Raw genomic sequence first — 119,969 nt, forward strand, 5'->3', positions numbered from 1 at the left:
TTGATGTCACATATCCTATCAAAGAACTCTCACGTCAGGATTAAGTTTTATCACCAACATCATCAATATTATGAAGAAAAGACAGACATTAGAAGGACCGGTTGAATAGTAGTAATCAAAAACTCACACTTTTTCAAGTAGTGAAGTAATAATGCTAATTGTAACACCCCAGTATGGGAATGAACTTCTATTATCAAGGAAAGGAGCTTTAAAAGCATGGGAACAACATGTTATGACATCAAAGGGCCCAAAACCCAATAAAGATGTTTTAGTAGCCCAGAACGGGTTGTTCCCAAAATGGAATAGGTCGTTCCCAAAACTGGAATAGGGCGTTCCCAAATTGGAACGGACCATTCCAAACTACTAAAAAGGTATAAAACCCTAGTTTAAAACGGGTCATTCCAAACATGACCGATATGAGTTAACAACTCCAGAATGGACCGTTCTGGCCACTTTTGACATCTATAAATAGCATACTCTAACATTGTTCCTAGACACACTCTCTGAAGACCAAGGAGAACCAAGAGAAGGAGATTAACCAGATTTTACTCTAGCTTCATCTTTTGCTTATCCAGGTAAGGGGGAAGTGAGAAACCTCGTTCAGGAGTGTGGAAATAATTGTTGGGTAGCAGAATTGACCTCCAATCCCTTGCCTGTTTTATTTTCTGAATGGGAACAATAGGAAAGTGATAAATATATCTCACCTTTAGCTCACAACATGAAATAAGATTGGATAGTCAATACACAAAACATATAGATATATCATTTACACATATAATTGAAAATCACTACAAGTGACGATAATTCATTCACAATTTAACAAATCATTAATCTTAGTAGCTTAAACACATATACATTCACATATGAGATGCAATGGATACGTACTTAATTCAATAATTATTGTTTTTAACAGGGCTTATTTAACTATTGTTATCTTGACCTCTAGGAACTATGCAATTATCAAGGATTTTATTAACCTTAGTTAAGTTATAGGGATTTATATGAAAACCCTAAGTAAATTGATGGAGTTTATATAAACCCCATAACATTCTTCATATTTTTAATTTAATTTAATTAATCCATTAAAATTTTAATTCCCACCTTTTATTTTTAATTTTCTCTTTGTTTCTCCCTTTTTATCAATTTATCTTTTTGCCTTCTCTAAAATCTCCAACAAAAAGTTTTGCTCTAGCTACGCTCATCCTTTACACTTCACTATGCTCACACCCCTAAGGTAGTCAATTTGTGTTGCTCACAACCCTAAGTTGGTCGTTTTGCATTGCTCGCAACCTTAAGGTTCCTGCTACGTAAGCTCGCTTCATTGCTAAGAATGTTACAAATAATGACAAATAAGCATTATAGTTTGCTCGCGACCTTGGTCCGCTGCTTAGAGCGTTGCTTGACAAATAAGATAACTGCTCCACTGCTCTGTATTTCATTGCTAGCTATTTGCACTTCCGTAAGTCTTTTTGCACTTGCATTTGTATTTTCATGCGGCTCCTAATGTCATATTAGAGACAACACATACTACATAATTTCAAAATTGCGAACACGCACATCAAAACCCAAATTTTACATTCCAATTGGTAAAATCATTCCAAATCATGTAATAAACATTCTAAAAAACACAATTTATGCATACAATGACATGCTCAAGCAATCTCGTCATACATCCATCAATGCTTTCTTTTAGGGTTTCCCACAAGAACCCATAGAAACATCAAAACATACAATTTCAAGCCAAACTAAAAAATTATCAACACATACATGCTATTTACATCAATTAGAACACATAAGGAGAAACACATTTAGGAAAATCCCTCATAGATAGACATACAACAGAAACAAGATTAAAGGTCAATCCTACTACCCAACATACAATCCTACACAGTGAGATTTCTCACCCCCTTACAGTAATAAGCGCTAGACAACATCTTGTAGCTTTAGGATGTTTTCCTTACTCTGGAGCATAAGTGCATATGCGAAAAGTAAAAGAAGCGTACAAACTAATCGGGGAAAAACACTCTTTTAAAAATCTAACCTCCCTTTAACCTCTTAGTTAAAAATATTTAACTGTGGTTATCAAATTCCTTCTTTTAATAAATAAATAAATAATATAATACTTAATTATAAAACCTCACAATATACCCATATACAGTAGAAACTCTTTAAATTAATAATGTCATAACCGGAGAAATTTATTAATTTAGAGAGTTATTAATTTATCGATAAATTAATAATTATTAATTTAAAGAGTTTTTAAGTAATTATACTGTACATACCAAATAAAAAGGCAAATTAGTCTATGCCTCTTAGAATTACGTTGCAGCGAACCTTGAGACTCAACGTAAATTAGTAACTTTTGAAGTACATATGCATTGAAAATCAATACGTAATAACTTTTGAAGTACATATGCATTGAGAATCAATAATGACTTTTGAAGTACAGTAAATGTAAACAAGAGGAACAAATGTGTTCAATGTATTCTTAAGCAAGTTTGGCATATACAAATTACATGAATGTGTTAGAGTATTCAAACCATATCTCACAAGATGGCTTCTCATCTAAAAGGTGTTGCAAAATCAACTATGTCAAATCAAATACGTAAGGAGTTGTGTGAGTATAAGAGAGATAATCTTGCAAGCACACAAAAAGACTTGCAGAGATGGCTTGAGGGAAAATTTCATTTGAAAGTTAGTCAAGGAACAATATCAAACACTACAAGAAAAATGTAAAATAGCGACCGAAATTAGCGACCGAAAATAATCCGTCGCTAAATTGCGACCGATTTAGCCACTGATTCTTAATAAGGAAATAGCGACCGATTTAGCGACCGAAATAATCCGTCGCTAAAAAAATCAGTCGCTATTTCGGTCGCTGGTTATGATTGCAAAGTTTGTGACGGAATCAGCGACGATCTAGCGACTAAAATGAAAAAAATTTAGCGACCGATTTATTTTCCGTCGCTAAATAATTTTTTTTTTCTTTTTTAGCGACCGATTTTGGATTGGTAGCTATTAAATACAAAGCAATGCACCCTATAGCGACGGAACTAATTCGGTTGCTAAATGTTAGTAAAACTTAGCGACGGAAATAAATTCGGTCGCTAAATAAAAAGTAGTTGTTTTTTTTGATAATTCGATTTCGGGAACGGCCCGTTCTGAGATCAGAACGGACTGTTTTGGTACCAGAACGGCCCGTTCTGAGACCAGAACGACCCGTTCCGGTTTCATTCTTTGCGTGTTAATTTTTCATCTAGAACGGGGCGTTCTAGATGCAAAAGTAACACACATATACTGCCATCGGAACGGACCGTTCTTTCTTCAGAACGGGCCGTTCCAGATGCAGTTTTAAGAATATTTAATTATTATTCAATTCTAATAATATTTAATTAAAAAATTTAAATTAACTTTTTTGATTTTTATTTAATTAATCTTTGAAACAGGATCATCTATGTGATTTTTTTTCCTTTTCTATTCTAATAATATTTAATTATTTTCAATTAATTAAGTATTTTTAAATCTAAATATTTCTTTTTTATTCAATTATTTTTACCTAATTAATTAATCTTTAAACTAAACAAATTTTATCTTATTTTTAAATATTTATTATTTTTTAAAAAATTAATGAAATAAAAATAATTTAGAAAATATATAATTAATCGAACTGACCATTCAAAAAGTATAAGAAAATGTTCAACGAAAGTAACATTTTTTAGAAAATATATAGTTTATGTAATTAAAATAGTGTATGAAAAGTATAAGAAAATGTTTAACGAAAGTAATATTTTTTTAGAAAATATATAATTTATGTAATTAAAATAGTGTATGAAAAGGAGCTATATAAAGACGGAAGGAAGTAGTATTTTTTTTTAAAGAAGATATAATTAATATATTTAAATTTTTTTTAAAATTAATATTTTTATGTTATTTAATTATTTTCTATTTAACAAAATTAATTTTTTTTAAATAACGTTTCCTTTTCACTTAATTATTTTTTAAAAAAATTAACATTTTTTATTTAATTTTTTTTATCTTTTCATTTAATTATTTTTAAGTTAATTAATTAATCTTTAGAACAGAAATATATATGTCTCTGCATATTCAAAAAATGGGGACATCCATTATTAGAGCTTATATATTACTTTAAAATTTAATTAAAATACATTGATTATATATATATATATATATATATATATTCTCGATATAATAATTATTATGTATAATAATAATATAATATATAATTCAATTATTAGTTTTTTTATAATATTTAATCATAAATCTAAATTAATTTTAATTAATTAACTTTTAAATAAAGTTAAACTCGTCATAAGTTTATGCTGCGTATGTTTTGTAAGTTAAATTTTTTTTGAAACTGTTTAATTTATTATTATTCATTTTTATTTAAATAGATCTATATTTTAAGTGTAATATAAGTTTTTTTTAAATAACTTGTAGCCTATGCTTTTAAACTAAATAGATTATAGTAAAAATTTTAGTTTGATCTATTTTAAGAGATTTTTAGAAAATAAGTAAAATTAATGTCTTTATATATTAATGATGAACATTTATACATTAAATAAGAATTTTTATTTTAAGTAAATATATTTAGGATTTTTTGTTGAGAGTTTTAAGAAGTTTTTAACTTCTTCTTTAATCTGATTTTTAACCTTTTATTTTTCATAATTATTTATAAATTTAATTTTAATATTTTAAAATAAATTATTAATTTATTACACAGATTATTTATCATAAATTTAAAATATAATTTATATATTTTAAATATCGATTTATATAAATTTTAAATATAATTTATATATTCAAGTATAATATTTATCTATATAATTTATTATAAATTTTAATTATTTATAACAAATATTCAGCCTAAATATATTTTGAAATACTAAATTATATATATTATGTATATATAATTTCATGAAGATGAGGGTTTAAAAATATTTTTTAAAAAAAGAATAAAGGGAATGTACTTAATAAAAAAGGGTGCAATTAACAACTAGAAAGACAAATAAAACGGGTTATGGGTTGGGCTACGAAATAAAACGGGTTAACCCCTTAAATAAATAAAAACAAATATAAAGGGATTTAGAATTAGGGTTTTTCAGCTTTTGTGTTCCGAATCCACTGCCACCGCGAGTAGCCAAAGGTGTGACACAAAGGTTTGGAGGATTCGAGCGGGTTGAAGAGGACCTCTGCGCTGTCTGGAGGAGGAGAGGGGGGATTCGAGGTTTATTGTTCTTAAGCGGTCAGATGACTATCTCTCTGCTGAAATAGAAAAGGGAAGAGCAGAGATCAAAAGACACAAACCAGCAAAATATCCTGACATGGAGAAGGTTGTTTATGAGTGGTTTCTCTAGCATCAAGAACGTGTGAATATCACAGGAGAATTAATTTTGCAGAAGGCAAGAGATACAATGAAACTCGTGTACCCTCATGATGATTCAGATTTTAACTTCTCTATAGGATGGCTTGGGAAATTCAAGCATCGACATGGCATAAAGTCATTTTGTCGTTTTGGCGAGAGTGGGTCTGTTGATGTACAAGACATGGAGCAGAAATTGGTATCGATTCGAGAGAAAATTGATCAGTTCCCTATGAAAGATGTTTTCAATATGGATGAAACTGGGTTGTTTTATAGGCTACAAGCTGATCATTCACTGGCAACAAAACAACTTGAAGGAAGAAAACAAGATAAAGAAAGGCTGACGGTAGTTATTTGTTGCAATGAAGATGGCTCTGAAAAAATCCCTCTATGGATTATTGGGAAATATGCAAAGCCTCGTTGCTTCAAGAATGTCAACATGAATAGCTTGAATTGTCAGTATCGAGCTAACAAAAAAGCATGGATGACTAGTGTGCTTTTTGATGAATATGTTCGTTCATTTGACCAAATGATACATGGTAGAAGAGTTCTACTTGTGGTGGATAATTGTCCAGCACATCCAAGAAATATTGAAGGGCTAAGAAGCGTTGAGTTGTTCTTCTTACCACCCAACATGACATCAAAGATTCAACCTTGCGATGCTGGGATAATAAGAGCTTTCAAGATGCATTACCGTAGAAGGTTTTACCGCAAAATATTGGAAGGTTATGAGGTGGGACAATCTAATCCAGGGAAGATAAATGTCCTTGATGCTATCAATTTGGCAATCCCAGCTTGGACGATAGATGTTCGAAATGAAATAATAGCGAATTGCTTCCGACACTGTAAAATTCGTTCAACTAGTGACAATGCAAGAAATTTGGATGAATCCACTTTTGATGAAGAAACTCAAGACCTCGAGACTATGATCAATCAATGTGGCTATCGTAATAAGATGGATATCGACAATCTAATGAACTACCTAGGTGAAAATGAAGCATGTTCGAAGGTTCAGAGTTTAGAAGATATTGTGGGTACTATCATTGAGAACAATGCAGAGGATGATAGGGAAGATGACGCGAAAGGAAGCACTTATGGCGTCGAACACTCTTCACAACTTTATGATACAATACAAAAATACAATACCTGAGCTATTGGATGCAATAAGAAAAGTTAGAGATGAGCTCCAAATAGACTTGAACTTTAAAGGAAAATAGACAACTATGGAATCATATTTCAATACAGTGTAATATATTTTTTTCAGTTTCTATGAATTATTAATTTATGATTTTCTTGGGACTGAAAATTATAAAGGGATCTCCCGAAAAATTATTATCTTATTATTTTATCGAGTTTTTCAATTTTTTACATTGGCCCAAGTCGGGACTGGACAAATTTATTATTTTAGAGAGTTTATTAATTTACCGAGTATTAATTTAAAGAGTTTCTACTGTAAAAATAATTAAAATAATTATTAAAACCAACATAATTACTTATAACAATATAATAATTAATAATAAAATAAATATTTTTAATAAGAAAAATAAGGTGTTATAGAATGTGCAAAAATTGCATAAGACAACCCAATACTTAATACATGAAATTCAATCGTTAAAAACATACAATAAGCCTATTATTACACCAATTAACATCCTTGACTCATAGATTCATAATATCCCATAATTATACAAAATTAAACATAACCTCGTATCAATTACTACAATTAAAGCACATAGGAAAAGTATAGACCATTATATCAAGTCATGATCATAATTTGGGATTTCTGTCTGACTTCATGTAAGACGCAAAATAGATAAGGGTCAATGTCCCTACCCTGTCGATATCTCACATCTCAAATCGATACTACTCATTTCCCTTATCTCAATGAATGCTAGACGTGGGATGTAGATCTCCAAGATGATCTTTAGTAACCTTTGGTTCCCCAAGCTCTTCAGACAGACAGAGAAAGCTTAAAGTGTAAAAACCTAATTTGACAATTAACCATCTTGTAACTCATTAGTAAAAATAATTAACTTTTCCTTCCATTTAATTAATTAAAACTTTAAATAATATATAAGTTTAACATATTCCTTCCAACACAATTATAAATCAAATAATTTTATAATATTTTTTATTAACTAAAAACACTCATAATTATTTTAAAGGTCTCTCAATAATCTTATAAAACTTTTTAATTAATTAAAACATTATTTTAGAAAACTTAAGATTTTACAACAATGATATAATGAAGATGTTAGAAATCCTAGGAATTTACTTTTCTAAAACATCTTATTAATTATAAAATTGCAATAAGATGTTTTTTTTTTCATTGTATCCAAATTGAATTTAACATTTTTTAATTATTTTTCACCAACTTATAAAAAATTCAATTTTAATTATAACAAATTATAAAAACAATCAAGATTATTCATCTGATCATTTATTAAAAAATTTCACAATTTCCAAAACATTTTCTTAGTTTATATAATTTTATAAAATTTAATTTTAAAGTTTTATAATTTCATTAATTTTATCAGTTTGTATAACCTTATAAATTTTATTTTTTAATCCTTTAATAAAATACAATATTTTATGTTAAAAAGAATTGACAACATGACTAAAAAAAAAAAAAAAAGAAAGAACATTTTAATCATAAAATTGAAATTATAGAAAAACAAAGCGTAATTAAATCTTACATAAGTATTTACCCAAAATATCCCCAAACGAAGACGGCACCGTTTTAGTAGTGAATCTGAACATGCAAAAGATTGCTTAGAACGGAAAACCTTCTGATCTCTTCATCGCATCGAAGTGAAACGGTGAACTCATTTCCCTGGAATCGTTAATTGAATCTCGCCGTTGCGTTCGACGACGTCGTACAAAGCTCACCCATTTCAGATTCGTTATTCGTTCCTTGGCTTGGGTAACTTCCTCACTCGGTAACAAACCCAACAAAAGTGCTTCCATGAGCGCGAGCAACAAATGGCGAGCAATGCCGCACCACCAGCCTCTCTGCACGCGCACGCACCAGATCGGAGCCCTCCTCCTCGTTGCCACCACCTTCTTCTTCACGAAAGTCCTCTCTCCCTGCTCCCTCTCCACCAGCGTCGTCCACGTGTCGCAAACGCAGCTCCGGTGGGGGGAGTCGCAGCTATCCCTCAAGATCTACGTCTACGAGCCCGACGAAATCAACGGCTTAACGGAACTCATGCACGGAAGGGACGGTAAGATTCCAGAACAAGCTTGCCTCAAAGGCCAATGGGGCACTCAGGTAACTAATTTCATTCCCAATTTTCTCTGCTAATCACCACTTTGCTCTGCATAACTGTCATTAATGGATAAATTAGTTAAGTAATTAGCGATTAATTGTAAGTTTCAATCTGGTATTTTCACGATCCATTTTCGAAGTGTTAAGATAATGGTTAAGCAGTGAAAGAAAGTTAGAAGAGGAGATTAGTCTTTGATTATTAACTTTTTGAGATAGTGTGTAAATCATGTATTAATGATTAATTAATTTGTAGGTGAAGATACACAAGTTACTTCTGCAATCAAAACAACGGACGCTGAAGAAGGAGGAAGCGGATCTGTTCTTTGTTCCATCGTATGTTAAATGTGCACGCATGATGGGTGGCCTTAATGACAAAGAAATTAACCATACGTATGTCAAGGTAATTAATTATTTAATTCTATGTTTCATATCATCGCTTGAAATTGTTTTTGCTTTGTTTGAAATGAACTTCTCTCGCAGGTCATAAGCCAAATGCCATATTTTCGCTTATCTGGAGGTCGAAACCACATATTTGTTTTCCCCAGGTAAAGGGAGTTGTTTCTTGCATTATGGGGAAATCACATTGCAATCGCGTTTTCTAGAAATGAAAGGAAATAGGAGTAATAGCTAATAGGTGATGTGTTTATTGTCTTGCGGTTTTCAGTGGTGCTGGTGCTCACTTGTTCAAATCATGGGCAACGTATATTAACCGCTCTATTATTCTTACCCCAGAGGTGAACTCTTTTTGCTTATCATCACAGTTTAATGGTTTTGTTTGCTTGCTGGCATTGCATAAATGATGTCAGGAATGAAGTGGCTTGTGTAATGAATTGCATCTTGATAGTTTAAATGATCAAACTGTGTATAATGCAGAGAGAAGATGGGGAAGCAAATAGTGACTGGTGAAAGTAATGTGTGTGAAATGGTGTGTATGTGGCAGTTGTGAACAGTTCATATGAAAATTGAGTGTGTCTTTGACCTTCATTTTCTTCTTGGTGGTTTTGATTTAGATTTAGATTTTTGAATGTACTTGGGTAAGAAGTTCAGTGTTCTCAAGATCTGGGAACCTGTTTAATCAAGTAAATTACATTTTCCTCCGTCCTAACTGTATATTTGAAAGGCTTGAAGAATTTGGTTCTTGAGAATTGCATTTTCATTGGGTTAGTGATGGTAATTCTGAAAAAAAAAAAAAAACTTTGGAATGATCAAGAACAACTAAAAGCTGAAATCAGACCTTTTGTGGGTTCGGTGCTTGATTGTTTAATGTGCCAATGTTTGATTTGGGTTGTTGCTTGTGTACGAGGACAGAAATGACACATAATTCTGTCTATTTTTCTATATCTGTGGAGGCATTGCTTAAAAGTTTAATCCTCTTAAAGGCATGTTTGGTTTGCTGAATGAATAATGCTCCTGGAATCAATGTTGCTGGACATGTTGATGTTGATTTTGGTTCCCAAAAATATTTGCTTTGACTGTTTGGTTCAATTGAAAATTTTTAGGAATTTGGATTTTTTTTCTTTTCAAAACTACCCATAGTACTATCTTTTGTTGCAACATCTTCATATTCCCATATATTTGTCCATCAAGTAAATAATGGCTAGTTGCACATAAAGTTAATATGGGAGGTTCCCTGCACTAAAATTTCATTCTTTTGCATGTCGTAGGGGGATCGGACTGACAAGAGAGATACCACTGCCTTCAATACATGGAAAGATATAATCATTCCAGGTAATATTGATGATGGTATGACTAAAACTGGGGCTACCGTGGTCCAGCCTTTGCCTCTGTCAAAGCGGAAGTACTTAGCTAATTATTTAGGACGTGCACAAGGAAAAGCTGGTCGTCTTAAGCTTATAGAGCTGGCTAAGCAGTTTCCAGAGAAGGTATGTCATCTTCTGTGCTTGGTTAGTTCTCTGAGTGAAAGTTTTTCATCATCATTCACCAAAATACTATCTTTTATGATTTAAGTTCTATTAAATTACAAAATATGCATATGTTTAGTGAATGATGCTAACGCAAACCTTGTGATGACCAAGAAATACTGATTATCATTTTCATGGATCCAATCATAATGTCAATTCAATCATTAGGTTTTGGAAAAGCTTCATTTCAATTGCATATTTTTTCTTAGTGAATGTCAAAGCAATTTTGTCCCACCAAGATATTTTTAATGGAAGAATTATCTGTTGGTATTTAGATGCCATTCTGAATTATGTAGATCTAATCTCATGTCTGTTTATCATTTTCATGGATCCAATCATAATGTCAATTCAATCATTAGGTTTTGGAAAAGCTTCATTTCAATTGCATATTTTTTCTTAATGAATGTCAAAGCAATTTTGTCCCACCAAGATATTTTTAATGGAATAATTATCTGTTGGTATTTAGATGCCATTCAGAATTATGTAGATCCAATCTCATGTCTGTTTATACTTTGAAGTGACTGGATTAAGATAATACTGGTGCTTATTCAGGCTAACATGAGTCTTTGCTATGATACAAAAGAATATTAAGCAGCATGTATTAATGGTATAAACAGTTGGAATGTCCAGATTTGAAATTTAGTGGACCTGACAAGTTGGGAAGGAAAGAATATTTTGAACACCTACGCAATTCCAAGTTTTGCCTCGCACCACGTGGGGAGTCATCATGGACCCTTCGGTTTTATGAGTCTTTTTTTGTGGTAGTTTTCTCTTTTCCTTCCTATATTTATCTTTTTTATGTGTATCTCTAGACCAGATGAGCTTACTTGAGAATCAATAATCATCATATTCCATTTGACAGGAATGTGTTCCAGTTATAATATCAGATCAAATAGAGTTGCCATTCCAGAATGTCATTGATTATAGTCAGATTTCAATAAAATGGCCATCCAGTCGAATAGGTCCCGAACTATTGCAGTACTTGGAATCTATACCAGGTTGAAATTCACCTCCCAGTTCCACGCAAAATACCCCTGCATATTTTAGCTTTAAATCTCATTTATTTGTTTTGCGCAGATGAAGAAATAGAAGAAATAATAGCCCGTGGTCGACAAGTTAGGTGCTTGTGGGTGTATGTTTCAGATTCAGAATCTTGTTCAGCAATGCGTGGAATTATGTGGGAACTCCAGAGGAAAGTAAGGCAATTTCACCACTCAGCTGAAACATTTTGGTTGCACAATGGATCTATTGTAAACAGGAACTTGGTCGAATTTTTCAAATGGGAACTTCCTGTGCCTTTGCCTTGATAACCAGGGAGATAGTTAATTTCGTGTATAAATTAATTTTTTTTTGTACCTGCCCAATATTATTTTTTTACTAGCTCATATTTGGTGCTCTTAAGCATAACAATTTATGTTAGATGCTCTTGATTGCCATCATCATCTACTATTATAAACAAGAGTTCAGTCTCACCAAAAAATAAAAATAAAAAAATAAAACGAGTTCAGCATGGACAGGGTCCATGCCGAGAGACACCAGGGATTTTCTTTTGCATAAAAATGGTATCTTATTCATAAATTTGAGGAACCTGGGACCTCCTAAAACCATTTGCAAAATTTGAAAACTAAATACAGTTACGATAGTATAATCCACTGTTTCCCCTCAATCTCAATTAATATACTAGACTATAAACAAATCACTTGGCACAACTAATATACTAAATTAACAAACTAATACTGCTATGAAAATACTTAGAACAGTTGGTGTCGTGAAACTATTGCTGTTGCTGCTACATCCAGGCTTTTGGGTCAAAAATAATTAAAGTCAAAGTTGTTAGGCAAGTGTTGATGGAGAATTGGATCCGAGCTATAAAGTTGAGTGAAGTGAGGAACGAAATTCTCCTTGTCAAAGAGTTGAGGTAATTCTATTTGATTGGGGAGAGGAGCCAAGTCATGATTGTCCAAGTGGTGAGGTATTTGTTGCACTGTCGAGGGTGCCTCAGTTTGTTGCTGCTGCTCAAAATGTTGGAGTACCGAGTAACCTTCAAAGGGTGGTGAGGGTTCCTCTATCGATTGTACAAAGTTATTACTTTGTGTTTGTGAGCCTGTTATTTCTCGATTTTGTTGGTCATATTTAAAGCCTGCGTCATCGTCTAATGTTAGATCGTGGATGCTTCTTCTTTTCTTCGCACTACTCTTGCGAAGGAAAAATTTTTGAGCGTGACTTGCAATTTGGGTTTTAGTTTTTGTCAATAAAACCTTTTGAGCAATATCTTTCCATTTTCCCTTGCCAAATCTCTTCAGTCCCAAAAGAAATAACCTGTCACAAAATAGAAAAAAAGACGGTAAATATTTGAAACTCTTGATTCCAACCTCTGTCATGATTTCTTATTATGATTTCAAATAATTCTTTCTTCTTCTTCTTTTGCATTAAATCAAAATATGCAAGCGTTTCACATTCTTTAGTCAAAAAAGAAATAAAAAGTCAAGAAAACTGTTTAGAGTTTTGAAAGAGAGAAAGAAACGTATATAAAGAATTAAACTTTGACACACATACCTGTGTTCATCATCAGTCCAATGGACACATTTTGTTCTCTTTCTGATTCGACTAGCCCCAGTTGATTCTTGTTCAAGGTATTGAGACATTCTTTTCTTTTGGTGTTGATGGCTTCCACTTCTACTCCAATTCTTCAGGAAAATTATAACATACAAGTTTCTTGCGAAAAGATGATATTCATAACTTCTGGACCTTGTCTCTGTACATATAGTTTTTCTTTACTGACTATGTACATCTTATGATGGAAATATTTTCTTTTGATCAAAGCGGTTGGTTAATGGGAAATATGTGGCGGGTAAAATATTTTATTTAATTAAACTTTGTAAATGATAATTATATTTATGTTATTTATATTTCATAAATTAATATCTTACTCTATCTAGCTTTTTTATTTAGTTTACTCATTGACCAAGTCTTCAAAGTACTTTTAATTTTTTAAAATTAAAAATAAGTATTAAGATATTTAGTTTAGTTGGTTGAATAGAAAGTAAGAGTGTTGTAAATCTTCTAATTCTGAGTTGGATTCCATATGGATCATCAAAATTTAAATTTTTTTTAACATGGCATATTTGACACTCTTTTGTCATGTGTAACAAATTTAATATACTTTTAAATTTACTTTATATACAAATTAATAGAATTATTAGAATTAGCTTAGTAATAGGGGATTAAATTAATATACAAAGAATTTAGGTTTAAATTTTGTTGTAGTCATTATCATTCTTATCTCTCTTTTTATATTCCCTTTATATATATATATATATATATATATATATATATATATATTAACATTTTTTTTCAAAAAGTTTGTTAACAACCTCTTTTTTATTTTATTTTTTATGTTTATGAAAAACGTGGTAATATTTTATTTATTTGAATATTTCATTTTTATATTAATTTATGTATGTTAAATATAAATACCTATCTTGCATAGGAACTTTTATCCAAGCAGAGCGTTTCACATTTTTTAATCAAGAAAACCATCTTATAGTTTTGAAAGAGAGAAAGAAACTATATGAAAAGTTAAACTTTGACACACATATCTATGTTCATCATCAATTCAGTGGATACATTTCGTTCTCTTTCTCATTCTCGTTCGACTTGATTCTTGTTTAAGTTGAGGTATTCTTTTCTTTTGACATTCCAATATTACTCCAATTCTTCAGAAAAAGTATAGCATACAATTTTATTTGATTAATCTTTGAAAAAGATAATTATATTTATGTTGATTATATTTCATAAATTAATATCTTACTCTATTTAACTAACTTATTTTGTTTAGTTTACTCATTGATCAAGTCTTCAAAGTACTTTTATTTTTTGTTAAATTAAAAATAAGTATTGAGATATCTGATTTAGTTAGTTGCATAGACATTAAGATTGTTGTAAACCTTTCTGGTCTTGAATTCCATATGGATCAAAAACTTTAAATTTATAACATAGCATATTTGATACACTTCAATCGTGTGAAAAAAAAACAATTAATATACTTTTATAATTACTTTATATACATATTAGTAGAACCATTATGATTATTTTAGTGGTAGGAGATCGAAGTAGTATATAAAAGTTTTAAATTCAAATTTTATTATTACTATTATAATTTTTATAAATAAAAAATTTAGACTATTTTTTTTAATAAAGGGAGTATTATGCACATGGTCCTTGGTTCAAATCCTAATATGTCAGTTTATATTTTTAATATTTTTAACTTTTTATCTTTTATCTTTTAAAAAAATGTGTGTTAATAACCTCTTAAATCCTATCTCTCTTTTTCTCAATAGAAATTTATATTGACATTTTATCTCTTTTGAATATATATTTTTCACATTTATTTTAATATTAGAATAATTATCCATTTTTATAAATAATCTATATATATAAAGGGATACATAGTTCTTTTGTTGATAAATTGAAGGATTGGAAATATCACTATTACTTTTCAATTAGCTGGTTTTACATTAATTGTTATTTCATTTATTTTATTAATTAGTGTACATGTTATATTTGCTTCTTCTTCCAAAGGTTAGTCCAATAACAAAAATATATTTTCCAGTACACCATCATGGATTGGATTAGCATTTCAAGTGAGTATTCTCAAATTTCTCATTTCTTGAAGTTATTTATTCTAGATAAAAATAAAAACTCTCTTTTGTTTCGGCATTTATAGACATTTATACACTTTATTATACATTAAATTTTTTCATCATTATATCTTTTAAGAGTAAAATAGAAAAAAAAATATATGTATACAAAAATTTAGTGATAACTCTATCAATAATAACCTTGTAACTACCTTTCATCTTCTTTATGTTTAATATTATTTTATTACTTTCTTTGGATGAGAAATTTTATAAATTCAACAAATTTTAAATTATTGGTATTTGAATTACTTTGATTTCAATTTCTATCATTCTTAAAATATTTTGTTTGGATAAGTTAATCCAAATTTCTCAAATTTTAAATTGTTAGGTTGGATATGATAACTTGATTCCACCATAGTAAAATTGATTTAAAAATATATTTATATTTGAGATTGTTAAATTAAATTTTATAAATATAAATACTAGCTAAATTTTTTAAATATTTAATAATTTTAAAAATATTTTTGAATATTCAATAATTAAAAACATGAAGAGATAAAAGATAAGATAAAATATATAAGTGAAATAATAAAAAAAATATATGAAGAATTTCAAATTCTTGTTTTTTGGGAGAATTTAAAATTTTACTATTTTAAGAAATTTCAAAATACTTGAATTTCATTTTTTTTATTATAAATTCTCGATTCAAACAAGGTATTTCACCTAAAAAAAAATTTAAATTTTTTTAAATAAATAAATTGTTTCATTTAAATTCCTCATCCAAACACATTATATAGAAGTCTCTTAAAAATCAAATCTTGTTGTTATCATTATAAATCTTATAGATAAAATAAATTAAAATAATTTTCTATTTTTAAAACAATCGTAATTACATTGCAAAGGGTCCATATATGTCATTATATAAATAAATAATGTTTTTAACCTTTTATTTTTTTTAATGAGAAACATATGATAACATTTTATCTCTTTTGAATATATTATCTTTACATTTATTTTAATATTATAATAATTATCTGATTTTGTAAATAATATATATTATACACAAAAGAATATTTTCTTTTGATTTTCAAATTTTTAATCATTTATACCCTTCATTATATATTAATTTTTGTCATCATTATATCTCTTGAGAGTAAAATAGGGGAAAAAGTATAACATGTATATAAAAATATGATTGCTCATTTTATTAATAATAACTATTAAATTATTTCACAATCACCTTTAGTTTTCTTTTTGCTTAAAATTATCACTTTATTAAATTCAAGACTCGTTATGCTCTCTCATTCTCTCAGGCTCTCTCATTCTCTCAGGCTCTCCACACTCTCTCACTAACTTCAATTTGAATTCTGTGATGATTTGCTGTAACCATGTTTTTTACGCGCTTGATGCCTTGTGGATATCATTATCTCTGAAGGCTTAAAAGGTTCATTATGTTTCACAAATTAAATTTCATCTTCCTCCCACGTTAAGAATTATGTTATAAATAATTATAACATAATAATAATCAAATTTATAATATTAAAATAAATTTTAAAAAAATTAATCTTTCAGTAATTCATATTAATTTTTTAACAATATTCTATTTTATCATTTTTATTTGATTGGGTTATTTTCACGATTGTATTCATTTTTCAAATTTAATATTAACAACATTGTATCAAATAAATATAACCTCATCGTGAAAAAATTGATCAATAGAATATTTTTGTTATCATTCTCCGTTGAAAACGTTAGGTTTGTTTTCACAAAATTCCATCTCCCTCTCCCAGGTTTATCTTTTCCTCAATTTTTATCTTCATTGCTTCAAATTTTAAACAAAGTTTTATCTCTATTAGTATAATAGTTCTTATCCTTGAATTTGTATCTGTTCTATTTCTCTATTGCTTCAAATGGTAAAACTTTTTGAATTTTGAATGATATATTACTTTTACTTGATTAACTAGTATTTTAATCTGTGTAATGTATAATAAAAATATTTATTATATATAACTAAAATTTATAAATTATATATAAATAAATATTTTATTGAAATATATAAATCATTTTTAAAATTTATATAAATAGACATTTTTAAAAAATATAAATTATATTTTATATTTATGATACATAATTTATATTATAGCATAATATTTTTATTTATTGATAATTTATTTTAGAAATATAAAAATTTAATTTATATCTATAGATTGGACTATTTTAATGCCTTTTTTCTTCTCTCTATTGTTTTAATCGATTTTTTATTATATGGGTTGAATAGTTATTATCTCACAATCTTTATCTCTATATATTAGGCAAATTTTAAATGGTTTATACGATTGGAACTTTGATTAATGATTTTTAACATAATTATGTATCCAAATTTCGCTGTATTTGCCAACATATTGGGATTGGATGACACATGTTACAAAGTTGATTTCGCCCAAGACATTTAGGTTGTAGGCTTATCATAATGTCTTAAAGTGTTCCTTGATCCATATCGTTCTGGGGCGAGAAATGAGAATATTCATGAATCAGTGTTCACCACATCCAAATCTAATCTCTCCTCCTAATTAGAACTCGCAAGGTGCACATCTCGTTAAATATTGTTTTTATAGTTTGAAGTTCATGTTGTGAAAATTCACCAAATTGTAATTTGGACTAATATAAGAAACGTAAAAACCAAAATTAGTTGATTGTGCATGTTGTTGTTATGGTTTCTCTATTGAAATCTTTTGACTTATAATATTAATACATTATTTTTTGTAATGTTGTTCTTTATGAATATCAAATATCAATCATTATACAACCACAAAGATCAAAATGGACAATATTTATGAATGAATTATATATAATAGTGCCTAAAATTGTATTCTATTGTTATTTAGAAGTTGTTAAGTGATTCTATATTTAGTTGTTAACAAGACTGATTATATATATAAACTTTAAATTTGAGTTTATATGAGAGCATGTAACCGGGATAGGTTTGATGGGGCTTTGTGTTGTTGGGCTTGGCTTTAGATTGGATATATATGTTAGTTAAAAGTGTATTGTATTGTATTGTGTTCGTTGATAAATGCATTTGTATTCATCAGATACTTATTGCACCTGTTGGAAGCTTAGAGACTTGTGTTAAAATTGATTATACTGTTTACCTATTCCTTACACGGCTAAAAATGCTGGAGATTAAGGAATCTCAAAAGGTAATTGATCCCCTTTCACTATTTAATTTTCTAGTTGTTTCTTGATGTTGCATTTTTAACGGGTGTTTAATAAATTTAACTAGTCTAAATTCAACTAGGATTAGATCTTTAACTATGCTTTGTATCTTAGGGAAAGAATTTGATAAATGCACTCGATTAGACTTTTAGTAGGTGTAAATAATATAATTTATATTGTTAAAAAATTTGTTTTATGTATTGTGATTATGGTATCTATCACGATTATTTCAATTTAGCATTCTAGATCACTCCTAATTTCTCTAAAAAAATCCATCACAAAATTCGTCATTAATTTTATTTTTTTATTCAATGACGGATTTTGTGACGGATTTTTTAGAGACAAAACTTAATCTGTTACAAAATCTGTCACTAATTTTATTTTTTTATTCAATGACGAAAATTGTGACAGATTTTTTAGAAACAAAATTTAATCCGTCACAAACTTTAATAAATGGTAGTTCGTCACAAAAATTAAAATTCCCTCACAAAATTCGTCACTACTAGTGATGCTATTTTTTCTGTCACAAAAATTCGTTACAAATATTAATTTTTCTAGTAGTGGATGTTAATATATATTTAATGTAATTTATTACATGTTTTAATAGGATTATAGTCATATTATTTTGTACATAGCATAGATGTATTATTTTGTATGTAGCATATATTTTAGCTATTACGAAATCTCCTATAATCTTTCTTGACTAAAGAATGTGAGACGGTTTTAGTGACGTTGCATATTTTGATTTAATACAAAAGAAGAAGAAGAAGAAAGAATTATTTGAAAGCATAATAAGAAATCATGATAGAGGTTGGAATCAAGAGTTTCAAATATTTACATTCTTTTGCTGTTTTGTGATATGTTATTTTTTTTGGGACTCAAGAGATTTGACAACGAAAAATGGAAAGATATTGCTCAAAAGGTTTTGTTGACAAAAACTAAAACCCAAATTGCGAGTCACGCCCAGAAATTTTTCCTTCGCAAGAGTAGTGCGAAGAAAAGAAGAAGCATCCACGATCTAATATTACACGATGATGCAGGCTTCGAATATGACCAACAAAATCGAGAAATAACAAGCTCACCAAGTAATAACTTGGTACAATACTCGATAGATGAACACAGTCCAAATGAGCAATTACAAGAGGAACCCTCACCACCCTTTGAAGCTTACTCGATACTTCAACATTTTGAGCAGCAGCAACAAAGTGAGGCACCCTCGACAGTGCTAAAATTACTTCACTACGTGGACAATCATGACTTGCCACCTCTCCCAGATCAAATAGAATTACCTCAACTCTTTGACCAGGAGAATTTCATTCCTCACTTCACTTAACTTTATAGCTCTGATATACCCCATCAGCACTTGCCTGACAACTTTGACTTTAATTTTTTTTGACCCAAAATCCTGGAAGTAGCAGCAACAACAATAGTTTCACGACACCAACTGTTCTAAGTTTCTATGCTCAATTTTGCATAAGATAGAGATTCATATTTAATATAGAGAAGTTAATGTGAAAATGGAATATTCAAAAAAGATAAAGTGTTCTCACATTTCTTGTTAAAAATAAAAAATAAAAATAAAAACTTTTTGTAAAAACATATATCTTGTTGTCTATTTAAGAAAGAGGAGCTGCAGAGGGCAGATCAGTTTTTTAAATCAAAAAAAAGTTTTTGTCATATTGTAAAATATTTTCTTTCTAATCTCTTGATATTTTGACAACTTGTCCAAGTGGTTAGGTAATTGTTGAAATAATCGTGATGGATATTATAATCATAATGCATAGAACAATTTTTCTAACAATATAAATTACATTATTTACATATACTAAACATGTAAACCAATGCATTCAAGTGACTGATATCTTTATCAAAGTTATGACTAGACAGCGCCATCAGTTTCTTGTTGGCAAATTATTGCTGATTAACTTACCAATATCAATTTGACGCGAAATGTTAATATAAATTTAATGTAATTTATTACATGTTTTAATAGGATTACAGTTATATTATTTTGTACATAGCATGGTTGTATTATTTTGTACGTAGCATATATTCTAGCTATCAGGAAATTTCCTATAATCTTTCTTGACTAAAGAATGTGAGACGGTTTTAGTGACGTTCCGTATTTTTGATTTAATACAAAAGAAGAAGAAGAAAGAATTATTTGAAAGCATAATAAGAAATCATCATAGAGGTTGGAATAAGAGTTTCAAATATTTACAGCCTTTTTTGTTGTTTTGTGATAGTTTATTTCTTTTGGGATTGAAGAGATTTGGTAAGGAAAAATGGAAAGATATTGCTCAAAAGGTTTTATTGACAAAAACTAAAAGCCAAAATGCGAGTCACACTCAAAAATTTTTCCTTCACTAGAGTAGTGCGAAGAAAAGAAGAAGCATCCACAATCTAACATTAGACGATGATGCAGGCTTCGAACATGACCAACAAAATCGAGAAATAACAGGCTCACCAAGTAATAACTTGGTACAATACTCGATAGATGAACACAGTCCAAATGAGCAATTACAAGAGGAACACTTACCACCCTTTGAAGCTTACTCGGTACTTCAACATTTTGAGCAGCAGCAACAAAGTGAGGCACCCTCGACAGTGCAACAATTAGTTCACCACGTGGACAATCATGACTTGCCTCCTCTCCCGGATCAAATAGAATTACCTCAACTCTTTGATCAGGAGAATTTCATTCCTCACTTCACTCAACTTTATAGCTCGGATATACCCTATCTGCACTTGCGTTACAACTTTGACTTTAATTTTTTTTGACCCAAAAGCCTGGAAGTAGCAGCAACAACAATAGTTTCACGACACCAACTATTCAAAGTTTCTTTGCTCAATTTTGCATAACATAGAGATTCATATTTAATATATACAAGTTAATGTGAAAATAGAATATTCAAATAGATAAAGTGTTATCACATTTCTTGTTAAAAATAAAAAATAAAAATAAAATTTTCGTAAAAACATATATCTTGTTGTCTATTTAAGAAAGAGGAGCTGCAGAAGGCAGATCAGTTTTATAAAACAAAAAGAAGTTTTTGTCATACCATAAAATATTTTCAAATCTCTTGATATTTTGACAACTTGTCCAAGTGGTTAGGTAATTGTTGAAATAATCGTGATGGATATTATAATCATAATGCATAGAACAAATTTTCTAACAATATAAATTACATTATTTACATATACTAAACATGTAAACCAATGCATTCAAGTGGCTGATATCTTTATCAAAGTTATGACTAGATAGTGTCATCAGTTTCTTATTATCAAATTATTGCTGGTTAACTTACCAATATCAATTTGACAGGAGATGTTAATATATATTTAATGTAATTTATTACATGTTTTAATAGGATTATAATTATATTATTTTGTAAATAGCATAGTTGTATTATTTTGTACGTAACATATATTCTAGCTGTTAGGAAATCCCCTATAATCTTTCTTGACTAAAGAATGTGAGACGGTTTTAGTGACATTGCATATTTTGATTTAATATAGAAGAAGAAGAAGAAAGAACTATTTGAAAGCATAGTAAGAAATCATGATAGAGGTTGGAATCAAGAGTTTCAAATATTTACATTCTTTTTTGCTGTTTTGTGATAGGTTATTTATTTTGGGACTGAAGAGATTTGGCAAGAGAAAATGGAAAGATATTGCTCAAAAGGTTTTGTTAACAAAAACTAAAACCCAAATTGCAAGTCACGCTCAGAAATTTTTCCTTCGCAAGACTAGTGCGAAAATAAGAGGAAACATCCACGATCTAACATTAGACGATGACGCAGGCTTCGAATATGACCAACAAAATCGAGAAATAACAGGCTCACTAAGTAATAACTTGGTACAACACTCGATAGATGAACACAGTCAAAATGAGCAATTAGAAGAGGAACCCTCACCAACCTTTGAAGCTTACTCGGTACTTTAACATTTTGAGCAGCAGCAACAAAGTGAGGCACCCTTGACAGTGCAACAATTACTTCAGCACGTGGACAATCATGACTTGCCTCCTCTCCCGAATCAAATAGAATTACCTCAACTCTTTGACCAGGAGAATTTCATTCCTCACTTCACTCAACTTTCTAGTTCGGATATATCCCATCAACATTTGCTTGACAACTTTGACTTTATTTATTTTTTACCCAAAAGCCTGGAAGTAGCAGCAACAGCTATAGTTTCACGACACCAACTGTTCTAAGTTTCTTTGCTCAATTTTGCATAAGATAGAGATTCATATTTAATATATAGAAGTTAATGTGAAAATGGAATATTCAAAAAGATAAAGTGTTCTCACATTTCTTGTTAAAAATAAAAATAAAAAGTTTTTGTAAAAATATATATCTTGTTGTCTATTTAAGAGAGAGGAGCTGTAGAGGGCAGATCAGAAGTTTTTGTCATACTGTAAAATATTTTCTAATCTCTTGATATATTGACAACTTGTCGAAGTGGTTAGGTAATTGTTGAAATAATCGTGATGGATATTATAATCATAATGGATAGAACAATTTTTCTAACAATATAAATTACATTATTTACATATACTAAATATGTAAACTAGCGCATTCAAGTGGCTGATATCTTTATCAAAGTTATGACTAAACAGCGCCATCAGTTTCTTATTATCAAATTATTGCTAGTTAACTTACCAATATCAATTTGACGGGAGATGTTAATATATATTTAATGTAATTTATTACATGTTTTAATAGGATTATAGTTATATTATTTTGTACATAGCATAGTTGTATTATTTTGTACGTAACATATATTCTAGCTTTTAGGAAATTCCCTATAATCTTTCTTAACTAAAGAATGTGAGACGGTTTTAGTAACGTTGCATATTTTGATTTAATACAAAAGAAGAAGAAGAAAGAATTATTTGGAAGCATAATAAGAAATCATCATAGAGGTTGGAATCAAGAATTTCAAATATTTACAGTCTTTTTTGTTATTTTGTGATAGTTTATTTCTTTTGGAATTGAAGAGATTTGGCAAGGGAAAATGGAAAGATATTGCTCAAAAGGTTTTATTGACAAAAACTAAAAGCCAAATTGCGAGTCACACTCAGAAATTTTTCCTTCACAAGAGTAGTGCGAAGAAAAGAAAAAGCATCCACAATCTAACATTAGACGATGATACAGGCTTCGAATATGACCAACAAAATCGAGAAATAACAGACACACCAAGTAATAACTTGGTACAATACGCGATAGATGAACACAGTCCAAATGAGCAATTACAAGAGGAACCCTTAACACCCTTTGAAGCTTACTCGGTACTTCAACATTTTGAGCAGCAGCAACAAAGTGAGGCACCCTCGACAGTGCAACAATTAGTTCACCACGTGGACAATCATGACTTGCCACCTCTCCCAGATGAAATAGAATTACCTCAACTCTTTGACCAGGAGAATTTCATTCCTCACTTCCCTCAACTTTATAGCTCGGATATACCCTATTTGCACTTGCCTGACAACTTTGACTTTAATTTTATTTGACCCAAAAGCTTGGAAGTAGTAGCAACAGCAATAATTTCACGACACCAACTGTTCTAAGTTTCTTTGCTCAATTTTGCATAACATAGAGATTATTATTTAATATATACAAGTTATTGTGAAAATAGAATATTCAAAAAGATAAAGTGTTATCACATTTCTTGTTAAAAATAAAAAATAAAAATAAAGTTTTCGTAAAAACATATATCTTGTTGTCTATTTAAGAAAGAGGAACTGCAGAAGGCAGATCAGTTTTTTAAATCAAAAAGAAGTTTTTGTCATACCATAAAATATTTTCAAATCTCTTGATATTTTGACAACTTGTCCAAGTGGTTAGGTAATTGTTGAAATAATCATGATGGATATTATAATCATAATGCATAGAACAAATTTTCTAACAATATAAATTACATTATTTACATATACTAAACATGTAAACCAATGCACTCAAGTGGCTGATATCTTTATCAAAGTTATGAATAGACAGTGTCATCAGTTTCTTATTATCAAATTGTTGCTGGATAACTTACCAATATCAATTTGACAAGAGATGTTAATATATATTTAATGTAATTTATTACATGTTTTAATAGGATTATAATTACATTATTTTGTACATAACATAGTTGTATTATTTTGTACGTAACATATATTCTAGTTGTTAGGAAATCCCCTATAATCTTTCTTGACTAAAGAATGTGAGACGGTTTTAGTGACATTGCATATTTTGATTTAATACAGAAGAAGAAGAAAGAATTATTTGAAAGCATAAAAAGAAATCATGATAGAGGTTGGAATCAAGAGTTTCAAATATTTACAGTCTTTTTTGTTGTTTTGTGATAGGTTATTTATTTTGGGATTGAAGAGATTTGGCAAGAGAAAATGGAAAGATATTGCTCAAAAGGTTTTGTTGACAAAAACTAAAACCCAAATTGCAAGTCATGCTCAGAAATTTTTCCTTCGCAAGAGTAGTGTGAAGATAAGAAGAAACATCCACGATCTAACATTAGACGATGACGCAGGCTTCGAATATGACCAACAAAATTGAGAAATAACAGGCTCACCAGGTAATAACTTGGTACAATACTCGATAGATGAAGACAGTCCAAATGAGCAATTACAAGAGGAACCCTCACCAGCCTTTGAAGCTTACTCGATACTTTAACATTTTGAGCTGCAGCAACAAAGTGAGCCACCCTCGATAGTGCAACAATTACTTCACCACGTGGACAATCATGACTTGCCTCCTCTCCCGGATCAAATAGAATTACCTCAACTCTTTGACCAGGAGAATTTCATTCCTCACTTCACTCAACTTTATAGCTCGGATATATCCCGTCAGCACTTGCCTCACAACTTTGACTTTAATTTTTTTTGACCCAAAAGCCTGGAAGTAGCAGCAACAGCAATAGTTTCACGACACCAAACTGTTCTAAGTTTCTTCGCTCAATTTTACATAAGATAGAGATTCATATTTAATATATAGAAGTTTATGTGAAAATGGAATAATATTCAAAAAGATAAAGTGTTATCACATTTCTTGTTAAAAATAAAAAATAAAAATATTTTTTTTTTGTAAAAAACATATATTTTGTTGTCTATTTAAGAAAGAGGAGCTGCATAAGGCAGGTCAGTTTTTTAAATCAAAAAAAAGTTTTTGTCATACCGTAAAATATTTTCTAATCTCTTGATATTTTGACATTTGTCGAAGTGGTTAGGTAATTGTTAAAATAATTGTGATGGATATTATAATCATAATGCATAAAACAAATTTTCTAACAATATAAATTATATTATTTACATATACTAAATGTGTAAACAGTGCATTCAAGTAGCTGATATCATAGTTTTAAAAACCGGACCGGTCATCGAACCGGTTAAGGTACTGGGTCAGTGGGTCAAAGGTTGAACCGGTGGGTCACTAGTTGAACCGCATGACTCGATTTTTATTAAAAAATATTTATATTAAATATATTTTATACTTATAAATTTTAATAAATTCATATCTTATTTTAAATTTCAATTTTTCTATCTTATTTAAAATTATTTTTATTTTTATTTTGTAAAAAAATACATAAAAAAATTACATGTTAAACGGTATATTAATACAAATTAAAAATATAAATAATATGTACATATATAATATGCTTGCAATTAATATCACAAAATAATATATGTAATATTTACATAGATATTGCATTATTAAATATATAATTTAAAATTAATAATATACTATAAAAGTTATTTAAGTTGTATATATTGCAAACAAATATATTAGAACAAGTAGTCATTGTTATATTTAATAAGACTCCTTGCTTTTTCATTAAAAGATTCAATTTTCATTATTATTTTTGTGATTTATAGTCCCTTAAAAATTTTTAAAAAAAATAAGAAAAAAAGGTGGTTGAACCGGTTTGACCCACCGGTTCACCGGTTGAACCGGAAAATTGACCGGTTCAATCTGGTTTGAAACGGGTCGACTGCATAACCGATCCAACTTCAGATTCGAACCGGCTGGACCACCGGTTCCCGGTCCAACCGGTCCGACCGGCCGGGTCGGTCCGAGTTTTAAAACACTGGCTGATATCTTTATCAAAGTTATGACTAGACAGTGCCATCAGTTTCTTATTATCAAATTATTGCTAGTTAACTTACCAATATCAATTTGACGGGAGATGTTAATATATATTTAATGTAATTTATTACATGTTTTAATAGGATTATCATTATATTATTTTGTACATAGCATAGTTGTATTATTTTGTACGTAGCATATATTCTAGCTGTTAGAAAATACCCTATAATATTTCTTAGACTAAAGAATGTGAGACGGTTTTTGTGACGTTGCATATTTTGATTTAATACAAAAGAAGAAGAATAAAGAATTATTTGAAAGCATAATAAGAAATCATGATAGAGGTTGGAATCAAGAGTTTCAAATATTTACAGTCTTTTTTGTTGTTTTGTGATAGGTTATTTCTTTTAGGACTGAAGAGATTTGGCAAGGGAAAATGGAAAGATATTGCTCAAAAGGTTTTGTTGACAAAAACTAAAACCCAAATTGCGAGTCACGCTCAGAAATTTTTCCTTCACAAGAGTAGTATGAAAAAAAGAACAAGCATCCACGATCTAACATTAAACGATGACGCCGGCTTCGAATATGACCAACAAAATCGAGAAATAACAGGCTCACCAAGTAATAACTTGGTACAATAGTCGATAGATGAACACAGTCCAAATGAGCAATTACAAGAGGAACCCTCTCCACCCTTTGAAACTTATTCGGTACTTCAACATTTTGAGCAGCAGCAACAAAGTGAGGCACCCTCGACAGTGCAACAATTACTTCACCACGTGGACAATCATGACTTTCTTTCTCTCCCGGATCAAATAGAATTACCTCAACTCTTTGAGCAAGAGAATTTCATTCCTCACTTCACTCAACTTTATAGCTCGATATACCCCATCAGCACTGCCTGACAACTTTGACTTTAATTTTTTTTTTATCCAAAAGCCTGGAAGTAGCAGCAACAGCAATAGATTAACGACACCAACTGTTCTAAGTTTCTTTGCTCAATTTTGTATAAGATATAGATTCATATTTAATATATACAATATTTAATATATACAAGTTAATGTTAAAATGGAATATTCAAAAAGATAAAGTGTTATTACATTTCTTGTTAATAATAAAAAATAAAAATAAAAAGAGTTTGTCAACAAAATATTTGGAAAAAAGAGAGGTTAAAAATATATATAAATAAGAGAATATAAAAAGAGATAAGAGTTTGTTAACAAATGTTTTCGAAAAAAGATAAAAGGTCAAAATCCTTTGTTTAAAAAAATAGAAAATTATTCTAATCTTTTTAGGAAAAAGATAAAAGGTTAAAATCCTTTATATAAAAAATTAGAAAATATTATTCTAATCTTTTTATCCATAATAATAATAATAAGATTCAAACTTAAAATCTTTATGTATACTAGTTTAATCCCCTACCACCACTAGTACAGAAAGGGTCTTTTACGTCGTGTATTTTGACCCTTTTACGTCGGAAAAGGGTCCGACGTTAATACGGGAGTCGTAAATTTACGTCGCCTCTTAGAGGCGACGTAAATTTACGTCGGGGATTTCTCCAAACCGACGTAAAATGGGGCAAAATCATGCCACAATTTTACGTCGGAGATGGCTTTGTCCGATGTAAATTGTGGGAGTTTTTTTTTTAAAAACGTTTGTAAATTGATATACCCAACACCTGCATATAAATATAATCCAGAATACCAACTCTAAACCAGGCAGTCCAGAATAGAAATTCAAATTGTATTTCAAAATTGAATGACAAAAAGAAAATAATATATAAATCTTAAAAAACATAAATTATGACAATGTAAATCCTATTATCCTAAAAAAGCTATAAAACATGTTTGTCAATGCTATCTAACTAACTAAACTAACTAACTATCAAACTATAAACATAATATCTAACTAACTATCAAACTATAAACATAATATCTAACTAACTAAACTTAGAAAAAAATTTGCCCATTGTTCTCTTATCTTGAGAAACTCATCTTCGGGCAATGGAGATGGATCTTGAAAGACCTGAAAGGGTAATTTAAGTGTCATTAATATGCAATGTTAATTATTCTAAAGGTAAATATAGTTAAATAAATTTTGATATGAATTACCTGCGCCCAAGAATCAATAATACCCGCAGAAACTATGGCTTTCATCCAATACATGATGTAATAGCCACATTCAAACGAGTCTTGTTGCTTATTACACTAAAATGAGAAACAAATAACTATTAATTCCAAAGTCAATAAATTTAAATATTATTGATTGTATGAATTTATTTGCTAACCTTAGGGTATATGAAATGCAATGACTTTGATGATCTGGCTCTTCCACTTAATATATTAGCTCCAGACACGATTCTAACTAATTGAAATAAAAACAAATGTTAGCCAATATATATAATTAGTTTTAAAACATAATGAAAAATTTTTAGTTACCCATGTAATTGGCTTTTAATTTCATGGCTTGGTTTTCGATGAAGTGAACAAAACCACACCACAGTATATTCCTTAGGAATGATTACCATTAACTGCCAATGGGACCTACATTGTATGACAAACAAATTAGTTAAAAAATTACCATGATTAAAAAACCAATTAAAAAACTAACCCGTCAATGTATGGAGCCATGTATATATGTCTTCTTGAGTCACTCATCCATGTTTGCATATATTGTTGGATCTGGACCTGAGTGTTTCCTGATTTTTGGATGGATTGAGGCTCAATAAATCCATATACTTCTGCTTGTGCTTGCTCCACACTCAATTTGTCCATGTACCTAACACAAATAATTATTATAAGTTAAATGTAATTATTGTAAATTTAGACTCATAAAAGAAAATATGACTTACATGGCCCACAACTGTATGACAGATATATTTAACATGCAGTTTCCCCCAACAATCTCTAATGCATCAGGCAGAGATATGTATAGTGGAACATCAGAGCTATCAACTCCAAAAACTCTAATGTCCCACTGCAATTGAATTGGATGCTTCTTTATTCGTGGTAATTTGATTAGAAGCTTAGATATGGGATCATCCTCAGCTTCTGCGATATTGGCATCATGAACATGAGGTTCTCTCATGACCTCCTTACCACGATTGATAAAATCCTAAAGAAATAATCAAAATTAGTTAAACAATAATAGAATTATAAGAATCTAAAAGAGCAATAATATAATTACCTTTGCCCGTGATGAAAGCGGCATGACCAAACGTTTTGGCGAAGCTAAGAATGTGCCGGTTGCCTGCCCCACTAGTTGAACCTCTGTATTGGGCAAAGGCACTGGAGCAGCAACATCTTGAACTTGGTCAACCACAACCCGTGTCCAGTCTGGCTGTAGAGGGACACCATGGATGGTTGAGCCACCCTCAAATACTCGGCCAATAGCCACTAACCGTGGGGGGTCATCCTCAACATATAACTCACACCAGTTTGGTACATTAGTGTGAGTCTGATCCGGTGAGGGATCTGGAGCAGCACAACTCCCTTTAGTGCTGACTCGAACACCATCATGAGCAACTGCAGTCTGTTGCTGAGAACGAGCCAAAAGTTCAAACTTCTGTTCAAACTATTTTCCAATATTCTTCAGTTTCTCTTCAAACTCCATCTTCAATCTCTGCTCCAATTCCTGTATAACCTCTTGACTGCAAGAGTTGACAGTGCTCCTCGATGATCGTCCACCAAAGAAATCTCGGTAGCTCCAAGAACCACCAACACCACGCACACGACCTCCGTGCTCTGGCTTTCCTATAGCCGTTGTGAGGATATCATTCCGACCATCAGAAACAAATGAGCCCTGGGTGCTCTGCTCAACTAAACCCTCCTGCAACAATAAGGAAGATTAAAAATTCTTATGAATTAAATGAGTTGAAATGAAGAGTCTTAGTTTGCATATTTTTACTTACTATTTTACTAGCAACGACTCTTGCAGACTCAGAAGTCATTTGCCCATCTGGTTTTGTCCGGGCTGCTATCCACATCTCATGGCGGGGAGGTGACTCTACACGGTCAGCATCCTCAACCCCTGCTGCCTGTGCCTTAGCCTTCTTCATTTGCTTTTTTTTCTTTCATATCCCCCTCTTGACAATAGATGGGGTGCATTATTCTTGGCCTGTCGTTCTTGGGCAACTATTCTTTTAGCCTGCAATAATACAAAAAAGAAAATGAGATAAATTAAAATGTACCTTAAGTATTTGTGTCAATGTAAAAGTTATCAATAACTAACCTGCCACGAAGGGTCCAATCGAGTGGCACAAAATTGCATCCACTCCTCATCAGTGATCTGGTACTTTAGACAGGGAGTTTCATTTTGGCGCTCTCCAAATACATACTCCCGTGTCAAGAAAGTCTTGAAGTCTCTCCACCTGGTGGCAAGGGCAGATAACATCTTCCTCCTCATGCCCTCAGTGTTGGGAATGTCAAAATTTTGCTATGAAAATAACAACAAATAATAAATAATGTATTTTAGTTATATAATATTGAAAGGATGTGAAAGTATATACCTGAATATCCTGCCACATGAGGTTCTTGTCAACCTCCTGAACGTCATCCCATGATGGAATGATAATAGAAACATGTCATCGAGCTAGGACTCCCAAATAACTCTTAAACTTGGCAGCATTTGGGCCTGATGCCTTTCCAGAACGAGGATCCACCTCAACCGGTGTCCTCTCCTTGGCAATGCGCCCAGCTGTCAACCTAGACAATCGGGTGACAGATCTACCTTCCCTCCTTCCACTGCCAGACCCAGAATCCTCCATAATCCTGAAAAAAATTAAACTGTCATTATTAAAACAATGAATTAACTGAATAGACAAATAAAGTAAAAAAGATAATAATAATATAGCAACAAAATAACTAATAAAAAAATAAATAATACATAAACAGAAACCTATTAGGTTGGAATGTTTTCTTATATTCCTTCATCATGATCACTTCGATTCATTATCTATATATTAACACAAATTAACTATTGACTCAGTTATTCATAAATTTTCTAACCTAAACTACAACCCTAAAAAATCGATGGTAAACTAAAGGTCAATGCCTAAAAAAGTCTCTTCTTTAATGCATCTGGAACGGCCCGTACTGAAACTAGAACGGGCCGTTCCAGATCAAAAAATTACAACAACAAATTTCCAGCAGAACAGACCGTTCTCTTTGCAGAACGGCCCGTACTACTTGCAGAACAACCCGTTCTGCAAGGAGAACGGCCCGTTCTGCAAGGAGAACGGGCCGTTCCAGCGGAACAAATAGCAAAAAAAAAACAAAATAATTACGGGGACAACAAACTAACCTCAAACGACCAACGTGCAGACACTTAGAGACTTGGATACGTTGAATGTAGCAATAAACGCAGTGGGAGACTCAGAAATTCAGAGAAAATGAGAGGGGTTGTTTGTAAATTGTGAGCGCGGGAATGGAAAATACAAAGGTGGGGAATATAGGGCCATTTTTTACATCGGGTTTCGTTGTTCCGACGTAAATTTACGTCGGACTATAGGGGTTCCGACGTAAATTTACGTCGGACCACCTCTAGTCCGACGTAAATTTACGTCGCACTATGAGACTGCGACGTTAATTCCCACATTTACGTCGGACTAGGGGGGTCCGACGTAAATTAGTCTCCACTTAATTACGAAACTGCCACCGCGTTTTTACAACGTCAGTGTTTACTGTTTTTGACGTAAATTGGGTGACGTAAATACCCTTTTTTGCACTAGTGCACTAAGTTAACTTTAATTATTATACTAAAATTTACATAAACTAATTATAAAAGTATATTAATTTTGTTGCACATTAAATATGCTATATTAAAAAATTTAAACTTTTATCATCCATATATAATCCAACTCAGACCCAGAAAATTTACAACACTCTTACTTTCTATTCAACCAACTAAACTAAATATCCTAATATTTATTTTGAATTTAGCAAAATTAAAAAGTACTTTGACTTGGTCAATGAGTAAACTAAAAAAAACCCAGTTAGATAGAGTAAGATATTAATTTATGAAATCTAATCAACATCAATATAATTATATTTTTCAAAATTTGATTGAATAGAATATTTTGCCAGCCAGATATCTCTCATTAATCCATAGCTTTGATAAAAAGAAGATATTTTCATAATAACACGTATAATTAGTTAGTAAAGAAAAACTATATATACCGAGACGGTAAGCCCGAAAGTTGTGAATATCTATCCTTTGGCAGAAAACTTGCATGCTACAATTTTCTGAAGAATTGAAGTAGAAGTGGAAGTCATCAACGCCAGAAGAAAAGAATGGCTCCACACCTTAAGCAAGAATCTGTTGAGAAATTATATTATAATTTAAAATTTAAATTAAATATTTAATATAATTAATTTTATATAGCGTTCCAAAAACCAAAGGATTGTACGTGCACCTTGACCAAGACTCACAGTTTTTTCTTTTTCCTATTAGTTAGCACAGTACATGCACTTATTTTCTGAAAGTTTTGCAAAACAAATTTTTAAAACCGTTGCACGTACTGTTGAAGCTGAAAAAAAGGGAATCCAATTGTGCCTGTATACATATATTAATACGTGAGAAAAAGAAATAGATATAGACACAGCAAGTTCATTATCATCTCTCCCTCAATATTATTTCTATATAAAATCATAATTTTTGGAGTAGTGTTCTTTGGTTCGGGGATCTTTCGCTGCACTCGAACGGTGTAACGGGTTGACGTATCTTGGGAGAGAAGCGCACTATAAGACTCTAAATTACCAGTGCAGTGGGGGCGTTTTCTCTCTAAGGATAGCGCTCTGCGTGCTTCAACTCAGGCTACTCTAAACCTATTATTTAATATTCTAATTTGCTCTGTGTTTAATTAGTTGTTATTGATTGCTCTGTTTTAATTTTATAATATTCATTGTGTTGTTGATATTGGTTTTATTGGAAAATCTAAATATATTTTTTTTGTGTTCTATTAAATTTATTTTCTAACAATCTTAGACAGAAAATTTTCTTTTCTTGTTCAATATCAACATGTCTGCAATGAATATTTTAAAGTCTTTGAGTAGTAAGCCAGAAAAATTTACCGGTGAAAATTTTTTATGTTGGCAACAACAGATGAAATTTTGGCTTACAGAGTTGAATTTATTTTCTGTTATTTGAAATGAAAAATCGGAAAATTGTTCTGAATGTGCCTTGGTTGATGCTGGTTCTTCTAGTGATAAAAATATTTTGTGTCATGGTCGTATCTTGAGTGCTCTATCTGATAATATTTATAAAATATTTTGTCACACAAAAACTACTTTGGAGTTATGGGACGCTCTTGAACTAAAGTATGGTTCTGCTGAAAAGGGTTTAAGAAAATACTCTTGTGAAAGAATGATTTATTTTCAAATGGAAGATGGAAAACCTTTCTCTGACCAAGTTCATGAATTTGAAAATATTATTTATGATATGAAAATGAAAGAAATTACTTTGCCTGACATAATGCTTGTTAGTTTGTTAATTTCTAAATTGCCTCCTTCTTGGTCTGAATTTGCAAGAAGCCTTAAACATAAACCCGATCATTTCACTTTATCTGATTTATTAGTTACCTTGCGAATTGAAGATAAACATCGTATTTCACAAAAGGATTCTAATAAAACCCTTTTTCAGGCTAAGGCTCATTTAGTGGAAAACGCTAATAAGCCTAAACAAAAATTTTTCAAAAAATCTGATTTTTCCAATAATAATAAATTTGGTCAAAGCTCTCATTTCTCTAAAAATTAAAACAAAGCTTTTAATAATTGTAGACACCTAATTTTGTCCGGGGGCATACAAACAATAAGATAGGACATCAGAGGGCCCGAAAGCCCAAATCAACTATTTTTAATGGCCCGGAACGGGCTGTTCCAAATTCAGAACGGGTCGTTCCCAAGTCCAGAACGGGTCGTTCTTGAATTGGAACGGGCCGTTTCGAGACTCCTAAAAAGGCCTAAAGTTGTAGGATGGAACGAGTCGTTCGAGACCAGAACGGGCCGTTCCAAACCAATCAAAGGGCCTAAAATTTGTACCCCAGAACGGGCCGTTCTAGGGTGCAAAAATAATACATAACGTTCGGATCCGGAACGGGCCGTTCTGAATCCAGAATGGGTCGTTCCGGCCCACGTCTGATGCCTATAAATAGAAATCTCGGCCACAGTTCTGGGGACTCCAAAATTTCGTCCAGACTCCTTAGGACTCGAAATTTCTCCCTTTTTCTCTCTCTTTCTCTCTTTTGCCTATTTTGAAGATTCAATAGAGCTCATTCAAGAGGTATTTCAGTTAATCTCTTTCTCTTTTTTTTTTATTTCTTATCTATAATAAATATTGTTATAATAAAAATAATCATGTAGACATTTTAGGGCTAATTGTATAATTTAAATTTCAAGCATGTAAATAATTATTAATAAAAAGGAGATTTAATATTTTTATTATTATCATTTATAATGCCAACTTCATCATAGGGTACCAATTAAGGGCGCTGTAGGGGTGCTTAATACCTTCCCTACACGTAATCGACCCCCGAACCCAATTTTGGTTATCAAGGCCATTATTGGATTTTTAAAAACCTTTTCTTTTTCCAATGTTTTGAGTAAAACATTGGTGGCGACTCCATAAACTCATTTTTCAAAACTATTAATTAAGGATTAGTCTGGTGTCCGGGCATTCCTTAATTAATGAGACTTTTAAAAGGATGTCTAAACCATTAGTCGCAAGATCAGAAATTTTCAGGTTACGACAGATGGCGACTCCACTGGAGACGTTTAAAGAGGGTCAGACCCATTTAATTGATGAAGTTAATAAAATAAAAATAATAATTTAAATATTTTTCTCCTTTGCTTTATTTGTTTTATTTGTTTGACTTTAATATCTGTTTGTTTGTTTATTTAAATTCTGCACCTGTTTGAATAAAATTGTACACAATCCTTTGCACACAACAGTTCCCCATACACCCGGGGGCATGAGGGTAATAAACATAGGGAGTGGTTGACGTATGACCGACCCAAGTTTGGCCTTGGAGCCTGCAAGCCTTGTCGAAAATCACACTCAAGGTGATAACCGGTTACTCTAGCTCGAAATATTGCGACAGACCTTAGAGTTTGCCAGGTGACGGCGACAGAGATACTGGGTCCCTATAATGGAGGCATCTTGGGGACCTTAAGACCAGTGAGATTAGAATTGTCCTATACAATGCACTTTTCTGGCAGGGACCACAGACCAAGGATTTAAACGTGACTGTTCACGGGTGTTCATTTGTTTGAGCATATGTGTGTTGCATTTGTTTGTGTTTATTTATTTCAAATGGATAAGAATTACAAACAAATAGATATTAATAAAAAAATATGATAAAAATTTTAACTCCCTTCTGTATACTCTAACTCTAAAGCATCATATAGGGTAGTTTATTTATAAAAAAAAAAACAAACAAAAAAAAATATAGCAAAAAAAAAATCATGCATCATAACCCTTAGTCAAAAAACATGATAAAAGTTAGGTACAAAACAAATATCATGCATCTTTTAGTTTAGCATATACATTTATTAGAAATGGAAGACACATAGTATGCAAAGATTTTTGAGAAAGGAGAACATTCTAAAGTACAAGAATCATGTGCCCTTATATACTAAGGAGGCCTACTAGACTTTGAACTCTCGCCATCCTTTCAAAAGAAGGCAAAGTCTACATCTTCTCAGACTTCTTCTAATCTAGAAAGATGTCATTCCTCAATTCAAATAGGAGATCATTTGAAATTTCGAAAAGGAAGCAAAAAACAAAAACAAAAAAAAACAAAAAAAAAGAAAAAGAATTTGCTTCAAAAGAACATAGTTTGATAATAAGCACCCTTACACCTCCAATTCATTATCAAATCACTCCAAACCGCATCTTTCTTCTTTGACTCATCAAACTCGTCAATAAAGATGAAAATTTTGGCAATCACCAAAATAGTGGTGAACCCGAAGATCCTATTGACGGTTACTTCTGATGGGAATAGTAAGAAGAGAATCTGAGAAGAAACAAGAACTAATTGCAAATCAACGAACGAGCAAGCATGTCTATAGGGACATCATTCAAGCATTAGCTTCTGTAGCCTGTTACAACATCATCAAAGTGCACTAAAAGATTTGTACAAAGAATGTTCTCTAACAAACAAATCAATGAGAATGATATTTGTTGAATTTCTCAATCACCTTTGCATTCTATTTTGCACTTCATATAGATAATATGTCTTCCTTGTAAATAATAAATAAGAATAAAAAGGGAAATCTAACTTGTGCGTGTTAATCAAATAATGAGATCACTGGTAATCAAGTGCAATCGATACATCAAATTGGAAGCACTTAAAAACCAGTAATTGTGCAAGAAGACTGGGGGGCATAACACGCCCAAATTGACGATTCAAACATCGAGAATTTCCCATGCGGAAATGACAATTGTTGGGATAGGAAGAATGAACAAGAATGAATGAATCCTTGCTTCTAGGGAATTACAACAAAACCTAATCGAAGAATAAAGGCATTGCAAGACAAAAACCTGCTAGGACAAAAACTCGTAAAGGGCGTCCTAGGCAAAAATTAGGGTAAAATAATCAAAATCCCGATAGGATACATCCTATGCAAAAGTTAGGGATATATATATATATGTAAAAAAGCAATGCATGCTCAAGTTGAAAATCGAAAGGCGGCTTGAGTATTCTCTTTAGAAAGCAAGAATTCATAAAGGTTTCATTCCGAAGTCGAAACACCTACAACCCTTAACAAATGAAATGTATTCGCAACAAAGATGTTACTCAATAATAGCATGGAAAGGATAACAAAGGAACAATCAGGATTTCAAACATGACTAGGATTTGATAAAATAAAGACATCCCATGCCTCATGAGTGCTGCAAAAAAATGAAGGTCCGACAGGAAACTCACTAAGGGGGCTACGCAAAAGTTAGGGCAAGATCTGTAGGCAACCCACAAGTAAAAATGGGTAACCTAGGCAAAAGAAAAGATCAAAAGAAAAATATCTGCTAGGGAACACATCTCAAGTGACCTAGGCAAAAGTTAGGACGTTGAAGCAACAACCTGAGTTGAAAACCGAAAGGCGGCTTAGAGGAATCATCCAATTAGAGTACGACCTCGAGTCATCACTTCAGTTTCCAAAAAGGCTAAAACACAATGATAGCTTTCTTGTAGCAAATACGTTTTGTTTGATAACCCTAAACACCAAAGCCTACCTTGGCCAGCCATTCTTCTAAAAAACTCTTTTTGAAAAAACCCTTCTAACAACCCCTTTTGAAAAAAATAAAATAATAAATAATAACATTCCTTCCTTCTTTTCTCTTGACCCTTATGGCATTAAAACGATACGAAAAAGATACACGGAAAATGCACAGTGAATACTCACAGAGGAAAGACAGAGATGTCCCTGAACAGAGTCTGGAGACGTTTGACTAGATAATTAAGGAGCCACTAAGATCTTGGGTTCAAAAGAACATACCCCGACAATGATCACAAACAACATGGATAAAAAGGAATCGTCAACATTAATCTTAACACGTACAGGTTAATTTCCCAACAAAAAAAATTGAATTGCATATTTAGGAACAAACACATGAGCATAAACTACATCGCATGCATATGAGGTAGGGGCATATGGAAGGGCGTTACACAAAAAAAATGAACAAATAATAAAAATCATTCCTATCTTGCATTTTTATGTGCATCCATGCATCCATTCATTATACTTGCCATGGTCAAAGGAAGTCACCAGGACAAAGCATTCGTAAAAGCTCAACGACCAAACAAGCAAGCCTATAAGCATGAAGAGGCCATCGCGCCCTACTCTTCACCAAATGCAGAATAATCTAAGAGAATGCCAAGATCAGGCATGGTTTCCTCACCAAAGCCAGGAGTGGCTTCCAAAATAATACTCATCAATAAAGATTCAACAAATAACATCATGGGAATAGACCCCTCCACCAATGATGACAATAAAAACATGAGAAAAAGGCAAGCTTCGAAAATGATGAAAAAGCTGAAGCATTTAAAAAAAAAAAAGCAAAAAAGGCAAGCTTCAAACATGAAAAAGTCGAAGCTAAGAAAATAAAAAAAAATATTCCTACCACAAGATCAACGCCTGGAGACGCATCACAATACTCACCTTGACAAGGACAACACCAAACTCTTACCAACCATCCCACAATGAAGACACCTGGAGAGGCATCACAATACTCACATGGCAGGGGCAACACTAGAATCCCTGTCACCCATCAACTCCTTTGCTCACCATCACAAGGGCACCACCTACCAGCAATCCTCGTCTTCATCAAACGTCCTCCCAAAGAAAAGGGGCAATAACATCATCATCATAAGCAGGCAGCCTGGAGAGGCCAGGCATAATAATACTCAGCATTTACTCATTTGTCCACCATCACAAGGGCACCACCTACCATCAATCCTCGTCTTCATCAGACGTCCTCCCATAGAAAAGGGGCAATCACGTCATCATCATCAACAGGCAGCCTGGAGAGGCCAGGCATAATAATACTCATCATTTACTCCTTTTCCCACCATCAAAAGGGCACCACCTACCAGCAATCCTCGTCTTCATCAGACGTCCTCCCCAAAGAAAAGGGGAATCACATCATCATAAGCAGGCAGCCTGGAGAGGCCAGGCATAATAATACTCAGCATTTACTCCTTTTCCCACCATTACAAGGGCACCACCTACCAGCAATCCTCGTCTTCATCAGACGTCCTCCTAAAGAAAAGGGAGCAATCAAATCACCATCAGCAGCTAGCCTAGAGAGGCCAGCATAACAATACTCACAATATCAGCTGGCGGCCTGGAGAGGCCGGCACAACAATACTCACAACATCAGCAGACGACCTGGAGAGGCCGGCATAAAAATACTCACAATATCAGCAGGCGGCCTGGAGAGGCCGGCACAACAATACTCACAACATCAGCAGACGACCTAGAGAGGCCGGCATAACAATACTCACAATGTCAACAGGCGGCCTGGAGAGACCGGCACAATAATACTCACAATATCAGCAAGCGACCTGGAGAGGCCGGCACAACAATACTCACAACATTAGCAGGCGACCTGGAGAGGCTGGCACAACAATACTCACAATATCAACAGGCGGCCTAGAGAGGCTGGCACAACAATAATCACAATATCAGTAGGCAGCCTGGAGAGGCTAGACATAACAATACTCACCATTCAGCAAGCAGCCTGGAGAGGTCAGTCATAATAATACTCCCTCTTAAACAAGCTACAAATAAAGGGACACATTATCACAAGAGAAACAATGAAGCTTCTACTCGAAGACTGAAGATCAGGTGTACAGTTTGTCAACCTTGTTACCCAATAGAGTACGCAATCAATGCTCAACTACTCTAAAGGGTGAGGATAAGAGCAAATACACCTGTCCAAGGGAAGCAACGTAGAAGCATCAACACAGAGACGAGAAGAAGACCCAGACAAAATGTCTACGTCTTTACTTGCCTTTGGAAAAGCAACACAGCCATTCCAAAAGACAAGTAAAGAGGGGCAGCTGTAGACACCCAATTTTGTCCGGGGGCATACAAACAACAAGATAGGACATTAGAGGGCCCAAAAGCCCAAATCAACTATTTTTAGTGGCTCGGAACGGGCTGTTCCAAATTCAGAATGGGCCGTTCCCAAGTCCGGAACGGGCTGTTCTTGAATTGGAACGGGCCGTTCCGAGACTCCTAAAAAGGCCTAAAATTGTAGGTTGGAACGGGTCGTTCCAGACCAGAACGAGCCGTTCCAAACCAATCAAAGGGCCTAAAATTTGTACCCCAGAACGGGTCGTTCTCATTTTAGAACGGGCCGTTCTAAGGTGCAAAAATAATACATAACGTTCGGATCCGGAACGGGCCGATCTGGCCCACGTCTGATGCCTATAAATAGAAATCTCAGCCACAATTCTGGGGACTCCAAAATTTCGTCCAAACTCCTTAGGACTCGAAATTTCTCCCTTTTTCTCTCTCTTTCTCTCTTTTGTATTTCTTGAGATTTTGTGAGGCATTGTAGTGTGAAGGGTTGCCACAAAGCACCTAAAATTTGCCTATTTTGAAGATTCAATAGAGCTCATTCAAGAGGTATTTCAGTTAATCTCTTTCTTTTTTTTATTTCTTATCTATAATAAATATTGTTATAATAAAAATAATCATGTAGACATTTTAGGGTTAATTGTATAATTTAAATTTCAAGCATGTAAATAATTATTAATAAAAAAGGGATTTAATATTTTTATTATTATCATTTATAATGCTAACTTCATCATAGGGTACCAATTAAGGGCGTTGTAGGGGTGCTTAATACCTTCTCTACACGTAACCGACACCCGAACCCAATTCTGGTTATCAAGGCCATTATTGGATTTTTAAAAACCTTTTCTTTTTCCAATGTTTTGAGTAAAACATTGGTGGCGACTCCATGAACTCATTTTTCAAAACCATTAATTAAGGATTAGTCCGGTGTCCGAGCATTCCTTAATTGATGAGACTTTTAAATGGATGTCTAAATCATTAGTTGCAAGATCGAAAATTTTCGGGTTGCGACAATAACAACTACAAACCAAAGAGTAAAATTCAAGGAAATGAGTCATTCTGCTTTGTTTGTGGAAGAAACAATCATTTTGCTAAAGATTGTTTTCATCGTCGTCGTCAACCAAAAGACATTACATCTGATCCCAGATCTTCGTCTCAGCCTCAAGCTAATGTTATTACCGCTAATGCTAGCTCGGATTTCCCATCTAACAGGTATCATGACACTAGCCCAGAGTTAAATTTTATTTATAACTCAAATGATTGGTGGATTGACTCTGGAGCTAATGTTCATGTGTGTGCTGATAAAAAATTATTTTCTTCATATCAGGAATGTGGCACACGTACTGTAAGCATGGGGAATGGGAGCCTAGGACGCGTCATTGGTCTAGGCCGAGTAGAATTAAAATTATCTTTTGGAAATTGTCTTGTTTTAGATGAAGTTTTTCATGTTTCTGAAATTAGAAAAAATTTGATTAGTGCTGCTTTGTTAGTTCAACATGGTTTTAAAGTTGTTTTTAAATCCAATAGAGTTGTAATTTCTCGACACGGTTCTTTTGTTGGGAAAGGTTATATTTGTGATGGTTTATTTAAACTTAGTATCATGTCTTCCTTTATTAATAAAAATTCTAGCATTTCTTCATCTTCTATTTCAAATGTTGAATGTTGTGACATGTGGCATGGTAGACTTGGACATGTTAACTTGAATTCTATTAAAAGAATGATGACACTTGATCTTATTCCTAAATCTTTTAATGAATTGAAACAAAAATGTGAAGTTTGTGTTCAAGCCAAACAACCTAGAAAATCTTTTCAAAATTCTGTCCAAAAGGAAACTTGTGTGCATTACTCGTGGTGGAAGGAAATACTTTATTACCTTCATTGATGACTTCTCTAAATATTGCTATGTATACTTGATTATTCATAAAAGTGAGTTATTTGGAAAATTCAAGGTTTATAAAGCAGAAGTTGAAAATCAATTAGAAAGGAGTATTAAAATTCTTCGTTCTGATAGAGGAGGGGAATATTCTTCCAATGAAATGGGTGAATTTTTTGAAACACGTGGCATAATTCATGAAGTCACTCCTCCCTATGCCCCTCAATCTAATGGAATTGCTGAAAGAAAAAATCGTACTTTATTAGACATGATAAACGTTATGCTTATAAGTTCTGGTTTGCCTGATAATTTGTGGGGGGAAGCTTTGTTTACTGCATGTCACATTTTGAATAGAATTCCTTATAAAAATTCCTATAAAACCCCTTATGAACTTTGGAAAAATAGAAAACCAAATTTGAAATATCTCAAAGTGTGGGGTGTCTTGCAAAGGTGAATATTCCTATTAATAAGAAAAGAAAAATTGGTCCTAAGACGGGTGATTGTGTTTTTCTAGGATACTCTTTACATAGTACTACTTATAGATTTTTAGTTATTAATTCTGAAGTTTCTAAAATTTCTAATAATATAATTATGGAATCTAGAGATGTTGTTTTCTTTGAAAATATTTTTCCTTTGAAGAATAAATTGTCTAAACCTGTTTATGATACTTCTAGCTCTGTTTTACCTTCTAGTAGCACTGTTAACAAGGATTTTGAACCTAGAATTAGTAAAAGAATTAGAAAAGCTAAAGATTTTGGTCCTGAATTTTATTCTTTTTTACTTGAAAATGATCCTAAAACTTATAGTGAAGCTATGAGATCTGTTGATACACCTTTTTGGAAAGAAGCTATTAATGATGAAATAGATTCTCTTAAAATCAATAAAACTTAGTTTTTGACTGACCTTCCTCCTGGTTGCAAGAGTATAGGTTCTAAATGGGTTTTTCAAAAAAAAATTGAGAACAGATGGCTTCATAGATAAGTTTAAGGCAAGACTTGTTGTTATTGGTTATAAACAAGTAGAAGGTGTAGATTTCTTTGATACATACTCTCCTGTTTCTAAAGTTACTACTATTAGAGTTTTAATTGCACTTGCATGTGTTTTTAATTTGGAAATTCATCAAATGGATGTAAAAACTGCCTTCTTAAATGGTGACTTGGAAGAAGAAATTTACATGAATCAACCTGAAGGTTTTATAGAACCTGGAATGGAAAATAAAGTTTGCAAGCTTGTTAAATCCTTGTTTGGTTTAAAACAGGCTCCCAAACAATGACATGATAAATTTGATCAAGTTGTTTCTTCATATGGATTTGAGTTTAATAATAGTGATAAATGCATTTATGTGAAACAATTTGATGATAATTCATGTGTTATTTTATGTCTCTATGTGGATGATATTTTAATCTTTGGTAGTAATCTATATGTTATAAATGATGTGAAGTCTTTCTTGTCTAGTAATTTTGAAATGAAGGATCTTGGTCTTGTTAATGTTATTTTAGGTATTAAGTTGATTAAGAATCATGATGGTATTGTTTTGACTCAATCACATTATATTGAAAAATTGTCAAAAAAGTTTAATTATTTTGATGTGAAACCAGTTTCTACCCCATTTGATCCTAGTATTAAATTGAAGAAAAATATTGGTGAAAGTGTCTCTCCTCTTAAATATTCTCAAATTATTGGTTCCTTGTTGCATTTGTCTAATTTCTCTAGACCGGACATTGCATATGCTGTTGGTAGGTATCGTAACCGGGATCACGACGGGATGACGCTAACATTTTTATATTCAATGGAGCCGCCACCAATATTTTAATTTAAGGGAAAAACATTGGAAAACCCTTTAAAGGATAATCTTTAAAATTAAAGTTGGGTTCGGGAGTCGATTACGTGTAGGGAAGGTATTAGCACCCTACAACGCCCGTCAGTACCTTTAATTAATTGCGCAAAATTATATAAATTTATAAATATTTATTTTATTCCTCGAAAGTGTGTATACGTACATATATCTTTTTTTTAATATGAGAGATGTTTCTTTTGTATTTTTTTTTTATTAAAAAAATCATGAGGATTTAGGTTAGCAATGGCTAATCAATAAACCCTCCCAATAACATGAAAGATAGAATTGCTATTCAATCAATGTTATTGATTTTTATTTGTTGATAATAAAATAGGCTTGAAGGTTAGAACAACAAATAATTATTCTATTAACTTTTATGATTTACATGATATTAAGGGGTAGAAATGCTACGCAATTAATATCATTAAAGCAACATTATATTTATATTTTTATATTTTTATCTAAAGAAATAGATTTTGCATAAGGATTCAAGTTAATAAATGACTAAACAATAAATCCCTCCAATAACGTTAAAAATAGAAGTGCTACTTAATTAACGTTATTGGTTGCAACATATCTTTATTTAAAAAAAAACAAATTTGTTAAGGAGAGTTTAAGCTAGCAAATGACTAGTCATTAAACTCTCAGGACCTAATAATGTTAAAGATAAAAATGTCATTCAATTAACATTATTATTGGTCGCATATTAAATATTTTTATAAATAACAATATTAAAGGCAACAAATCATATTTACTATGAACAAACAATAAATAAAAATAAATAAATAAACAAAAAATAAATAAACAAATAAATAAAATAAACAAATAAATAAAAGAAAAAAAAGAAGTTAAGAAAAGAACGATACCAAATGAATTGAATCTTCGAATATGATGATCAAGAAGGTGCTTTTTGGCTACCTTTCACACTACAGATCTTAAGAAATACAAAAGAGAGGGGGAAGAGAGAGAGAAAAAATTTCGAGCTCTGAAGAGTACTGGACGAAATTTTTCCCCCCCGCTCAGAAATGAGCCCCAGCTGTCTATTTATAGACTTCGGGAAGGGGTCCAGAACGGCCCGTTCCAAAATCGGAACGGTCGTTCTGGACATGGCCGTTGTGTGAGAAATTCAATACTGGAACGGCCCGTTCTGAAATCAGAACGGCCCGTTCCAGTATTGAGAATAACACCCAATTTTTTAGACCGGAACAGCCTTGGAACGGCCCGTTTCAGATGTAGGAACGGCCCGTTCCGGTTAGGAACGGCCGTTCCCATTTCGGAACAGCCCGTTCCAAATTAAGGTTTTTGGCCTTTTTGGACCCTTGGAACGGCCCGTTCTGGACCTTGGAACGGCCCGTTCCAATTCTGGAACGCTGTTGTATGGAAAACCGCAAGTGTACGGTTGTCGTCAAGTAATAAATATCGAATCACAGGGACTACGTGTTTGACCTAGAATTACTAGTATTTTAATTTGAATTTTAAAACAGATTGAATTTTTGTTTTGAGATGATAAGATCAGATTTGATGGTAAAAGAGATAGTAATGCAATTAATGAATAAGATAAAACTTTAAGATAAGATAAGGAGATTTCCGGGAATCTAGGGTTCGCACAAAGAGTTCCAACAATATTGAATTATTATTTTCATTAATTAATTCTATTCCATCTTGAAGGTAGTCTTAACCTAATTTAATCCTTGCACCTTCTCAGGCTACGAGGACGTGTTTAATTAAAATTAATCTCTACTCTCGTGGTAATTACGTTCAATTAAACCCATTAAGATCTTTGTTAATCTATTGCTCCTCGAAAGCTTAAATCAACTCTCGTGATTTAACACTCAAGTCTGTTCCTTTATGGTGTGTTTGGATGAGGAATTTTACAAATTCAAGGAATTTTAAATTCTTGGTATTTGAATTACTTTGATTTCAATTTCTATCATTCTTAAAATATTTTGTTTGGATAAGTCAATTCAAATTTCTCAAATTTTAAATTATTGGATTGGATATAATAATTTAATTCTACCATGGTAAAATTGATTTTAAAAATATATTTATATGCTAAGATTTTTAAATTAAATTTTATAAAAATAAATATTAGCCAATTTTTAAATATTTAATAATTTTAAAAATTAATATTAGATAATATTTAATAATTTTAAAAATATTTTTGAATATTCAATAATTAAAAACATGAAGAGATAAGAGATAAAATGAAATATATAAGGGAAATAAGAAAAGAAAATGAGGAATTTCAAATTCTTACTTTTTTGGGAGAATTTGAAATTCTACTATTTCAAGGAATTTAACAAATGCTTGAATTTCAAATTCCTTGTAAATTCTCCATCCAAACAAGGTATTTTACCTCAAAAAATTTGAAATTCTTCAAATAAATGAATTACTCCATTTAAATTCTTCATCCAAACACACTATTAGGTTCCGATAATTAGGTTCTCCTCTCAGTTCATCCCTAATTATCTATGATTATGAAAATTAAGATTAATTGTTTATCATAATTATAATCAAGTTCTCCTCTCAGTTCATCCTTAATTAATGTTATTATGAAAACAATAATATTAAAGTTCATATATAAAATATAAAAGAACAGATCAAGAATTGGAATAAAATTAAGAAACTGAATAATGCATTAATAAAGAGGTTCTCAGAGGCTAAGCCCTGATCCCAGAAAAAGGGAAACTACTCACAGGAGTTCATAGTAGTTCTCCAAGAAAAGAAGAATAAAAGAAAAGCAAACCTTAGAGTCGATGGCACAGGCGCCCAACCTTCTCCAAGTGTCAAAAACTAAAAAAAACTGTCTCCGAAACAAAAGTCCTGTTCTAGGCTAACCTCATCTAATTTATAACCTAAAAGGGTAAAAAGGTAAAACTACCAAGATAAAAATTACAAAAATAAAAATAAAACATAAAACTTAAAAAGCTGGGACGCGAAGTGAATCACGGCCGTGACTGAGAATCACGACCGTGATCTTCTCTGGAGCACATCTATGAAGGGTCAGTGGCGTTCACGGGTGTGATTGGGAGTCACAGCCGTGATTTTCTCTGGTGAATCACGGGCGTGATTTAGAATCACGGCCGTGATTTTCCCTGTAGCTCAGCATTTCCTCTTTAATTCTTAAATCTTGATCCTGCTCAGAGAAAACACAACACATACCAAGAAAAGCATAAAATAGGAAAATGATATAAAAATTTATTAAAAACATGAAAGATATGTGATAGTCATATTTTAGTATATCTTTCTTTATGTGATTTTACCTTGTTTGATTCTTTTTAGTAGCCTTTATTCATGTTTTAGTTCAGATTTGCATTAGTGAATCATTTAGGAATTAGTTATAAATTTTACTAATTTTCCGTAAGAATTTCCTGTTTTGACACAGTTTCTTGTACAAGCCATATCTAGAGCTATTCAACTCAGAATTTGGCAAACTTGGTGTCCCTGTAAAGATAAGACGGAGATCTACAATTCACATGTTGGACGAAAAGCCCAGTTTGGACATTTTCAGACCCAAAATTGTGCTTTAAGGTCGCGGCGCTGCACTTGATTGTTCAGCTTGTCATGAAACTGTTTTGTTTAGTTAATTAGGCTTTTGAATTGTAATTAGTGGACTGGACCTTTGGTTTTAGGCCCATTATTTTGTCTTTAAAAGCATGTAATGACTCAGGAGTTGGGTCTTGGACAATTCATTTTTTTTAGATTTTCAGATTTGAGATAACTTCCTCAAGAAGTTTCTCTCAAAAGTCTCTCTTCTCTCTTTAGAAACTTCTCATCTTCTCTCTCACTCTCTCTTTACACGAATCCTTTTCTCTCTCACGGAATTTCTTCTCTCAATTGGAATTTGCTGCAACATGATAATGAGGCACGGCTAATTCCTTAATCGGGTTAAGGTTTCAAGAACTACGGTAAATTTGAGTTTCTAATTTTTACCGAACGAATTCTTTCTTCTTCTCTTTTTTTTTGTTTAGTGTAAATTCTGTTTTTCATGATATTGAATCTCTGTTTTGAACCCTAAATGAAAATGAGAAGAAGTATTTTCTAATTAGAAATAACCTAAATCCCTAATTCAATCGGTTACTTTCTTGAATTTTGTTGAAATTTGGAATGTGCGATTGTAGTTTCTGTTTTAATAAAATTCACAATCTAGATTTAGATTACTGTTTGGATTAATTTCGGATTGAATTAGATGGATTAATAATTCGTATTTGTTGTGAACAATGATGATTATACCGTAGGAATTGAAACCTTGAACCGAATTTCTATACTACTGAAATTTTGTGTTGATTTGATTTCTTTGCTTTCTTAATGCTTTGCTCTAATTGTTTGCTGGAAAATCTTTTCCCCCTGAGTTCTAAATTGATTTACATACATGATTAAATTCAAAATATAATGTGCTTGTGTCATTGAGAGATGACCTAGGTTAAGTCCTCTATATTACAGAAATTTGTTGAGGAACCTAGAATTGTTTGATAGTGATACGACTGAGCTATCAAAATGGCGCCGTTGCCGGGGACATAAGTCATTTTGTTTTGATTTTTTATCATGTATACTAACTGTTTGTAGAAATGTTTTTGAATTTATAGTACAGTATTTTGTAATTCAATTCTATGTCTGATTCTATCACTAATTCTGTCTCTAATTCATTGTAGTTTTTGCAGTTTAGTTTTCAATATTATTGTGTTTGTCTTGAATTGTATTGTTTAGGTAATTTGTAGTGTTTTTGTAGCAATATTGTGTGGTTTCTTTGCGGTTTCTTTGTGGTTTCTTTGTGCTGTATTTTAGCTGGAAAAACAGGGAAAGAAAACAGAGGAAAAACAGAGGAAAACACATTCCGAAAACAGAGGACTAGTAGAAATCATTTCCTGAAGAAATTGATTTTGGCTCTCCATGAAACCATTCCGAAAATTTTCAAAGATTCTCTGATTGAGCTGAAACTTGGTCTCCAAAGGTAAAACGTGATTCTGAGCAAACTTACCCCCTACTGGGGGTAACTTGGGCTTAAAATCACGAAATTCCTTCATCTTCTGAGTTCTGTATAATTTTTTGTAGGGGTATTTTGGTCTTTTTTGCGAAAGTTGTCAGATTGGCCTGAAAATTGGTAGGAAGGTGGCTAAAATTCACACATCAAGGCACCCCTGTTATGGAATAACTACGGGTGTTGGGGGTCCTTTTTGCCAAATTCCTTCATTTAGACCACTTTTTCAATTTTTTACTGTTTTTGATATTTTTAAAAATCACAAAAAAATTCTCAAAATTAGGAAATCATGTGAGAAATGATGTTCTGGTGGTGAAATATTTTTAAAATTCATTTGGTATAGTTTTGCATGTTATAGTTGCTTATATAGTAAATATTGACTTTTCTGTTGACTTTTGACTTTTCTGTTGACTTTTGACTTCATAACCTTGTATGTGTTCTTATTTGCATGACTAGGTCCAACCCTGGTACATTACATGATTTTGATCCTGAGATAGAAAGAACACTTCATCATAGGTTAAGGTGTAGGTCTAGTCAGAATAATAATAGTAGTGTAGTTGATTCTGAAGTAGTTATTAATTCTACTTTTAATCCTCAATCCTGCTTAGATAGTGATATTTTTAATTTTCAATCTTGCTCTTCTTCTGAAACTGATTCTGAATTTGATATCATGGCTGATAATCGTGAACTCACTTTGAAGGAATTGGCTACACCTAATGTTGTGTATCAACCATGGTGTGTCCAATATCCTGATAATCAAACAAATTATGAGCTTAAATCTGGACTTATCCATTTGTTGCCCAAGTTTCATGGACTTGCAGGTGAAGATCCTCATAAGCATTGTCGCCACCGGCCCGAAACGGGCTTTCGGCATTCGCGAAGGATGGTTGGACTCGTTTAATTGTTTAAAAATATGGATTGCTAGAATGACGTATTCTCAAACTGAGACCTTGTCAAACGAGCAATTTTATTAAATGATTCACCAATCCATATTAATCCCAAGCGGGACCCTCCATGGATTAGTGGTTTTCGCAAAAGGAGGGTTCGTGGAGTCGCCACCAATGTTTTACTCAAAACATTGGAAAAAGGGATAAGGCAATTGATTTTATAAATCAATTTTGGCCATTACAACCAGAGTTGGGTAAGGGAGTCGGTTACGCGTGGGGAAGGTGTTAGCACCCCACAGCGCCCCTTTCGGGTTCCCTATGACAGATTATTTCTAAAATAATAGCGTAAAATTACTAAATTACCCCTATTTATTATAAACGCTTATAAATTAACTATCTACATGATGACAGTTTAAATATGCACACAGAAAGCAGTAAAAGGAAGGATTTTAAGAAGAAAACCTTTGAAGCGTGCTTTTATATATTTCGTAAAACTGGGAAGCTTTTTTGCGTTCCCTCGCTCTACAAGCCCGCTCGCTCCCTCCTATAAAATTTTGACTACGGAAATCCGGAGGATTTCCCTTCGACTAGGTTCGAATCTCCAAGCTAAGTGCTCGGAATTCCAGAACTTCGTCGGATCGACTCCCAGAGAGATTTCTAGGGCAGAACACTGCTCAAAAACCCCAGAATACTCAAGGAGGGAGTCAAAACTGAGTGAAAAAGTGTGGAATGACGTCCAATTGACGTCATATTTATAGGGAATAGGCGCAATACGGCCTACAGGGGCAATACGGCCGTATTGAAATTTTTGAACTTCAATACGGTCGTATTGGAGTTCAATACGGCCGTATTGAAGTTCAGAAATTTCAATGCGCCCGTATTGAGTTCACTGCGGGTGTATTGAAGTGTCAATACGGGCGTATTGATTTCGGTACGGCCGTATTGAAGTTTCAGAAACTTCAATACGCCGTATTGAGTTTCGCTGCGGCCGTATTGAAGCTTCAATACGGCCGTATTAAGTTCAGTACGGCCGTATTGGGCTTTTTCCCTCCACTTCCTTATTTTGAGCTATTCTAAGACCTCTAGACCTATAGAGAACCCTCCTAGGGCCTTCGAGGAGTCCTTCTGGCTGATTATCCTTCAGTCTTCGAGAGTCTCCAAGCTTTATTTCCGACCCGGACAATTTTAGGGGTCTACAGCTGCCCCCCCTTTACTTAGTCGGACGGCCTTTTGGTGTATCGGCTGACAAGTAAAGGAGTTGACCCAATTGTCCGGGTGTTGTACCGACCTTCTGACTTGTAGCGTCTTCCGGTGGAAAATTGTTGAGTAGCCTCTCCAGGTGGGTGCATACCTCGGCGCTTCTGACATCCTCGGTAGCTGAGTTTACCTTCTCCAAGGTCAACTTCACTCGACGCCCGAGCCGGAAGTTGGACATCAACGCGCCTCTGATGACGCTGATGGTTGAGTACCGCCTCTCCAGGCTTAGCTTCACTCTTTGTTCGAGCCGGAAGCTAAGTATCCTTGTGACGACGGTGAGCAGTGTGAGTTTTGCCTCTCCAGGCCTAGTCTCGCTCTTTGTTCGAGCCGGAAACTAAGCACCTTTGTGACGACGGTGAGCAGTGTGAGTTTTGCCTCTCCAGGCCTTGCTTTGCTTGTTGCCCAAGCTGGAAGCTGTAAGTACCGTCCTTCCAGGCTTAGCTTCACTCTTTGTTCGAGCCGGAAGCTAAGTACCTTTATGACAACAGTAAGCGGTGAGTACCCCTTTTCCAGAGATAGCTTCGCTCATTGCCCGAGCCGGAAGCTGCATACCTCCGTGTTTGTGACGACGGGGTAGCGTGAATATCTCCTTTCCAGGGATTTGTGATGATTTTGTCTCCACAGTCCACGATGCTGCTTTGACGGTTGTTTTTTTTTTTTTTTGATTTTGTGCCACTAAGGGCTGGATGACGCAGGGATCCGTCTAGGGGATGTGCAGTTACTCATAGGTTCTTGTGTCCCAACTTTCCATTGCGTAGTTGGTTCCCACTGGGGAATTTCTGATTCCTTTGGGTGCAGACACAAAGATGCTCTTTCTGATGTGAGCGGTGCCTTATGATTGGCTGACGTCCTTTCGACGTTGGTGGAGTATCCCGGTTATCCTTGTTCGGGTGTCTCTTTTGGTTTTCTGATTTTGCTGCCTCTGTGTAGGCTGTTATCCACTGGGGGATTTTGTCGTTGATTTTGATTAGCCTCTTCTGTTAGGCGTATCAGCTTGACGTTCAATGATTGGCTGAGAGCCAGATTCCACTTGGGGAATGATTATTGATTTTTTTATTTTTCTCCTTCTGCAGGGATGCCTCTTGAGTAGGCGACTGGGGATTTGGGGATCTTATGTATCCCAGAGTATTATTTAGGAAGCCTCTACAGGCTTAGCCTCACTCGACACTTGAGTTGGAGAGCTATCTTCACTGAGGAAGTTTAAGTCCTTTGACTTGGATATTCTGCTTGGGTGATCGTGCGTCCATTGGGAATGTCGTCGATCTTGCTTTGATAGCTCTTGCTGGGGATTTTGAGTCCAAGAGCGTGAGTTGAGGTTTCTCTGGGGAGTATTATTTCTGCGAGCCTCTCCAGGCTCAATTATTCTTTGATGTGGGGGATGAGGAGTATTGTTTCGGCAAGCCTCTCCAGGCTCAGTTATTCTGTGCAAACTGATTGTTGGATTTTCTATATCCTTGCCTTTTTTATTTTTTGGCTTTTTCTGTATTTTGCCTTTTTTTATGTTTTTGGCTTTTGCTGTACAGAAATTAAATTCAGTTATTATGAGAGAGTATTATTTCGGCGAGCCTCTCCAGGCTCAGTTATTTTGAGAGTATTATTTCGGCGAGCCTCTCCAGGCTCAGTTATTCTGAGAGTATTCTTTCGGCAAGCCTCTCCAGGCTCAGTTATTCTGTATGATGCTGTTGATTTTCTGAATCTTTGCATTTTGTTTGCTGCTGTCATACACAAGCAATTTTTCTATTTTTTCTATTTTATGTAGTTGCCTCATGACGAGGTCTTTGAAAATTTCTTTATGGCCAATACGGCCGCATCCATTTCAGTACGCCCGTATTGAGTTGAAATTTTGTTCATAACCCTAATTTTGGTACGGGCATACTGAACACGATACGGGCGTATTGTTTTTCTGAAGTTTATATATTTTTTGTTTTTTCAATAAACAGAGAATAAGTGATCTTCCAGTACACCTATCATCTGTATGCATGTATGCAGTATGATGCACCTAATTCTATTTGATTCTTTTTTCAAAAGAATTAACCGATGCGTTTTTGTGTTTGGATTTTGCCATTCCTCCAGACGGACTGTGCTCTGCCGATTTCTGTTACCGAGGAATGATGCATATTTGATTTTGGTGTCATCAACCAAATGATTCTTCCCTTTCTTTAGAAGATGTGTCAACCCTCCTATTGACCACTATATCTCCATGTTTCCACTAGATTATTCAAAAATCGTTGGGACAAGAGAGAAAAGAAGGAAAGGATATATATTTTCAAAAGTTTGTGTTTTAGAGGGGATTATTTTATTTTTGAAAAATGGATTTTGTAAGAATGGCTGGCCATTGGTAGGCTTATTGTGTTTAGGCTTGTTTGATTAAACACTTATGAAGTTAAGCACATCTTTGTTATTAATGATTGTGCTTTGACAACTTGGATAGCTTTTCTTGAGCCCCTTGTTGAATTCATTTGATGGTACCATCATGGATTTATTTTGTTTTTCTGTTTGTCCTTATTTTTGCCTAAAACCCCCTTTTGTGGCGTTTTAGCGGACCTTTGTTTTTTGTTCATTTTTGTAACCCTAACTTTTGCCTAGGTCACCCTTTTGTGGGATTCCTAGCGGGTCTTTTGCTCTTATTTTTGCGCAGTCCCCTTTTTGGGTTTCCTGCCGAGCTTATTATCTTTAGGATTTCTTTTATCCATGATGGCACTTATTGATGCCAAGAAAAGGTGCTCCAAGCTATCATGCACATTTCATAAAAATGATGCGGGTTTATTGATTATTAAGACGATTTTAACCTCACTTATGTTTATTCAAACAGGGTTAAATGACGTGGTTTAGAATTTTATTGCAAGCAAGAAAAGAAGCAATAAAGAATTAATGAAGAATGATTTTATTATAATCATGATGGAAACATGTGCCCTATCGAGGCTCGGGGGTCGGGCTGTCCCCGAGGAGTGATCTCTAATAGTCACTGAATTTACACATCCCTATTAGAAGGAAAAGGACACTTGATGACGACAGCTGGCCTTGACGTTTGTGAACCAGCCTTCCTAAAGATCTGGCTTAAAGAACGTCGAGAAGGATCTTGATTCCTCTTCGTTCTTTGATCTTTAATAGGGTTGTATCCTAACCCTTGTTTCCCCGGATTGTCCTTGATAATGGGTAGCTCCGGGATTCCTTGGGAGTACTTGCCTAATCCTTGTCCTGGCAAGTATCCGTTCTTTGTGAGCATATGAGCTACCTTCTTCATTTCTCGGGGAAACGTTTCAACATTGGCAATTTCCAATGCTTGGAAGGCGGTTTCCAAAGCTTCCTCTGCTGCATCCACATAAGGTATGTTGGATGGCTTGCTGATGAGTATGTCATCTTCAGCTTGTACAGTCACCAGTTTGTCACCCACTATGAACTTGACTTTCTGGTGGAGCGTAGAAGGAATAGCTTTTGCATCATGAATCCAAGGTCGGCCAAGGAGACAGCTGTATGTTGGAGTAATGTCCATCACTTGAAATTCGACGTTGAAGATAGTGGGTCCAATTTGGATTGGAAGATTGATCTCTCCCACCACTTCTCTTTTAGAACCGTCGAAAGCTCGGACGATCATGTTGCTCGGGCGCATTTGGATTCCCTTGATTGCCAATTGCTTTGAGCGTTCTTTTTGGCATCACTTTCAAGGAAGATCCATTACCTACCAAGACTTTAACGATGTGCTACTCCTTGCACTTTGTAGAGATGTGCAAGGGCTTGTTGTGGTTTGATCCCTCGGCGGGGATTTCTTCATCGATGGAGGTGAGGTGATCATTAGCCTTGATGTGACTAACAATCCCCTCAAACTCGTCTTGGGAGATAGTGTGCGACACGTATGCCTCGTTCAAGACTTTCGACAGAGCTTGCCGATGCGGTTTGGAACTTAGGATCAACGACAACAGCGTAATCTTTGCTGGCGTCCTATGAAGTTGATCCACGATGGAGTACTCGCTCTGTCGGATAAACTTTAACAGCTCGTCTGTCTCCTCCTCGGATTCTTTTTTCTCGGTTTTCTTTTCTTCTTTTTCTTTATTCTTGGGGGCTTTATCATGAAGATCTTCGGGAGTGTAGATCCTGCCACTCCTAGTCATGCCCCCAAGTCCAGCGATGTTGGAGATATCGCTGTCGGCAGAAGAGTGGATGTCGTATATCCACGGCACAGCCTTATTTGATTCGTAGGGGAAAGGTCTTGGAGCGGTGATCCTTAATGGTGTCGGACCTTCCCCTTTATTCGTCTTGATTACCAACAACGGAGTTGATGTGCGCTCGCTTGGCGCGGTTGTTGGCTTACACTTGATGACGAACGGCGTGCGATCCATTTTTGAACATACGCATCGATTTAATCCTTTCTTTTTATTTATGTTTATTACTGAATTACTAGGAGGGATGTATGAAATGAATGATTCTTAGATCCCTCCATGATCTATATGCATGAGATGATGATGTTGAACATGCATGCATTGTGTTTATTGAACTAAGCATTATCATGTTTTTAGGATTTTCCTAAGATGATGCATGATATTGCTTGGTTTGGGTAAATACATATTTTTCTTTTGAATATTTTGTATCTTTTTTTGTATTTTTTGGGTGAAAAGGGAAACTACCTATATGAATGCAATGAAGGTAGATGTTAACACCATGTACTAGAAGATCCTTATTTCTATTTATTCTTATTTTAATAGAATAGGAATGTTGTTTGTTTAAAGAATGCAAATGTATGCTCATACAATGTCACATAACGAATGCACAAACAATTCACTCATCCACGAACAGTCACGAGCGAATCACGAGGTAGGGGTATCCTGCAGAAAAGTGCATATTCAAGGTGGTTCTAACTGTTCTCACCGGTCTGAGGCCCCCAAGGTGCCCCCATTATAGGGACCCAATTCCTCTTGTCGTAAGCCGATGGAAAGCTCCAACGCACTGTCGGACTCGAGTTCATGGTTATCACCTTGAGTGATGCTTTCCGACAACGGTCTCATAGGCTCCTATAAACCCATCAACCGGCCGTACTAACATCCACTCCCTATGGATTACCACTCATGCCCCCGGGTATAGAGGGAACTGTTGTGTGCAAAGGTTTGTGTACAGTTTGTATTTCAAACAATTGCGGAAATTTAAACAAACAACAGTTATTAAAGCCATATAATAAATCATGTTATCATACAAGCAAGGGGTAATAAAGTAATTTTAACTATTATTTGTTAAAAATAGTCTGTCACTAAATGGGACTGACTCTCGAAGCTTCCCCAGCGGAGTCGCCATCTGTCGCCACCGGCCCGAAACGGGCTTTCGGCATTCGCGAAGGATGGTTGGACTCGTTTAATTGTTTAAAAATATGGATTGCTAGAATGACGTATTCTCAAACTGAGACCTTGTCAAACGAGCAATTTTATTAAATGATTCACCAATCCATATTAATCCCAAGCGGGACCCTCCATGGATTAGTGGTTTTCGCAAAAGGAGGGTTCGTGGAGTCGCCACCAATGTTTTACTCAAAACATTGGAAAAAGGGATAAGGCAATTGATTTTATAAATCAATTTTGGCCATTACAACCAGAGTTGGGTAAGGGAGTCGGTTACGCGTGGGGAAGGTGTTAGCACCCCACAGCGCCCCTTTCGGGTTCCCTATGACAGATTATTTCTAAAATAATAGCGTAAAATTACTAAATTACCCCTATTTATTATAAACGCTTATAAATTAACTATCTACATGATGACAGTTTAAATATGCACACAGAAAGCAGTAAAAGGAAGGATTTTAAGAAGAAAACCTTTGAAGCGTGCTTTTATATATTTCGTAAAACTGGGAAGCTTTTTTGCGTTCCCTCGCTCTACAAGCCCGCTCGCTCCCTCCTATAAAATTTTGACTACGGAAATCCGGAGGATTTCCCTTCGACTAGGTTCGAATCTCCAAGCTAAGTGCTCGGAATTCCAGAACTTCGTCGGATCGACTCCCAGAGAGATTTCTAGGGCAGAACACTGCTCAAAAACCCCAGAATACTCAAGGAGGGAGTCAAAACTGAGTGAAAAAGTGTGGAATGACGTCCAATTGACGTCATATTTATAGGGAATAGGCGCAATACGGCCTACAGGGGCAATACGGCCGTATTGAAATTTTTGAACTTCAATACGGTCGTATTGGAGTTCAATACGGCCGTATTGAAGTTCAGAAATTTCAATGCGCCCGTATTGAGTTCACTGCGGGTGTATTGAAGTGTCAATACGGGCGTATTGATTTCGGTACGGCCGTATTGAAGTTTCAGAAACTTCAATACGCCGTATTGAGTTTCGCTGCGGCCGTATTGAAGCTTCAATACGGCCGTATTAAGTTCAGTACGGCCGTATTGGGCTTTTTCCCTCCACTTCCTTATTTTGAGCTATTCTAAGACCTCTAGACCTATAGAGAACCCTCCTAGGGCCTTCGAGGAGTCCTTCTGGCTGATTATCCTTCAGTCTTCGAGAGTCTCCAAGCTTTATTTCCGACCCGGACAATTTTAGGGGTCTACAAGCATTTAAAGGAGTTCCATGTAGTGTGTTCCACCATGAGACCTCAAGGAGTTCCTGAAGATCATGTCAAAATGAAGGCATTTCCTTTCTCTCTGGATGGTGTTGCAAAAGATTGGCTCTACTTTCTACCAGCAACAATCACTACATGGAATCAAATGAAGAGATTGTTTCTAGAGAAATTCTTTCCTGCATCCAGAACAGCAGCAATTAGGAAAGAGATTTGTGGTATAAGGCAACTGAATGGAGAAACTTTGTATGAATACTGGGAGAGATTCAACAAGCTGTGTGCTACATGTCCTCAACATCAAATTAGTGAGCAATTATTGATTCAATATTTTTATGAAGGACTAACCTTGATGGATAGGAACATGATAGATGCAGCAAGTGGAGGAGCACTGATGGATAAGACACCAAATGCTGCAAGACAACTCATTTCGAACATGGCAGCCAACACTCAGCAATTTGGATTTAGAGGAGCTGTCAAGGGAGTAAATGAGATGGCAATTGGTGCTGGTTCTAGTTCTGTTTGTGGTGTAGATAATCAAAGGCTGGAAAACAAAATTAATGAGCTGACCACCATGGTGAGACATTTAGCAATTGAACAAAAACAACAGGCGAATGCAGCAAGTGAATGTCCAGCAACAGTTTGTGGCATTTGTTCTTCAGAGGAGCACTATACACATTCATGTCCCACTCTACAAGAAACAGATGCAAATGTTTCTGGAATTTACACCAACCAGCAACAACAATATAGGCCACAACAGCAACAAAATTACAATCCATACTCCCAAACATACAACCCAGGTTGGAAAGATCATCCAAATCTGAAATGGGGGCAACAACAACAACAACCTTCATTCCAACCTTTTGGAAAATATCAGCCTCCATTCAAGCATCAGCAACAACAACCACCAGCACCTACACCTCCTCCTGCACAAAAGAGTGGACCTTCATTCGAGGAGATGATGCAACAGATGGCTGCACAAAATTTGCAGTTTCAGAGAAATATGGATGCCACTGTCCAAGATTTAAAGACTCAAATTGGCCAGTTAGCATCTCAGGTAAATCAGTTTCAATCTCAAGGTTCTGGCAAACTTCCCTCCCAAACAGTTTTAAATCCAAAGGGGAATGTGAGTGCCATTACTTTGAGAAGTGGAAAAGAGTTACCACAAGTGCAGCAACAATCAGTTGTAGCACCAGTGGAATGTGATTCTTCCTTTGCAGGTGCAGCTGAAAATAATGATGCAGCAAAGAGGAGATCAGAGATTCCACTCCCCTTTCCAAATAGACCAGCAAAGAAGAGATTAGAAATTGATACTGAATTGCTGGATATGTTTAGCAAGGTGGAAGTCAACATTCCTCTCCTCGATGCCATCCGACAAATTCCAAAATATGCAAAGTTCCTTAAGGAATTATGTACTAATAAGAGAAAGTTGAAGGGTGATGAGAGAGTGAACATGGGGCGAAATGGTTCTGCATTACTCCAGAAGAAAAATGTGTCTGCCATTATTCCACATGATCTACTTCCAGATTTGCCACAAAAATGCAAAGATCCAGGAACTTTTACTATCCCTTGTACTATAGGGGAAGAAATTTTTACTAATGCTATGCTGGATCTAGGTGCTTCAATAAATGTTATGCCTGCATCTGTTTTTAGATCATTGCAGATTGGAGACTTGATTCCTACAGGTGTGAGCATTCAGCTGGCAAACAGGAGCATTGTGCAGCCACTTGGAGTAGTAGAGGATGTGCTGGTCAAAGTAGAAGATCTTCTCTTCCCTGCAGATTTCTACATTCTTGAGATGGAGGATGAGTCATCCAGTCATGCTACATTGATCCTTGGGAGACCATTCCTAAGGACAGCAAGGACAAAGATAGATGTGCATGCAGGGACTCTTTCTATGGAGTTTGGAGATAATCTGGTGCAATTTAATATTTTTGAGGCTATGAGACATCCAATAGAAAACCATTCTGTTTTTAGTTTGGATGTTATTGATTTATTAGTTGATGATTGCACAGATTTTGATGCTGATCTACTTGCTGATTTTTCTGATTTTACTGACCCATTATGTACTTGTGATGATGATTCATCTATGTGTGCTATTTGTGCAGAAATTAGTGTTGCTATTTCAGGTGTAGCAGATTTAGCCACATCAATAGATGTTCCACCACCAGCATCTGAGACATTATCTCCATCTTTACCTTCATTGCCAGTACCATCCACTGTGCAGGCACCATCAGTAGAGTTAAAGCCTTTACCTGCACATTTGAAGTATGCTTATTTAGAGGATAATCAAGGGCTTCCTGTCATTATAGCTAGCATTCTTGAATCTGATCAGGAGGAGAGACTGTTGCAGGTTTTGAGAGATCATAGGAAAGCCATTGGTTGGACTCTTGCTGACCTTCCTGGGATTAGTCCTGCCATATGCATGCACCGGATTCTACTTGAAGATGAGTTCCGACCTGTGAGGCAGCCACAGAGAAGACTTAATCCTACTATTTTAGATGTGGTGAAGAAAGAGGTCACAAAGTTATTGGCGGCAGGTATAATATATCCTATTTCTGATAGTAAGTGGGTTAGTCCTGTGCAGGTCGTTCCCAAGAAGACTGGGATGACTGTGGTGAGGAACCAGGATGCTGAGTTGGTTCCAACCAGAGTTCAAAATAGTTGGCGAGTTTGTGTGGACTATAGAAGACTTAATCAGGCAACTCGCAAAGACCACTTCCCTCTTCCATTCATCGATCAGGTGTTGGAGAGGTTGGCAGGTAAATCACATTATTGCTTCTTAGATGGATTTTCAGGGTACATGCAGATTCATATTGCACCAGAGGACCAACACAAGACCACATTCACCTGTCCATTTGGCACATTTGCTTACACTAGGATGCCATTTGGTCTATGCAACGCTCCGGCCACTTTTCAGAGGTGTATGGTAAGTATATTTTCTGATCTATTGGAGAGTTGCATGGAGGTGTTTATGGATGATTTTACAGTTTATGGTTCTTCATTTGATGCATGCTTAGAGAGTCTATCTAGGGTATTAGATAGGTGTATCCAAACTAACCTTGTGTTAAATTTTGAAAAATGTCATTTTATGGTCACACATGGTATAGTTTTGGGTCACTTAGTCTCTAGTAGAGGCATTGAGGTTGATAAGGCTAAGATAGATATCATTGCTTCTTTACCTTACCCCGCTTCTGTGTGGGAAGTACGTTCTTTTCTTGGACATGCAGGTTTTTACAGGAGGTTCATCCAAGACTTTAGCAAGATTGCACTGCCACTGTCCAAGCTTCTACAAAAAGAGGTGGAGTTCATTTTTGACCAGCCTTGTCAACTAGCCTTTAAGGAGTTGAGGAAGCGGCTTACCACCACACCTATTGTACAGCCGCCTGATTGGGAGCTTCCATTTGAGCTCATGTGCGATGCATCCAACTTTGCACTTGGGGCTGTTTTAGCTCAGCGGGTTGGGAGGCTTTCGCATGTCATTGCTTATGCCTCTCGCACATTGGATGCAGCTCAAGTCAATTACACCACCACTGAGAAGGAGCTTTTAGCTATTGTATTTGCTTTAGATAAATTTCGTTCATATTTGCTTGGCTCCAAAATTATTGTGTTTTCTGACCATGCAGCTTTGAGATTCCTGTTGAAGAAGCCTGATGCTAAACCCAGATTGATCAGGTGGATGCTTCTTCTTCAGGAATTTGATATTGAGATCAGAGATAAGAGTGGTGCAGAGAATTTGGTAGCAGACCATTTGAGCATGATTGAGGGGGGGCGTGTTGATCCCCTGCCTATTAAAGATGATTTTCCTGATGAGCAGTTGATGCACTTACATGATACTGCTCCTTGGTTTGCTGACATTGTAAATTATTTGGTTGCAGGTGTTCTTCCCCCGGATTTATCTAGATCACAGATAGCTAAACTGAAAAGTGAAGCTAAATATTATGTTTGGGATGACCCTTATTTGTGGAGATTTTGCAGTGACCAGGTGATCCGCAGGTGCATTCCAGATCATGAGATCCAGTCTGTGCTTCAATTTTGTCATGCTTCACCTGTTGGAGGACATTATGGTTCATACAGGACAGCTAGGAAGGTGTTGGACAGTGGGTTTTATTGGCCCACCATTTTCAGAGATGCACATCAGATATTCAGCACCTGTGAGCAGTGTGAGAGAGCAGGGATGGCCATTACACGCAGGCATGAGATGCCCCAACATCCTATCATTTTCTGTGAGGTTTTTGATGTTTGGGGTATTGATTTTATGGGTCCATTTCCTCCATCTTTTGGTTACACTTATATTTTACTAGCTGTTGATTATGTTTCAAAATGGGTGGAGGCTAAGGCCACCAAAACTAATGATTCTAAAGTTGTTGTGGATTTTGTTAGATCCAATATTTTTTGTAGGTTTGGTGTGCCTAAAGCCATCATCAGTGATAGGGGGAGCCATTTCTGTAATAGGAGCATGCAGGTTTTGCTTCATAAGTATGGGGTGGTGCATAGAGTGTCTACAGCTTATCATCCTCAAACTAATGGGCAAGCTGAAGTTTTTAACAGGGAAATCAAGCAAATTTTGCAGAAAATAGTGCACCCCAATAGGAAGGATTGGAGCAAGCTTTTGGAGGATGCTCTGTGGGCACATAGGACAGCTTACCGGACACCTATTGGGATGTCTCCTTATAGGATTGTGTTTGGTAAAGCATGTCATCTACCTGTTGAGGTTGAGCATAGAGCATATTGGGCAGTGAAGAATTGTAACTTGGCATTTGACCAAGCTGGTATGCAAAGGAAGCTTCAGTAGCAGCAACTTGAGGAGCTTCGGTTGGAAGCCTATGAAAACTCCAAGATTTATAAAGAGAAAGTCAAGCGCTTTCATGATAGTCATCTTTTAAGAAAGGAGTTTAAAGTGGGCCAACAAGTATTATTGTTCAATTCTCGCCTAAAGCTCATTGCCAGTAAACTTAGATCAAGGTGGGATGGTCCTTTTGTTATTACTAATGTGTTTTCCCATGGTGCAGTAGAAATTGAAAATGAAGTTACCGGCAAAACCTTCAAAGTGAATGGGCATCAACTTAAGGAATTTCATCAAAGTCCAAAGTTGGAGGACAAAGATGTGGAGGACATTTCATTAGAAGAGCCAACTCTTGGACCTTGAGGGAGTTCTACCCCTTATCTTATAATTTGCAATTGTCTTTATTGATTGCATTATTTGTTTCATTGAGGACAATGTGTGTTTCAAGTGTGGGGGGAGTTGTTTGCATAAAAAAAAAATAATAATAATAAAAATATATATATATATATATATATATAAAAATAAGAATAAAAATTCAGAGTTTCAGAGAGAATCACGACCGTGATTCTAAATCACGGGCGTGATCTTCTCTGGAAAATTTTTGGAAAACCCCAGAGAGAATCACGACTGTGATTCTAAATCACGGGCGTGATCTTCTCTGGAAAATTTTTGAAAAAAAACCCCAGAGAGAATCACGACCGTGATTATAAATCACGGGCGTGATCTCCTCTGTTTGAATTTTTGAAAACTCACAAAGAGAATCACGGCCGTGATTTCCAATCACGCCCGTGATTCCCTGCTGACGCTCAACAGATACAACCCTCTGTTTTCTGCATTCTGATTCTGCATTTTATTTCTGTTTTCTATATTCTATTTTTGCATTTCTGTATTCTATTTTGTATTGTTTTCTGTATTCTGTATTCTGTTTCTGTTTTATTTTCTGTCTTTATTTTTCTGTTTTTGTTGTTTTGCTGTTTTGTTGTTTTGTAATAGAAAATAGAATGAAAAAAAAAATTTCTTATTTTTTTCTTTGGATTTGTAGATGTATGGATTTAGAAAGTTGCATCATTTTTGTTGATTGGTTGAACATCATGAAGTGAAAACCATTTGTGCATTTTTAGTTTTGTTAGTTGATTTGAAAAATTAAAGTTTGATTCTTTGATAATAGAATTTTAACCTTGTGAGATTTGAGCCTATATTGATGGATGGAATACATCACTCCGTTCCAATTTCTTTCTTGTGTGAATTTGCTCATGATTGCTAGATTACTCTAGGTTTTGCCTTAACTCTTTTGAAGCTTCTTGTTCACATGCTCTATTGATATGATTTAGGCATTTAGGCATTTGTTTCTTAAACTACTAGCCAAATAGCCTACCTTACATATAATTTTTTTCCCCCTAGTTTCCCTCTTTGAGCCTTTATAACCCTTCCTTGATTTTAGCTCATTATAAGCCAAAAGTGAAAAACCATGATATCCCATAACCTTAGGGATTAAAGGAGCTTTGGAATTGTTTTGGGAATGGGTTCTTTATAAGTGTGGGGGTGCTTTTAGGGAATGCTTCTATATTGTTGATATTGAGTTATTTGGCACTTTAAAAAAAGAGGAAAAGAAAAAAAAAAAAGGGAAAAGAAAAAAAAAATCAAAATAAATAATTTGCCATTGGGAGGCAAAAAAATTCAAAATTCAAAACTGAAAAAAATAATAATAATAATAAATAAATAAATACATATGAAAATGGATAGCATAACAATTTATAGGAGTTTCTTCTAGGGGTAATCTTTATGCTTATTGAACCTATTCCCCATTGCTCCTCTTTTCTCTTTGGTTATAAAGCTTAAATGACATTTTTTTTTCTTTTCTCATCTAACCTTTACCTTGGCCAAGTTACAACCTAATAAAAGTCCTATTGATCTTTAATTGCATGTGATTCAAGTTGTGAAATTTAGAGGTTTGTCAAAGCTTGGGTGTGCTAGTTCTACATGATGCATTTGAGTGTAAACACAAACTTAAACACTTGAGTGAGGAGTGTAAACACTTCCTTGTGAGGGTTCTATTATTTTTGAATCATTCTTTAATTGAGCTTATCACCTTGCTAGCTTCTAATGTTGCATTTGTGTTCATGGATTGTTGTTTTACCTTGATGCTTGAATGTTGTATTCTTTCTTTCTTCTTATACATTTGTGAATTCATTAGAAAAATTTAAGAAGTTTTGCTCATTCTTTGATAAAGTTTTAGAAAAGTTATATTAGAGTGATTTTTAGTTTTGCCCCGGAGTGCAAAAGATTAAGTGTGGGGGTATTTGATAGTCATATTTTAGTATATCTTTCTTTATGTGATTTTACCTTGTTTGATTCTTTTTAGTAGCCTTTATTCATGTTTTAGTTCAGATTTGCATTAGTGAATCATTTAGGAATTAGTTATAAATTTTACTAATTTTCCGTAAGAATTTCCTGTTTTGACACAGTTTCTTGTACAAGCCATATCTAGAGCTATTCAACTCGGAATTTGGCAAACTTGGTGTCCCTGTAAAGATAAGACGGAGATCTACAATTCACATGTTGGACGAAAAGCCCAGTTTGGACATTTTCAGACCCAAAATTGTGCTTTAAGGTCGCGGCGCTGCACTTGATTGTTCAGCTTGTCATGAAACTGTTTTGTTTAGTTAATTAGGCTTTTGAATTGTAATTAGTGGACTGGACCTTTGGTTTTAGGCCCATTATTTTGTCTTTAAAAGCATGTAATGACTCAGGAGTTGGGTCTTGGACAATTCATTTTTTTAGATTTTCAGATTTGAGATAACTTCCTCAAGAAGTTTCTCTCAAAAGTCTCTCTTCTCTCTTTAGAAACTTCTCATCTTCTCTCTCACTCTCTCTTTACACGAATCCTTTTCTCTCTCACGGAATTTCTTCTCTCAATTGGAATTTGCTGCAACATGATAATGAGGCACGGCTAATTCCTTAATCGGGTTAAGGTTTCAAGAACTACGGTAAATTTGAGTTTCTAATTTTTACCGAACGAATTCTTTCTTCTTCTCTTTTTTTTTGTTTAGTGTAAATTCTGTTTTTCATGATATTGAATCTCTGTTTTGAACCCTAAATGAAAATGAGAAGAAGTATTTTCTAATTAGAAATAACCTAAATCCCTAATTCAATCGGTTACTTTCTTGAATTTTGTTGAAATTTGGAATGTGCGATTGTAGTTTCTGTTTTAATAAAATTCACAATCTAGATTTAGATTACTGTTTGGATTAATTTCGGATTGAATTAGATGGATTAATAATTCATATTTGTTGTGAACAATGATGATTATACCGTAGGAATTGAAACCTTGAACCGAATTTCTATACTACTGAAATTTTGTGTTGATTTGATTTCTTTGCTTTCTTAATGCTTTGCTCTAATTGTTTGCTGGAAAATCTTTTCCCCCTGAGTTCTAAATTGATTTACATACATGATTAAATTCAAAATATAATGTGCTTGTGTCCTTGAGAGATGACCTAGGTTAAGTCCTCTATATTACAGAAATTTGTTGAGGAACCTAGAATTGTTTGATAGTGATACGACTGAGCTATCAATATGCATGATTATGCTATGAATTCTTGTGAATTAAAGTGCTAAAATACGAGTAAAATACACAACATCAAATAACCCCAAACTTGAACTTTTGTTTGTCCTCAAACAATAATTAGCACTTTGAAAAAAAAAATCATCAAGAATTAACTGAGCATTTAAAATCTTCACTCTTAGTCTCACAAGGTCCAATTAGAATCTTAATCTTTCATTACTAGCGCCAACTCTTAGTTTCTAAGAGTTTCATGATGTCAAATCTTGTAAAGCTCATTAGTCAAACGAAGATAATTTAACAGAAATAATTTTTCAATGCTTGTGACACAAATAGGGGTAATATTTTTATTTTTGTTTTTGTCTCACCTAAAACATTTCCCCAGTAGCCAATCAGTGTAGAGAGGATGATAATTTCAAGAACACGTAGCCTCAAAGGGGGTCTAGCTATTTTACTAAACAATTCCCCAGTAGCTAATTAATTCCCTTAGTTTTCTAAGGTTAAGAATATTCTCCCTCTAACCTATGACCTCAAAGGGGTGCTAGGTGATTTTTTTTTTTTTTTTTTATTACCCCCCAAAAGCTTTTAAGCACGAATTAAAAAGAATTTATCTTCAACAGACTATTTTTATAATTCTCGATCATTTCAAGCCTCAATACTAAGAACCAAGTGCTAGCCACAAAACCAGCTAATTTTTCAACCTTTTGTTCTGAGACTTCAAGATTCAATTCATCACATTCAGTGTTTTCAAAGACGAACAATTTCATTAAAAATATTTACTTTTCAAACACAAATTCAAGCTGGGATTAACTGAATATGTATATATGCATGATTTTTTTTTTATTTTTTATTTTTATTTTTTTTTTATTTTACTTTGCATGAATGAATGAAATGCGTACATCCTCCTAACCCCAAACTTAAAGATTTGCTTGTCCCGAAGCAAAGAGCTAATGAATGCATGATAGATTATTTTGACAAAATTATAAAATGCATGAATATGCAACCAACCCACAACAGAAAGGAATGCTTGTCCCTAAGCATCAAAGTAAAATAAGGAATAAGAAAGATCTCACTGTGGTGGAAAACCATCTGGATACCGTTGAATGTGCCATTGATACATTTGATCAACCATGTAATTATAATGCTGCTGGCGTTCATCCATTTGTTTCAGCCGGTTATCCATTGATTGAATAGCTGCCAAGATAGCAGCATTGTCCACCTCAGGTCCAGGATGTAGAGGGGGTTGTTCAGGAGCTGCTTCCTCATCTGCAGGAGCCGCTTCCTCAGCTGCTGGAGGTAGGTCCTCTAATGGCTCCAGTGGAAACTGCCGTGTAGCCCGGTTCTTCACGGTGTATGTTGGATTTGGTAACTGGTGGTGCACTCCCGACTGGGTTACTACAAAGTAGTATTTATCATCTTCATCTTTCGCAATGCAGTTCATAGAAGAGCAGGTAGCAAAATTAATAGTACGACTTCCAGGGAGTGATTCTAACTGGTCCAGCCAAGCGTGATAGCCAAGGTGTTTGGCTATAGTGGTAATGAGGCCGCCATTCACAATTGCACCATGGCTGGTATTGGAAATACTCTGGAACTGTCGTGCCAAATGACTGCCAGAATCAATAGGCTCCTCTCTGTTTTCCATCATAGCCCATAAAAGTAAAAGGTCGCTCAAACGAACCTTTCCTTCAGAATCACCTCGGGCCAAAATAGTAGAGGCAATAAAGCGGTGCATAATACGGATGGCGGGATGGCGGAAAGCAGAGGAATTACATTTTCCAGCGACCCATTTACTTGTACCTGTCAAACTATACCAAAAAGAACCAGGGTTGAAAGAACTTGGGGTTCTTGTGCTCCCTCCAGTGGGAAATCCAAAAATATTATTGAACTGAGCCAGGGTTAATTCGTGTTCTTGGTTAAACATACGGAAAGAAATCAAACCTTCAGAACAATTTGGCCCAGATAATATTTCCGTGTGGAGAGAGCTCAAGAACTCAAGAACTAGTCGAGGATAAACAACATCATTATGCATGGTAGCAAAGGTTGTCCACCCAATGTTAGTTAACATGAAATTGATATCAGCACGTAAACCCAACTTACGAATAAATGGGAAGTCGAGATACCTGGTAGGATGGATAGTGCGGAAGCGTAATACCTCGTTCCGCTCACGCTGTTCATCGTTCCGATAGAACCTCGGAGGAAGGTGCGGAATTTCACTTGCTTCTTCCTCGTAACTGTGGGTATCGGAAGCGGTGGAGGACGAACCAACGGTACGGGTGCGCTTGGGAGCCATGGATGAACGGAAGGAGTGAATGTGGGAGGAAGAGGGAAGAAGAGGAAGAAGAAGTGAGAAGCTAGGGTTTGGGAGAGAAGAAAAGAGAGAATGGGCAGAGTTCGTAAGTTTGAGAGAAGTGAGAATGTAAAAGGAGGGGGAAAAATATATAAGGGAAAGGGGAATTTCAAAAATCACGGGTTGTATCTGTTGAGCCTCAGCAGGGAATCACGGGCGTGATTGGAAATCACGGCCGTGATTCTCTTTGTGAGTTTTCAAAAATTCAAACAGAGGAGTGTAGACCCCTAAAATTGTCCGGGTCGGAAATAAAGCTTGAAGACTCTCGAAGACTGAAGGATAATCAGCCAGAAGGACTCCTCGAAGGCCCTAGGAGGGTTCTCTGTAGGTCTAGAGGTCTTAGAATAGCTCAAAATAAAGAAGTGGAGGGAAAAAGCCCAATACGGCCGTACTGAACCCCAATACGGCCGTATTGAAGCTTCAATATGGCCACAGTGAACTCAATACGGCGTATTGAAGTTTCTGAAACTTCAATACGGCCGTACTGAAATCAATACGGCCGTATTGAAGCTTCAATACAGCCGTATTGAATTCAATACGGCCGTATTGAAATTTCTGAACTTCAATACGGCCGTATTGAACTTCAATACGACCGTATTGAAGTTCAAAAATTTCAATACGGCCGTATTGCCCCTGTAGGCCGTATTGAGGCCCATTCCTATAAATAGGAGGCCATTTGGACGTCCTACCACACTTTGGAAGATAGTTTGAACCCTCTCCTTGAGTATTCTGGGGTTTTTGAGCAGTGTTCTGCCCTAGAAATCACTCGGAGAGTTGATCCGACGAAGTTCTTGAGCCCCGAGCCATTTTGCTTGAGGATCGAACCTAGTCGAGGGGAAATCTTTTTGATTCCCTTAGTTAAAATTTTGTTCTAGGAGAGCGAGGAGCGGGCTTGTAGAGCGTGGGAACGCCAAAACGCTTCCCAGTTCTTTACAATATATAAAAGCACGCTTCAAGAGGTTTCCTTTCAATCCTTCCTTTTACTGCTTTCTGTGTGTATATTTAAACTGTCATCATGTAGATAGTCAATTCATAATTGTTTAGAATAAATAGGGGTAATTTAGTAATTTTATACTGTTCTGTTAAAAATAATCTGTCATAGGGAACCCGAAAGGGGCGCTGTGGGGTGCTAACACCTTCCCCACGCGTAACCGACTCCCTTACCCAACTCTGGTTGTAGTGGCCAAAGTTGATTTTTAAATCAATTGCCTTATCCCTTTTTCCAATGTTTTGAGTAAAACATTGGTGGCGACTCCACGAACCCTCCTTTTATGAAAACCACTAATCCATGGAGGGTCCCGCTTGGGATTAATATGGATTAGTGAGCCTTTTAATAAAATTGCTCGTTTGACGAGGTCTCAGTTTGAGAATAAGTCATTCTAGCAATCCACTATTCTTAAACAAATAAACGAGTCCAACCATCCCTCGCGAATGCCGAAAGCCCGTTTCGGGCCGGTGGCGACAGATGGCGACTCCGCTGGGGAAGCCTCGAGAGTCAGTCCCATTTAGTAACAGATTATTTTTAACAAATAATAGTTAAAATTACTTTATTACCCCTCACTTGTATGATAACATGTTTATCTATTTGGCTTTAATAACTGTTGTATTTTTAAATTTACGCAATTGTTTGAAATAAAAACTGCACACAAACCTTTGCACACAACAGTTCCCTCTATACCCGGGGGCATGAGTGATTAACCATAGGGAGTGGATGTTAGTACGGCCGGTTGTCGAATGGGTCTATAGGTGCCCGTAGACCGTTGTCGGAAAACATCACTCAAGGTGATAACCATGAACTTGAGTCCGACGGTGCGTTGGAACTTTCCATCGACCTACGACGAGAGGAATTGGGTCCCTATAATGGGGGCACCTTGGGGGCCTTGGACTGGTGAGAACAGTTAGAACCTACCTTGAATATGCACCATTTCTGCAGGAGACCCCTACCTCGTGATTCGCTCGTGACTGTTCGTGGATGAGTGAATTGTTTGTGTAAATGTTTACGTGCAATTGTTTGTGCATTAATAAATAACCTCGTGATAAGGTCTAAAAAATTCCCCATGCATAAAAAACCATGACATGAGAGGAAAGACCATGTGTGAAAATATAATAAAAGTGAGAAGCATGTACATCATTACCAATAAGACATCATGCATCCTCATGAAAACATACATTTTAGGATCACCAATACCTCTTGACATGAGTGAAAGAGACCCATGACTATAGAGATTCTCCGTTGGGGAGAAATCATAGATAAAGAAGGGTGGTAAACTTCCGTCTTAAAAAGGCAGCGCCTTAAAGATGGAGGTTTATCAAGCTCATGTTAAAAAGTGTATTCATTCCATAAAATAAACTAACTAAACATTCATTTTAGAAAGTGGCTGGTCATCTCTCTGTCCTTACGCGCGCACGGAAAATCAAGAAAATGGAAGCATTGGAGGAGCAAAACAAAAAGCTCACAACCGAGCTTTCACAGCTCAAAGAGCAGATGGCGCAAATGTTGGAACTCATGCGTCACCATAACATTCATGGATCTCATCACAATGACCATGGGTCCCATCATGAGGAGGAGGAGCATGAAGAAGATCCTCCACATGCCATACCTCTTGGGGCTGGAATTATGATCAAAGAGCCCGAGGTTTCAAAAGAACAATTCCACGCCCTAGAGCATCGGCTAAGGGCTATGGAGGGGCATGATTTTGATATCAAAGATGCCGCCGACATGTGCTTAGTGAGGGATATTCAATTCCCTCCCAAATTTAAAGTGCCAGATTTCCCGAGATACGTGGGATCGACTTGCCCCAAGAGTCATCTCACCATGTACTGCCGAAAGATGGCTGCATATGCCACAAACGAAAAGCTCTTGATTCATTGCTTTCAAGAGAGCTTGGCTGAAACTGCACTCAACTGGTATATGCAGCTAGATGGAAATCAAGTATGTACATGGAGGCAGTTGGCCGACGCCTTTCTCAAGCGCTACAAATACAACATCGACCTAACACCTGATAGGTCAGATCTTCAAGCCTTGAGTAAGACAAATGATGAATCCTTCAAGGCGTACGCCCAACGATGGAGGGAGTTGGCGGCACAGATAGAGCCCCCGCTGTCAGATAAGGAGATGGTGTCCTTATTCATCAACTCGTTGACTGGTCCCTATTACGATAAAATGATAGGGAACACAACGACACTCTTCTCGGACATCATCACTATTGGGGAGAGAGTGGAACAAGGATTGAAAAGTGGGAAGCTAGCTAAGCCTTCCCAATCATTCGAGGCTAAGAAGACCTTCAGGAAGAAGAATGAGGGAGGAGTCAATGCTATAACCATTTCTTCATCTTCTTCCACTTCGAAGTCAGGAAGATCGCAATTCATCCCTGTGAAGAAGTTTGATAAACTTCCGACCACTTATAGCGATCTCCTGCCGAAGCTAGTAGAAGCCAAACTTCTAGCTCATGTTCCACCAAGGAAGATCGACCCACCTTACCCCGATTGGTACAAGCCACAAGACAAATGTTTATACCATTCGGGGGCACCGGGGCATTCAACAGAGAGATGCCTAGCTCTCAAATACAAGGTCCAAAACCTTATTGATGCTGGGTGGGTCACCTTCGATTCGACAGCGCCCGACGTGAGCAAGAATCCTCTACCAAAGCAGGAGTAGAGAATGGCAAGCCACAATAGGGCCCCTTCATATTTCTCTTTTAGGGACTCATGATCAGTACCCGAGATCATGAGAACCTTTTCATGTAAATAAGGGTTTTTGTACATTTTACATATATCAACAAAGAGGCATTTCACACATCACTCTCTTTTGTTCTTTTCTCTCTTTCCTCATCAATATTAATAAATTCTAAACCTAAACAGAACCAATAAAATAATTGTGTCTGTAATTGTTCGCTCTAACCGGGATCCGAAGGTGAAAGGGTTGAGTTGGACAGTGATGAGGAGACCATTTCTCCGGATCTGCAAAGATTGCTAGATCAAGAAGCTCGTCAAGAGAAATTCGAAACCGTGAATTTGGGGCATGGCCGAAAGATAAAAGAGGTCAACATTGGGACCCATATCAGTGATGAAATAAGGACACATGCTTCCACTATGATTATAATAAAATCATTCTTTCTCATTGCTTCTTTTCTTGCTTATAATAAAATTCTAAACCACATTTTTTTAACCCTGTTTGAATAAACATGAATGAGGTTAAAATCATCTTAATAATAATAAACCCACATCATTTTTATGTGGAAGTGTGCGTGTCAACTTGGAGCACCTTTTCTTGGCCTCAATAAGTGCCATCATGGATAAAGAAATCCTAAAGATAAAAAGACCCGCTAGGAATCCCACAAAAGGGTGACCTAGGCAAAAGTTAGGGTTACAATAATAAACAAAAACAAAGGTCCGCTAAAACGCCACAAAAGGGTGTTTTAGGCAAAAATAAGGACAATCAAAAAACAAAAGAAATCCATGATGGTAACATGAACCGAATTCAAAAAGAAAGGTTCAAGAGCAGCTATCCAAGTTGTCAAAATCACAACGTCAATAAACAAAGATTTTCTTAACTTCATAAGTGTTTAATCAAGCAAGCCTAAACACATAAGCCTACCTTGGCCATCCCTTCTTACAAAAACCATTTTTGAAAAATAATCCCCTCTAAAATACAAACTTCAAAACAAAAATATCTTTCCCTTCTTTTCTCTCTTGTCCCAAAAGATTTTAGAATAATCTAGTGGAAGCATGGAGAAATAAATCATCACTGATAATGGATCTAATCTGAACAACAAAATGGTGGAAGAACTGTGCCAAGAATTCAAGATCCAACACCACAACTCTTCCCCATATCGGCCAAAGATGAATGGGGCAGTCGAGGCAACCAATAAGAACATCAAAAAAAATAGTGCAAAAGACGGTTGTCTCATTTAAAGACTGACACGAGATGTTACCCTTCGCTCCTCATGGCTATAGGACTTCAGTACGTCCATTTACAGGAGCTACTCCATTCTCACTCGTTTATGGGGTGGAGGCAGTTCTACCCATCGAAGTCGAAATATTCTATCTAAGGGTAATCATGGAAACAAAACTTTCCGAGGCAGAATGGGTTCAAAGCCAATATGACCAGTTGAACCCTATCAAAAAGAAACGGCTGAACGCCATATGCCATGGTCAAGCCTATCAGAGGAAGATCAAAAAGGCTTTTGACAAGAAAGTCCACCCTCGAGTCTACCATGAGGGAGAGTTGGTAATGAAGAAATTACTACCAACTCAAAAGGACAAAATCGGAAAGTATGCCCCAAATCACGGAGGACCATACGTGGGAAAACGAGCCTTCTCAGGAGGAGCATTGATCCTCACAAACATGGATGGAGAAGAACTTCGATACTTAGTCAACACTGACGTGGTAAAGAAGTACTATGCTTGAAGACGTTGCTTGCATAGGCCCGCTAGGATGAAAACCCAAAAAGGGCGTCCTAGGCAAAAGTTAGGGCAAAATAAAAAGCCTGCCAGTACAAGGGTACTAGGCAAAACAAAGGCAAATTTACCCCGTTAGGATACGTCCTAAGCAAAAGTTAGGGGCAAAAGAATAAGATGTAAAAGCAAAGCAAGCAACGATCGCTTAAACCGAAAACCGAAAGGCGGTTCAAGTGATTATCTTCTAGAAGCAAGCATCTTGCAGCATCTACACTCCTGGCTCAGGCCGAAGCAATTAGGGGAACGTAAAGAGCAACAATTACAGATATAATTGTTAAGCCCAATGTATATAGCCTACCCTGGCCAGCCATTCTTCAGAAATTTCCTTCTGTATATCTTTCTGTAAAAACACTTGTGAATATCAATAAAAATATCCATTTGTTTCTTTTCTTTCTTGACCATGTGATTATGCCTCTGAATTGGTTTTTCATAAAATTGTACGAAATTCCATTAATAATCGGTCAATAAAAGAAAATTGGAGGGGTTCCTGTAAAATCCATAATCTCCTGCATAAAGGCTCACAAAAATACTCCCTCGCGTCAATGACAGAAAGTCCTCCAAGAAGAAGGGGATAGGGAGAGCCACTCACTTTTCTAAATAAATGAACAAAAGTAAAAATTGTATTGCATTTGTGCATCACACACACATTAGTTGTACATTCAAAGACCTTATCATGAGGCAACCGCATAAAATAGAAAAATAGAAAATTGCTTGTGTATGACAGCAGCAAGCAAAATACAAAGATTCAGAAAATCAACAGCATCATACAGAATAACTGAGCCTGGAGAGGCTTGCCGAAAGAATACTCTCAAAATAACTGAGCCTGGAGAGGCTCGCCGAAATAATACTCTCAGAATAATTGAGCCTGGAGAGGCTCGCAGAAATAATACTCCCCAGAGGGAACCTCAGCTCAAGCTCACGGAAAAATCCCCAGCGAGAGCTATCAAAGCAAAATCGACGCAATCCCCAATGGAAGTGCGATCATCCAAACAGTATATACAAGTCAAAGGACTTAACACTTCCTCGGTGGAAGATAGCTCTCCGACTCAAAGCACTGAGCGAGGCTAAGCCTGTAGAGGCTTCCTAAATAATACTCTGGGACACAATAAGATCCCCAAATCCCCAATCGCCTACTCAAGAGGCATCCCTGCAAAAAGGAGAAGAAAATCAAAAATATCAATAAGTATTCCCCAAGTGGAATCCGGCTCTTAGCCAAACATCGAACGTCAAGCCGATACGCCTAACAGAAGAGGCTAATCAAAATCAACGACAAAATCCCCCAGTGGATAACAGCCTACACAGAGGCAACACAATCAGAAAATCAAAGAGAGACACCCGAATAAGGATAACCGGGATACTCCACTCACGTCAAAAGGACGTCAGCCAAACATAAGGCATCGCTCAACTCAGAGAGCATCTGTGTCTACACCCCAAGGAGTCAAAAATTCCCATGGGTACCAACTAAGCAATGCAAGTTGGGACACAAGAACCTATGAATGACTGCACATCCCCTAGACGGATCCCTGCGTTATCCAGCCCTCAGCGGCACAAAATCAGAAAAACAAACCGTCGAAGCAGCATTGTGGACTGTGGAGACAAACTATACTCAACTACCTCATCTTTGAGAGGCAAAGTCTGGAGAGACGATACTCAAACGAAGTCTGGAGAGACGGTACTCAAACAAGGTCTGGAGAGACAATACTCAAACAAGGTCTGGAGAGACAATACTCAAACAAGGTCTGGAGAGACAATACTCAAACAAGGTCTGGAGAGACAGTACTCAAACAAAGTCTGGAGAGACAGTACTCGAAGTCTGGAGAGACAGTACTCGAAGTCTGGAGAGACAGTACTCAGAGTCTGGAGAGACGATACTCAAATAAAGTCTGGAGAGACAATACTCAAACAAAGTCTGGAGAGACAATACTCAAACAAGGTCTGGAGAGACAGTACTCAAACAAAGTCTGGAGAGACAGTACTCGAAGTCTGGAGAGACAGTACTCGAAGTCTGGAGAGACAGTACTCAGAGTCTGGAGAGACGATACTCAAATAAAGTCTGGAGAGACAATACTCAAACAAAGTCTGGAGAGACAGTACTCGAGGTCTGGAGAGACAATACTCAAGGTCTGGAGAGACAATACTCAGCCATCAGCGTCGTCAGAGGCACGTTGGTGTTAAACTTAGCTACCGAGGTTGTCAGAAGCGCCAAGGTATGCAACAACCTGGAGAGGCTACTCAACAATTTTCCACCGGAAGACATTACAAGTCAGAAGGTCGGCACATCACCCGGACAATTGGGTCAACTCCTTTACTTGTCAGCCGGTACACCAAAAGACCGTTTGACTAAGTAAAGGGGGGGCAGCTGTAGACCCCTAAAATTGTCCGGGTCGGAAATAAAGCTTGAAGACTCTCGAAGACTGAAGGATAATCAGCCAGAAGGACTCCTCGAAGGCCCTAGGAGGGTTCTCTGTAGGTCTAGAGGTCTTAGAATAGCTCAAAATAAAGAAGTGGAGGGAAAAAGCCCAATACGGCCGTACTGAACCCCAATACGGCCGTATTGAAGCTTCAATATGGCCACAGTGAACTCAATACGGCGTATTGAAGTTTCTGAAACTTCAATACGGCCGTACTGAAATCAATACGGCCGTATTGAAGCTTCAATACAGCCGTATTGAATTCAATACGGCCGTATTGAAATTTCTGAACTTCAATACGGCCGTATTGAACTTCAATACGACCGTATTGAAGTTCAAAAATTTCAATACGGCCGTATTGCCCCTGTAGGCCGTATTGAGGCCCATTCCTATAAATAGGAGGCCATTTGGACGTCCTACCACACTTTGGAAGATAGTTTGAACCCTCTCCTTGAGTATTCTGGGGTTTTTGAGCAGTGTTCTGCCCTAGAAATCACTCGGAGAGTTGATCCGACGAAGTTCTTGAGCCCCGAGCCATTTTGCTTGAGGATCGAACCTAGTCGAGGGGAAATCTTTTTGATTCCCTTAGTTAAAATTTTGTTCTAGGAGAGCGAGGAGCGGGCTTGTAGAGCGTGGGAACGCCAAAACGCTTCCCAGTTCTTTACAATATATAAAAGCACGCTTCAAGAGGTTTCCTTTCAATCCTTCCTTTTACTGCTTTCTGTGTGTATATTTAAACTGTCATCATGTAGATAGTCAATTCATAATTGTTTAGAATAAATAGGGGTAATTTAGTAATTTTATACTGTTCTGTTAAAAATAATCTGTCATAGGGAACCCGAAAGGGGCGCTGTGGGGTGCTAACACCTTCCCCACGCGTAACCGACTCCCTTACCCAACTCTGGTTGTAGTGGCCAAAGTTGATTTTTAAATCAATTGCCTTATCCCTTTTTCCAATGTTTTGAGTAAAACATTGGTGGCGACTCCACGAACCCTCCTTTTATGAAAACCACTAATCCATGGAGGGTCCCGCTTGGGATTAATATGGATTAGTGAGCCTTTTAATAAAATTGCTCGTTTGACGAGGTCTCAGTTTGAGAATAAGTCATTCTAGCAATCCACTATTCTTAAACAAATAAACGAGTCCAACCATCCCTCGCGAATGCCGAAAGCCCGTTTCGGGCCGGTGGCGACAAGGAGATCACGCCCGTGATTTATAATCACGGTCGTGATTCTCTCTGGGGTTTTCCAAAAATTTTCCAGAGAAGATCACGCCCGTGATTTATAATCACGGTCGTGATTCTCTCTGGGGTTTTCCAAAAATTTTCCAGAGAAGATCACGCCCGTGATTTATAATCACGGTCGTGATTCTCTCTGGGGTTTTCCAAAAATTTTCCAGAGAAGGTCACGCCCGTGATTTAGAATCACGGTCGTGAATCTCTCTGGAACTCTGAAATTTTATTTTATTTTTTTTTATTTTTTTATTTTTTTATTTTTTTATTTTTTTTTTTTTAAGAAACTTGAGTAGGTTCCTGAAGAACCATAGAGTATAATTTTTCTAAGTGGTCCCTATGGAAATATAACTTCAATCTCTGTGCATTGACCTTGAATATGTCGCCTTTATCGTTTCTGATTTCTACAGCTCCATAGGGATATACTTTTTGAACTGTAAAAGGCCCTGACCATCTTGACTTCAATTTTCCAGGAAACAATCTGAGTCTGGAATTAAATAATAGCACCGAGTCCCCTTGCTTGAATTCTCTTCTATGTATATGCTTGTCATGCCACCTCTTTGTTCTTTCTTTGTAAATCTTAGCATTTTCATATGAGTCTAATCTGATTTCATCAAGCTCATTGAGTTCCAATTTCCTTTTTTCTCCAGCATCCTTTAGGTCATAGTTGAAGTATTTTATTGCCCACAAAGCCTTGTGTTCTAGCTCTACAGGAAGATGGCAAGATTTGCCATAAATCAGCCTAAATGGAGACATGCCAATAGGTGTTTTGTAAGCAGTCCTGTAGGCCCAAAGAGCTTCATCTAATCTTAAAGACCAGTCCTTTCTTGTTGTAGATACAGTCTTCTCAAGGATCTTTTTGATTTCTCTGTTGGATATTTCTACCTGTCCACTTGTTTGAGGGTGATAAGGTGTACCAACCTTGTGAGTGACTCCATACTTTTTTAAGAGAGATTCAAACTTTCTTTCAATAAAATGTGAGCCTCCATCACTGATCACAGCTCTTGGGACCCCAAATCTTGGAAATATAATTCTTTTGAAGAGTTTAATGACAGTATTTGAATCACTCGTTTGAGCGGGAATCGCTTCTACCCACTTGGACACATAATCAACTGCAACTAATATGAACTTGTAACCTTTAGAACTTGGGAATGGTCTCATGTAATCTACTCCCCATACATCAAAAATTTCTACTTCTAAAATCCCATTTAATGGCATTTCATGTTTCCTGGATATATTCCCTGATCTTTGGCATTGGTCACAAGAATTTACCATCTTCCAGGTATCCTTAAATAAGTTTGGCCAGTAAAAACCAGATTGTAGAATTTTAGCTGCAGTTTTTGACGTACTAGCATGCCCTCCATATGCGGAAGAATGACATGACTGAATGATGTGAGGAGCTGCTTCTTCTGAGATACACCTTCTGTAGATACCATCTCTACACCTCTTATATAGGTAAGGTTCATCCCAAATAAAGCTGTTAAGGTCACTAAAGAATTTCTTCTTTTGTTGATAATTAAAGTCTTCAGGAAGGACTCCACATGCTAAGTAATTCGCATAATCTGCATACCAGGGACTGTTTTTCACAACAACTGCTAAAAGCTTTTCGTCTGGGAAGCTGTCATTAATAGGGAGTTCCTCCTTTGTTGCTTGGTCTTGTGGAAGTCGAGAGAGATGATCAGCTACTACATTTTCTACTCCCTTTCTGTCCACAATCTCTAAATCAAATTCTTGTAAAAGGAGAATCCATCTGAGGAGCCTAGGTTTAGCATCCTTTTTATTAAAAAGATACTTTAGGGCAGAGTGATCTGTGTAAACAATAACCTTAGACCCGACAAGATAAGATCTGAACTTTTCAAAAGCATAGACGACTGCTAACAATTCTTTTTCTGTTGTTGCATAATTGGCTTGGGCTTCATCAAGAGTCTTGCTGGCATAGTATATAGCATGAACCTTCTTGTCCTTTCTTTGTCCCAATACAGCTCCTATAGCATAGTCACTTGCATCACACATGATTTCAAAAGGAAGGCTCCAGTCAAGAGTTTGCAGAATAGGAGCTGTAGTGAGAGCTTCTTTCAACCTGTAGAATGCATTCTTACAAGAAACATCAAAGTTAAAAGGTACCTCTTTCACAAGTAGATTAGATAATGGTTTAGAGATTTTTGAAAAATCTTTAATAAACCTTCGGTAGAAACCGGCATGCCCTAAGAAACTTCTAACACCTTTAACATCAATTGGAAGAGGCAATTTATCAATTACTTCTATTTTTGCTCTATCTACCTCAATTCCTCTCCCAGATATTAGGTGTCCTAAGACAATTCCTTCTTGTACCATAAAATGACATTTTTCCCAATTTAAGACTAAATTCACTTCAGAGCAACGCTGCAATACTTTAGTTAGATTTAATAGACAGTCATCAAAGGAAATACCATAAACTGAAAAGTCATCCATGAAAACTTCCATCTCTTTTTCTAATAAATCACTAAAGATTGCAGTCATACATCTTTGAAAGGTAGCAGGTGCATTACATAGGCCAAAAGGCATTCTCCTATAAGCAAAAGTACCATAGGGACATGTAAAAGTAGTTTTCTCTTGGTCTAATGGATGAATAGGGATTTGATGAAAACCGGAGTATCCGTCCAAATAACAAAAGTATGAATGCATTGCTAACCTTTCAAGCATTTGATCAATAAAAGGTAAGGGAAAGTGATCCTTTCTAGTGGCATTATTTAATTTTCTATAATCAACACACATACGCCACCCAGTCACAGTTCTTGTGGGAATTAATTCATTATTATCATTTTTAACTACTGTCATCCCACCTTTCTTAGGAACCACATGAACTGGACTTACCCAAGGACTATCAGATATAGCATAAATTACCTTAGCATCCAATAATTTCAAAATTTCTTTCTTTACCTCTTCTTTCATCTTGGGATTTAGTCTTCTTTGAGCTTCAACAGAAGGTTTGGATCCTTCCTCCAAGAAGATGCGATGCATACAAAATGAAGAACTAATTCCCTTTATATCAGCCATAGTATATCCAATAACTTTTCTAAATTTTCTCAACTCATTGAGAAGTTTTTCAGTTTCTTTTTCATTTAAAGCTGAATTTACTATGACTGGATAAGTGGAATTAGCCCCCAAAAACTCATACCTTAAAGATGAAGGAAGTGGTTTAAGTTCTAACTTTGGAGAGTTTTCTTCTTGCCAATCTGTTGAAGACTCAAGAAGACTTTCTACTAGAGGATCTTTTTCTTTACACGGGGGACTTGAATCGATCAAGCAAGCATAATTAGGTTGAATCCCCTCAAGATCTATGTGCTTTCCTCCAACTAGAAAATTCTCCAAGGGATCCCTCAAAATAGATCTCATGACTTCTTCCTCCATGTCTTTAGGCAATATATCAACCCTGCAGCAAATATTTTCAAGAGAAGGTTGTCTAACAGATTTAGCAATATTAAATTCCATTGTTTCATCATTAATGGATAAGGACAATTTTCCATGTTTGACATCTACTATCACGCCTGCTGTAGCCAAAAATGGTCTACCTAGTATGATTGGTATTTGTTTGTCCTCTTCCATTTCTAAAACAACAAAATCTCCCGGAATTAAAAATTTACCTATCTTAACTGGAACATCTTCTAAAATTCCTATGGGATATTTTATAGATCTATCTGCTAACTGGATTGACATTGCTGTAGGCTTTAATTCTCCCATATCTAATTTCTTGCAAATTGATAAAGGCATTAAACTGATACTTGCCCCAAGGTCACATAAGGCTTTTTCAAACCTTAGATTTCCAATGAGACAAGGTATAGAGAAACTACCAGGATCCTTAAGTTTTTTGGGCAAATTATGATGGATCAATGTAACAGTCTCTCTATCATCCAATTTCCTTCGGTTAGCTAAAAGATCCTTAAGAAATTTAGCATATGTAGGCATCTGTTGTAGAGCTTCTACAAATGGAATGTTTACATACACTTGTTTGATCATATTTAAAAATTTTTCAAATTGTCTATCAAGTTTAGTCCTTGCTAACCTTTGAGGAAAAGGAATTGGAGGGTGATAAGCAGTTTGAGGCTTTGATGAAGATACTTTTTCTTTTTCTAATCTCTCTTTTTCAGGTTTTTCAACCATAGGAGAAGCGTCTTCATCAATCTCAATATTATCATTTTGATTAGACACAGGTCTGTCTAATTTCTTCCCACTCCTTAAAGTAACAGCATTAACATTTTCAGCTGGGTTTGCAACTGTTTTACCTGGGAACTTACCTGGAGAATTGTTTGAACTAGGCATCAACTGTGCAATTTGATTTTCCAGCATCTTGTTGTGGAGAGTAATATTCTCAACCTTGACAGCAAGGTTTTGAATAGAATTTGCCATTGAATCATTGGTCTGTTTTTGATTAGTGACAAAATTCTCCATAAGGTTTTCTAATCTTGAAACACTTTGTTGAATTGAGGGTGTCTGTACTGGATTTCCTTCCCCATTAATGAAGTGATTGGACGGACGGAAATTAGGTTGTTGATTGCTAGTTCCTTGAACTGGGTTATTCTTCCAAGAAAAGTTAGGATGATTCTTCCAACCAGGGTTGTATGTGTTGGAATATGGATTACTCTTCTCTCTTCGAGGAGTGTCATAGAAATTATGAGAAGCTGCCACCTGTTCAGTAGTATCTTCTTTTTCTCCAGTAAAAATTGAGGTACAATCTACTGCAGTGTGCCCTTGTTCCCTACAAAGGTCACATACTTGATTTGTAGCCACTGAATTAACCTTAGCTTTTTCCATCTTGTCTAATCTTTGATTAAGAGTATCAAATTTTGCTAAGAGTAACTCAATATTGTTCACTTCATATCGCCCCGGAGTTCCTTTCCTTGCTGTGACTTCTCTTTCACTGTATTGGCTGTGATTTGAGGCTACATTTTCCAAAATAATCATGCAGTCATTAATAGGTTTCCCCATGAAAGATCCTCCAGCTGTTGAGTCTAATATCATGGTGCTTTGTTGGTCCAATCCTTCAAAGAAAATTGGATGGTAAGCCAACGGTTGAAGCCATGTTGTGGGCATGCTTGAAGATATCCTTTGAACCGCTCCCATGCTTCATAAATAGTCTCTCCAGTGCCTTGTTGGAAATTAGTGATTTTCTTCCTCAATTCTTTAGTTTTAGAAGGAGGAAAGAATTTCTCTAGAAAAGCTCTTTCACATAATTCCCAAGTTGCTATCTTTTCTCTAGGCATTGTTCTTAGCCACACCTTTGCCTTATCTCTCAAGGTGAGTGAGAATAAGCGGAGTCGCATTCCATCAGAAACTTCATCATCAAATTGCTGGGTCTCACAGATTTCCAAGAACCCCTCTAAGTGGTCATTAGGATCTTCTGATGGTAGTCCTCCAAAGGTGTTCTGTTTGAGCATATTCACCAGAGAAGCTGGTACAGTAGCTCCAGTTTGCATCTCCCCTCCAGGTATCCCACGAGCTACGGGTGCAGAGTAATCCCGAAGCGGTAAATTATCTCGTTGTGCAGCCATGTCAAATTCTCTAGAAAGGTTTCTTTTCCTTCTCAGGAGAGTTCTTTCAATCTCAGGATCAAGTGGTGTTGGTTTCCCAAGACGTAGAGATCTCTTTTGCATTAACCCTAAGGCACTGCAAAAAAAAAAGAAAGTGACCCGTGAAATCTGAATTGGAGAAGTAAACACTAAAAAAAAATTATTTATTTATTTATTTAATTTTTTTTTATTTTTTTATTTTTTTTTATTTAAAAAAAATTCGAATTAAAATAATTGTAATTTAAATCAAGAGACGTAGTCCCCGGCAACGGCGCCAAAAACTTGTTGTATGGAAAACCGCAAGTGTACGGTTGTCGTCAAGTAATAAATATCGAATCACAGGGACTACGTGTTTGACCTAGAATTACTAGTATTTTAATTTGAATTTTAAAACAGATTGAATTTTTGTTTTGAGATGATAAGATCAGATTTGATGGTAAAAGAGATAGTAATGCAATTAATGAATAAGATAAAACTTTAAGATAAGATAAGGAGATTTCCGGGAATCTAGGGTTCGCACAAAGAGTTCCAACAATATTGAATTATTATTTTCATTAATTAATTCTATTCCATCTTGAAGGTAGTCTTAACCTAATTTAATCCTTGCACCTTCTCAGGCTACGAGGACGTGTTTAATTAAAATTAATCTCTACTCTCGTGGTAATTACGTTCAATTAAACCCATTAAGATCTTTGTTAATCTATTGCTCCTCGAAAGCTTAAATCAACTCTCGTGATTTAACACTCAAGTCTGTTCCTTTAGGTTCCGATAATTAGGTTCTCCTCTCAGTTCATCCCTAATTATCTATGATTATGAAAATTAAGATTAATTGTTTATCATAATTATAATCAAGTTCTCCTCTCAGTTCATCCTTAATTAATGTTATTATGAAAACAATAATATTAAAGTTCATATATAAAATATAAAAGAACAGATCAAGAATTGGAATAAAATTAAGAAACTGAATAATGCATTAATAAAGAGGTTCTCAGAGGCTAAGCCCTGATCCCAGAAAAAGGGAAACTACTCACAGGAGTTCATAGTAGTTCTCCAAGAAAAGAAGAATAAAAGAAAAGCAAACCTTAGAGTCGATGGCACAGGCGCCCAACCTTCTCCAAGTGTCAAAAACTAAAAAAAACTGTCTCCGAAACAAAAGTCCTGTTCTAGGCTAACCTCATCTAATTTATAACCTAAAAGGGTAAAAAGGTAAAACTACCAAGATAAAAATTACAAAAATAAAAATAAAACATAAAACTTAAAAAGCTGGGACGCGAAGTGAATCACGGCCGTGACTGAGAATCACGACCGTGATCTTCTCTGGAGCACATCTATGAAGGGTCAGTGGCGTTCACGGGTGTGATTGGGAGTCACGGCCGTGATTTTCTCTGGTGAATCACGGGCGTGATTTAGAATCACGGCCGTGATTTTCCCTGTAGCTCAGCATTTCCTCTTTAATTCTTAAATCTTGATCCTGCTCAGAGAAAACACAACACATACCAAGAAAAGCATAAAATAGGAAAATGATATAAAAATTTATTAAAAACATGAAAGATATGCATGATTATGCTATGAATTCTTGTGAATTAAAGTGCTAAAATAAGAGTAAAATACACAACATCAAACGCCAAAAAAAAAAATACTTAATTTGTGCTTTTGGGCCCTCTAAAGTCTTGTCTTCTTGTCGGCATGTTTCGGGAGCTCCTTCCCTTCATAGTAGATGTCTATTTCATCACTTTTGTGAGTCCGGATAAAATTGATTATTCACAATAGGTTAGTAAGATATACTCATAATCTCGATCATTCACATTGGCTTGCTCTAGAAAGGTTATTTAGATATCTCAAAGGAACTGTTAATTATGGCATTCACTATGCATGTTATCCTGCTGTTATTGAAGGTTTTTGTGATGCAAACTGGATTTCTGACTCTGATGAAACTAAATCTACTAGTGGTTATGTCTTTACTTTAGTTGGAGGTGCAGTAGCTTGGAAATCTGCAAAACAAACTATTATTTCTCGTTCTACCATGGAAGCTGAAATAATTGCCTTAGATACTGCTAGTAGTGAGACTGAATTTCTTAAAAATTTACTATATGACTTGCCATTATTAAATAAACCTATACCTCCAATCTCAATGCATTGTGATAGTCAAGTTGCCATTGCTAAAGTTACAAGCAAAAACTTTAATGAAAAAAGAAGGCACTTGAGAATAAGACACAAATCTATTAGAAATTTGATAACTCATGGTGTTATTTCTGTTGATTTTATCAGGTCTGAAAATAATCTTGCGGATCCACTCACAAAAGGGTTGACGCGTCAACAAGTACTTGAATCGTCGAGGGGAATTGGACTAAAGTCCATCAACTAGTTGCAACAATGGACACCCGTCTCCACATAAATGGTGATCCCATAAATGGAGTTCAATGGGTAATAACGAAGTTGTTTGTTAACTAGGTACACCATTGTAAATTGCAAAATTATTGCATGTTCCATTCCTATGGCGAGGTGTACTCTAAAGTAAACTGTAACAGTAATAAGGTTGAGGTATTCAAATATTTATATTTATTGTGTTAAAATTAAAAATACCTCTTAATGGACCCAATGACAATTGTTATAGGGGTGGGTGTCACAGACCACCCTTAGAAGGGTTCACCTAGTGAGTGTGGTGGTGGGGCCGCTACTGTGAGATATGGATAATCTCTAAATGACACTCACGAAACAAGATACATGCGCAAGGCCGTAATGCGCTCCACTGATTAGAACTCAAATGAACACCTTTATTATACGTGTTATGTTCTAAAATTTGGTTAAAGGGATATGGCTCAAGACAATTATGTCTCCATATTCTCTCAGATGGAAGTTCATATGCACAAGGTATTATAAGACTCAAACCCGGAAGGTTCCTTGTACTGAAAATATAATATATTATGCTCCATTAAAACATTTAAGTTTATATATATATATATATATATATATATATATATATATATATATATATATATATATCATCTTTTTCCATATTTAAAATTTTAAATTAGTGGGGGATTGTTGAGAAATTATATTATAATTTAAAATTTAAATTAAATATTTAATATGATTAATCCTTTTGTAGTTTTTATATAACGTTCCAAAAATCAAAGGATTGTACGTGCACCTTGAGCAAGACTCAGTTTTTTCTTTTTCCTATTAGTTAGCACAGTACATGCACTTATTTTCCGAAAGTTTTGCAAAACAAATTTTTAAAACCGTTGCACGTACTGTTGAAGCTGAAAAAAAGGGAATCCAATTGTGCCTATATACATATATTAATACGTGAGAAAAAGAAATAGATATAGACACAACAAGTTCATTATCATCTCTCCCTCAATATTATTTCTATATAAAATCATAATTTTTGGAGCAGTGTTCTTTGGTTTGGGAATCTTTCGCTGCACTCGAACGGTCTAACGGGTTGATGTATCTTGGGAGAGGAGCGCACTATAAGACTCTAAATTACCAGTGCAGTGGAGGCGTTTTCTCTCTTAGGATAGCGCTTTGCGTGCTTCAACTCAGGTTACTCTAAATCTATTATTTAATATTCTAATTTGCTCTTTGTGTTTAATTAGTTGTTACTGATTGCTCTATTTTAATTTTATAATATTTATTGTGTTGTTGATATTGGTTTTATTGGAAAATCTAAATATATTTTTTTGTGTTCTATTAAATTTATTTTCTAACAGCATCAACTGCGGCTAGTCCAACGAGAAAGAGAACAAAATGTGTCCACTGAACTGATGATGAACACAGGTATGTGTGTCAAACTTTAATTCTTCATATAAGTTTCTTTCTCTCCTTCAAAACTCAAACAATTTTGTAATAAGTTATTTCTTTTGGGACTGAAGAGATTTGGTAAGGGAAAATGAAAATATTTCAAAAGATTTTGTTTACAAAAACTAAAATCCAAATTGCAAGCTATGCTCAAAAATTTTTCCTTCACAAGAGTAGTGCTAAGAAAAGAAGAAGCATCCACGAGAGAGAAGAAGCATCCAAGAGTAGTGCAAGAATAGTGCGCGAAGAAATTAACTATCTCCCGAGGTTATCAAGGCAAAGGCACATGGAGTTTCCAGTTGAAAAATTCGAATGAGAGATATGAGAATCATTTTGTTCTCTTTCTCGTTGGACTAGCCGCAGTTGATTCTTGCTTAAGGTGTGGAGCCATTCTTTTCTTTTGGTGTTATGAAGATATTTTAATTCTTTTCTTTTCACAATTTCTGGACCTTGTCGTCTCTGTATATATAGTTTTTCTTTACTGACTATGTACATCTTATTATGAAAATATCTACTTTTGATCAAAGCCGTTGTTTAATAGGAAATATGTGGCGGGTAAAATATTTTATTTAATTAAACTTTGAAAAAGATAATTATATTATGTTATTTATATTTCATAAATTAATATCTTACTGTATCTTGCTTTTTTATTTAGTTTACTCATTGACCAAGTCGTCAAAGTACTTTTAATTATTTTAAATTAAAAATAAATATTAAGATATTTAGTTTAGTTGGTTGAAAGAAAGTAAGACTGATGTAAATCTTCTAATTCTGAGTTGGATTCCATATGGATTTTTTTTAACATACCATATTTCACACTCTTTTATCATGTGTAACAAATTTAATATACTTTTAAATTTATTTTATATACAAATTAATATAATTATTAGGATTAGTTCTGTAGTAGGTGATTAAATTAATATTTTAAATTTTTTTATAGTCATTATAATTTTTATGGATAAAAAAATTATATTAATTTTATATATATATATATATTTTAAATGAAGGATTTTAACCTTTTATCTTCTTTTTTTTTTGAAAAATATTTGTTGACAAACTCTTATAATTAGAAGTATATGAGAACTTAAGTTTAATCCTCATTATGACTACTTTTGTAATCTTTTTTATCTTTAAAAAAATCTCTTTTTTATATTTCCTTTTTATATATGTATTTTTTTTAAAAAAAATTCAAAAAAATTTGTTAACAAACTTTTTTTATTTTTTATTTTTATGTAAAATATGGTAATATCTTATCTATCTGAATATTTCATTTCTACATTAATTTGTATATGTTAAATATAAATAGCTATCCTGCATAAAAACATTTTTTGCAACTTTTCTTGAATGAGAGCGTTTCATATTCTTTAGTCAAGAAAACTATTTGAGTTTTGAAAGAGAGAAAGAAACTATATGAAAAGTTAAACTTTGACACACATTCCTGTGTTCATCATTAGTCCAGTGGACACATTTCGTTCTCATTCTCATTCGACTAGTCGCAGTTGATTCTTGTTTAAGTTGAGGTATATATTCTTTTCTTTTGACATTGATGACTTCCACTATTTCCAATTCTTCAGAAAAAGTATAGTATACAAGTTTTTTCGCAAAAAGATAGATATTGACGATTATCGGTGTTTTTTTCCGGCGGTTTTAATAAACCGCTACAAAATTTTATAATTCTAAACTGTCTTAAACTGCCAAAATAACTACGTATTGTTATTATGGAAATGTGGATTCATGCGAGATAGCAGGTAAAATATTCTATTTGATTAATCTTTGAAAAAGATAATTATATTTATGTTGATTATATTTCATAAATTAATATCTTATTCTATTTAACCAACTAAATTAAGATATCTGGTTTAGTTAGATGCATAGACAACATAAGATATTAAGATTGCTGTAAACCTTTCTGGTCCTGAATTCCATATGGATCAAAAAGTTTAAATTTATAACATAGCATATTTGATACACTTCAATCGTGTGAAAAAAATATTAATATATTTTTATAATTACTTTATATACAAATTAGTAGAATCATTATGATTAATTTAATGGTAGGGGATTGAAGTAGTATATAAAAATTTTAAATTTGAATTTTATTATTATTATAATTTTTATAGATAAAAAAAATTAGAATAATGTTTTTTAAATGGGAGTATCATGCACATGATGGTTCAAATCCTAATATATCATTTTACATTTCTAATATTTTTATCTTTTTAATCTTTTATTTTTTATTATTAAAAAAAGTGTGTTAACACACTATTACTATTATTTCACAATCACCTTTAATTTTCTTTTTGTTTAAAATTATCACACTCTATTAAATTCAAGACTCGTTATGCTCTCTCATTCTCTCAGGCTCTCCACACACTCTCTCACTAACTTCAATTTGAATTCTGTGACTTTCTAATTATTTTTGTTATCATTCTCCGTTGAAAACGTTAGGTTTGTTTCCAAAAAATTTCATCTTCCTCTCCCAGGTTTATCTTTTCCTCAATTTTTATCTTCATTGCTTCAAATTTTAAACAAAGTTTTATCTCTATTAGTATAATAATTCTTATCCTTGAATTTGTATCTGTTCTGTTTCTCTATTGCTTAGAATGGTAAAACTTTTCAAATTTTGAATAAATTATTACTATTTACTTGATTAACTAGTATTTTAATATGTATCATGTACAAGAAAAATATTTATTATATATAACTAAAATTTATAATTTATATATAAATAAATATATTTTTAAAAAATATATAAATCATATTTAAAATTTATATAAATAAACATTTTTAAATTTATGATATATAATTTATATTATAGCACAATTTTTTTTATTCATTGATAATTTATTTTTAAAATATTAAAATTTAATTTATAAATAATTATGATAAATAAAAATTGAATTTAATAAGAACTTAAAAAAATTCTATAAGCTTTCTTATCAAAGGAAAAACTCGTAAAAAATACTCATGTAAAATAAGAACTCGTATTTAATATATAAAGATTGATTTTATTCATAATTTTTATATTTATAGATTGTGCTATTTCAATGCCTTTTTCTTCTCTCTATTGTTTTGATAGTTCTCATGCCTCAAACTTTAACTCCATAGCTCAGGTAATTTTCAATTGAGTTTTTACCTATATGGGTTGAATAGTTATTATCTCACAATCTTTATCTCTATATATTAGGCAAATTTTAAATGGTTTATAAGATTGGAACTTTGATTAATGATTTTTCACATAATTATGTATCCAAATTTCGTTGTATTTGCCAACATATTGGGATTGGATGGCACATGTTACAAAGTTGATTTCAACATATTGTGACTTTAGTTTTCTCTGTTTCATGGTCCCAGATCTAGACCAGGATCTCGTGGCAAGAGGTGAGCTAGTTCGCCCAAGACATTTAGTTTGTAGGCTTATCATAATGTCTTAAAGTGTTCCTCCATCCATATCGTTCTGGGGCGAGAAATGAGAATATTCATGAATCAGTGTTCACCACATCCAAATCTAATCTCTCCTCCTAATTAGAACTCGCAAGGTGCACGTACATGTCGTTAAATATTGTTTTTATAGTTTGAAGTTCATGTTGTGAAAATTCACCAAATTGTAATTTGGACTAATAAGAAACATAAAAACCAAAATTAGTTAATTGTGCTTGATGTTGTAATGGTTTCTCTGTTGAAATCTTTTGACTTGTAATATTAATACATTATTTTTTGTAATGTTGTTCTCCATGAATATCAAATATCAATCATTATACAACCACAAAGACAAAAATGGACAACATATGAATGAATTATATATATTAGTGCCTCAAGTTGTATTCTATTGTTATTTAGAAGTTGTTAACTGATTCAATATTTAGTTGTTAACAAGACTAATTATATACATAAACTTTAAATTTGAGTTTATATGAGATCATATAACCGGTCTAGGTTTGATGGTGCTTTGTGTTGTTGGGTTTGGTTTTAGATTGGATATGTTAGTTAAAATTATATTGAACTGTGTTTGTTGGTAGATGCATTTGTATTCATCAGATACCTATTGTACCTGTTGGAAGATTAGAGACTTGTGTTAATATTGATGATATTGTTTACCTATTCCTTACACGGCTAAAAATGTTAGAGATTAAGGAATGTCAAAAGGTAATTGATTCCCTTCCACTCTTTAATTAATTTTCTAGTTGTTTCTTGACGTTGCATTTTTAATTGGTGTTTAATAAATTTAACTAGTCTGAATTCAACTAGGATTAGGTCTTTAACTATGTTTTGTAACTTAGGGAAAGAATTTGATAAATGCACTGGTTTACACATTTAGTATGTATAAATAATATAATTTATATTGTTAGAAAATTTGTTTTATGCATGATTATTATATTCATCACAATTATTTCAATTTAGTATTTTAGATCACTTCTAATTTCATCATATTAATCTAACTATAATTCATATTTATTTTTTTATACTTTTGCACAATGGACCTATAGTAAAAAGAAATTTGGTCGAATTTTTCAAATGGAAACTCCCTGTGCCTTTACCTTGATAACTAGGGAGATGATTAATTTCGGAGTTAATCATCCCTACATTGTCAGTATAAAGTTTTTTACACTGACAACCAATCATATCTTTTAAAGTTGTTTATTTTATTATTATTTTATTATTATTTTATTAAATAAGCAACTGACATGTCACTATTAAAAGATATGATTGGTTGCTAGTGTAAAAAAAACTTTACACTGACAGTGTATAGATGATTAACTCTTAATTTCGTGTATAAATTAATTTTTCTTATACTTGTTATCCTAATATTATTTCTTTACAAGCTCATATTTGGTGTTCTTAAGCATAACAAATTTTATTAGGTGTTTTTCATTGTGATAATCATTTACTATTGTAAACAAGAGTCTCACCAAAAGAAAAAAATTATAGTCTACCATGGGTCCATGCCCTGAGATACTAGAGATTTTCTTTTACATAAAATTGGTATTTTATTAATAAGTTGGAGGAACTTGGTATCTTCCAAACCATTTGCCAAATTTCAAAACTAAATGCCTGTTAAAATAGAATATGTTATTGTTTTTTTGTCAATCTTAATTAATATATTATATACTAGCACCAATAATATACTAAATTAACATTCTAATGTTGCTATGGAAATACTACAAAGATGAGCAAGAAATGTAGTACATAACAAAGCTGGTGATAACAATATTGTTATTTCTTAGCTTTTCGATCACGATAATTAAATGCGATGATTTCATAGGTTGACATATAACTAGGTGGGTTTGGATTTGATTGATATAGGTCATGTAAGATCTACTAAAAGTTGGAAGACAAGTGTTGATCGAGTATTGAATCCGAACTATATTGTTGAGTAAAGTAAGAAATGTTTTGCTAAGGACTCCAATTTTTGTGGTCAACACTTGTCTTCTAACTTTGATTAGATCTTACATGACTTATATCAGTCAAATCCAAACCCACCTAATTATATGTCAACCTATGAAATTTTTAATTATCATAATCAAAAAGCCTAGATGCAATAGTACTGTTATCACCAACTGTGTTATGTGCTATTTTTCTTGTTCATTTTTGTAGTATTTTTGTAACAACACTAGTATGTTAATTTAGTATATTAGTTGTGCCGGTATATAGTATATTAATTGAGAATGGCAAGAAACAGTAGCCTATTGTATTTTAACGGTTATTTAGTTTTGAAACTTTGCAAATGGTTTGGGAGGTACCAAGTTCCTCTAACTTATGAATAAAATACCATTTTTATGTAAATTAAAGAAAATCTTTAGTATCTGAGAGTATGGACCCACGGTGAACTATAATTTTATTTTCTTTTGATGACACTCTTGTTTATAATTGTAGATGATTATCACAATCAAGAGCAATTAATAAATTTTGTTATGTTTAAGAACACCAAATATATGAGCTTGTAAAGAAACAATATTGGAATAACAGGTATAAGAAAAATTAATTTATACACGAAATTAACTATATCTCTCCGGTTATCGAGGCAAAGGCACAGGGAGTTCCCATTTGGAAAATTCGACCAAGTTTCTGTTTACAATAGATCCATTGTGCAACCAAAATGTTTCAGCTGAGCGGTGAAATTGCCTTACTTTCCTCTAGAGTTCCCACATAATTCCGCGCATTTCTAAACAATATTCTGAATCTGAATCATACACCCACAAGCACCTAACTTGTCGACCACGAGCTATTATTTCTTCATCTGCATAGGACAAATAAATTAATTTAAAGCTAAAATATGCAAGGGGGTATTGTGTGTGGAACTGGGAGGTGAATTTCAACCTAGTATAGATTCCAAGTACTGTAATAGTTCAGGACCTATTCCATTGGATGGTCATTTTATTGATATCTGACTATAATCAATGACATTCTGAAATGGCCGGCATTTTTATTTGATCTGATATGATAACTGGAACACATTCCTGTCAAATGGAATACATTGATTATTGATTCTCAAGTTAGCTCATCTGGTCTAGAGATAACACATAAAAGGATAAATATATGAAGGAAAAGAGAAAGGTCCATGCATGATGACTCCCTGTGTTAGGCAACTGGCATTAAAAGAGAGAATAAAAAGGATAGAAGAGAGAAATAAACAATACTAAGAGTATTTGTTTTTTGTGTGTCTTAAACCTTACAAGGTGCCTCTATATATATAGCATAAGGAAGAGGCAAGCATTACAAATTAAGTGATGTGGGACTTAATAAGTAAGTTAAACTAAACAATGTGGGACTACTTCAATTTTAGAACTTAGACTACACACTTAACAATTCTCCCACTTGGAGTCTGAGTTCTAGTTAGCTTCCTTGTAAGCATCGAGTTCATATGCTCCTTCGCCTAGTGCAGCTTTCTTTATCTTCAATTATCCCTGAAGACCAACTGAGGTAATGCAGAGCCTCAGTTTGTCAGTTGTAACAGTCTTAGTTAGCATATCTGCTGGATTTTCTGATCCTGAAATCTTCAGCAGAGATAATTCTTCATCATTTATCAATTCTCTAATGAAATGATATCTTAATTGAATGTGCTTGCATCTAGAATGGAAGACAGGATTCTTCGCAAGACATATAGCACTCTGACTGTCACTGAACAATGGAGCGTTCTTTTGTTCTTTCCCTAATTCACTGAGAAAGTTCTTTAGCCAGATCATCTCCTTGGCTGCTTCTGAGATAGCTATGTACTCAGCTTCGGTGGTTGAGAGAGCAACTCTATTCTGAAGCTTAGACTTCCAACTCACTGCAGTTCTCCCCAAGGTGAAAATGTAACCAGTGGTGCTTTTTCTAGTGTCCAAATCTCCTCCCAAATCTGCATCAGAGAACCCTTGTAAAGTGAAATTACCTCTTTTGAAGAGCAAATTTATTCCTGAAGTACCCTTCAGATATCTTAATATCCACTTTACACCTTCCCAATGCTTCTTCCCGGGATTCGATAGGAATCGACTGACAACTCCAACAGCATGTGCTATGTCAGGTCTGGTGCACACCATGGCATACATTAAGCTCCCAACTGCTGATGCATATGGTACTCTTGACATGTGGTCCTTTTCTTCAACTGTCTCTGGAGATTGCTTCTTTGAGAGCTTCATGTGAGTTCCCAAAGGGGTGTTCCTGATTTTGGCATCTCCAACATTAAATCTGTCAAGAAGCTTTTCTATGTATTTCTCTTGAGACAACTTCAAGACTCCTTCTAGTCTGTTTCTAGAAATCCTCATGCCAAGAATTTGTTTAGCTGGACCAAGATCCTTCATCTCGAAGTGGTCTGTCAATTGCTGCTTTAGCCTGTTAATTTCTGTCATATTTGGCCCTGCAATTAGCATGTCATCAACATATAGAGCAAGGATAATATAACTGTTAACATATTTCTTAACATAACAGCAATGATCCATGTCACATCTGCTAAATCCTGAGTTTTGCATAAACTCATTAAATTTTTTGTACCACTGCCTTGGTGCTTGTTTCAAGCCATACAAGCTTTTATGAAGCTTGCATACAAGATTTTCCTTGCCTGAAACTTTAAAACCTTCTGGCTGAGTCATATAAATATCTTCATCTAAATCTCCATGCAAGAATGCAGTTTTAACATCTAACTGCTCCAAATGAAGATTCTCTGCAGCAACAATGCTCAGTATGACTCTTATGGTAGTCATTTTTACAACTGGAGAGAAAATTTCTGTGAAGTCAATTCCTGGTTTCTGCTGAAATCCTTTGACCACAAGTCTCGCCTTGTATCTTTTTCTGCCATCAGATTCTTCCTTCAGCCTGTAAACCCACTTGTTTTGTAGAGCCATCTTTCCTTCTGGCAATTCAGTTAACGACCAAGTACCATTCTTTTGAAGAGATGTCATCTCATCCTTCATTGCTAACTCCCACTTGACAGAATCATTCCCCTGTATAGCCTCATCGAAGTATTCTGGCTCACCAGCATCAGTCAACAATAAATAGTGCAATGAAGGAGAATACCTTTCTGGTGCAACTGAAACTCTGCAGGATCTTCTCAAAGGAGGAGATGCTGGTTCTGATTCAACCTCTATATCTGTACTCTGGCTTCTGTTGGTTATGTCGCTTTCTGAAATTTCTTCAAGTTCTACTTTCTCAGAAGGCTCTGGCAACTTGTCTGTATCAATAGATTCTGCAGAAAATCTATCCTTATAAAATAGATTCTCATTAAAAGTGACATTTCTGCTTCTGATGATTTTCTTGTTTTGGTCATCCCAAAATCTGTAGCCATACATGTCAGAACCATAACCAATAAAATAACACTTTTTGGCCTTGGGATCCAATTTGTCTCTACTATCAGAGTCTATCAAAACATATGACACGCAGCCAAATACTCTTAAATGTGAAAGATTTACCTCCTTCCCAGACCATACCTCTTCAGGCAATTGATAACCCAAAGGAACTGATGGTCCTCTATTTATGAGATATGCTGCTGTGTTGATTGCATCTGCCCAAAACACCTTAGGCAAGCCCGATTGGATCCGCATGCACCTAGCCCTCTCGTTCAATGTTCTATTCATTCTTTCTGCAACACCGTTTTGTTCTGGTGTTCCTGGTATTGTCTTGATCATTCTGATCCCATGTTCTGAACAGAAGTTCTTGAATTCGTGGCTATTATACTCTTCACCATTGTCAGATTTCAGACTTTTCAACTTTAAACCTGTCTGATTTTCAACTTCTGTTTTCCATCTTTTAAACACAGAAAACACGTCAGATTTATTTTTGAGAAAATAAACCCATACCTTTCTCGTAGCATCATCGATAAAGGTGACATAATAGCATGAGCCTCCAAGAGATTTCACTGGAGTTGGCCCCCAAACATCTGTATGCACCAATTCAAGCCTTTCTGTTTTCAGTGTCTTTCCTTACCTTGAGAAACTAATTTTTCTCTGTTTTCCCAAGATACAGTGTTCACAAGTGCCGACATCTACGTGCTTTAGTTTTGATAACTTACCCTTTGTCGCCATTAGCTTCATTCCTTTCTCACTCATGTGCCCAAGTCTTTGGTGCCACAAGAATGAATTATTGGCAGCCTCAGTAACTGCTATCATGTTCTCATCTGCAACCATGTAAAGTGACCCTCGCTTCTTTCCACGAGCGACAATGAGATTGCCTTTCTTGACTTTCCATGCTCCATCTCCAAAAGTGGTTTCGTGCCCTTCATCATCCAGCTGCCCTACAGATATTAAATTTCTTTTTAAGGCAGGGATATGTCTGACATTTTTCAGTGTCCAATGGCTCCCACTTGAGGTCCTGATGGCAATATCTCCTTTTCCAACAATATTCAGAGGTTTGCCATCTGCAAGGTAAACCTTTCCAAACCTTCCAGAAACATAGTTAGTCAACAATTCATTAGAAGGAGTGGTGTGGAATGACGCACCTGAGTCCATAATCCATGACTCAATAGGACTATCTAGGCTGCAGATTAATGCATCGTCTATCTCGTCAGTTGCTGCATTTGCTGATTCATCATCGTCACGTTTCTTGTGATTCTTGTTTTTCTTCGGAGCTTTGCATTGATTGGTAAAGTGACCTCTCTTGTCACAATTCCAACAAACAATGTCATTCCGGAATTTTGGTTGACCTTTAGCTCTTGACTTTGATCTTCCTCGGCTGTTGTAACCTTTTTGAGTGGTTCTTCCTCTACTTTCAGTATTTAATGCTGAACTAGAAGTAGAACTGGAAGGTTCCTCGGAATCTCTCCTGCGAACATCTTCGCTCAAGATCAGGTCACGAATGTCGTTGAGCTTCAACTTGTTATCCCTTGCAGAACTGCTGACTGCAGTAACAGTTGCAGCCCAACTTTCCGGTAATGATGACAATAGTATCAATGCCTTCACCTCATCTTCAAATTTGATTTGTACTGACTCTAACATAGCAAGAATAGTGTTAAAATCATTAATATGATTAATCACAAGGTTACCTTCTCCCATCTTAAGGTTGAACAACCGACGCATTATGTGTACTTTGTTGGCTGCAGATGGTTTCTCATACATGTCTGATAGTGTCTTCATCAGACTTGCAGTTGTCTTTTCATTGACGATGTTGAACGCGACATTCTTGGCCAATGTCAGCCTGATCACGCCAAGAGCCTGTCAATCTAGCAAGTTCCACTCTTCCTGTTTCATATTGTCTGGCTTCTCCCCTATTAAGGGTTGATATAACTTCTTTTGATACAGATAATCCTCTATCTGCATCTTCCAGAAGCCGAAGTCTTTACCATCAAACTTCTCTATCTTCACCTTCCCTTCTTCTAATGCCATTGCTCTGCTGCTGAGAAAAGCTCTTGCTCTCTAAACTGAGACTCTCTCCTCTTAAATTGAGGAATTCTGAGAAAAGCTCTCACTCTCTAAACTGAAGATTATTCTTTTCTGTTGTGGAAGATCAGATAAAACTGCAACCACAGAGCATACTAAGAATACTCTCCTCTCACTCTCTAAACTGAAGATTATTCTTTTCTGTTGTGGAAGATCAGATAAAACTGCAACCACAGAGCATACTAAGAATACTCTCCCGAACCTAGAGCTCTGATACCAGTTGTTAGGCAACTGGCATTAAAAGAGAGAATAAAAAGGATAGAAGAGAGAAATAAACAATACTAAGAGTATTTGTTTTTTGTGTGTCTTAAACCTTACAAGGTGCCTCTATATATATAGCATAAGGAAGAGGCAAGCATTACAAACTAAGTGATGTGGGACTTAATAAGTAAGTTAAACTAAACAATGTGGGACTACTTCAATTTTAGAACTTAGACTACACACTTAACACCCTGCAGGGAGCGAGGCAAAACTTGGAATTGTGTAGGTGTTCAAAATATTATTTCCTTCCCAACTTGTCAGGTCCACTAAATTTCAAATCTGGACATTCCATCTGTTTATACCATTAATACATGTTGCTTAATATTTTTTTTTTTTGTATTGTAGCAAAGACTCATCTTAGGCTGAACAAGCACAAGTATTATCTTAATCCAGTCACTACAAATTATAAACGGGCATGAGATCAAATCTAAATTATTCTGAATGGCATATAAATACCAACAGATAATAAGTACACGTCCTAAATAATAAGCTAAGGACTTCTGCTTTGACAGAGGCAAAGGCAGCCCCAGTTTTAGTCATACAATCATCAATATTACGTTGAATGATTATATCTTTCCATGTATTGAAGGCATATATAACGTGTAATATTTTATATATTTTTTAATTGTAGTATTAAAAAAAAAAAAAAGACATAAGTAAACAAATCATTGATAATTTTTTTACAATATTAGACTGCCATAATATGCACTTTATTAATGAATATGGAGAGAAATAATTATAATTAACAGTTTTAGCGTAAAAAAATAGATTATCTATACCAATAAGGAATTAGTTGGATAGACAATTTATTATTTTTTAAAAATAAAATGCATATAGATGAAGGAAGGGCTTCAACCCACTAGAATATAGATAATATATATAGGGTTTATAGATTAATATATAAAATGTTTAAATATGTTTTTGATGATTCGGTCCTCAAATTTAAGATAATTTATTTTGGTCTTTCAAATTTAAAATTATTATCTTTAGTCTTATAATTTTCAAAAATATTATTTTAGTCTTTCAAGTCATTAATTTAATATATCTCAAGCTACCAATAATATATTTAAAAGTGAAGGATTAAAACAATTATGCATCATGAGTTAGACTTAATGTAATATTTTTACTAATAGAAACATCAATTGATAAATTTTATATTACAATATTTAAACTAATAAAATTTGGATATAAAAATTAAAATAAGATTTTTTTGAAATTACAAATATTAAAAAGACTATTTTTAAACTTGAGACAATTAAAATAAATTTATTTTAAAATTTAAATATTAAAATTATATTTAAATATATACATATTATAAAAAAAATATCTTATTTTTGTGTGTATAATTTTTGGACTATTCTATTCTTAAATATTTAAATAATAAAAAATAATATTCAGAATTGATCAAAATCAAATATATTATTTTTCTTTAATTTATTGGCAAAAGAAGTTAGCATTCAATATTCTTCCATTATTTTCCTGTATATATACCATATATAAGTCCTGAAGTCCTGCTATAACCTGTGCAAACTACCGCTTGTTACAGTTATGAGTTACTTAGTGTTCTAAAGAAACCACTCGTTCTTTAGACCACTTTTATACCTTTTTTTCAACTCTCGCTGATATTTCTCAAATATCAAAGCTTCAAGATCATGGGTATTGCGCATACCTTGTTCGGGATATTGGGTAAGTTTCTCTTATTTTCCTTCACAATGGTTGCATTTGCTTGCCTTTCTTGTCTACGGTTCTTGGTTTCTCAATGTTCTTTTCGTGGTGCAGGGAATGGTTCTGGTTTGTTCCTCTTCTTGGCTCCAACGTATGCATCTCATAACTGCCCCCTTATTCTTTATGATACTCATAAAATCATCTTCTTGTGTGCTTGTGTTGTGTGTATTGTACCAATTTGAGCAAAACTCATTACAAGTTTGGTTTTTGTAGAGTCACATTCAGGAGAATCATCGTGAACAAATCCACAGAGAAGTTCTCGGGCGTTCCTTACCCCATGACACTGCTCAACTGTCTTCTTTCTTCTTGGCATGTTTAATTTTTCTCCCTCACTACTTTCAATTCTTTTGCTTTATCTTTAGTCAAAATCGTTGATTTTGTGTTGGATTCTGTTCTCATTTCTTCCATTTCCCTCTACTTTGCATCATCTTCATGAAAATTTCATATGGGGAAGAGGCATACAACATGGTAAACCTTTTTTCTTGTTTTCTAATTGCATGCACGGATTGATCGACCTTTTTGTCAAATCTTGGCTTAGAAGTTATACTCTGTTCGATCTAGCTATATGCGGTACTTTTTTATCTATTTTTTTTTTATATGTAAAAATTACAATGAGGACTGCAAATAATTTCGACCCTTTTGGCTCCTTTTGTTTATTTTGTAATTAGCTCAATTTGGAAAAGAAAATTTCATGTGGGTCAATTGTGTACTAGTAAAGTTTTGATTTTTCATGGTCTAATTGTATTGATTTTGGCATCCACAGGTATGGTTTGCCGTTTGTGTCTCCAAACAACATACTTGTGACAGTTATCAATGGCACAGGGGCAGTGATTGAAACTATATACGTTTTGATCTTCGTCTTGTTCGCACCGAAGAAAGAGAAGGCTAAAGTTCTTGGTCTTTTCTCGTTTGTCGTAGCAGTGTTCTCTGGTGTCGTTTTGGTGTCCCTGTTAGCACTGCATGGCCAAGCTAGAAAGATCTTCTGTGGCTTCGCTGCTGCCATATTTTCCATCATCATGTATGGTTCACCACTCTCAATAATGGTAAGCTATGTTCAAACTTTTTGTATAAAATTCCATGTGTATTATTCATTCCTCTTCTCTTTAAAAAAGAAAAAAAAAAAACTGGTTTTAATCGTAACAGATTAGATCTTGGATTTAGGATGAAAAAATATGGTTAAAAACGAAAACCTTATTAAATATGTTAATTTGAAAATTAATCATTAAAAAATATTTGGTACCAATAATATATTTTTTAAAAAAAATTCATTTCCTGGATCCTTATCATGTCATAATGACATGCCCAGCTTGGCCATGTTTTTTTCATTTTCTTCTTTTCCTGTTTTGGCAAGTTACTTTTCAGATTACCTTTTCTGTCCATCATTATTTTAAGAGAGACTTAGTTAGATTTTGTAATTTCTTAACCATTATTTATTAACAACTGATCTGAGTAATTTTAAATAGTGAAGGAGGACAATATGCACTATAAGTTAAAATTATAAATTTGTCAACAATCAAAATTAGTTATTAACGATGATTTCCATTAAAATAGTGGTAGCGGTGCACAAATTTATAGGACACATGAAATTCTGTCAAAGAATCTTTGTCTACTTTTTGCTAGCTAATATATAGTTAGCAGTGGTTTTACACTTTTGAACACACTGACATTATTTTTAATAAAATTTATTATTATTTAGAATTTTATCCCCTCTATTCCAAGAAATAATTTGAATTTTTAATAAAATTAACTTTGTCGTATGTGTGTGCAGAGGCTAGTGATCAAAAGCAAGAGCGTGGAGTTTATGCCATTCTTCCTATCGCTATTTGTGTTTCTCTGCGGCACTTCTTGGTTTATCTTCGGTCTGCTAGGTCATGACCTATTTGTGACAGTAAGTCACACTCACATGTTATCACTTTATCGCTTTTAATTGGATCAGTGGATATGATTTCTGAATACCCTTTTTCAGTTGCATTTTGGGAGTGACAAACAAGCATGATCATGCATCAAATTTTTTAAATATGGTTGTTTATTCACTTTGAATACGTAAAGTGTTTTTATAAAATGGATGAATTCAATTTTCTTTTAATAATTTGGATCGAATTAATTTTTGATTGGTGCAGATTCTTTTGGACAAGACCATTATTGACAAAGACTCATAACTGGACGTGCATGGCTTGTTTTGTATTGTAGGTACCGAACGGCGTGGGTTCTGCGTTGGGGACAACGCAACTAATACTGTATTTTATATACCGTGATAACAAAGGTGATCCAAAATCAGCAACAACAAAAGAAGAAGCCATGGAAATGGGTACCACCGATAATAAAGCCCCCACATCATCAATAGAACCGAACCAATCCAACTCAAATGAAAATCAAGAGGGACACGTCTAAGGACGCGTGTTAGTTTAAACCACCACCCTTATCTTTGTGTACTGTACGTCTTTGCCAACATTATTAAGTGCCTCTTTGATTTGAACAATGCTTGTTGTATCTTAGTACTTGTTATATTTGTGTTCCTCAATCATTTGTGCTTTACTTTCGGTATGATGATAATGTCGAGTTTATAAGTACTGCAAGTGTTAATAAGCAGTATATATATAGGTGTTTACCTATTATTTTCCAAGATAGAATTAATTAAAAGATAAATAAATATTAAAAAAAAACTAAATTTTACTTTGTATAGAAGAATATGCAAATTTTGTGATCGATGTTGCAAAATTAAAAAAATAAAAAAAAATAAAAAAGGTTGTGGAAAAAGACCTGGATCCGTTTTTTTCTGGAGCGTTGTGCAGAATCGAAACGGGGGCCATTATGATGAAACAAAATGCCTTTATCAGTTAAGATGTTTGGAAGAAATGGGGACAGGACGACGTCATAGAAAAGTAATCTCAAAATTAGTTTTTAACCATTAAAGAGTAAAGAAAGTTTAAAATCTTATATTAATTGGAGAGAATCTACGTACGTGCACCCTCAAGAGCGCTTCTACGGTTCTACTATATGCACCAGGGAACAAATTGTTTGAAAATAATATTATTTTATTAAATAGTTTATTTTATAATAATTTTTAATAAGTATTCAATAATTTTAAACTTTGTTATATTTAACTTTAGAAACTTATAATTGCATAAATATCTCTGGAATAATAATAAATAAAAAGTAAAAAGAATTTTATTAAAATTACAGATGATGTGCCATGTTAGTTTTCATTGTTGTCGATCACATGTCAAAAGTAGTCAATGTTCCTCCTTCGCATGATATCGGTGGAATTTTACAGGCATAGATTAGGTGACGGAATCGAAGGTCGTCAGTGGCGACTTTGGTAGCAAAAGAATCATCTGGGAAGAGGAGGTTACAGAGGAAGACATCATACTCAAGGAGGACGACAACAATTGAAGTTGCATTTCAAGAGTGACAAGGAGATGGCAAAGGAGATGCCCTCATCCAAGACCAAAGAGGATAGGATTTTGTAGATGTAGTAGAGGAGGTGGTTCGACGGGACCTATTGCCTCGTGAACCACATCTTGAACATGGTTGAGGTGACAGTGTTGATGGTGAAGAGATATTATATATGTAATATCATATTATATTATTAAATATATAATTTAGAATTAATAATATATTATAAAAGTTATTTAAGTTGCGTATATTATAGATAAATATATTAAAATAAGCAGTTATTTTTATGCTTAATAAGACTTTTTGCTCTTCTATTAACAAATTTAATTCTCATTGTTATTTTTGTGATTTGTGGTCCTTTAAAAAAAATTGTGGTTGAACCGGTTTGACCTACCGGTTCACTGGTCGAACTGAAAAATTGACCTGTTCAATCCGGTTTAAAACGGGTCAAATGCATAACCGATCCAACTTAAGATTCAGACCGGTTAGACCATCGATTCTCAGTCTAACCGGTCCGACCGGCCAGTCCAATCCAGGTTTTTAAACAATGATTGAGACCATCGACGACAATGGTAGAGGTTAGTTGGGACAAGGAGATTAAGGAAATGTGTTCAAGGCGATCAGAGATGAAAGGTTAAAGATGGATGGTGGTGGCATGTCCACATTAAACGAAGGAAAAAGAAAATAAAAATGGAAGGACATAATTGTAATAAATATACTCCACAACATCTCAGTATTTCATTTTAAAATAATAAATTTACTATTTATATTAATTTGAAATATATGAACCACTTGAGAAAATACCTTTATTTAAGGACTCATGGATGAGATACCTACTATAAGGTGCTTCATGTTAGAATTTTTCATATTCTCAATTTAAGTGACTCATTCCTTAAACACTTTTTTTAAGCATGTAGTTCATGTATTATTGAGTAATCTTTAACTATGTATTTTAAAAAAATAATTGGTTGAGGTTTACATCTAGTTATTACAATTTTTTTTTACTAAAATAGCTATTTTAAATATAAATTAAATTATTTTAGGTTATTGAATATGAATTTTACTCTTAGAAAGCGTTTGCTAAGAGAGAAATTTTTTATACCAAAAAATCATTATTCTCGAAAATTACAAACTCTAAGAAATGATTATGGTAATGATTAAAATATGTTTGGTTACTTATAAAGATTTCTAAAAATATTAATATAAGATTTGAGAAATAAAGATTCTTATATGTTTAGTTACAATATTACTATTTTAACTATATATAAATATTTTTTTACAAAAAAAATTGAGTGTTTTCATCATTGTAAGGTGTAATTGTGTCATAATCTAACAAAAATATCAAATTTAACTTGAAATAACAAATCAATATTTACATGTGATTAAACTTTATGCAAAATAATAGTAAATCAATATGTTAAATATTATTTTCATGGTTTATCATAATAAGAAAATAAAAGGTTAAATTAACATTCAAAATAACAATTAGAATTAAACTATAAGCAAAGTAGAAACAATAGAAGAAAAAAAACATCTATGGTGTTATTTTTCTTAAAAAATTTGTCAAATTTAGAAGTTAAAATCATAATAAGAAATTAATAATGTAATTTTATAATTTATAAATTTTAAATAACTATGAAATTATATATTGAATGAAAAGTATATAATTATTTACTTTTTGTAGTATTAGATTAACGAGAAAAGTGATAAATAAAAAAACAAATAGTAATATTCCTACTTAATAACAATAAAATATTTTTTAATTAAAAGCACAATAAAATAATTTATTAAAATTTATACATGAAACATTGCAATAATTTTTTTTTCTCAAAACAAATAATTAAAAATGATAAAAAAATAATATGCCTAATGAATTATTCAATTTAATTTATATTTTAACTAGTTAATAAAATTAATGTATTTTTGTATTTATTGTTCAAGTGATAATGAATAAAAATATTATTAATTAAGTTTTTTTATTTTAAAAAAAAGATATTATGATTATATATATATATATATATATATATATATATATATATATATATATATATATATATATATATATATCATGATTTGGTCGGAGGAAGGGTTCGGCGGGTACAATGAGAGGGATAAACGCAGGAAATTATTTGATACAAATTAGGTTGAGAAAAAAATGGTTACCTAAGTGCTTTAAAGTCCCCACAACCATGTCTTCGTAGATTACGTGATTGTCGTTCTCTGCTATGTCTCAACAATTGGTTATGGACGAGCTGCTGCAAGCACATGGCAATCTAACCCATTCTCGTGGGTACCCGCTTGAACCCACCCTAATTTAGATAGAAAAAATTTATATTTATTGGATTCGGGTTTAAATTTTCTCTGATTGATAAAATTAGGGGCGGAGGCGAGAATGTTAATACCTACCTCCCACCCCTGTGCACCCGTACTAGCTCCGCTTAATAATATAATTAAAATTTTATTTATATATATATAAACTAAAATTAGAAATATTTATATATAAAAATTTGTATTATTTTAGTTTTCTTTTTTTTAAATTTATTCATATTTATTTATAAAAAAAATAAAAATATAAAAAAAATATAATAAAAAAAAAGGTAGGAGCGGGACTGGAGGCGAGACAGAGAAACCCGAATTCTACTAAGGACAGAGATAATTACCTAAATTTTATCTCTAATAGGTATCGAGAGCAAAGGTAAAAGCGATTTAAATCTACGGGGCAGAGGCGGAAAACGTAAAATTCGCCCTCGCTTTTGCCCCCGTCCCGTACCCATGCCTAGCTGCAAGGACACAAGTAAACTCACAAGTAAATTTTATTACTGTGTCGTGCTATGCCACGTGGTGCCCCTAAGAGGGAGAAGAGCAACACATGCAACGTTTAGATCAAAGTCTCCTCAATACATTTAACTTCTACAATATCAAAAGTACAAGAATTTCATGGCGAAAGCTTTTAATTTTCAATGCTCAGACAGTTACTATATACTATTTATGCTACTTAGGAATTTCAACTGACCATAGACTTAATCTGTTCATCACTCTCAAACCTGAAGGCAATTTAATATTGAATCCTTAATTTTCTTTCTCAAATTCTTTTCTTGTTGAGATGGTCCATTTATTTTCTTGTTGCATGGTTCATGTTTCTTGGTCCCTGAACTTGAACCCTACAGCAAAGTCAGCACAATGTCAACGTTTTCTGGCTCCAAATTACCTGTTCCCAGATTTCCCAGTAAAATTTATTTTATTCCTTTTTTGGTTGGTGACAAAATGATTGGCTTAAACAGTTATACTATAGCTTGGATGCTTCCTTTCCTAATTCGTTTCAGGCTCTTGATTGTATTTGAAGAGGGTGCCTGTTCCAATTCTTAAAGAATGACATATATATGGTCTTCTATCATAAACTTTTTCAAAAGAAATTTTAGAAGAAAATTAAAAAAAAATAAAATAAAATAAAACACACCTTTTTATAAACTAAAATTAATTTGTATTTAAATTAATATTAAGATTTTTGGAGAAACTAATATATATTTTTAAAAAAAATAGCTTATAAATAAATTAATTTTAACATTTAAAGAAGTTTTTCTCTTTATTTTTCTTTCTAACTTTCTTATGAGTGTCTATGAAAAAATTTATTAAAAAATAGCTATTAGAACATACCACATGATGTCAGAAGAACTTTATCCACACTGGAGTGAAGCTGCTGAGTTGTTCAGACTTCATAGAATATCCATATATACCTCCTTTTTCCAACAATGTACAATAATTAACATTTATTTATTGGAGTTTTATTTCCCTGCCATGTTATTGACAATCATTTTTTCTTTGAAAATCCCTACATTTTGCTCTGATAATCTATGCAAGATTAAGTGTAGCTAGCATATTGTCATGGTTCCTGTCCTTTAATATCATATTAACATTTTTCCCTTATATATCTTTATGTTTAGACTTCTATAATGTTACAATTATAAAATGTTTACTATATTGCTATCCGAATTTGGGTGTCTTGAACAAATTCCTATAATGTGAGGGATTGACTCTTGCGTGATTTTCCTTTTGCATTGTGAAGAACAAATGAAAAGGTTCATGTGACAAAATTCAAAAGTTTGATTCTTTGGTGAACTGCATGTGGATATGAACACAATGGTTGAGGAAGCAGTAAAATATGTGAAGTTAAAACATGAAATCAAGGTAACAACTTGGTATATGATGGAATTACTTGAAGGAGATTGATGTTCTTTAAGTTATTCCATGTTAAGTTCCGTCTTCTCTTGAGATTGACTCGTCCAAATGATGAAGAACACCTTTGAAGGAAGTTTCAGTGGTGAAGAAGAATTAAGGAAGTTCGGCAAGAAGATGAAGAAGCTTGAGGAACCTAGCTCAAAGGTTGAAGTACCTTTGAGAGAAAACCTAGGGAGAATGTTCTCCACGGTTTTGGTGACTTTGAGAAGAGAGAAATTCTAAAGAATTTTTAGATTTTATTCATCAAAAGTGAGGTACAAGGTTAGAATTACAAATATATAGAAAGAAGTAGCTTAGGGAGCAAGCTAATCGTAACCATGGTTCACTATGAACCATGATTTGGTTAGCTTGACCGTCCAAGCTAGTTAAGAAGCTTGTGGAGCAAGCTTCTCACTTAGCTTGCTTGGGAAGCAAGCTAAGGAGAAGCTTGTACCACAGGCTTCTTAAAACTTCCTAAGTGTAAGAAGCAATTTCGGCCAAGGTGAAGGAGAAAGCAAGCTAGGCGGCCTTGGTCCCAAATGACTCCATGAATTAATTTAAAAAAATGTTTGATTTGGTTTAATTAGGTTCATCCAAAGTAGATGAGACCTAGTTAAATCAAATCTATGAAAAATTAGGAATAAAATTAGTCAAATATGTAAAATTTTGCGTAGGTCCAACTATAGCCCAATTACTAGTCACACCCTCAAGCATTACTAAATGTCACCCCACTTATACTACTAAAAAAAATAGAAAATGAGTATACTTCAAGGTTAAGTTAAATGGAGTCTAAGTTCCCAAGTAACCTATCCTAGAAACATTATACAATGACTAATAAAATGCAATAAAGTGTCTCACAAATACAAAGGCAAAAATAAGCCTATACAGAAGAACTATGTACAAATTATATACAATTAGAACTAGGCCTTCTCTTCATGTTAGAGTAGTCCAAGTGAAGAATACCTTGAGCTTAGAAAGCCACTAGTCTTCAAAGTATCCAACCCCTCCTGGCCATAGCTTTTGTGATTGGGCCTTTGGCCCATGGTCCATCAGTATTCTTATTACTCAATCTAAAATTTAGTTAACTTTTATCATCACTAGTAATCTGGTTGTTCTGTTGTCTATCTTCACTTGAGGCTCATCAGGGTCTGGATCCCTCTCAACAGTGGCGGAGTTGGGAAAATTATTGGAATGCTTGTTTCAAGCACGTATAGGATAGAATAAATTTTAGTCTTTGTATATATTTTCTTTTAACACCTATGGAGATGTTGAACATTTGATTATAATAAGACATTTTTTGATGTGTAATTGTTCCACTGCTCTTCAGTCAAATGATCACGCTTCATGTGTTGCTCCTATCCATTTAGACATGTTTCTTCTCCAAACTTTGAATCTTTATACAAGTAAAACCGGTTGAAAAAAAGGAATGTTATAAAAGACTATGATTTAGGGGCGGATCTATATGAAATACAGTGGGCATTATATATATATATATATATATATATATATATATATATATAAAATTCAAAAATATTATATTTTAAAGAGTAAAAGTTATATTTTAATAAAATAAACACATATAATTATCATATGTGACGAAAAATATTCTTTGATAATCAATCATTTTTTTAAAGTTCAATTATAATATATATATATAGTAATGTTCACATATATAATTTAATATATTAAAAAAATTAATTTTTGATAAAATAAAATTTATAGTAAGTATGTTTACCTTTTGTACTTTTTATGTATTGTATATGTTGATTAAAAAAATCAAATAGTAAAAAATGTAAGGTTTATGTTCTATTTAAATTTTTTTATAAAATATATTTTTAAATAAATTATCATCTAAAAGTTTGTATTAGATATTAAAAACGTATTTATATCATAAATAAATTAAACTTAATTTTTATATAATTTAACATATTTATTTTTATATTTTTATTAGTATTAAATTATTATAAAGTAGGCCTTTAAGGTTATAGTTTTAACCAAACATTTAAAAAAATGTCTCTGACAGAAAAATAAGTTATATTTAAGACATATATTTTAATGAAAGTTAGGCTTAGACCTACTAAATTATAATATAACTTAGTCTAACCTAATTTATTTTTACCCATAATTGTAATCGTATATATAAAAACTTGTATAAAATAATTATGATATATTTATACCTTTTAAAAGTTATATATAAATTTTTAATACTATAAATATATGAATAAGTATTGTTTTTACTATCTAAAATTTCTAAATCTGTCCCTATGAATATAGTTAATATTCTAGCCCAAATACACTTTAAAATACGCATTTATATATTATGTAAGGAAAAACACTCGAGATTCAAACTATTGCTATATATATACAGAGAGGTTACAACTCGACGACCTGAATTTTCTACAATTGTAAACAGTGAAATAAAAACAAAATTATAGTTATGAATAAAAATTTTGTTTGAACAGAAGTTTAGAAGTGTTCTTACTAGGGGTGGGTATACGGACCGGTCCGGCCCGTTTAAGGCCCGGTCCGTAAAACTCGCGTTTTATACGGGCCGGATAAGTCCGGTCCGTAAAATAAATGGACTTATTTTTTAAGTCCGTATCCGGCCCGCCAAAATCCGCGGATAACGGACCGGTCCGCGGGCCTAAATAATGGTTCAAAAAAATAAATTTTTTAAAAATAAAAATACATAAAATTAGAAGAAAAAAATATTTTTTATTTATAAGCTAAATTTTATCATACTAAAATTTATCAATAGTTAAAATGGTTTAAAATACTAAATATTAAAATATTAAAATAAAAATAATTACAAATACTTAAATAATAGTAGCAAATTTTCAATAATAAAAACATCAAAATGTCATAAAAATCATTCAAATGACAAATATATACCAACTAAACATAATTTTAATGTCATAATAATTTTAAAAAATAAATACACAACTTAATATTAAAATCATAATATTTAAAAATATTAAATGTGAAGTCCGCGGACTAGCCCGCGAGCCCGCGGATTAAATCCGCCAAGTCCGCGGACTTAACGGGCCGGGCTCAAAAATTAGACATAATCATACGGATTTGAAAAAAACGGGTCCGTTATCCGCGAAATCCGCGGGCTTACGGACCGGTCCGCGGACCCGGGTCCATCTACCCACCCCTAGTTCTTACAAGACTGAGGTCGGACTTTCAGCTCGGGTAATCCATCTTGTCCATGTTGGTCTTGTAAGGGATCTGATGAAGTTGGCCTGCACAACAAGTCTTCTCGGTTGATCTTTCTCTCGCGCGTCTCGGATGTACTTGCAAAAAGGACTCCGACGATCAAGTTAGTCGTCTGCCCAATGTCATATATTGTCTATATCATTACCTGTGGTCGTCCCTACGTAACCGTGTAACTGTTGTATGGTTATCTTCTGAAGGTTATCGGCAGTTGAGCCATATTCGATATCGTTTCTGTGCCGAGGTGTATTCCTGATTTCCTCTATCCGATGTCACACCTCAGCACTTCATATGTTTACTTTAGTTTGACTAGGTGGTCCTCTCGGTCAACATTGTCTAATCAACTCGATTGAGCTCGGCTATAAGCCAGGTTGGTACATAAGCCCCCCAAGCTCTAAGCGAGGTAGGAGCAAAAAAGGTTAATAAGGCTGTAGCGGCGTAATGTAGAGATGACCGAGGTTGAATAATGACAGCTGACGCGTAAGGGGTCATGTCGTTTCAATGCACGTGTTGGAAGAGTGATGGTGTGTAATAAATGGTCATCAAATACGAAACGATAGGCGCGTGGGGATGTGCGAATTTGAAAGGACACGCTTGGGATTTGAAGGGGTGTAAGAATAAGCATTTAAAAAGGGGTCTGTGTATGCACGCATACATTCGTATGCTTGTTTAGAGAGGGGCAAAAAGGCGAAGCGTGAAAGTAGCATCAACGTGGGTAAAGCATTGGCATTTCCAGGTATTCCATTAGCCCTGCTTCTCTATGTTTAAGTTGTAGCTACGTTCTATACGTATCCCATAAACTTAGGTTGATGAAAGAGGGTGGGATGAAAGGGGGAAAGGAAAGGGCAAAATGGTGGAGGTGGAGGAGGCGAAAGTTCGGAAAAGAGGGGGAAACAACCGGAAAGATTCTCATCCCAGAATTGTAACATCTAGGTATGAATGGGTGAGGGGTGATGTGGGTCAGTATAGCAGCGAGTATGGGGATTTAATGGGAGTGAGTGTTTTGCAGCACAACTTGAAGTTTTATGTGCCCCCTATGCTAGAGCAAATCGTAATAGAACCCTGTTTGTCTGAAGAGCGTGTGTACTTCGAAGGGTTAGACATGTCTCCTAGCATATATATGTATAAGTGTGTGTTTAAGGATTTAGGTTTTCTAATGCCGTTCACACTGTTTGAATGTGAGTTCTTGGAAAAGGTTAACATAGCACCAAGTCAACTACACCCGAATAGTTGGGGTTTTCTGCGTGCATTTCAAATATTGTGTTCAGTATTAGGAATGGAAGTAAGTTTGCCGAGATTTATGCTTTTTTATCAAATAAAGTTAGGAGATCCACCTTTTGGATGGGTTTTGTTGAGTGGGAGTTCGAAAGGAGGAGGATTGTTCCAAATATTTACACAATCATACAAGAACTTCAAACAAGAATTTATCAAAATTCGGTCTACATGTCCTGATCCGAATTTAGATTGTGTGTTTTTCTTGAATGGAAAGTCGAGATTCCCCTTCTACTGGCAATCTCAACCTATTAAATTTTTCGGTTCGGAAGGTTTGGAATTAACCCCCTCCGAAGTGGAAGATATAGAAAAATTGCAAAAGCTACCTCGGCCTTTAGAAAGCAAGTCAATTTTAGTGCTTGCTGGATCAAAGAATCCTCAAGAGGATCTAGAAAGTAAGTTATAATTATAATGTCGATAACAGTTAAATATGTCTTGGATTGATTTCAACATAATATTATGCTGGCTGATGTAGGTATCATGGGGAGGAGTAAGTGGCGTGAATTGAAGGGAAAATTCAACATAGAAGAGATTCCGGATACAGCTCCTCCTAAGCCGAAGGTGAAGAAACAGAATATAGGAAGTGAAGAGCTAAAAACCAAGGAGCATAAGATTGCTGACGATGTGATTAGTGAGAAGCATGAGGCTGCTGCCCACATTGTGAGCTCGAGTGCTCCGAAGAAGGATGTTGAGAAAGGCATCACCATTCCTATTATTGATTTAGAGAAAGAAAAGGTATGTTTCTTGTTGTTATTAGATATTATATGAAAGAAAAGGTATGATTCCTCTTATTGTCCTAATTTCAAATTGGTCTTTTGTAGCCTTCAAACGCACAAGTTCCTGAGTCATCGGATCAGTTGGTGTCTAATTTGGAGGCCTCAATTGCTTAACTCGGTGTGAGTTCGCCGACCCCGCATGGGGGGTCATCCAAAAATCGACCGAGATCAATACATCAGAGATATGATACTGAGAATCCGTTATCAAGGTTGGATCATGTGAGCATGTCACCCGATGTGAAATCCTTTTGGAATGCCGAGTTAACTGTAGAGTCATTCTACAAGGAGGATCCGGCCTATATTGCGGATAAAGCCTTAATTGAAAAGGTTGGAGCTGTTCAAGGTTTGGACTCGATGCAAGTGTTTCTACAAAGATCCATCGCTGTGGTGGATCATTGGAAGAAAAAGTGGGAGAAAAATGCTACATTAATGGCCAAGCTGAGAACTGAAAGTGCACAGGTCGGGTCATTGGTGAATGAGGTTGGCGATTTGAAGAGAAAGTTGGAGGAAAATTCCAAGGCTTTTGAAATCTCGGTGAGATCAAATAAATCTTATGCAGCGAAAGTGGAGGATCTTTTGAAGAAGGTGAATCTGTTGGAGAAAGAAAAAGAAGCTCAAGCAAAGAATGTGAAAATGCTGGAAAAAGAGAACAAAGGATTATGAGGGGAATATTCAAAGCTTAAAGGACGAGATGGTAGAGCTGTACAAGAAAAACAAAGCATGTCAAGAAGTTATTGCCATCAATGTGAAAAAGATTGGGGAACTAGATAATGATAACAAAAAGATGAAGAGTGAGATGGAGACTACCGAATACCAAGTGGTTGTGGAGCACAAGAGGGGTTTTGCGAAAGCACTAAGACAAGTACAAGTTATTGCCCCAAATGTCGACTTGTGAGAAGTTCACATCACCAAGGATGTTTTCAAAGGAAAACTTGTTCATGAAGATGACATCCCTGATGATGTAAGCGACGAGGAGAATAATGAATAGCTTTGCTAGTTTGATGATTACTAGGATATTTTGCATTTAAGATTTATGTTTATTACTGCTTTCTCTTGCCTTCGTAGGCTAAATATGGAATTTTTGACAATGTTGTGATGTTCTGGATATTAAGTTATTTATGTTGTTATGTTTAAATTTGACTTCAAACTTGATTGAAGCTCTGAATATCTATCATGAATATGGTTTGACTTCAAACTTAGCTAAAGTAAAAACAGAGAGGTAATAAGTAGAATCAACTATTTGAATTGAAACTAAGTTGAATGCCTCGACAACAATTTACCCAATATATTAATAAAATAGAATCAACTCAAATGTGGTCGTATTATGAACGAAGCATAAATTTTGTTCAAGTTTGGCTAAATTATGGGTAAGTAGAAAATTCGACTCAAACTTGGCCGAGTATCATATGCAAGTGATAACATTGGCTCAGACTTGGCCGAGATAAGTAGAAAATTCGACTCAAACTTGGCCGAGTATCATATGATAAGTAGAAAATTCGACTCAAACTTGGCTGAGTATCATATGCAAATGATAACATTGGCTCAGACTTGGCCGAGATAAGTAGAAAATTTGGCTCAAACTTGGTCGGCTCAAACTTGGCCACTGAAAAATAATATTGGCTCAAACTTGGCCAGTTTTTTAGTTGAAAGTCAAATTTAGCCAAATTTGTTAATATTGGCTCGGATTTGGCCAACTTTTAGAATGAGAACTGGCATAAGAATTAAGAATAAGAAACTAAATTGGAAGGAAAGAGAATAACCAAATTGCAAGAAGAGAGAATTTATAATGTAGAGTTATATATGCATTACATCTCTCTTGCTGACCTCAGGCGTGCCTCGTTAAAACCTCTTCAGCCAAAACCCTTCTTTTTTATGGGGAAAAAAGTCTGAAGTAGGAAAAAGAGTACATCACCTGGGTTTACACAGTTCAACTATAGTAAAATTTCAAATGAGTAGCATTCCAAGTCCTGGGGATGACTTTGCCACTCAATTCCACAAGCCTGTATGCACCATTTTGCAGACATTCTAAAATACGGAAAGGGCCTTCCCAGTTAGCTGCAAATTTCCCTGCTGATATTTCTTTTCTAGCTTCTCCAACAGCTCTCCAAATAAGGTCTCCTTCTCGAAAGGATCTCGGTTTAAGCTTGGAGTTGTATCTCCTTGAAGCTCTGAGCTTGCATGCCTCTTCTTGAACTTGGGAGCATTCTCTGATTTCGTCCACAAGATCGAGATCCGTTTTCAACGCTTCTGTATTTTGAGTGGTATCAAAAGTCAGCCTTCGGGACTTGGTTCTCCGACCTCCACTGGTATCATGGCATCAGACCCATAAGTTAACTTATATGGGGTTTCTTGAGTGGTAGTTTGTGGTGTGCAATGATAGGCCCACAAAACACCTGGGAGCTCGTCCACCCATTCTCCTTTTGATGAGCCAAGTCTTTTCCTGAGTTCCCAGAGGATAACCTTGTTGGCAACTTCAACTTGACCATTGGTTTGTGGATGTTCAACTGAAGTAACTTTGTGATTAATTCCGAGTTGTCCCAAAAATTGTTCAAAATTTTTATCAACGAACTGCTTTCCATTGTCGGTGGTTATGGCACTAGGTAAGCCATATCTGCAGATAATTTTCTTCCATGTAAATTTTTGGACATTGGCCGCAGTGATTTTTGCTAGTGCTTCAGCTTCAATCCATTTTGTGAAGTAGTCAATTCCAACTAGTAGAAACTTTAGTTGGCCTTTGGCTATTAGAAAAGGACCAAGAATGTCCATCCCCCACCAGGCAAAGGGCCATGTTAACTGCATGGACTGTAAAGTTGTTGGAGGTAATCGGTGGAGATTTCCAAACTCTTGGCAAGCCTTGCATCTCTGTACATATGACTTACAATCCGATCTCATAGTTGACCAGTAGTATCCAGCTCGGATAACTCGGGCAACCATGGACCGAGCTCCAGAATGCATACCACAAATGCCGCGATGGATCTCATCCATTATGTATTTAGCCTGATCTGTATCTAAGCACTTGAGGAGAGGCATGGAGAAACCTCATTTGAACAATTCATCAGCTTCAATGGTGAAGTGGCATGACTTGTTTTTAATCTTAGCTACTTCCACCTTGCTATCTGGCAAGATCCCATCTTTGAGATATCTCCAGATATCGGCCATCCAACCTTGCTGACAAGGATTGCTAGCAAAAATCGTTGTAATTTGACAACTAGGGGCAGCTATGGTTTCTTGGATGATAGTCTTATGTTGACCGGGACGTTTAGTGCTAGCAAGCCTCGACAACAAATTGACTCTGACGTTATGAGCTCTTGGGATGTGCTCTATCTGAAAAACATCGAAAAAATCTGTAAGACGAGATACCATAAGATTATACCTTTGAAGTTGGGGATCTTTAGTCTGATAACTTCCTCCTACTTGTTCAGTGATTAGCTTGGAATCACTGCAACATTTTAATCTTCTGACTCCAACGTCTTTGGCCAGTGTTAAACCTGCTAACAAAGCTTCATATTCAGCTTGATTATTAGTGGCTTTGAAATCAAATTTAATGGCAAGTTCAAGCATAATGTTATTTGGCCCTTCAAGGATAATGACAGCACCACTGCCTTTCACATTAGAGGATCCATCTACGTGCAATGTCCAAATCTATCCAAAGGTGGAACAGGGGTGAGCTCAGCAACGAAATCAACCAGACATTGGGCTTTTAGTGGTCCTCGGCTTTCATACTTGATACCGTACTCGGACAACTCGACTGACCAAGCTATCATCCGTCCGGCCAGGTCGGGTTTTCTGAGTATTTGCTTGATCGGGTAATCCGACTTAACAATAACCTGATGACTTTGGAAATATGGACGAAGTCGGCAAGATGCGACTACTAGTGCCAAAACCAACTTCTCTATTGTTTGATATCTTCTCTCGGTGTGTTGTAGTACTCGGCTGATGAAATAAATAGGAGTTTGCTTTTTGTTATTTTCCTGCATGAGTGCGGCACTAAGAACTCCAGCAGAACTCTTTTGGCTTTCTGAGTAAATTGAAGATTGGCTTGGCCTTCTCTGCCAGCTTGGGAATGAACCGAGATAACGAAGCAAGTCGCCCTGCCAACCTCTGTACTTCTTTGTGATTTTTGGGACTTCTCATGTTTATCAGGGCTTGGCACTTGTCGGGGTTTGCTTTAATTCTTCGGCAAGTGACCATGAAACCTAAGAATTTGCTTCCTTGAACTCCAAAGACACATTTTTCTAGGTTTAACCTCATGTTATGTTTTTGTATTTGCCCAAAAATTTCTGCAAGGTCTTGGACATGATGCTCAACGGATTTTGTCTTGATAACCATATCGTCAACATACACTTCAAGGTTACGTCCGATCTGACTGGCGAAGACCTTGTCCATGAGTCTTTGATAGGTGGCTCCTGCATTCTTGAGTCCAAAGGGCATGACATGGTAGTAATAGTTGGCCTGTTCTGTGATGAAAGCAGTGTGTTCTTCATCTGGAGGGTACATCAATATTTGGTTATAGCCTGAGTAGGCGTCCAGGAAACTGAGCATGGCATATCCTGAAGCTCCATCAACTAATCTATCAATGCTGGGAAGCGGATAAGCATCCTTTGGGCAGGCTTTGTTTAAGTCAGTGTAGTCGACACACATGCGTCATTTGCCATTGGATTTTTTAACCATTACCACGTTGGCTAGCCAAGTGGTGTAGTTAATTTCTAAGATAAACCCTGCACTCAAAAGCTTTTGTGTTTCAGCTTTGACAGCTTATCTTCTCTCACCTCCGATCTTTCTTTGCTTCTGAGATACAGGCTTTGCTTCCCTGTGGATAGCTAATCTGTGGCAAATAAAATTTGGATCTATCCCAGGCATATCTGCACTGTTCCAAGCAAAAAGATCAGCGTTTTCAATAAGTATTGACATGATTTTACCTTGTACATGAGTTTCAACGTGCTTTCCGATTCTGGTGCACTGGTTTGGTTTCTTGCCAATTTGGAACTCAATTAGTTCGTCAATGGGATCAGGTCGACGATCATGCATGTCAACTCGGGGATCCAGGTCAGCCGTTTCCTTTGTACCGAGATGGGCGACGATAGTAGAGGTTGATTTCTCAGGTTGAAGATTGGAAGATGCAATCTTCAGGCTCTCGGCATAACATCGTCTTGCTACCTGCTGATTAGCTCTGACAGTTATTATATGCCCGTCTGTACCCGAGAATTTCATAGTCAAATGGGGTGTTGACACGATCGCTCCTAACTGATTTAATGTCGGTCTCCCAATAAGAATATTGTAGGAGGTGACAGCGTCAACCAACAAGTGCTTCACCAATACTCTTCTGGAAGTTTGAGCTGTACCAAAAGAGGTTAATAATTTAATGAAACCACGAGTATGAACTCGCTCACCTGCGAACCCAACAAGAGGTTGGGTTCAGAATATGGTTGGATCATGTTATGGGGGATGTCAAGCTTCAAGAAAGTGGGCCAATAGAGCACATCGGCAGAGCTTCCTTGGTCAATTAGTGATTTCTGAACCTCCCAGTTAGCCACCTCGACCGAGATGACCATGGGATCATCTTGGTTGAGGCTTATGCCTTCATAATGGTCATCGGTGAAAACGATGGGAGGATTTGATGGGATCATTTTTGAATCCGAGTTGTGGTAATCATTGATGTTGTGAACATTGCGTAAATGTCGCTTTCTGGCAGAGTTAGAACTTCCTCCTCCAACGAAACCCCCCGCAATGGTATTGATGATCCCACGCAAGTTATTCTCGGCAGAGGGTTTATCTCCGTGCTGTGGATCGGCATTGTTTGCACTAGGTTTGTTTTCTTCACGCGTAGGTGCTTGTTGATAGTTGCCTTGCTCAGATCGGCCTTGGTGACCTTGGTATCGTCCTTGATATCGGTTTGAATATCGACCTCGTCCTCTACCGCGTCCGTGGGAAGCTTGACCTCGTTGGATGTATTGTCCAAGGTGACCAGCCTGAATCAGTTCTTCAATTTTGTCCTTGAGGCTCCAACATTCCTCCGTTGTGTGCCCGTGATTTCTGTGATATCGACAATGTTTGCTCTTGTCGGCATTGGCCGAGTTGTAGGCCGGAGGGGGCAAGGAGATTAGATCTGCATGGTTAGCTTCCTCCAAAATATTGACTCGAGGAGCATTAAGGGGTGTATAAAAATCATACCTGGGGCCTCGTGCTTGACAAGGTCTTTTGGATCTTTGATCGAAATGATTCTTTTGCTTCTCCCTGTTACTGGATTCTGCCTTGATAGTGAGGCCATCTCGGATAGTGTTACAGAATTCAGCTTGTTCTTCCATTTGTATGTATCCGGCGGCGCGTGCCCTCAGTTCGTCCATGCTTGCGGGCTGGTGTCGACACAGGCTGTCAACAAAGGGTCTAGGTTTGAGTGCCATCAACATGGAATGGAGGGCGACCTCTGGATTAAGATTTCGGATTTTGATGGAGACGTTGGCAAAACGTTCCATAAAATGCCTGAGAGATTCATCATCTTGTTGTAGCAAGTTAGATAACGCTGTAGAGGTGATATGATGAGGCCTGCTAGTGGCGTACTGGTCAGAGAAAAAATGGACCAGAGTATTAAAACTGTCTACCGATCTGGGTGGTAATTGTGTGTACCAACTAAGGGTTGCTCCCTTGAGTGATGTTGGAAATACGCGGCACATGATGGCGTCATCATTCGTGTAAAGGTTGATTTGAGTAACATATGCGTTAATGTGCTCATTAGGGTCAGTGGTTCCGTCATATCTGTCAATGTTTAACGGTTTCCAAGTAGGAGGAAGGGGAACTTCCATAATTCTATCAACGAAAGGGTGTCGTCGAGTGGAATGAAGATCGTGCTCAGAATGGCTGATATGAGTATGTGCAGATCGGTGAGTTGGTGTGGGTTCTGGTGGGTATGTAGGATCGGGAGAGGACTGATGTTCATCGGCAGTATGAGGAACACGGCTAGCATGATGAGTGTGTGGTGGTGGTTGATTTTGTTGCCACTAGGCTCAGAATGCAGCTTGTTCGGCGCGTAACTGTTGCAAGTCGGCTTCATGTTGTTTACGAAGGTTTTCCATCGCCGCTGCATGTTGTTGTTACATCAATTCGATTTGTTCAAGTAACCTTCGTAAGGCCGGGTTGTCTTCCATATTCGGTGTGGTCGAATGTGGTGTACTTGTTGCTCTGTTGGTCTGACATCGGGTTGAAACCATAAGGGTGAGGGAGGAAAAGTTTTACCAGGCCCTTCTTCTAACGCCAAATGTTCTTACAAGACTGAGGTCGGACTTTCAGCTCGGGTAATCCATCTTGTCCATGTTGGTCTTGTAAGGGATCTGATGAAGTTGGCCTGCACAACAAGTCTTCTCGGTTGATCTTTCTCTTGCGCGTCTCGGATGTACCTGCAAAAAGGACTTCGACGATCAAGTTAGTCGTCTGCTCAATGTCATGTATTGCCTATATCATTACCTGTGGTCGTCCCTACGTAACCGTGTAACTGTTGTATGGTTATCTTCTGAAGGTTATCGACAGTTGAGCCATATTCGATATCGTTTCTGTGCCGAGGTGTATTCCTGATTTCCTCTATCCGATGTCACACCTCAGCACTTCATATGTTTACTTTAGTTTGACTAGGTGGTCCTCTCGGTCAACATTGTCTAATGAACTCGG

At 34.9% G+C, this 119,969-nt stretch overlaps 7 protein-coding genes, 1 long non-coding RNA gene, 2 other non-coding genes and 1 pseudogene across 11 annotated transcripts; 6 read left to right on the forward strand and 5 right to left on the reverse strand.

Annotated features, from left to right (window-relative positions):
- The first annotated feature begins 5,201 nt into the window (after positions 1-5,201).
- Positions 5,202-7,367, forward strand: LOC109791259 (CENP-B homolog protein 2-like; annotated as a pseudogene).
- A 752-nt stretch (positions 7,368-8,119) lies between these two features.
- On the forward strand, positions 8,120-12,009 carry LOC109791257 (Exostosin family protein). Its single transcript, XM_020350529.3, has 8 exons — positions 8,120-8,651; positions 8,902-9,048; positions 9,129-9,193; positions 9,313-9,382; positions 10,313-10,531; positions 11,188-11,331; positions 11,433-11,568; positions 11,648-12,009. Exons 1-8 carry the CDS (start codon positions 8,346-8,348, stop codon positions 11,875-11,877), a joined length of 1,317 nt encoding a protein of 438 aa, XP_020206118.2. The 5' UTR covers positions 8,120-8,345; the 3' UTR covers positions 11,878-12,009.
- A 16,167-nt stretch (positions 12,010-28,176) lies between these two features.
- On the reverse strand, positions 28,177-30,081 carry LOC145949279 (uncharacterized). The gene is made up of 7 exons (XM_083063951.1): positions 29,700-30,081; positions 29,365-29,627; positions 29,124-29,291; positions 28,952-29,056; positions 28,801-28,873; positions 28,625-28,720; positions 28,177-28,538 (listed from the first exon to the last, which is right to left on the reverse strand). Exons 1-7 carry the CDS (start codon positions 29,721-29,723, stop codon positions 28,449-28,451), a joined length of 819 nt encoding a protein of 272 aa, XP_082920077.1. The 5' UTR covers positions 29,724-30,081; the 3' UTR covers positions 28,177-28,448.
- Positions 30,081-30,601, reverse strand: LOC145951840 (uncharacterized). The gene is made up of 2 exons (XM_083063952.1): positions 30,424-30,601; positions 30,081-30,341 (listed from the first exon to the last, which is right to left on the reverse strand). Exons 1-2 carry the CDS (start codon positions 30,568-30,570, stop codon positions 30,087-30,089), a joined length of 402 nt encoding a protein of 133 aa, XP_082920078.1. The 5' UTR covers positions 30,571-30,601; the 3' UTR covers positions 30,081-30,086.
- A 54-nt stretch (positions 30,602-30,655) lies between these two features.
- LOC145951841 (uncharacterized) lies at positions 30,656-31,430 on the reverse strand. Its single transcript, XR_014429777.1, has 3 exons — positions 31,410-31,430; positions 31,021-31,282; positions 30,656-30,947 (listed from the first exon to the last, which is right to left on the reverse strand). It is a non-coding gene; the product is annotated as an uncharacterized LOC145951841 (long non-coding RNA).
- Positions 31,431-56,401: 24,971 nt separating this feature from the next.
- LOC145951807 (uncharacterized) lies at positions 56,402-63,820 on the forward strand. The gene has a single exon (XM_083063884.1). It carries the CDS (start codon positions 57,486-57,488, stop codon positions 62,247-62,249), a length of 4,764 nt encoding a protein of 1,587 aa, XP_082920010.1. The 5' UTR covers positions 56,402-57,485; the 3' UTR covers positions 62,250-63,820.
- On the reverse strand, positions 57,656-57,760 carry LOC145952225 (small nucleolar RNA R71). The gene has a single exon (XR_014429904.1). It is a non-coding gene; the product is annotated as a small nucleolar RNA R71 (small nucleolar RNA).
- A 4,591-nt stretch (positions 63,821-68,411) lies between the features above and the next one.
- Positions 68,412-71,945, forward strand: LOC145951875 (uncharacterized). Its single transcript, XM_083064028.1, has 2 exons — positions 68,412-69,108; positions 70,521-71,945. Exon 2 carries the CDS (start codon positions 70,572-70,574, stop codon positions 71,805-71,807), a length of 1,236 nt encoding a protein of 411 aa, XP_082920154.1. The 5' UTR covers positions 68,412-69,108; positions 70,521-70,571; the 3' UTR covers positions 71,808-71,945.
- Positions 71,946-82,304: 10,359 nt separating this feature from the next.
- LOC145952243 (small nucleolar RNA R71) lies at positions 82,305-82,411 on the forward strand. The gene has a single exon (XR_014429921.1). It is a non-coding gene; the product is annotated as a small nucleolar RNA R71 (small nucleolar RNA).
- A 16,800-nt stretch (positions 82,412-99,211) lies between these two features.
- SWEET1 (Nodulin MtN3 family protein) lies at positions 99,212-101,956 on the forward strand. Of its 2 annotated transcripts, none has more exons than XM_020354382.3 (6): positions 99,212-99,396; positions 99,490-99,526; positions 99,649-99,744; positions 100,199-100,478; positions 101,204-101,323; positions 101,626-101,956. In XM_020354382.3, the coding sequence occupies exons 1-6, from the start codon at positions 99,363-99,365 to the stop codon at positions 101,824-101,826; spliced, it is 768 nt and encodes a 255-aa protein (XP_020209971.1). In that variant the 5' UTR covers positions 99,212-99,362; the 3' UTR covers positions 101,827-101,956. The 2 variants fall into 2 exon arrangements, with proteins under 2 accessions (XP_020209971.1, XP_029129849.1); XM_029274016.2 differs by having other exon boundaries at positions 101,556-101,672.
- A 15,109-nt stretch (positions 101,957-117,065) lies between these two features.
- On the reverse strand, positions 117,066-119,110 carry LOC109795571 (uncharacterized). Its single transcript, XM_020355114.2, has 2 exons — positions 117,701-119,110; positions 117,066-117,554 (listed from the first exon to the last, which is right to left on the reverse strand). The coding sequence occupies exons 1-2, from the start codon at positions 119,108-119,110 to the stop codon at positions 117,066-117,068; spliced, it is 1,899 nt and encodes a 632-aa protein (XP_020210703.2).
- Between the last annotated feature and the right edge of the window lie 859 nt (positions 119,111-119,969).

The sequence above is a fragment of the Cajanus cajan genome, chromosome 9 (assembly GCF_000230855.2).
Source record: "Cajanus cajan strain Asha chromosome 9, NIPB_CcT2T_4, whole genome shotgun sequence".
NCBI lineage: Eukaryota > Viridiplantae > Streptophyta > Magnoliopsida > Fabales > Fabaceae > Cajanus > Cajanus cajan.

Bases quoted from the DNA above. Each gene is read 5' to 3' on its own strand.
- LOC109791257 (XM_020350529.3), top strand. From the start codon at position 8,346: ATGAGCGCGAGCAACAAATGGCGAGCAATGCCGCACCACCAGCCTCTC. The intron at 9,194-9,312 runs GTAAAGGGAGTT...TGCGGTTTTCAG, and splicing joins CACATATTTGTTTTCCCCAG to TGGTGCTGGTGCTCACTTGT. The intron at 11,332-11,432 runs GTAGTTTTCTCT...TCCATTTGACAG, and splicing joins TTTATGAGTCTTTTTTTGTG to GAATGTGTTCCAGTTATAAT.
- LOC145949279 (XM_083063951.1), bottom strand. From the start codon at position 29,723: ATGCCGCTTTCATCACGGGCAAAG. The intron at 29,057-29,123 runs GTTAGTTTTTTA...CATACAATGTAG, and splicing joins ATGGCTCCATACATTGACGG to GTCCCATTGGCAGTTAATGG. The intron at 28,874-28,951 runs GTAACTAAAAAT...TCAATTAGTTAG, and splicing joins ATTAAAAGCCAATTACATGG to AATCGTGTCTGGAGCTAATA.
- LOC145951840 (XM_083063952.1), bottom strand. From the start codon at position 30,570: ATGAAGAAGGCTAAGGCACAGGCAGCAGGGGTTGAGGATGCTGACCGT. The intron at 30,342-30,423 runs GTAAGTAAAAAT...TTATTGTTGCAG, and splicing joins GAGTCGTTGCTAGTAAAATA to GAGGGTTTAGTTGAGCAGAG.
- LOC145951807 (XM_083063884.1), top strand. From the start codon at position 57,486: ATGAGACCTCAAGGAGTTCCTGAAGATCATGTCAAAATGAAGGCATTT.
- LOC145951875 (XM_083064028.1), top strand. From the start codon at position 70,572: ATGGAAGCATTGGAGGAGCAAAACAAAAAGCTCACAACCGAGCTTTCA.
- SWEET1 (XM_020354382.3), top strand. From the start codon at position 99,363: ATGGGTATTGCGCATACCTTGTTCGGGATATTGG. The intron at 99,745-100,198 runs GCATGTTTAATT...TGGCATCCACAG, and splicing joins AACTGTCTTCTTTCTTCTTG to GTATGGTTTGCCGTTTGTGT. The intron at 100,479-101,203 runs GTAAGCTATGTT...ATGTGTGTGCAG, and splicing joins GTTCACCACTCTCAATAATG to AGGCTAGTGATCAAAAGCAA.
- LOC109795571 (XM_020355114.2), bottom strand. From the start codon at position 119,110: ATGGAAGTTCCCCTTCCTCCTACTTGGAAACCGTTAAACATTGACAGA. The intron at 117,555-117,700 runs GTGAGCGAGTTC...ACATTAAATCAG, and splicing joins ACCTCTTGTTGGGTTCGCAG to TTAGGAGCGATCGTGTCAAC.